The 144,179-nt window shown below is 31.4% G+C and overlaps 10 protein-coding genes, 2 long non-coding RNA genes and 1 pseudogene across 18 annotated transcripts; 7 read left to right on the plus strand and 6 right to left on the minus strand.

The window, feature by feature from the left end:
- Positions 1-2,439: 2,439 nt before the first annotated feature.
- Positions 2,440-2,997, minus strand: LOC140175044 (uncharacterized). Its single transcript, XM_072201944.1, has one exon. The coding sequence runs from the start codon at positions 2,995-2,997 to the stop codon at positions 2,440-2,442; it is 558 nt and encodes a 185-aa protein (XP_072058045.1).
- A 1,890-nt stretch (positions 2,998-4,887) lies between these two features.
- LOC112710239 (uncharacterized) lies at positions 4,888-8,972 on the plus strand. The gene is made up of 3 exons (XR_003156766.2): positions 4,888-5,311; positions 5,491-5,655; positions 8,820-8,972. It is a non-coding gene; the product is annotated as an uncharacterized lncRNA (long non-coding RNA).
- Positions 8,084-9,076, minus strand: LOC112710238 (uncharacterized). The gene is made up of 3 exons (XM_072201859.1): positions 8,797-9,076; positions 8,614-8,694; positions 8,084-8,514 (listed from the first exon to the last, which is right to left on the minus strand). The coding sequence occupies exons 1-3, from the start codon at positions 8,986-8,988 to the stop codon at positions 8,347-8,349; spliced, it is 441 nt and encodes a 146-aa protein (XP_072057960.1). The 5' UTR covers positions 8,989-9,076; the 3' UTR covers positions 8,084-8,346.
- LOC140175045 (uncharacterized) lies at positions 9,061-10,027 on the minus strand. The gene is made up of 5 exons (XM_072201945.1): positions 10,017-10,027; positions 9,834-9,958; positions 9,657-9,741; positions 9,440-9,587; positions 9,061-9,351 (listed from the first exon to the last, which is right to left on the minus strand). The coding sequence occupies exons 1-5, from the start codon at positions 10,025-10,027 to the stop codon at positions 9,061-9,063; spliced, it is 660 nt and encodes a 219-aa protein (XP_072058046.1).
- LOC140174937 (uncharacterized) lies at positions 9,964-10,718 on the minus strand. Its single transcript, XM_072201860.1, has 3 exons — positions 10,592-10,718; positions 10,233-10,503; positions 9,964-10,152 (listed from the first exon to the last, which is right to left on the minus strand). Exons 1-3 carry the CDS (start codon positions 10,661-10,663, stop codon positions 10,049-10,051), a joined length of 447 nt encoding a protein of 148 aa, XP_072057961.1. The 5' UTR covers positions 10,664-10,718; the 3' UTR covers positions 9,964-10,048.
- Positions 10,719-25,637: 14,919 nt separating this feature from the next.
- Positions 25,638-27,453, plus strand: LOC112710240 (septin and tuftelin-interacting protein 1 homolog 1-like; annotated as a pseudogene).
- Positions 27,454-28,501: 1,048 nt separating this feature from the next.
- On the plus strand, positions 28,502-51,318 carry LOC112710241 (glycine--tRNA ligase, chloroplastic/mitochondrial 2). Of its 3 annotated transcripts, none has more exons than XM_072203855.1 (36): positions 28,502-28,833; positions 28,984-29,034; positions 29,430-29,514; positions 29,881-29,962; positions 30,071-30,134; positions 30,250-30,305; positions 30,423-30,500; positions 30,764-30,838; positions 30,926-30,996; positions 31,825-31,941; positions 32,058-32,159; positions 33,983-34,109; positions 35,172-35,255; positions 35,428-35,514; positions 36,641-36,742; positions 36,822-36,885; positions 37,372-37,427; positions 38,164-38,235; positions 38,741-38,823; positions 39,269-39,317; positions 39,697-39,759; positions 39,896-39,985; positions 40,065-40,151; positions 40,710-40,781; positions 40,861-40,919; positions 46,414-46,507; positions 46,734-46,952; positions 47,058-47,152; positions 47,675-47,765; positions 47,925-48,029; positions 48,153-48,191; positions 48,627-48,716; positions 49,375-49,476; positions 50,255-50,336; positions 50,546-50,631; positions 51,013-51,318. In XM_072203855.1, exons 7-36 carry the CDS (start codon positions 30,459-30,461, stop codon positions 51,109-51,111), a joined length of 2,604 nt encoding a protein of 867 aa, XP_072059956.1. In that variant the 5' UTR covers positions 28,502-28,833; positions 28,984-29,034; positions 29,430-29,514; positions 29,881-29,962; positions 30,071-30,134; positions 30,250-30,305; positions 30,423-30,458; the 3' UTR covers positions 51,112-51,318. The 3 variants fall into 3 exon arrangements, with proteins under 3 accessions (XP_072059956.1, XP_025618182.1, XP_072059957.1); XM_025762397.3 differs by having other exon boundaries at positions 28,509-28,833; positions 29,430-29,497; XM_072203856.1 differs by having other exon boundaries at positions 28,514-28,833; positions 29,430-29,765.
- A 1,818-nt stretch (positions 51,319-53,136) lies between these two features.
- On the plus strand, positions 53,137-56,014 carry LOC112710242 (uncharacterized). Of its 2 annotated transcripts, none has more exons than XM_025762399.3 (7): positions 53,137-53,390; positions 53,479-53,511; positions 54,112-54,210; positions 54,360-54,486; positions 54,658-54,961; positions 55,052-55,106; positions 55,660-56,014. In XM_025762399.3, exons 1-7 carry the CDS (start codon positions 53,262-53,264, stop codon positions 55,732-55,734), a joined length of 822 nt encoding a protein of 273 aa, XP_025618184.1. In that variant the 5' UTR covers positions 53,137-53,261; the 3' UTR covers positions 55,735-56,014. The 2 variants fall into 2 exon arrangements, with proteins under 2 accessions (XP_025618184.1, XP_025618183.1); XM_025762398.3 differs by having other exon boundaries at positions 53,143-53,390; positions 55,657-56,014.
- A 1,554-nt stretch (positions 56,015-57,568) lies between these two features.
- On the plus strand, positions 57,569-62,676 carry LOC112710244 (uncharacterized). Its single transcript, XM_025762400.3, has 7 exons — positions 57,569-57,920; positions 58,675-58,713; positions 59,192-59,329; positions 59,927-60,066; positions 60,224-60,315; positions 60,714-60,829; positions 61,883-62,676. The coding sequence occupies exons 1-7, from the start codon at positions 57,714-57,716 to the stop codon at positions 62,291-62,293; spliced, it is 1,143 nt and encodes a 380-aa protein (XP_025618185.1). The 5' UTR covers positions 57,569-57,713; the 3' UTR covers positions 62,294-62,676.
- A 15,455-nt stretch (positions 62,677-78,131) lies between these two features.
- LOC112712883 (phospholipase A(1) DAD1, chloroplastic) lies at positions 78,132-79,622 on the plus strand. Its single transcript, XM_025765759.2, has one exon. It carries the CDS (start codon positions 78,156-78,158, stop codon positions 79,434-79,436), a length of 1,281 nt encoding a protein of 426 aa, XP_025621544.2. The 5' UTR covers positions 78,132-78,155; the 3' UTR covers positions 79,437-79,622.
- A 1,703-nt stretch (positions 79,623-81,325) lies between these two features.
- On the minus strand, positions 81,326-91,979 carry LOC112710245 (protein VASCULAR ASSOCIATED DEATH 1, chloroplastic). 2 transcript variants are annotated; one of them, XM_025762402.3, is made up of 18 exons: positions 91,605-91,979; positions 91,204-91,263; positions 89,972-90,022; positions 89,692-89,757; positions 89,167-89,262; positions 88,924-89,022; positions 88,657-88,757; positions 88,383-88,567; positions 87,561-87,601; positions 87,349-87,436; positions 87,091-87,177; positions 86,623-86,677; positions 85,904-85,970; positions 85,456-85,546; positions 84,715-84,776; positions 84,589-84,628; positions 84,179-84,480; positions 81,326-81,855 (listed from the first exon to the last, which is right to left on the minus strand). In XM_025762402.3, exons 1-18 carry the CDS (start codon positions 91,806-91,808, stop codon positions 81,622-81,624), a joined length of 1,929 nt encoding a protein of 642 aa, XP_025618187.1. In that variant the 5' UTR covers positions 91,809-91,979; the 3' UTR covers positions 81,326-81,621. The 2 variants fall into 2 exon arrangements, with proteins under 2 accessions (XP_025618187.1, XP_025618186.1); XM_025762401.3 differs by having other exon boundaries at positions 81,326-81,858.
- Positions 91,980-94,608: 2,629 nt separating this feature from the next.
- LOC112710246 (uncharacterized) lies at positions 94,609-130,469 on the minus strand. 3 transcript variants are annotated; one of them, XR_011866198.1, is made up of 14 exons: positions 130,339-130,469; positions 129,739-129,892; positions 119,702-122,802; positions 119,345-119,596; positions 118,486-119,172; positions 116,970-117,794; positions 113,951-114,658; positions 111,468-112,298; positions 108,909-109,592; positions 106,893-107,720; positions 105,719-106,483; positions 104,780-104,840; positions 104,001-104,219; positions 94,609-95,059 (listed from the first exon to the last, which is right to left on the minus strand). XR_011866198.1 is itself a non-coding variant. In XM_025762405.3 (13 exons), the coding sequence occupies exons 3-13, from the start codon at positions 122,759-122,761 to the stop codon at positions 95,054-95,056; spliced, it is 9,486 nt and encodes a 3,161-aa protein (XP_025618190.1). In that variant the 5' UTR covers positions 122,762-122,802; positions 129,739-129,892; positions 130,339-130,469; the 3' UTR covers positions 94,609-95,053. The 3 variants fall into 3 exon arrangements, 2 of the variants coding, with proteins under 2 accessions (XP_025618190.1, XP_025618191.1); XM_025762405.3 differs by having other exon boundaries at positions 104,001-104,840; XM_025762406.3 differs by lacking the exons at positions 129,739-129,892; positions 130,339-130,469 and adding an exon at positions 123,300-123,759 and having other exon boundaries at positions 104,001-104,840.
- On the plus strand, positions 115,179-117,965 carry LOC140175429 (uncharacterized). Its single transcript, XR_011866199.1, has 2 exons — positions 115,179-115,328; positions 115,418-117,965. It is a non-coding gene; the product is annotated as an uncharacterized lncRNA (long non-coding RNA).
- Positions 130,470-144,179: the final 13,710 nt, after the last annotated feature.

A 144,179-nucleotide genomic window follows, 5' to 3' on the forward strand; every position in this document is an offset into this window, starting at 1 on the left:
ATGAATTTTTTTACATCCATTTTTTTAAAGGACTTTTTAAGATTTTAAAACAGATATTTTTTATTCAGGATTGGCTTCTAGAAAAATAGCATTTTTTATACATCAATTTATATAGATTTAACTAATTTATCTATTCTCTCCACTTACAAAAGTTTTAAATAAATTATCCATGAATTTAAACAACTTCTTTCTCTGATGAATATTTTTTTATACCTATAAATTCTTTATTTTATATAAATACATATTTAGATTTATTTGAAAAAATTTTCTCTAAAGGTTAATTGATATGAAATATTACTTTTTTTAAAAAAATAGGTATCCATTTTATTTTTTAAATTTACTTAATATATCTAAACAAAATAATTATTGGAATAGATTAATTTCTTGAATTTAAAAGATTACAAAACAGTTATTTTAGAAAATATAATTATTATTAATAACCAATTTCAAATTATAATGGTGAGTAATTTTTTTCCTTCTTTAAATACATCTCAATCCCAACAATTTCACCGTTTATGGGATGTGGTTCTATTAATTTGGCATATATTTTTTACATCAATTAATATATATGTAAACACGGTATCTATTATCTTCACGTAGAAAAGATTTTTTTGGTATTATTTGTACTATATAAAATTTTTCATTACTTATTTAAATAAGTTTTTTAAAAAATAGTTCATCAATTTAGTCAACTTCTTTCTTTGATGCTTTTTTTCTTACTTAACAATTCATCTTTTTTTTAATCTACTTCTAGAATTTTATTTTTAAATTTTATTAAATAAATTAATTGGATATCATTATCTATAACTCCTAAATCCTAAATTTCAAAACAACTCAAACCTAAATTTCAAATTGTAAAAGGTCAACCCAACACTATAATCCTAAATCGTAAACCCTAAATCTAACCTTAAGATACTTTGTAAGAATCTATTTCTACATTTTAGACAATTTTTTCTATTTTCTTCTGTTACTAAAAAAGAATCAACATGATTTGTAATTTATAAAATTTTTAAATTTCTTATTTTAAATAAAATTTTGAAAAAAATGTTCAAAAATGTTCAAAATTTTATTTTTCTACAGAATTTATTTTAGGTCAAAATTCTTTATTTTACCTACTTCTATATTTTTATATTTTTTTGTCTAAAGATTAATTGATACTAAATATTCCTCTTTTTTTAATTGAGAAGTACAAAATTTCGAATACATTAATTTCTTAAATGAATTTAAAATAAGGACGAAGAAATAGTAATTTTAGCATTTTAAATTATGTACACATAAAGTTGTTAATGCCTCACATAATAACAACCGAGACATATCTAAAAATCTTTACAACATATAATATAAATATTTAGTGATAATGGTTAGTGATTCTTGTTACTTTCTTTAAAAATTCACCTCAATGGCATCAATTTCATAGGGTCTCTTATCTATGTTTGGCTTCAATTACCAAATAAACACAATCAGACTTCTGAAATAGTTCCTATGAATTAATCTGAATATATGATAAACCTTCTCTTATTAATAAATTCAAGTTCACAAAAAAATTGTTAATTAAATGATATCTTTTAGAAGATTGTGGAGTTAAAAAAAATAAAAATAACAGTAAAGGATAAGAATAATGTACATAACTATATCAAATAAATTAATCCTCTTAATAATAATCAGATAGTTATAATAAAGCAAGTCAACATGAAGCTGGAATTTAACTCTTAATAATAATCAGATAATTATAATAAAGCAAGTCAACATAAAGCTGGAATTTAAATTTGAAACATAAGAACCTACAGAACTTCTTAAAGCATAACACTATCTTGTACCAATAAAGTGGTACAATTCTTTCATCCTTCATGGCCTAAGCAAACCTTGAAGAACCTTAGTAACAGACTTAAACATCATATCTTGTACCCGTGTCCTGTATACAAAAGTTTCGCTACCTTTAGTATGCATATTGAGCTTAGAGATAGAAAATCCAGAAGATGCTGCAACATTATCATTATCATTGCTTCTGTCATCTTCATTAAACATTAGGAATTCAGCACCAACCTTTAGGCTAGGATTAGTAATAATACCAACATTACTTATCCCTGTTATACACTTCCAATGTAAAAAGCCACCATCTTCGATATCTACCTTCCAAAAGTTGACCCGATTTCCATCTGGTTTACTCTCATGAGATACAAAGCAAAGAATATCCTCATAAACAATAAGATATTGAAAGTCTTTAATTGCTTTTCTTGGAATCTTTATTTTCTTAAACTCGCAAAGATATATATCGAACATGACAACACAATTAGCAACAGAATATTGTGTACTTTCCACCCAATTAATCCAAAATGCCTTTGCTTGATAGAAAACACTGTGATATCCTAATCTATGTAGCCTTAAGTTCTTGCTTGTACCATTAATCCAAGAGCCTTGTGATGAGTTGAAGACATGATATTACAAAAACTTATCATTAAAATGCCGCTTTGAAACATAAACAACGAAATAATTATCAGTATTTTGAATATACCCAAATGCATAACCAAAAATAGCTTGACAGCATTGTTTAGAAGCAGGATCAGAAAGAAACCTGACACATTTCATCAAAGGATTCCACACAATCAACTCAGATAAAAAGCCACCGATAGTGTACCTTATACAAATATTGCCATAGTCTGAACCAATGACATTCCACCAACCAATATTAGATACGGTGAATGGTAGCTCGCATGACCTCACGGCACCGTCAATAGGATCAATGCTTGTTATATTCATTGTTGAATTTTCCCATGGTGGAAGCTCCATATGGATAAACAAACTTGTATATTTATCCATGTTCTTAAATGTAAGCTCTTTCATTAAACTGTAGGGTGAGAGCATTTCATTCCAGAACTTATTAAGAACCCTACACTGCATCAGAGTTTTCAGGTCGGCCTTGAAAAATATATCCATCATCAACTCGTTAGGCAACTTTTGATCCTGGAAAAAAGAATGATTGGGTGTGATATCACTCATTTTCACTAAATCACTGTAAATGGTATTTCAAGCTTCTAATGTGAGTTTGTTAACAACAATACTCGATATAAATATAGAATTCTAGTGTCTGAAATTAAAAAAATCCTACATGTGGTGAAGAGAATATGTTATTAAACTACACTCTACCTTAATGGATATGTAAATGTTGGAGGTCAAATGGTGGGAATGAAAAAGTATAATATAATATATTATTTTTTTATATTTTCTTTAGATTTTAGACATTAACAATCTATACTTTTTTTTATGGTGTAAGAATATTTGGTTTTTGTACAGGTTCAATTGTAAATTAATATGTTAATTAATCTAATAATTAGAATTGGAGTGTAAAAAGATCTATGACAATGTGTGTACATATTTATCTCCAATTAATTTTATTTTTATACCTAAAGAGTAATTATTTTACCCCCTCTATATTTTTAGATATTTTTTAGATATTAATAAAAAATAAAGTTATCTGTTATAAAATTTTAATTTGTTTTATAGATATTTTAAACACTGAAATTCAATTCAAATCTAGAATTTTATTAATTCATTTTAATTACTAAAATTTAATTTAATTCTAATTGAAATTTAAGTACACAAAAAATGCAATTCAATTCTATATAATAATAATAATAATAATAATAATAATAATAATAATAATTTATAAAATGTTGACTGTTCTCTTTTATTTTATTCTATTATTTTAATTCTGAATGAGTAGAGAAACATGGATGTGATAGATAAATCTCTCTTAGAATATAAAAAGATTATCTGCAACTTTTATCCATTCCCTATGCCCTTCTAATTTGTCTGACGCCTATAAAATTTTTTTTTACAGCTATCCTATTTTAGTGTTTCTTATCCCATACCATACCCTGTAAACCCTTTTTCACTCCACTTTTTATTTCAATTGTAGGGGCCTTAATGGATATGTAAATGCTGGAGGTCAAATGGTGGGAATGAAAAAGCATAATATATTGATTTTCTTGTATTTTCTTCAATTTTTAGTTTTCTCCACTTTTTTTTATTGGGTAAGAATGTTTTGTTTATTTACAGTTTTAACTATAAATTAATATGTTAATTAATTTAATAATTAAAATTCGAATGTCAAAGAATCTATGACAATGTATGTACAAATTTGTCTCTAAATAATTTTTCTTTTATACCTAAAGATTATTTATTTTATTCCCCCTCTACATTTTTTTAGGTTAAAATTTTTTTGGTCTAAAATTGATTAACTCATTTTAAAAACTAAAATTTAATTCAATTCTAGTTAACCTTTAATTCATCATAAAATTCAATTCACTTATATATAATATATAATTGATATAATATTAAGTATTCTCTTTTGTTTTTAAAATAGTATATTTGTTTTCTTTTTAGTCATTAGCCGTTATATTCTTCGGTTTTAAGAAGTATCTTCATTTTCTTATTTTCCCTTTCCTTCAACTTAATAAATATTAGTGGCTTTAAAATCTAAAATTTTCAGATGTATTTAAATTAATAAAATATGAAGTTGTCTGTTATACAATTTTAATTTATTTTATAGATACTTTAAATACTGAGATTCAATTCAATTCAAGAATTTTATTAATTCATTATAATAACTAAAATTTATTTTAATTCTAATTGAAATTTAAGTCATCTCAAAATACAATTCAACTCTATATAATAATAATAATAATAATAATAATAATAATAATAATAATAATAATAATAATAATAATAATAATAATAATTAATAAAATGTTGACTATTCTCTTTTATTTTGATTCTATTATTTTAATTTTGAATGAGTAGAGAAACATTGATGTGATAGATATATCTTTATTGGAATATAAAAAGATTATCTGCAACCCTCACCCATTATGCCCTTCCAATTTGCTTCACACCTATAAACCCCCTTTCCACTTAATGCAACTATTTGTGTTTCTTATCCCATACCCTATAAACCCCTTTTCACTCCACTTCTTATTTCAATTGTAGGGGTCTTTTGGAAACGGCAGGATGGTGTTCGCATTCTTCTTCTTGTCAGGTTTTGAATTTCATGTATCTCAACAACTCTTCCATGGATCCACAAAGGCTACAGTGGATATGATTTAACCCTATGATTTTGACCTATACTCTATAGTTGCCTGCTGCAGCGTTCTCTTTAGTTCTTAGCATGGCGGCCATGAATAGCTTCTCTCTCCGTTCTGATAATGAAAGGGGTGAAGATCTTCTATCAGAACATACAGTAGGATTTATATTGATTGATTTGATGATTGTTTGGGGTTAGTGATTACCGAGGGCAGCAGACTTCACTTTATAGGTACTCTATTTAGATTTATAGTAGGTAAAATATATTGCTAATTCTACCTACTTCTGTACTGTACCGTGTTTTGGTATGCTCAGTGATTTTTTTTTTGATGTGGAAGTGAACATGGATTGGAATAGATTGGAATAGCTATTGAGTGATTTCTACTTCTGCTCTATGTTTGCATGCTGCAGCTTCTCTCAGTTCTGAGCATGGCGGCGATGAATAGCTTCTCTCTCCGATCTGATGATGAAAGGGGTGAAGATCTTCTATCAGAACATGCAGTAGGATTTATATTGATTGATTTGATGATTGTTTGGGGTTAGTGAGTACCGAGGGCAGTAGGCTTCACTTCACAGGTACTCTATTTAGATTTGTAGTTGCTTCTGATATTGCTAATTCTACCTACAGCTGCATTGTATTTTGGTGTTCTGAGTGAGTTTTTTTTATTTTTTTTTATGTGGGAATGAATAATGGGTTGGAATGGCTATTGAGTGATATTTCTTTTTTTATCTTAAATTTTTTTTTGTCTAAAAAGTCTTTGATATTCAATAATCTTGCTTTTTCAAAAAAGTTATCTGCTTCTAAATAATATAGACATCCAATAATAAATCCTAAATCCAAAATCTTAAAATCTAAACCTAACCCTAACCCTAAACCCTAATTACTAAATCCTAAATTCTAAATCCATAAACCCCAAATACTAAAAGATAATTTCATGAATACATTGGCTTGGTAAATAAATCAAAATTCTTTAAAATCAATCATAATAGCATATTAAATCAAATATATATTTTGAATGATTTTATAAATAGTAATAACACTTCATCAATTAGTTATCAATAATTGAAACAACTACTTATGAATATGAATAAAAATCACATTAGGAAACACTTCTTGATATACTTATCAATAACTGCTACAATTACATGATTACAACACTTGATAAACCAACTAATAATATAAAAGAAATATTAATAATACTACTTCAACTAACAACACAGAACCCTCAGGGAATAAGCAACCCTTGGGATACAATTGTAGCAGACTTAAGACACATCTCATAGGGCCATGAACTATAGTAAATGGTATTCCTTTTGTGAGTAATCATATTGACTTTGGATACTGAGACCTCTACTGAAAGAGGTAAATTTGTCCTCTTTGAACTTTTAATCCTTTCGTGAACTCTGATTAGATCTTCACCAATAATAAAACTGGGGTTGCAATGAATTTTCCTTTGCCTATTCTCCATAAAGTTTATCCAAGGAACAATATTGAAGGTTTCAATGTCAACCTTAGATAAAATAGTGTGCCATCCCATACTGGATATTTCATAACCCATTAAACACAATTTGTCTTGAAAAACAGTGATAGATTGAAAATATAGCTTTCGATCCTGGTTTGGAGAATGACTTATCTTAATTTTTTGGATTTCGAACGTCACCACGTCAAAGATAACTATATCACTGGCAATATTGGATTGCCTTCCCACCCAGTTGATCCAAAAAGCCTTGCCTCTGTATACGGCAGAACTATCACCCAAATTCTTCAGCCTTTGATCCTTAATATAACCATGTCTCCATTCCCCATAAGCCGAGTCATATACATTGCAGTGAAGAAATCGATCTCTGATATGCCTCTTTGATACATGTACAATGAAATACTGATTAGTTCTAGGAGTGAAACCAAATGCATACCCGATCACAGCTTGACGGAGTAGTTTGTCAGCAGGGTCTTCCAAGCACCGAAGACTTTTGAGAAGGGGATTCCAAACCAACACCTCAGAATTAAAACCATTGATACTATATCTCAGGCATAGCATCCCATTTTCAGACCCAATAACACTCCACCACCCAGATTGATCAATCTCAATAGGCAGCTGACATGGTATGACGGCTCCATTGACACAATCAATCATACTTATGTTATCTGGCGAATAAACCCAAGCAGCTAAACCAACCTGAAGAAGCAGATTCAAGTGCTTACCCTTAGTTGCAAACGTGTTCTCTTTCATAAAACTATATTCAGATAATATCTCATTCCATACTTTACCTAGCGCCCTGCATCTCACTGCTGTTTTTGGCTCGCTTCTCCTAAAAATTTCAAGCAAGATATCATCCGGAAAAACTTGTTCCAAGTTCATTTCTGCTGAGGTAGCACTTTGGCCCATGTTGATGTGGGGAAAAGGGATGTAATATGAATACATATAATCTAATGATTATCCTTGTATAGGGTATTTATAGTTACTACTTTATAATCTAAAGGTTACTATTTCAAACTGTGTTTGGTTTCACAGACTCCAATGTAGCAAATTCCTTGTTATTTTAAATGTATACTGTCAAAACAATATACAATGCCTCATTGAAAATCTTTTTCTTATAGCATAAGCAAATATTGAATGAGCATAGGTTTACCTATGCTTGAAGGGATGATTTAACCCAACCTTTAATATATTTTTTATTCTCTTTTGTCAACAGTTTTTTGTATTTGAATAAATATAATATTAAAATCAGATATATTTGCAGACATTTATTATATATATATATATATATATTTAAAATCTATATATTTGGTTGCATGCCTTGACCATCCTCTAAAAATTATTATTAATTAAACCATGTTTAAGAATAGTGAAAGTTGATATACTATATTCTAAGAGTTCCTTTACTAATTTGTAATGATTTCTCTTATGTATAATTGTTATTGAATCTGTTCCTTCTAGATTATATTGTATATATATTGTACTATATAATATGATAATTGTAAGTTTGGGATATAGATAGATAATTTATAATCAACAACTATATTGATATGGGTTACTCCATGCAGGAAAGATTAAGTCATTAGCATCAATACAAATTAGAAAACGAAATTCTAAAAGCACACTTTCTAGAGACATAAACATCATTACAAAGTCTAGAGATATACTCTCCAAGTCTTTGACTTCTTAGTACTTGACAACATCCCTATGGATATACTCTCCAAGTCTTTCACAATTACTCCTATAATTCCTGTATTAGTCTTTTTAGCTCTCTAATTTAGTACACAGTCTAGAGAGTCTTTTCTTTCTTAATACTCAACCTTGGCTTCTTAGTACTTGACAACTGCCCTACGGGTATACTTTCCAAGTCTTTCGCAACTACTCCTATAATTCCTGCATCAATCCTTTTAGCTCTTCCCTTGCTGCTGGTAACTGTCTTAGACTCATTGACAGATTCCTGATTATCAAAACAAATTAAATAGTTAATAATCCTTAACACTCTAATCATACTTTTTTAATCATTGAAAATTCCTTTTCTATACACTAAAAAACTTACTTGTCCACCTTGGACAGATTCATCATCACCAAGATAAACAACATCAGTAGTACAATCCAAGCTAGTAACATTATCCAACCCCTGCAATATCCAATAGACTGGTTCTGTATGATTTTTTAAGAGAAATAGTATGTAAAACTATATAAATTTATTCTAAGGGTTGATATTTTCAAATTTCCTTACCTTCGTAGATTGTTCATTTACAGACTGGCTGTATTTATGGATAAGGTGCTCATCAAGGCAAGCTTTTGTGACATTATAGACATTTTCATTACCACTCAAATTACTACTTTTCACATTAATCCTTAATAGCAACTTCATGTCCAAGGCCGTCTTCAACACCTCCGGGTAAGAATCATCAGAATCATCCTTCATTATGAATTCTTAAAATAATCAATAGGATGTTAATGCTATTTTTGAACTAATGATAAACAAATTGCAATATGTTCATTGTACCTGACTGTAGGTTTCTCTGACTTTGGTTGCACTCAACTCTACAATTTGGCTTGCTTCGGTATCCCACAACACTACACACATACTTCCAGTTGCATCGGAAACATAAGCTTGAAGCTTATACCGCAAGTCTACCTGAACGGCCTTCTTGCGGCAATGGTCACATTCAAATCTCTCCTCTATCTTTTTGCATTTTTTATGACAATACTTGCAAGCTATGAAGAACCAATCATTCCTCCCGACATCAAAGTCAACAATCGTACATAGTATCCATTTAAACCCAACCTAAACAAAAAAAATTGCTGTTCTTAAAATGATAAATAATGGTGTATAGCCAGATTCAAAAGGATATATGATTCTTTTATATGCTCACATCACTTGCATTCAACACACTGTCTATTGTTTCAACTTTGCAGATCCCTTTTCTGAGCTCATCAATAGCAGATCGATATGAACTGGATGACATATGACTTATCCTCTGGGATGAAAAACAACTATCACCTTGAGTGCTGTCCACCAAACTATATAACAGAAGATTGAGTAAATTTACATGATATTTTATTACTACAAACTTATTAACAGATATATACCTCTTTTTAAATAGTTCGGCCTCTTTAATATTGGGATTTATGTGGATGTTAGATGTGTCAAAACTACTCTGAATACTAATCTTCCCTGAAGATCAACAAAAAACAATAAATATCTGCATTATTCTAAAAAGCATCTTTATTTAACATTTTAAATCATTTATGTATTTAGATTCATACCATTCCATTCCTTTGCTCTAAATAGTTGGAATGCAACTATGAGAGGTTCAGTCTTATCACCATCTAAATAGGGTTGGATCAAATCTACAAGTGAACCAAATAGGGTACAACTGATAGAATTCTTCCTGATATATTGTAAGTTGTTAGCATGTTTGATAACAATTAAATGAGTTGTACATCAACCTGATTGTCATAAGGCTTTAAATACACAACACTTACTCAAGGTCCTCCACTAACAGCCCTAACCGCTTGCTTTCCTGCCCTTGCTTGGTAACCAAATCCTTTGGGTCCTCCTTCCCTATAACCTCTGCTAGCACATCTATAATGCAAAAAGATGCTTTATGTTAATGGATAAATCATAAAAAAAAACATTAAACAGAGTCTGGATTAAACCATTACCAAAAAGAAAATTCTGATCAAGCCTTTCTTCTTGCAGGATAGACGCAATACTCCTAAATGTAAATGGCTGAAACGTAAAGAGCGGTTGAGGGATATGAACAACCATGCTTCTTTGTAATAAGGTGATCCTATACTGAAGCGAGCTGCACTTCATCCACATATTGTTCTTTTGGACTATAAAAGAAGAAATACTATATAGCTGCCCCTCCGACAGAATGGGCCGGAACAGTCGCACCACTGATTTTGGAATCGTGCAGTGTATCCTGCTGCCCTGGTAACAATAAAATGACAATAATGTTATATGATAGTTTGAACAAATTCCGGATAATAATTTAGAAGTTAATATGGTTTAAACAAACCTTCAAGTCGTGCAATGCAATCTCTAAAGCACCAGCTTCACTACTATTTGGGCGTGGAGGACCATACCACATCCTTACAACATAAACCTTAATGATCCAATCTGCTCTTTTTGTGGAGATTTCTTCAAGAAAGTCACACCTTTCACCCATGTTAGATTATATATTTCTACTCAAGATATATCTGATATGTACTTATATAAACAACAAAGAGGAGTATGTATATATATAAGTGAAACCAAATTACAGGAAGTTTCATGGCGGGTGCATTCGAAATTCAAACTACAATTACATAAAATTTTATTTGAAATTCCCCCATAATTTCCCTCCAAAAAGGAATATGTAAAAAAAATAATAGGTTTATAAATTAGGTGTGATAACCATCATGAAAAGTTATTAATATCATTAACATACATACATGCATGACATGAACAGTAATAAGGAACTTAAAATTTTGACACTTGGATAGCCTCAATGATCAAACTACTCAAGATTTCTATTTTAATAGATGCAAAGTTTGATAAGTGAAAAATATATCTAAATCAATTAAAATGTAATTCGGTTAGTTTGAATTGATTTAGCATTTTTAAATTCTTACCCGAACCAATTGAACTCAACTAAAATGGTATTAGTTTGATTCCACTAATTGGATACTTAATTAAAATAAATAAATAAATAAATAAAATTTATAAAAACTGACGAACTGAATATTCTTAGAAAAGAAAAATAATTAAAACAACGTATTATCTTTACATATAACACTATAACAAATTAATATTATAATATATTTATCTTACAAATTAATATCAAAGATTAACATTACAAATTACATTTTTAATTATATATATTAATTAGATATTCAAATAAGATCGATTTTCAGTTTTTCACAAGACCGAATCTGATAACTATTCTAAATAAAAACAGGTTTGATAAGTTTTTTTTTTATCTTATTATATTCGAATATCCGTGGATCACTAAAGCCATTTTAATTGAATTGGTTCGATTGTGGTCAAATAATAATTAGGTTACTCAGATTCGATTACATTCTTAATTAGAGTAAACTATCATTTGTACCCACAAAAAGTTAAAAATGTTGATATATTTATCCATTTTAAAAGAAAATTACCATTTGTATTCATAAAAAATGATTTTTACAAGTAAAATTATCTAAATTCTAAAAAATTACTTAAAATCTCTAAATTATCTTTATCTTCACCACCACACCACCTCCTTCACCCAATCACCTTTCTAACCCTAATCCTCTTCACCCAGCTGCTAACAATCCTAGAATCATATAGCCTTTTTCTCCTCTTTTCACCGCCGACCACCATCACCTACCGAGACTACCTTCTCCTTATCACCGAACCAGTGCCCCTGACGAGCCACCGCGCCAGCCGCCACCACTGCGGTCCCCTTTACGAACCAAAATCGCGGTGAGCTTTCTCTCTCTTTCCGTCTCTTTCACCATTTTTCTTTTCTCCCATAAAAAGTGAATCCAAATACATGAGGCTTCTGTGTTTGATTGTGCAGATTTGATCTTATCTTCTCACTCTCTTCACACTTTGGATCTGTGTTCTTTTTCGTCCTATTTCTATTAGCTTTCTCCATGACACCCTTTTTAATATTTTGTTCCCTTAAACAGCTTCAGATTCAGCTGAAACCAAGATCCAATTTTGACTCTCACCCATCGTCATCCATTTCAAATCCCTCTCTAGGTTGATTTTGATTCCTCCAAAGGTGAAGGTTATGGTGATGAAGGAGTGACAATGAGGTGGTTTGTGGCAGAGAAATGGAGATTTTGCCGGAGAGGAGTCGGGCTATGGTGGCCCACCCACTTGTTGCCGAACCGAGCGTGACGATCCACCTGTGGGTGAAGGCCTGATGCTCCACCTGTGGGAGAGCTGGTTGCACCATCGGAGCCTGCAAAAATGGGTTGGTTCATGAACATGTAATGAAGAACAAAGTAAAGAGGTAGATATAACAATGGCAGGGATCAGGCAATGACCGTGGTGGTTCTACGACGCGGAAAGAGGTGAAGAGGGTTGGCTATAGCGGAGATAAGATAGCGTGAAGAGAAGGGTCTCTAACGCAGTAGGCTCTGGTTCGAAGTCGATGGTGATGGTGGCGAGGAGAAGCTGGCGCTCTGGTTCGAGATCAATGGTGATGGTGGCGAGGAGAAGCGACGAGCTCATAAAATGAAAGGAGAGAGAGAATATGGGTTAGTGGTGGTGGTGACAGTGGTGGAAAAAAGATGAGAACATTGAGAGAGAGGGGAGAGGGGGGAGGGGAGAAGATGACAGTGGTAGTGGTAGAGAGAAGGGTAGTTTAGAAATTTTAATTAATTTTTTAGAGTATGGATAATTTTGCTTGTAAAAATCATTTTTTATGGGTACAAATGATAATTTTTTTTATGGGTAAATATGTCAGCATTTTCAACTTTCGTGAATACAAATAGTAGTTTACTCTTCTTAATTATTTTTGTCAAACTAATATTAAGGACGTTCATGGACAGGATAAAATCGAATTTGACGAGGTTCAAACTCTATTTTAAACTATGAACAAATTTATCTTTTTGAAACTACACCTGATCTTAAACTTAACAAAATTTCTATATTTTGAGCAATTTTTTCACTAAATCTGCACTGATATATTTCGAGTTTGAGCTAAAAAAATGAAAGAAAAAAGTTATCGTTATTTATCAGCACCAAAAGCAACATATATACTTAGATACATATTTAACCATTAAATATAACATATATTTAAACAATACATCTAAACAATATTATTAGACAAAAAAATCACTATATCACCACAATAGATGTGATAAAAAATAAAATAAAGTATCATTTTTGTTCTCTACGTTTTGGATAAATTTTAAACTTGTCCCTAACGTTTCAATCGTCCTATTTAAGTTCCTAATGTTTTAAAATGGACTCAATGTTGTATTGCCGTTAGGGATCCGTTAAGAGAATTGGCGGTGGAACAAAATTAAAACGATTTTGAAACATTAGGAATTTAAATAAGACGAAAATATTGGGGACAAAAACAATACATAGAAATAAATTTTAATTTTATCATTTAATAATATCAATTTTTACTGTACATAATATTCAATTTTTTTTAATCATATCTAAGTAAATAACAGTTAATCACATTACTTTCATTCTAAATAAATTAATTTTTTTATAATTTTACTCTTAGAGTAATATAATTTTTTTATAAATAAATAAATTTTACACTTTCATTCTAAATAATGTAATTTTACTTTTATTACTTAATTACATTACTTATAATTTTTTTCTATAATTTTACACTTTCATTCTAAATAAATTAATATTTTTATAATTTTACACTTAAAGTAATATAATTTTTTTATAAATAAATAACTTTTACACTTTCATTCTAAATAATATAATTTTACTTTCATTACTTAATCACATTACTTATATTTTTTAATAATTTTACACTTTTATTCTAAATAAATTATTTTTTTTATAATTTTACGCTTAAAGCAATGTATTTTTTTATAAATAAATAAATTTTATATTTTCATTCTAAATATTATAATTTTACTTTCATTACTTAATCACATTACTTATATTTTTTTTATTTTACACTTCCATTCTAAATAAATTACTTTTTTTTATAATTTTACATTTAAAGTAATGTATTTTTTTTATAAATAAATAACTTTTACTCTTTTATTTTAAATAATGTAATTTTATTTTCATTAGTTAATCACATTGCTTATATTTTTTTATAATTTTACATTTTCATTCTAAATAAATTAATTTTTTTATTATTTTACACTTAAAGTAATGTAATTTTTTTTATAAATAAATAAATTTTATACGTTTATTCTAAATAATATAATTTTACTTTCATTATTTATAATTTTTTTTATAATTTTACACTTTCATTCTAATCATATTACATTATTTATTTAGAATGATAGTGTAAAATTTATTTATTTATAAAAAAATTACATTACTTTAAGTGTAAAATTATAAAAAAATAAATTTATTTAGAATGAAAGTAACATGATTAAAAAATAATTGAATACTATGTACAGTACAAAATTGATATTATTGAAAGATAAAATTAAAATTTATTTCTCTGTATCGTTTTGTTCCCAACGTTTTCGTGCTATTTAAATCCCTAACATTTTAAAATCGTCTTAATTTTGTCTCGCCGCCAATTCTATTAACAGATCCCTAACGACAGGACAACATTTAGTCAATTTTGAAACGTTAAGAAATTAAATAGGACTATTGAAATGTTAGGGACAATTTTGGAACTTATCCCAAACATTACGGACAAAAACGATACTTTACTCTAAAAAAAGAGAGCGATCTCCAGAAATAAATTTGGAATGATTAGAGTTTCAAGAATAACAACATAACAGAAGCGACTGGGATGCAAAGCAAAGTAAAGGCGCGATGAAGCTATGCAAAATTGGCGGCAGTGAGGTAGTGGTGAGGTGAAGCAGAAAAGCAGCATGGCTGAGTTTTGTACTTCGCACAAAAAATAGAACAAAATAGTACAAGAAGAAGTCTTCAATCTGTATAACACAGAGAAGAAGAAGTTGAACAAAGCAGCGCCACACACAAAAAAAGATGAGTATATACTCATTTTGGTCCTCAAAGAATTTCGGACCAGACACTTTAGTCCCCAACTAAAATTAATTACTCGATTGGTCCGTAACAATTAATTCCGTCAGTCACTTAGGTCCTTGGCTCTATCAACTCTACCGGAAGACAAAATGGTCCCTGACAACTCTAACAGGGGACAAAATGATCCCTGACAACTCTAACAAGGGACAAAATAATATCTGACCCCTTTATTCGAAAACGACACTGTTCTTCCCCAATTTTTATCATATCTCGCATAACCCTAACATTTGTACTCTCCTTCTTCACCTTCACTGTCTTATTTTTCATCTTTTTCTTCCTCCTCTTTAACTCCAAGATTAAGCCATGGTGTAATTGCCACACGTGTCACACATACCTTAACATGTCATGGACCACACACTTCCTAAATCTCTGTGATTGGTACATCCACCTCCTCTGCACTTCACCCATCAGAATTATCCACTTCTACGTCCTCGATAACATCACCTCCAACCCCGACAACGTTCACGACATCCTCAAGACCAAGTTCCACAACTACCCTAAGGGTATGCCTTTCTCCACTTTCCGGCAAGCAATATAGATTGTTGGTTATTATGACATCATGAGAAGATTATCCTTCAACATCATATGAAAATTCTCATTTGAAATAGACACTGAGTGCTTCATTCCTTCTTTCCCGGAGTCCAAGTTGGCAGATAGCTTCGATCTCGCATCCAAGCTATCAGTACAATGAGCAATGTCGCAGTTGCCGCTCATATGAAAACTGAAACAATTACTGAACATTGGTTCGGAGAAGAAGATGAAGGAAGTGATCAGAGTGGTGGACAATGGGTCATGGAGATGATAGGACAGAGGTGGAGGGAGATGGCAACGATGACGACAGATCTTGACAAATCAGACTTGCTGTCTAGATTCATGGGATCCATCGAAGACGACAACTAATTGAGAGACATAGTCATTAGTTTCCTAAGTATGAATTAGTTGAGAGCAAGTTGATGATTTTTTTTCTTGTGAACATTGAAGTTGTAGAGTGTGCATTATGTAGCTTGAAGTTACAGTGTTAGACTGTTAGTGTTATGCGAGATATGATGAAAATTGAAAGAGAATAGTGTCGTTTTTGAACAGAGGAGATCAGAGACTATTTTGTCTCCTGTTAGAGTTAACGGAGTAAAGGACCTAAGTGACTGACAGAATTAATTATTAGAAACTAATCGAGTAATTAATTTTAGTTGGGGACTAAAATGTCTTGTTTAAAATTCTTTGACCAAAATGAGTATATAATAAAAAAAGAAGAGTATATACCCATTTTGGCCCTCAAAGAATTTCAGATTGGACACTTTAGTACTTAACTAAAATTAATTACTCGATTGGTTCCTAATAATTAATTCCGTCAGTCACTTAGGTCCTTTACTCCGTTAACTTTAACGGAGGACAAAATAGTCCAGGACAACTCTAACAGGGGACAAAATGGTCCCTGATCTCCTCTGTTCGAAAATGACATTATTTTCTCCCAATTTTTATCATATCTCGCATAACACTAGCAGTCTAATACTGTAACTTCAAACTACACCATGAACACTCTATAAATTTAATGTTCACAAGAAAAAAAATCCTGAACTTGTTCTCAACCAATTCATACTCGAAAAACTAATGCCTATATCTCTCAACTAGTTATCGTCTTCGACGGATCCCATGAATCTAGACAGCAAGTCTGATTTGTTAAGACCTGTCATCGTCGTTGTCATCTCCCTCCTCCTCTGCCCTATCATCTCCATGACCACATTGTCCACCACTCCGATCGCTTCCTTCAGCTTCTTCTCCAAACCAATATTCAGTAATCGCTTCAGTTTCCATATGAGTGGCAATGGCGACATTGCTCGTTGTACTGATAGCTTGGATGCGAGGTCGAAGCTGTCTGCCAACTTGAACTCTGGAAAAGAAGGAATGAAGCACTCGATATCTATTTTAAATGAGAATTTGCATATGATGTCGAAGGAGAATCTTCTCATGATGTCCTAATGTCCAACAATTTATATTGTTTGTCGGAGAGTGGAGAAAGGCGTGCCCTTGGAGTAGCTGTGGAACTTAGTCTTGAGGATGTCGTGGACGTGTCGGGGTTGGAGGTGATGTTGTCGAAGACGTGGAAGTGGATGCTTTTGGTGGGTGAAGTGCAGAGGAGGTGGATGTACCAGTCACAAGGATTTAGGATGTGTGTGGTCCATGACATGTTGAGGTAGGTGTGACAATTATACCATGGCTTAATCTTGGAGCTAAAGAGGATGAAGGAAAAGATGGAAAAGAAGACTGCGAAGGTGAAGAAGGAGAGTATGAATGTTAGGGTTATGCGAGATATGATAAAAATTGGGGAAGAACAGTATCGTTTTCGAATAAAAGAGTCAGGAATTATTTTGTCCATTGTTAGAATTGTCAGGGACCATTTTGTCCCCTGTTAGAGTTGTCAGAGACTATTTTGTCCTCCGTTAGAGTTAACGGACTAAAGGACCTAAGTGACTGACGGAATTAATTGTTAGGGACCAATTGAGTAATTAATTTTAGTTAGGGACTAAAATGTCCGGTCTAAAATTCTTTGAGGATCAAAATGGGTATATACTCAAAAAAAGAATGAGTGAGGCTCGTGATTTTGAGTATGTGAGTCAGGATTGAGTGTGATGGAAATAAGATTGAAATTGAAAGAGGGCTAAGAATGAAAGGCATACTCTAATTGGGCACAGGATTCGGTGGTCTAGGAACTTTTGGACCACTTAGTGGTCCAAGTAAAAAAACATGTTTTTAGAGTTTTTTTATCAATTGCTACGTAGTTCTTGAACTAATTTTAATTACAAATCAATCCTATATATTTTATTTAATTATAAAAATAGTTTTTTATTTTATAAATTATTATTTTATCAATTATCAATTATATTTATTAACAATCAAATACAAAAATAACGACCAATTATATCCTCCATTCATCCTAATAATTCCAATTGATTAAAAAAATTAACTTTGATCTCATTACGTTCGTCCATGGCTTCCAAATTATGTTTCCTTGAAATTCAATCGATTGATTTTTCAAAACAATCGATTGAATGATAACTCAATCGATTGGTTTACACTATATCACAAAACAATCGATTGAAAATTGTAAGGTAGAATGGTAAAAAGCTTATAACAATCGATTGTTTATACTTTCCAATCAAATGAATGCCTCAAAACAATCGATTGTTGTTGTTACTCAATCGATTGAATTCACGAAAACAACATGGATTTGCCAAATACAATCGATTGGAAAGTGATGACATTGAAGTTTTAGCCAAATTCAATCGATTGGTAATGTAATCCAATCGATTGGAAGGTAATGAAGTTGAATGTTTTGCCAATTTCAATCGATTGGTAATGGTACATAAAATTTATAAACCGTCAATGATATTTTCTTTTAAATTAATTTATAAATTTTTTTATATTTGTGTCTTATGAAAAGTAAAAAAAAAAATATAGTAGAGTAAAACTTAGCTGATCAATATTAAAAAAAAATTAGCCTAATTATGTACATAAAATCCTAAAAAATACAGTTCTATCTTTTTTAATTAAGTTAGCTTTAAAATACCAATAATGCTTTTCATGTGCTGCTTTTAATCTAAAATCCTAAAAAAAAATTGATTTAAAATATTATAAGGTTATTATATTGGCACAACACTTTATTTTTGTACGATAAATATAAGTACATTTTTATATAAAGTATTTAAGAATATATAAATGTACTCCTATTATAAAAAAAATATTTAAAAAGTCACTAAATTTTTATATGTTATTAAAATTTAATAAATACAAGTACATTTTTATATGTTATTTTTAATTCAATGTACTAATAGGAGTTAAAATTAATTTATATTTAATAATTTTATACTAAAATTAATTTACTATAATTTTGTTTTATATTTCTTTTAGTATTTTTTTATATTATATAGTATTTTTTCTAGTATCTTATTGTACAATGTGTAATTCGAATTACCATTTGATTCGAAATGTGAGTAATTCGAATCAATTTGATTTGAACTTCCTCCTACTCACGTGTTCCTACTAATTCGAATTGATACAATTCGAATTATGCTTTTATAATTCGTTCTAAGTTGATTCGAATTACTTGTATGCAATGGTTGAGAATAATTGGAGCTGTATTGATTCGAATTATTAAGGAATGTAATTCGAATAAAGTTGTTTCGAATTACATTAAAGTGTGCTTTGGTGAATTCTTGTGTCAGATTCTTGTTTGGCTTATATGCGTAATAAACTTCTCTCGCTTAAATACGTTTTTTACCCTCAGTTTATATTAACTCTAAATATATTAAAAGAATTTACTCAATATATTCTAACATTTAACTAATTGCAAACACTTATCCCAAAACATATTTACAAAAATTAGAGCACTGGTTACTAATATTTTAACGAAACTAAATTTGTGCATAACACAAATAAATAAATTAAGCATACTTACTACTTGATACGCTGCTACCTTATCAATATCATATACTTTTTGTATTTTTTACTCTGCCTTACTTGAATAAAAGCAAAAGGTACTATTGATCGGCAAAATTAATTTTATAAATTACCAATTTATAAATTAATTTTATGTACCATTACCAATCGATTGAAATTGGCAAAACATTCAACTTCATCACCTTCCAATCGATTGGATTATATTACCAATCGATTGAATTTGGCTAAAACTTCAATGTCATCACTTTCCAATCGATTGTATTTGGCAAATCCATGTTGTTTTCGTGAATTCAATCGATTGTTTTGAGGCATTCATTCGATTGGAAAGTATAAATAATCGATTGGTATAAGCTTTTTACCATTCTACCTTACAACTTTTAATCGATTGTTTTGTGATATAGTGTAAAACAATCGATTGAGTTATCATTCAATCGATTGTTTTGAAAAACCAATCGATTGAATTTCAAGGAAACACGATTTGGAAGTCATGGACGAACGTAACGAGATCAAAGTTAATTTTTTAATCAATTGGAATTATTAGAATGAATGGAGGATATAATTGGTTGTTATTTTGTATTTGATTGTTAGTAAATATAATAGATAATTGATAAAATAATAATTTATAAAATAAAAAACTATTTTTATAATTAAATAAAATATATGAAGTTGATTTGTAATTAAAATTAGTTCAAATACTACGTAGCAATTGATAAAAAACTCTAAAAATATGTTTTCTACTTAGACCACTAAATGATCCAAAGGTTCCTGAACCACCGAATCCTGTGCCCTCTAATTGAAACTTGAGAAAAAAATAAGTCCACTGTGTTGGTTATTTTTTGTTTAGGTACTATTTTACCGAGTTAGGTTGGGGTACCCAAACTTTGACCCAAGAACGAATTTACTTACAAGATGCATCGCCCCCATTAAATTTTTATAAATAAATAATAAATATATACATAAGTATAAAATGCCCTCCTTAAAATAATAGGTTTGTCTCCATATTTATTTTTTTTAAATATACGTGAGAAAAATCCAAGTTATTAAATAACAACATAATGATAAAAATTATCGAATTATATAAATTTAATCTATTTATATTAGAAAAATAAATATGTTTGCTTAAATAATAATAATAACAATAATTTAATTAATTATTTATCCAAAATCAAATTTAGTTTCTCAAATAAAAATGAGACGGTTAGTATTTAATAATTTCTTAATTTAATTGAGATAATATATATTATATATCATTTATTTATTTTTACTATTTATTTAATTTAGTTTTGGTATTATGTATAATAATTATTTTCATCAAAATTTTTTTACCATGAATATTATAGAGTGTCAAGTGTCAACTGTGCAATTAAATAGCAAAAAATATTTAAATAATTACTTGATAGAAAAAAAGACATTATTTATATTTATATATAAAAAAATGTGATTGTTTGAGTTTAATTTTTAGTTTTTCGTAATTATTTTTGTGTTTCTTTTTTGAATTTTATATATTTTTTATAGATTTTTTAATTATTAAGCTATAATTTTTCTGTATCGTATAAAAAATAATCAATAAAATGTGACTTGATGGATATAGAGAATATTTGAAAAAAAAAACTTTTAAATTAATATACTTTCTGATGTGTTAATTAAATTATTTAAATTTTGATTAATATATTTTGAATTTTCAATATCTAAATATATTTATGTTAAATTTTTATATATTATTTTTGTCCCCATTACTAAAATTTTTTGGATCTGTCACTACTTTGATCCGTATTTAGTTGAGTAGTTTTTTCCGGGTGATATTTTTCTTTCCTGGATATAAATTTACTAAAAAAATTTGGATATTGACTGAGTGTATATATTCCTAACTAGTACTATATTTTTTATTTTTTTAGTATTTTTATTTTTTATAGTTATTTTTGTTGACAATTAAATCACTTAAAAATAATTTTCTCCCTTTTAATTATAATCACTAAACACACTAAAAAAGATAAATGCGCGAACACCCAAGAAAAATGTCCATTTGCTTATTTAGATATTTTTTGACAAATATGTTAAAATGTTGGTTAAAAAAATAAACAAAACATCTTTATTACATTAAATTTAATTTGTGAGTAAATTTTTCAACCAATCTAATTATATATCGAATCTTTCTAGTCTGATATAGTAATATTTAAATTTTTTTCAACCATCATGGATATGGTATTATTGACTTCAACAATGGTGCAATTAAAAATTAGAAGCTAAATAACATTTACGAGTAACTAGTATAAAATCCGGGCTTTGCCCCGACCAAATATTATTTCAATACAAAAAATGTAAAAAATAAGATCATTACAGTTTAGTTACTTTTTTTTTAAATTTTGTATGGATTGCTTCTTGGTAACAATGGCCAAAAGAACAAACATGTTTTGAATGAGTGCAAAAAAAAATAAAGAAAATAAAAGTGTGCATGATAGAAAAAGCATGCATATCCATATAAATAGAAATGAACACTTCACATCTCTTTTTATCCAAAGAGCATAATTTATTAGCATTGACATAAAATACTTAAAGCTGCTATTATCCATCCTACTAAGCTATCCAAATCAACATCTCAAAAAGAAAAAAAAGGAAAGTTTTTAAAAACACAAATAAAAAAAAAAGAATATACATGGTCCAAAAGCATATTAAAGCACATGCATTTCAGAAACAGCATCATAATATAGTGCATTCACGATGCTTACCTCTGGTTTCCTTCATTGGTTTATAATGTGCTATGATAAGTAAACTCCATTGAGGCTATTAGTTTTCATTTGCATATTCTATTGTACCAAGTGAAATAGAACCACCTTCGACACTAATACAGAATACCAAATCACATCAATCATTCATTTCACATCCATTTTCTCATTCTTTATGCTAAAAAACAACAAAATACTTTTGTAGTACCTTTTTTATTAAAAAAAAAGTCTAGAAGATCAGCAACTTTTGTATTTTTTGGTCAGCACTTAACCATCAAAACAAAAGTGATAGATCTCCCACCATTAGATATCATTAGATATAATCTCATACCATTAAAAATATTATTGATGGCCAATTGATGAACAAAACACCAAAATTGTTAGCCCCTAACATTCCTCTTTATTAAATTAACAATTTAAATTAATCGTTCAAAGGCATAAGACTACAGGATTTGGCACATTAAGCAACTACAAAACATGACAATAGATCAAATTACAATAAGATAAGAATTTTATGATAAAAGATAAGCACAACTTATTTGCAAAAGTTACTTGATATACTGAATGAATGATCAAATATATAAATCTAAGCTCAACAAATCTCCAATATATGTAACAAAAACCATAAACTAATGGAAACACTTAAGGACTTGAAGCTAAAATGTAACAAAGCAGTTAAGGACCGAAAGGAGCTCTAACAACAGAGCAATAAAAGATCTGGAAGCTAGTCATTCAATCTTCTTATACCAGATTAATAAATTTCTTAAACTGCAACTTGAGCTGCTGCAAGCCTTTCAATTGAAACTTTGTAAGAGTCTTCAAATTTTAGTTTAATAGTTGAACATTTAAAACTATTTATTTTTAAACTAAAAATCTGACGTAAAAGAAGAATATGAAATAGAGCAAGACCAATTTGAGTAATGAATGCAATAGAAGATGGCTGACACCATGCTCTTCTCATATTGCAACCTGATAAACCAACTGAAGGTGTTAATTGCTGCAGCACCTTGATGAGGTACAATAATGCATAGAATAGAAGAGCTACATGCTTTTATGTTTATGCAATAATATTTGTTTAGTTAAAAAATCTCAATAAATCAGTTACTCATAATCTTCCCTTTAAGTTTGGTCTGACAACACGATTTTTTTGGGCAAAGCTTGATGAGTTGAGCCATTCCTTTCTGGTCAAGTACCTAATATTATTGTCAAACAGTTCAAAAATCTCAGCAACCATCTTTCACATATTCTTATTGAGCAAATAAATGTTAGATAACTAACCTCAAATGGATCACTCTGCACAATGCTACTTGATAGGTAAATGGGAAGAAATTTTTTAACATCATCTTCACTATACCCAAATGTCATTTGGATAAGGTTATTAGTTCCAAATGAAAAGAACTTAGCTTCATCAACAATCTACGCAAATGGATAATAAAATTAGAAAGTTAAAATAAATAATTGAGAGTAAACTATTCTCTTTAACTGTCTTTCTTTCCCAAATTCTAAAATTATAATTGTAATATATGATACAATAAAAAAAATCATAAATTTATCTAATACATGGACCTAACATAAACATGATTTGCAATTATAAAACAGCAATAAAGCCCTAGCAAATAAAAATAGATACCTTATATGCTCCAGCTGAAGATGATTCGAAGCTGCTGGAGGGGTGCCGTCGTAATCACTACAAATCAGCCGTACCACCATTAGCTCTTCTGCCAACCCAACCCAGTCCAACCTCAACCTCCGGCCAAAACAGAAGCAGATTAAACATAAATAAATATTTTTCTATTTTCTTAAAATGTACATAAATAAATTTCTGCTTTTTTGGAGAAATTACCTCTATAACATCACTGACGGTAGGATCTGAGAGCTCTCCGTTCTCTACATTAATGTTGTCAACTTATTGTCAGATGCTCCTTCTTCACTGCAACGCCATTCACCATTGCCGCTGTTCTTTCTACTCGACGCTGTATCAACAGCCACCATCAGCTCTGACTAATTGTTCTTCATCTCTGTTACTCGCCAGAGGAAACAGACTCGAAGCCTCTGTCGCGTTCTTATCTTTTCTTCGTCAAACGCTATCCCAACCATAGCACCGACCACCATCATTCTCTATCTTCTCTTCTAGTTACTTCTTCCATCACCGCGACCTCCTTCTTCCTTGCCGGTGATAATCTCTGTGCATTTTGAACTATTACTCTATTTGTTTATTCTACATTATTTGCATCAATCAGATGGAGAGAGTGCACGAAAAAGAAAGAAGAAAGAGAGAAATACAAAGAATTCAAAATTTGTTCACTCAATTTTTTATTTTAAATACTCAGATTCTATGTTCAAATTCCGATCCTTTTTGGGGAAGAATCCGCCAAAACATCTTCTCCCTGCATACTTATTTTGTCCAACTTTCTTTGTTTCACTTGTCATGTAAATAGACTCGACACTTGTTGAGCAAATAAATTATACACTTGTCGAGCAACAAATCAAGTACTACGCTTAATTTTCCGGAATTAGTCACCTCAACACCCTTCGATGGTTATACGGGTATCCAAAAATACGAACGAGATGGATGCTTGTTGTCCCAACCATTCTTGTTAGTTCCAATCCCGAAAAGAAAGGAAGAATTTTTTTACAAAGTTTTCGTGTTGTTAATTCCTAATCGTAGTGCTTCTTCCCCCATGCCGCCTATTGCTACTAGTGGAGTAAGGTTAATCTAACTCCATAGTATAGGTATAACCTTTCGCTTAATACTAAAAATTTATAATTGAAGCATATGAGGCTGCATTAATCGGGGATACACGACAGAAGAAATTTCTTTTTTATTTGTAACTTCACCTTCAGCAAGCGTTGGTTTTTTGTCATTTTTTTACGAATAAAATAATGTGTCTTTCTCATAAGACTGTTGTAATAAGTAAATGCCTCCTTTTCTCCCGAGGTTACTTATTATATATTAATAGATAGATAGATAATAGATGGGAAGAGAATAAATTTATATCAATAAATACAATAGTTTTTGTTAAAAAATGGAGGGTGCGAGTAAAAGCGCAAAATTTATATAGTTGATATAAAATTGGATCCGACCGTTCGGTCGGACTGGTCTAACTGCAAACTAGTGACTAGAACGGTTTAATGATTGGTCCGGTTCTTAGAACCTAATAGACATTGCTTTAGTGCCATTGCTAGTGAACCAGTGCCATGGACGAGGGCCAAGAGATGGAGAGGTTCGACGATGATGACGACGACTATTATTCCAGCAAGAAACGCAGGAAGGACCTTTCCACGAAGCAGATTAAGGAAGGGGTGATGCGGAGGGAGAGGGAAAGGGAAAGGGAGTGGGAGAAATTGGAGAAGAAGAGGGGTCAGGGTCAGAGTTCGGATCAAGATGGGTTTGGTAATGCGGGGAAATTCTATAACAATGGAATAGGGATGAAGCTGTTGGAAAAGACGGGTTATAGAATGAGCAAGGTATTGTGGCTCCTATCGAGGTGAAAATGAGGGCTAAGAATTCAGGTATTGGTTTTAGTGATGCAAGGGAGGTGCCGCCACCACCGTTGCCTGTTTTGCAGCAACAGAACAAAAGCACGGTGGGAGTAGTGCAGCCTGCGGCTAGCAGAACAAAGGAGAGGCTGTGGTCAAAGCAGTCACGGTTGAAGAAGAAGAAAGAGGAGGAAGTGTATGTTACTGCTGAGGAGTTGTTGGCAAGCAAGCAAGAACAGAATTTGGAGGTTGTTCAGAAGGTTTATGATATGAGGGGGCCACAAGTTCGGGTTTATACAAATTTATCTGATTTAAATGCTGAGGAGAAAGCAAAGGAGGAGGATGTCCCAATGCCGGAACTTCAGCATAACGTTGGATTGATTGTTGGGTTGGCGGAGGCTGACATTCAAGAGATTGATAGAGATTTGAGGAGAGAAAGGGAGACAGCTCTCAGCTTGAAAAAAGAAAAAGAGAACTTAGAATCTGAAGCAGCATTCCAAAAGCGTCAACTGGATAATATGGAGGAAATAATGAGCGTCTTGGACGAAGTAGCCGAAGAGAGCACTTCAGGAACACTAACATTAGATTTCCTTGCTAGATGCTTCACTGACTTGCATGAGAGATATGCCGATAGCTACAAGTTGTGTAATTTGTCCTGCATTGCTTGCTCATATGCTCTTCCTTTGTTTATTAGAGAGTTCCAAGGTTGGGATCCTCTTCGAAATCCATCTCATGGGTTGGAGTTGGTATCTACGTGGAAGACTGTCTTTGATGCTGTAAACTGGGAACAACTTATGCTTCGATTTATTGTGCCTAAGTTGCAACTTGTCTTGCAAGAGTTTGAAGTCAATCCAGCAAGTCAGAAGCTCGATCAATTTTTTTGGGTAATTAAATGGGCTTCTGTGATTCCAATTCATATCATGGTGGACATGATGGAGAAGTTCTTCTTCACAAAGTGGCTTCAGGTTTTGCATCACTGGTTGTGCTCAAATCCTAACTTTGAAGAAGTTATGAAGTGGTATAATGGATGGAAGGAGCTTATTCCAGAAGAACTATTGGCAAATGAAAGTATCCAATTCCAGATTAACCGTGGTTTAGATATGATGAGTCAGGCTGTTGATGGAATGGAGGTTGTCCAACCGGGTTTGAAGGAGAATATAAGCTATCTTCGGGTACGTGAGCAACGACAATTTGAGGCTCAGCAAAAAGCAGCAAGCTATGCTCAACAGCAAGCTGCTGCAGCATTGGGTGGTGCCAACGCAGATGGTGTGCATGATTTGAGCTTGAAAGAAGTCATTGAGGCTCATGGTTTGTTGTTCAAGATTAAGCCTGGTAGAATGCACAACGGTCACCAAATATATGGGTTTGGTAATGTCAGCATAATAATGGACTCGCTACATCAGAAGGTATATGCTCAACATGAGGAAACATGGTCCTTGAAATCTCTTCAAGGATTGCTAGAGTTGCATAATAAATCCCTTGGTAAAAGACACTGATTTCTGTATTCTAGTGTAATTAAAACACAAAATATTAAAACTCAAAGGGAGCCGTTGAATTACCAGCCCTACAGGAATCTTTTTTATTTACAGGTCTTTAATGCATGCATCTGAGAAGTCCAATCAGGCAGAAAGGAAGAAAGAACAACCATAACTTTAACGAGATGAGTTCTAATATTTTGGATTTCACTATTTAGTAATTATTTTAAATGTTTTAATTTTTTAGATCTCTCTAAATAAATATAATAGTTATTTAAAAAAAATTATATTATAATATTAAAATTCAACAAGTGATTTCATAAATTAATTTTTTAATTATTGAGTTTTATCATATAAATTATACAATAATAAATATTATAATTTTTAAAAATTTAAAAGATTTAAATTTTAAAATAATTATTATATTTTTAATGAGATTTAAAATATTAAATTTTTAAATATATATTCAACAATAATTTGGTAAACTTGTTTAGATAAAAAAAATTTACTATAAAAAATTATAATTTTAAAATGTAAAATTTTAAAATACAATTGACAAAATAATTTTATAATAATTTAATTATTTTTATTATTTTATGTAAAGAGAATTTTATTTTTTAAAGTCTAAAATTAATATTAAAATTAGTATTATTAAAAAAATTTAAATTTAATATTATGAAAAAAAATTATATAAGAATTAATTTGATTAATTTCTAAATTTTAGGGATAAAAATAATTTGTATCTGAATTTTCAGGACTATTTTTAATATAAAATTATAAATAATTTTTTTACATGTCAAGTGATATATGATATATTAAGTGTCACTAATTTGACATGTCAATCAATCATCTTATAATACGTGGTATTAATTTATTACGTCTTCATGTCACATATTACTTAACGTGACACATCATTATCTAAATAACGAAAGACCAATTTGATTTGCATTTTATAGGACTAATATAACTAAAAAGACTAATTTAAAAAATGAGTCAAGACGATTTTGATTATTAATCCGTAATTTGTGACACTATCCAAAATTAAATTTCAATTGCATCTAAAATAAAATAATTTCATATAATTATTATTTAATAAAAAAAAAGCAAGGGTTAAACCCTATCTTATCCCCAGATTCTGGAAGAGGAAGCAAACTAACTGATTACAGTCTTCCGCTCCATCAACAACGGCAGCCATGGCTATCTTGGCGTTGCCACTTGTCATCTCATTTCTCAGGCCCAGCCCCTCCCTCCTCCGCCGTGCACCACTCGCCGCCACACGCCTCCCCTCGATTCTCCTCCGCCGTCGCCAATTCGCCTCCCTCCCCGCCTCCGCCTCCACTCCTCCCACCTCCGTCTCCCCTCACTCTACTTCGGCACAACCCAACACTCTCCCACAAGCTCCCACCCTCACTTTCCAACAAGCCATTCAGCGCCTTCAGGTCTTAATTTCCCCGCCATTTTTGTTTCTTGAGGTTTATGATAACCGCAAAATTTTACTAGAATTGAATTGCCTTTTTTATTTTTATTTTATGTTATTTTTTTACCTCTCTCTCTCTCTCTCTCTCTCTCTCTCTTATTGGTGTTTGCAGGACTATTGGGCTTCTGTGGGATGCTCCATTATGCAATGCAGCAACACAGAGGTAAAATTTACTTGTTGTGTTGCCATTGTTCCCTCCTATTATCCACTTGAGTTGTTGTTTTCTTCTTCAATTGTTGTTGTTGTTGTTCTTCTTCTTATTTCTTCTTCAATTGCTGTTGTTGTTGTTGTTGTTCTTCTTCTTCTTGAGCTCAGGAGACAGTAAAAAAATTTGAACTTTAAAAATTCAATTGTAGCAAAGAAAATGTTTTGCAATTGTAGGATTGTATTTACTTCTCGTCTTGTTTCTACTACTGATTACATTGTAATATTGATTTATTTGTTTCTGTTGGTAAAAATCACGATTCTTTTAATTTTTTGTTGTAATATTCTTTATGTGCTCTTAGATTTTTTTTGTTTTTTAAATTTGGCATCGTTTTTTTTTTGGCTTTGGTGCAGGTTGGAGCTGGGACTATGAATCCTCTTACATATTTAAGGGTCCTCGGTCCAGAACCATGGAATGTTGCGTAAGTATGCTTTAGATGTAAGTTCAATGATGTATGGATCAACTTGAATATCAGTTTGGTTCAATAGAAGTTGTTTCCAGGAAATTACTTTTGAAAATAACTGAATTTATCCTCTTCTTGCAAACAATGGGATTCGAGGTGTATATGTCATTTTCACACTGTAGTATCCGAAAGTTGTAGCATATACTGGTGCTGAACAATGGTATTGTATTGGAATTTAGAAGTGTCTCTTTTTCTCTGCAAAGCTTTTGCTTCCAAACCTACCTGAGTTGAGTGTGTAACTTTTTTCTTCTTTTAAAATGTTTTTTTTGGTTATCTTATATAGTATGAGTATGAGGGTTTTGTTTCTGAAATTTCTGGCAATGTTGATTTTATGATGAAAGATATGTAGAGCCTAGCATCCGCCCCGACGATAGCCGATATGGAGAAAACCCAAATAGGCTCCAAAGACACACTCAATTTCAGGTGAGCTTTATATGTCAATCACATTCGGGAATTCAAGTTGTAGATTAGTGTCAAGAATAATTTTTGTTGTCTTCTACCATTGAGTTCTTGGTTGCTTTCAAATCTCAGGTCATATTGAAGCCTGATCCTGGAAATTCACAGGACCTTTTTATCCGCAGCCTATCAGCTTTAGGTAGTAATTGAGCCTAATATCGTCCAAGTTGACTGAAATAGATTATGTTATTCTGATTAGTAGCTGTTGTTTTAATTTATTAGCATTTGATTAATGGAGCGCATGCTTGTTGTAGGTATTGATGTTACTGCTCATGATATACGATTTGTGGAGGACAATTGGGAGAGTCCAGTAAGATATATATTTTTGGTCTATAGTCATTTTAATGCTGCTTATGGAATGGCATTTAAATTGCCATCTCCATATTGACGTATTGTGAAAAGAGTGCGAACTGAAACTGTATTATAGGTTCTTGGTGCTTGGGGTTTAGGCTGGGAAATCTGGATGGACGGGATGGAGATTACGCAATTCACCTACTTCCAGCAGGTATTCATTGTTGTCTAGAGACAATTATTATTTTTTAATACATAAGAAATTGTTCCAGAGAAGAAAAGTTATCAAAGAGCTAGAGGACGATATATCCTGCGTAACTGACATGGGAATTTTTCATAAAAAGAATGAAAAAAGAAAAAAAAGAAGATTAATGGTTTTCTTATTGTATGTTGATTGCAACCTTTGCTGTTGACTCATTTGAAAAAATGAAACCCTTCAATTTTACCCTCTTGTTCTTATTTCTCCTTTCACTCCAGGCAGGAAGTCTCCCGCTATCACCTGTTTCCGTAGAAATCACGTATGGCCTTGAGCGTATCATTATGTTACTACAGGTCTGTAGACTAAATTGCTTTTTCTCCTCTCTCAATATCTATCATCTTTTAAATAATTTTAGAAAAGGTTCTTAATTTTTTTGACAGGGAGTTGATCATTTCAAGAAGATCAAATATTCCGATGGAATTACATATGGAGAGTTGTTCTTGGAGAATGAGTACTTGACTTTTTGACTACTTGCTTTTGAATTGCATCTGATTTTTCTGAGTTATCATCAAGACTGTTTATTTTATTTTAATCTATTTTGCATTTAGATTGTTTCTTTTTAAATCTCTTTATTCTTTCGGACTATTACTGCTCTATTCTAATGACCATTATCATGGCTCAAAGTGAGGATAGAGTACATAAACTGTGAATGTTGAAAAGATAAGGTGAAATATTGTAAAGCAAGGAACCAGTTTCAGATATGCAGAGGGATTGGAAAGATCTTCTAAAGTGACTAGTTTTATGAGTTTCTTTTCATAGTTTTCTTTTCCTGGTTTTCTACGTTGAGGATTTCTCTTCCTCTAGTCCTTTGTACATAGGAAATTTCAGTGGAGGAAATTAAAAAAAAGGGTATCTTCCCCTATCAACATAGGAGTGCAATACCAATTTCTTAGTGGCCCACTAAATATGACTGGAAGACCAGAGCAGCGCAGATAACTTTATGCCACTTCCTCCTTATTATTCCTCAAGTTAGTTATATCATTTTTCACTGAAGCATAACATAGCCTTGGTTGTACAGTAGAGGAATAAAAATGTCTTTATGTTTAATAGCATATGCCAAAGAGATAAAAAGTTACATGATACTGAAATAGAAAGTAAGCAGCGAACAAAATTGCATACATTTCAACATAAATTTTGTTTGTGTATATATTGATGCTTTAAAAAATTGCCTGTAATTTATAAGTCTGAACCTGTTCATTTGGGGCTATCTAGTTTCTGTGTTGTTAATCTAGACTTCTGTATCTCTTAATGGTGATGATATTCTGTTTTTCTGTTTTAGGAAAGAAATGAGTGCATATTACTTGGAGCATGCCAGTGTTGATCATGTTCAAAAACATTTTGATTTCTTTGAGGAGGAAGCTCGTAGATTACTTTCTTCAGGCTTAGCAATCCCTGCGTATGTTTATGCTATTTAATTTAACTGTGTATTGTATTATTGCTCTTATTATTCTCAGTTCTGTTTGCTTCTTCACTGTCTTTACTTCTGATGTATGTTTTATCTCTACATGCTAGGTATGATCAGCTTCTAAAAACATCTCATGCTTTCAATATATTAGATTCCAGAGGCTTTGTTGGGGTGACGGAGCGTGCTCGATATTTTGGTCGAATGCGTAGGTAATGCTTGTTTCCTGAAATATAACTTGGATTCTTGAAGGAGATCTATATCTAATTGCATCACTATGAAAGAATTTAATCTTGGTTGAGAATTACTTCTTGAGATCTTTCACAGTATTGTTCAGTGCAAGTCTCATATGAAAGATTTCGGCACATAGTAATTTGTTCTCAACTCCTAGCTTTAATATGAGAGTGTCATATACTCATATTTCTGTGCAATTGATAGCTCTCTTTCTTCTATCCAAAAAAGGAAAAGTAAATTGATGATTCCCTTTTAGTGTTAACTTTTTTATTTTTTAGATGAGAGAAGAAATATTATTAACATGAACGGAATGACATTACACAAAGGATGAAGGATACGTGAATAAAAAATACATTAAAAGAGCAAAGCTATCCGATTTCTCTGCATATAAGAGAAAAGATATTGTTAAGGACTTGGGCTTTATGTGGTGCCTGAAGTCTCACATTAAGTAGTATAAGGTAGCGTTTGTTTTGAGCTACTGAGACGGAGACTGAGAGACTGGAACTCCGTATCATGTTTGTTGGCCGAGAGATTGCCAGATTGGTACTAAAATTTCAGTCTCTGTCTCTAAAATTTCAGTATTTCAGTACCTCCAAAAAGTGGGGACACAGGGGACTGAAATTTTTGGAGACAGAGATTAAAACTTTAATAACATTTTATACTTAAAATACCCTCATTTCAATTAATTAATTCCAACTTTACCCTTTTGCAAATTAAATTAGAGTTTCATCCTTATCTTAGTCTCTGTCTCCCATTTTACACCAAACACAATACTGAGACTTATTTCCGTCTTTGTTTTTCAGTCTCTGTCTCTCTTCCAAACGCTACCTAAGATACTTGACGTTGTATTTAAGGATGTTGGTTCTTCTCTCTTAATAGCTAGCTTTTAAGATGTGGTTCTCTACTTTTGTTAGGTTAATAATTGTTCCAGAGCCAGGTTGTCGGCACCATGGAAAGGGCTACCTATTGGCTGGATTAAGGTCAATATTGAATATTGATGGCCAATAGCCAAGTGGCTACTGCTGGGTCAGTACTGATAGAGTGAAGCCATCATAGACATCAACTCTCTAGGGAAGGTGCATTGTTAGGGATGAGTATTATGGGGTTCCCAAAGTCTTACATCGAGTTGTATGGATGTCTGATGTTTATTTAAAGAGAGTGGTTCTTCTCTCTTAATAGCTAGCTTTTAAGGTGCGGTTCTCACTTTCTTAGATACTGAACAGATATCTATCTAAAACACACTATGTACACTTGCACCAGACAGATGCAAGATGCTGAATTGCATCCCGCAAGACCTGCTTGTCTGAAAGCCTTCCATTAGATGCAAGAGTCACACTCCTACCAAGTACACCAGCTATGGCATATGTTGTGCACTTTGCGGGCAAATTGTTATGAACTTTTTGTTCTTGACATCTTTAGTCTAGTTGCATCATGTAAAATTTTCCTCACATGTCAATTAATTTATCTATACTTCATTAAGATAAGGTCTAAGATAATTATTAGTAGAGTAATATAGTTTTTAGTGTGTTTTCTGATAAATTGATCCAAACTTGGACAGGTTACGTATGTTGTGGTACACTCGTTGCGATTATATAAATACTCTCATGAATTGAGTATAAATGATTATCAAGTTAGGGTCTCCCGTTTTTCTTCTACTCTTCTAGCTTCTATTTCTTTGAGGATTTCTCTATTTTTAGGATTTAATAGTCCATGGCATAATGTTATTGGTACAGTTTTAGCTATGCTTCTTTGTCTTGATTTCAGTATTTTGTGATGTTTACTTTATTTTGGTTTTCTTCAGTTTAGCTCGCCAGTGTGCACAACTTTGGTTGAAGACTAGGGAGAATCTTGGCTTCCCTCTTGGTTTCATCTCTGAACCTGATAATTTTGTATTGCCAAAAGAAGTTCTTGAGGCTGCTTGTGAGAAGGTTAGTTAAGTGGGTCAATTGAGTCCCTTCTCAATGTTTAGTTTTGTTTAAGATTTATGGAAAATTTACTTTCTTTATGTAAGATCCATAAGCTAATCTAAGCACTCCTTGCTTAAAAATTTTACATTATTAGTATTTGAGCCAGTTATTTTTCATCAGAAATGCCGTCATTATTCTATTAATCATTTTTGTCTACACTTTCATCATCAGCATTCAATGATCTTTTTTTTCTTTGTTAATGATCAGAGATCTAGAATCTTGGCCTTCATTTGACATCTTAAGCTTGTAGGAGAGTGGATTTTTGACATTAGGGCATCTATGATTTAGTGGATCAGAAAAGCTTACTAATAGTAGGGATTATGACTTACTAGTAGATGATTTATCTTTTTGTAGTCCATTGAAGGGACAATTGCATATTTGTTTGTGTCAATTAGAATTGAAAGCTATGGTGTTATCGCCTAGAGTATTAAAGCAATGTAAAGCGATATTAAAAATTAGCCCTAACTCTATTGGCAAACATAAGTTTCAACTTTGAACAGGAACTGGTCCCTGTACCATTAGCACAACTTGCTTGCTCTGGATTCATATTCTGTGTTTGAGATATATTTTGAGGGTCTAATACATATCCTGTAGAAATACTTAAGATTTATGGGTATCACGGTTTGGAAGAGCTATGAAATCTTTACTTTCATGTGGCTTGATGTTTTAATTGCTGGAGGTAATTTGTTTGTTTGTTTATTTAACATTATGTTTTTTTGGTTTTGGGACAGAGGAAGGAATTCCATTTGTAGGGGAAAAACCATACAACAAAGCATGACAATACCTTTATAGGTTGGATAAAGGAATACCATCTAACACAAACTGACAAACTTAATATGAGCTATTTGTCCCTAGAGTAAAATGTTGGCACTAAGAGTTATATGGTTTATTCAGGCTTGAATAATGTTTTCTAAGCTGCATATGTTTTAGAGAAGAAGGAAAAAAAAATTTGAATGAGTGTCTTATTGCATATGCATTTCTCTTTTATTTAGATATGAAATTTCAAGCTTTATTTGGTTACAGGTGCATGATCAGTCAAGAGCATTTGTTCTTGAAATTGGAACAGAAGAGATGCCCCCTCAAGATGTTGTAGATGCAAGCAAGCAAGTATAACTTTCCTCATGTGATTAAAATCATGGAATTTTCTTTTCTCCTATTTATTGTTTCTGGAACTTATCTTTTATTAATAAGTATGTTTTTTCTCATCCAGTTTTGTCATTATTTATTATTAAATTAATTGTTCATTATCATCAAATATTGATTCCTCTCGTTATTGTAGCTGAAAGATTTGATGCTGCAATTACTAGAGAAACAGAGGTTAAATCATGGCAACATGCAAGTTTTTGGCACCCCACGCAGATTAGTGGTGAGGGAATAAACTTATATACAACTTTTGTCTCTAGATATTTTGGGATATAGCTCTTATTTTCTGCATTTCCCCCTCTACATGCCATAGGGATAGCATTTCTCACTTATCTTTGATCTTCTGCTTGTAACTATTATGTGGGAGCTATCATTTCTCATATGAAGAGATTGGAAGCTTTCTATTCTTCTTGATATTTAAAACTTCCTTGCAGTTTCTTCTCTTCTTTTGATTACAATGTTCTTCTCTTTATTGTTTACTTGTTATCCTTCATTTCTTCTAGATGCTTTCTTGGATCAGTTTGATCTGGAAAACCTGAAAACTCAAATTATATCAACAAAAATTATTTGGGTTGGTTTGGGTAATTGGTTCATTTTATGAAGTCATACCCAACTAAATCAATTATTCATAGTACAGTTTTAGGTTTATGATATTTCAGCTCGATTGCTCAAATACTCAATAAGATCCTGATTTTTTTAAAATTATTTCTAAGCTTTAATGTTTTTCACTTAAATTTTATTGATAAAATCACTTTGAATTTCTTTTCTAAGTCTATTCACAATATTATTAAGCATCTCATAACCAGATCTACCATCGTCGTCATTGTTGTTGTTGTCATAGTCATCATTGATGTTATTGTTATTGTTTTTATTATTTATTATAATTGTTATTATTGTTACACTTGCGGTACATAGCCGGTCCCAAGCCCGGATAAAAGAGGAGGGTTGTGTTAGGTCTTCGGCAACCAACATAAAAATATAGCCGAACCCCCATGACATGTTGCTGTTATTATTATTATTATTGTTGTTGTTATTATAATAATTATAATCATCAATCTCATCAATTCATCATCATCATCATCAATATTATTAAATTCAATTAGTTTGATTTATTTTTTGCACAACATTGAACGAAGCCAATCAGTTTATACGCTAATTCCTTCCTGCAGTTGTTACTTCAGTTTTCTCTAACTAGTAGATATAATGTAAATGAATTTGCAGAAGTTCCAACTTATGATTTAGTACACAGAATGAGAAATTTTCTATATGCTGTTATCACAATGCATACCTAGAAATGTTGAATTAAAACATATATTAATTGTGTCTGTTTCCTGTTTTGAAATCCACAGGTTGCCATTGAAAATCTTTCCACAAAACAAGCAGAAGTGGAGGTTGAGGTTCGAGGTCCTCCAGTTTCAAAATCGTTTGATCATGAAGGAAACCCAACAAAGGTTTTACTCTGTCTGAGTAGTTTTATAATCATGAATTGCAGTCAACTACTTCTGCCTTAATTTTTTTATTTCATGTCAGGCCATTGAAGGATTTTCCCGTAGATACTCTGTTCCACTGGACTTGGTATACCGAAAGGTTGATGGTGAGTATCTGAAGACAAAGCAGTTGTGTTGTAGGTTTGATTGTGTTTCTTTTGGTCCTGTTCAGTATATTATTTGTGTGTTTTTGTTGTACTCGGTACATTGTTACGAATTGTAAGTAGTTCAGATTGATGCTTTATGTTGTTTGTAGCTCCTCAAGGACTGCTGTCCCCCCCCCCCCCCTCTCTTTTTTTTTATGGTAATTCACGCTTTAAGCCTAAAAAGGCTGCATATGAGGATGCTGTTAGATATATAACTATTTATGTGCTTTTACTTAACAGTCTAAGTTTTTTGTGATAAGTGGTTTCGTGACGATACATTTGCATAGCCACTAGTTCATAATGCAGAAAAATTAATTGGCTTGACGCATCATCATTTGCTGCTTTTATGGAAAGGAAACTTTATGCTATTAGATTATGGTTTCTCTCCCAATTTAAATTTCCAGTCAGTTTTCCTGTTAATATGCAGTTTGCTTCTTGACATTGCAGGAAAAACAGAATATGTTTATGCTCGTGTGAAGGAGCTTTCAAGATATTCTTTAGAGGTTTTTCTATTCATTATCTTTAAAAAATCTTGCCGTCTATGCTTGTTTAATGTTTTTTTTCCGAGGATGCAAGTTCCATGGTTAATATAATATATCAAATATTTATGTGGCTTTTTCCTTAAACCTACAGGTAGCTTTGATTCTAGACCACATATATAATTCCATATAGTAACACATATTTAACAAAATAATTTCAAAATGATTTAGAGTCAACTGAACTTTTCAAACAAATTGAAGCAAAATGACCAAGAAATTCAACCCTTAAAGATCTGGACCACAGAGCCAGGACACACAACATAAAATACCAAAAAACGTGTTTCCTCATTTCCATAAGGAAATGCATCAGAACAAGGGAAGAACAAGTGTCATACAATTTCTGAGTAAGCACTAGACATTACACATATGTGAGGGGAAATAATCTTGTGTAGTTTATTAGGGAACTTGTCTTTATTGTTAAGTGTTAATACAATTGTGTACTTCAGTTTAAATAAAAGACTTGATGTTAGGGGGAGCATTAGATTTGTATAAGGTTTATAAAGAAGTATCCTTATTCATAGAATGAGCGAGGACTGAAAAACTCAAAAAAGGAAAATTTCAGGCTATTTCCCTTGAGATATACACAAGGATATGTTCAGACCACTGACTCATGTATTCATCTATGATTTATTTGTGTTTATTACTTTATTACACTTTGTAAGAAAATGTCATTGCTGATTATCAATTATACTCTTGTTAGGTTCTGTCTGAAGATTTGCCTGCTACTATTTCTAAAATATCATTTCCAAAGACGATGAAATGGAATTCTCAGGTATGTGGGATTTGAAGTGTTTTCTGTATTAGAATGATTTGTTATAATAAAATGATAACAATATCTTATAAAGTATAACGCTAAACATTGAATAGAATTATAGTTTTATTAGGCCTCATACTTTGAGTCAACATCAGGCTGGCCAATAGGGCCATTTAAGTATAGTTGTACTTTATTGCAGCTATTAATTCATACTGTTCATCGTTCATGATAGTATTATACTAGATGCAGGAGTGCGTAGTTAACCCTATTTGATGTTTGGATTGTTTTCCATAACAAGGGGAAAAAACATGTGTCAATGAAAAACAACTAGAATCATTTTGCTCAGTTTTATTTAATAAGAATCTTCTAGTAATTGGATTTATTCAGCCCTAGAGGAAATATTTGACAAAGCAATCATTCTTTATTCCATGGTGTTATAAAATACTTGCAAAGCTTATATGTGATCCTATTTTGAAGTAAAGGAGGCAACTGGATAACTAACATGGTCCCTTTTCATATATAGGTGATATTTAGTAGGCCTATCCGTTGGATTTTGGCTATGCATGGAGATGTAGTAGTCCCGTTTATGTTTGCTGGGGTATTGAGGTAATTTATTCTCTTTGGATATTCTCTCTACTATCCCATCCCCTAATGCATGTGTTCAGGAGTAGGTTTCAGCTTTTTCATTTTATTCATAAGCACCCCTTGAATAGATTGTTATTTGCAGTAGTTTGCATATGTAACACTCTTTCCTTGTCTCTTGAGATTAGTTTCAAACCTGAAACCTGCTGTTGAAAGACTGACTGTTCACTATTAGCTTCATCCATAATTTATAATTTGACATGTCTAGGATTAAGTTAGTTTTAGATCAAAGTGTAAAACCAGAACAGAAACCATAAATAGATCAAAGAGTAAAACCAGGAAAAATCATTCTTGCCTTCTAAATCCAGCCCATAAAGAATACTAATTATAATAACTTCTCTTTGGCACCGTCTTTTTTTAAATTATCTGATGGGTGAATAATACTTATCATTTTCTTCGTATAATGTAGTGGAAACTTATCTCGTGGTCTTCGCAATACTTCTTCAGCTATCCTCCAGGTGCATTCTGAAGCTGAACTATTTTTATTTTGCAGCTGCAAATTTAGTTTGTTTGGTCAATAAGAGACCCAAAGATATATGATATCATTAATAGACTGTTTTACTTATTTGCATTTTATTTTGTGCTGACAGTATCAGGTTTTTATACATATCGTTTTGTACTTTGAACATCATCTGTACATTCCTAAGAAACACATTCACATTAATATAGCTTGATGTCTTTCCTGGTTATATTTGTGTGTGCTTGTGTTTTCTTCTTCTCCATTGTTCTCTCCTTTTTTAAAACATTTTTCCCTTTTTGCTGATGATCTCTATCTTTGTAATATTTTGTGGCTTAATAAATTTATTTTATAAAAATAATTCTATACTTGATCTGCAGGTTGAAAGTGCAGAATCTTATTCAGTTGCAATGAAACATGCGGGAATCAATGTTGCAGTTGAGGTATGAGTAGATAAGTTGTGAAAATAAATGTAGCGCACACACGCGCGCGTGTATATATATATATATATATATATATATATATATATATATATATATATATATATATATTTTATAATAAAATCGGTGCAACTGGCAGGACCGCAAGAAAATTGTTGTTCAGCAATCTAATGCATTAGCAGAAAGTGTAAATGGCCAAATTGTTATTCCAACAGGCTTGCTTGATGAGGTAGGATTTTTATCTTCTGTTTGTGCAATATTGTTGCATATGTGCATTTCTAAGAATTTCTACTTCCATTTACATTTAGGTTGTAAATCTTGTTGAGGCACCTATTCCAGTGCTTGGAAAGTTTAAAGAAACCTTCTTGGCCCTTCCAAAAGAACTTTTGACCATGGTGAGCACTTCATTGGCATTCATATCCTGTTCTTCTTTATACTAGTTAAAATGATAATTCTGTCTCACATGATATGTGTAGGGACATGTCTAGCTGAATTAGTTCAAGGGTGATTTATGCATTCTTTGTTGAATTTTGAATGTAACATATAGTATCTGATTGTAATGCTTAAATGTGTAACTGCTTGTTGTTTAAGTTTGTTTCCATCTTCAATATTCAATAATATAGTTTTAGGGGAAAATCAACAATTTTTCCCTTTACCATCAATTCATCACTTGTGAGAAAGATTTGTTTTCCCTTTAAGTTTGTTATCCAATACCTGCTAGACCTTATCTTTAGGCAAAGTGGGGCTCTAATAGACAAAAGATGCAATGATGTTTACAAAGATAATCCTTTTGTGGATGAAATGGCAATCATTATTTATGTGTTTGGTCTCTGGCTGAAAGACTAGATTGGATGGAATACTTAATGCATCTTGATTATAAAAAACGAGAGACTAATCATTAATCGTTATTGAAAGTTGAAACAGTGACTAACTATTGTGTGCCATGCCTGCAGGTTATGCAAAAGCATCAGAAATATTTTGCTGTATGTGATGATGAAGGACAGCTGTTGCCTTATTTTATTGCTGTAAGTTCTTTCCAATAGATCAATCTCCTTGTATAACTGCATGCTTTTATATGTTTAAATGGGGTTGGTTTTCTTTTAGGTTGCAAATGGAGCAATTGATGAGACTACTGTGAGGAAAGGAAATGAAGCTGTCCTCAGGTGTTCTCCCATCATTTATATATTGTCTATTGTAAATGACTTTACATACAGTTCATTGAAAGGGAGTTCGTATGATATCCAGCCTCCTTTCTTTGGTACAAGTATCCTTGATGAGTTATTAAGAATTTGTTGGTTGTTGGTTAGTTGTGTCTGTCTAGGATCAACTTTCTACAAGGTGAAGGCCCTTGAATGGTTTATCTTTCTCATACACTGAGTTGAAGTGTTTGGATATATTATTTTATCAAATGTATAGGGAATCAGCCTCTTAGGAATTATAGAAATAGAAATAACTAGAAAATAGGAAAGAAGGGAAAAATACTAGCCTAAAATAAAGGAAAGATTTCTAATCATAAAATCCCTAAAATTAAGCTAAACCCAAAAAGGAAAAGATTTATAATTAATTCTATTTACACAAAAGATTCATGAAAGGAATTAGGAATCTGATTTTGATTTGATCTAGTCAACACTCTCCCTCAAGCTGGCTTGAAGATATCATTCATTGACAGCTTGCTTATTATGCTATCAAAAGTCTTCTTGGGTAATCCTTTAGTTAGAACATCTGCTAATTGTTCCGTGGTTGGAACATATGAGATGCAAATCTGTCCTCTCTCAATCTTTTCCCTGATAAAATGCTTGTCAACTTCAACATGTTTAGTTCTATCATGCAACACTGGATTATGAGAAATGGAAATTGCAGATTTGTTGTCACAATACAACCTCATTGGTGGAGAAATAGAAACTTTTAGTTCTTGTAGGATTTTCTCTACCCATAGTGCTTCACATATTCCATGAGCCACTGTTCTAAACTCAACTTCTGCACTACTTCGTGCCACAACACTCTGTTTTTTACTCCTCCAACTAACCAGGTTTTCGCCAACAAAAGTACAATACCCAGATGTTGACCTTCTATCCATGACATTCCCAGCCCAATCTGCATCTGTATAAGCTTTTACTTGAAGATGTCCATGCTTTTTATAGAGTAACCCTTTTCCAGGGACCCTTTCAAGTACCTTAGGATTCTAAAGACAGCATCCATGTGTTCTTGACCATGTGAATGCATAAACTGGCTTACCATGCTTACAGCAAAGGCTATATCCGGGCGTGTATGGGATAAATAGATTAGCCTCCCTACCAACTGCTGATATCTCCCTTTGTCCATTACATTTTCTGGTTCAGCTGGCTTCAATTTTAAGTTAGGCTCTATAGGTGTTTCAGCAGCTTTATAACCAAGTAATCCCGTCTCTTTTAAAAGATCTAGGATGTACTTTCGTTGGTTCATAAAAATGCCTTTCTTAGACCTTGCGAATTCAATTCCAAGGAAGTATTTTAATGAGCCAAGTTTTTTGATTTCAAATACTTTGGCAAGCTTCTTTTTCAAGTCTTTTAGCTCTAAAAAGTCACCACCTGTCAGAATAATGTCATCCACATATACAATTAAGATGGCAGTTTTATTAGTTGCTGAATGCTTATAGAAAAGTGTATGGTCAGCTTGGCTTTGAGTATAACCAAGTCCCTTCACTACCATTCCAAGTCGTTCAAACCAAGCTCTTGGGGATTGTTTCAATCCATAGAGAGATTTCTTTAGTTTGCACACTTTATTCCTCCCTAGTTCAGTTTCAAATCCAGGTGGAAGTTTCATGAACACCTCTTCTTCTAGTTCCCCATCCAGGAAAGCATTCTTTATATCCAATTGATGTAAAGGCCAATTGTAATTCGCAGCAAGAGATAAGAGAATCCGCACAGAATTGAGTTTGGCAACTGGAGGAAAATCTCTCAATAGTCTACTCCATAGGTTTGTGTATATCCCCTAGCTACTAACCTAGCCTTATACCTCTCTATGCTTCCATCAGCATTGCACTTGATGGTAAAAACCCACCTGCAGCCAACCAATTTTGTATTCTGTGGCAAATCTACAATCTCCCAAGTTTCGTTTTTCTTGAGTGCGTGCCACTCTTCCATCACTGCTAATTTCCAGTTGGGATCATCTAGTGCTTCCTCTATGTTCCTAGGCTCAAACAGATTTGTAATTTTAGAAGTAAAAGCTCGATGTTTTTGAGAGAGATTTTGGTAAGAGACATAATTGGAAATACGATGGTTGTTGCTGGTTTTGAGTACTTTTTTTGTGCAGGTTCTGGTTTCTTTCCTAAGGATATTGGCAAATTATTATTAGAAGTGACAATTTTAGATTTACCTGGAAGTTCCTGAAGTACTACAGTTGGGCCGTCTTTCGGGTTTTCTGATTAGGTTGGTACAGAGATGATGGGCTGGTCTCTAGTCTTGGGATATTTCCGAACATAACACCGAAGCTCCTTTTCTTGTGGTATTTCTTTTCCTGTTTGGATTCTAACTAATTATGGTACAATTTCATAATTGGTTTCCACATCTTGTTTTGCAATTGTTTCAGAATTTACTTGATTAGTGAAAGTTGTATCCTCAATATGTAAGATAGGAGTGGGTAAAGGTTCATGCAAAATATTTTTTCTCTTAGACTCTCCCTCTGAAGAGAATTTTTTTGAAAAAAGGTTTCATGTTCCAAAAAAGTAACATCCATACTTACATGAAATTTCTTGATGTATGGATTGAAACATTTATAACCCTTTTGACTTGGGGAATAGCCAATAAAAATGCATTTTTCTGCCCTTGGATCAAGTTTACTTCGATATGAAGGTGTATGTAAAAACACAGTGCAACCAAATACTTTTAAAGGTAAGTCAGAATGCAACCTACATGCTGGAAAATTCTTTTTGAAAGTATCCAACGGTGTGCAGTAATTTAACACACGTGTGGGCATTCGATTTATGAGATAGGCTGCTGTTAGAACAGCATCTCCCCATAAATACTTTGGAGCATTACCCTCAAACATAATGGCACGTGCTACTTCAAGAAGGTGTTTATTCTTCCTTTTAGGAATGCCATTTTGTTGGGGTGTATTGGGACATGTAGATTGATGTTGAATACCTTTCTTTTGAAGAAATTCACCAAGATTTTTATTAAAGTATTCAGTGCCATTATCACTTCTTAATATTGAAATTTTTGTGTCAAATTGTGTTTCTACCATTGTTGAAAAATATTGAAAAATTTTAGATAGATCCAACATAGTCGTGTGTGGTCATCGATAAAAGTTACAAACCATTTTTTTCCAAATTGAGTTGTTATTTTCGATGGACCCCATACATCACTATGAATCAAGTGGAAAGGTTTAGATGTATGATAAGGTTGTAATAAGGAACTCTATAACTCTTTGAACGAATACAAATTTCACATTTAAGTAAGGAAGAATCAATATTTTTAAACAAACTTGGAAACAAATGTTTGAGATATGGAAAACTAGGGTGTCCTAGTCTATTGTGCCAGAGAATTATTTGATCCTTTATAGGCATAGAACTTATACCACTAAATTCTTAAGCTATTTTATCCTCTGAAATATCTTCAAAGTGATAAAGCCCATCCATCATCTTAGCACTGCCAATCATCTTCCTTGAAATCCGGTCCTGAAAAATATCATGAGTGTCAAAGAATGTTACAATACAATTGGAATCCTTGCAGATTTTACTAATAGAGAGAAGATTACAAGAAAGCTTTGGTACATGTAGGACATTTCTTAGGTCAATGTTTTTGGACAGTTTAATTGTACTTTATCCAGCAATAGATGAAAAACTACCATCAGCAACTCTAATTTTTTCATTTTCAAAGCAAGGAGAGTAAGTTTTAAATAAAGGGGAGAGGCTGGTCATATGGTTAGATGCACCTGAATCGACAATCCATGGTGCATTCAAGTTTGAGGGGCAATTAAGGGACATAGGAATACTAAAATTACCTGTTTGAGCCAAAGAACCACTAGGAGTACTAGACACAGAACTGAAATTTAATAGCCTTATGAGCTGCTCAACCTGTTCCTTACTCAATGATGATTTTTCAGCCTCATGAGCAGTTGGGGTAGAGCGTATTTTGGGACCAAGTTTGCTGCCTTTAAGATGTGCTGGTTTCCATGAATCTTCCAGCAGGTTTCTCGGGTGTGACGAGGTTTATTGCAGTGGTCACACCAAAGATTGGAGGGGTGCTTCTGATTTGATGAACTTTTAAGTGCAGCAGGTGCCACTAAAAGTGCATTAAACTCCAAAGAGGTCTGTTCAGTCTTGTCTTTTCCCATCATCACAGCTCTACGAATTTCCTTTCGTCTAACTTCAGCAAATACTTCTCCAATTGAGGGTAGGATTGCTCTTCCAATAATTATGCCACGAACTTCATCTAGCTCCACGTTGAGGTCTGCAAGAAACTGGAATATCCTTCCTTCTTCCACTGTTTGTTGGTGGTGTTTGGCATCAGCGGCTGAATTCCACTTGTAGTTATTGAAGTGGTCAAGATCCTGCCACACCCACTTCAATGTGTGGAAATATTTGGTGACATTGTCACTCCCTTGTTGAATTTCTCTAGCTTTTAGAGTAAGTTCATAAATCTAGGATTTATTCCCAAGATCAGAGTACATCTCCTTGACACTATCCCACAATTCTTTGGCTGTGGTATAGTACATGTAGTTACTGCTGATATCCTCCTCCATTGAGTTCAGCAGCCATGTCATCACCATGGAATTTTCGGTATCCCACACATGATATTGTGGGTCAGTGATGTTAGGCTGGCTTCACTCACCGGTGAGATATCCAATCTTCCCTCTTCCACGGATATACATCTGAACTGATTGAGACCACCTAAGGGAGTTTGACCCATTGAGTCGAAATATGGTGATCTGAACTGAATGGGAGTCACCACTAACTAGTACCCGTTGCTCAGATTTTAAATCTGATGGAGTAGGAGTGGTGTTCTCCTTCTGTTCAGGATTAATGACTGAGGAACTGTCAGCCATAGCTATAAATCAGAGGCACAGTGCAGAGATCCTGCTCTAATACCAACTTGAAGTGTTTGAATATATTATTTTATCAAATGTACAGGGAATCAGCTTCTTTATAGAGGAATTACAGAAATAAAAATAACTAGAAAATAGGAAAGAAGGGAAAAATACTAGCCTAAAATAAAGGAAAGATTTCTAATCATAAAATCCCTAAAATTAAGCTAAACCCAAAAAGGAAAAGATTTATAATTAATTCTATTTACACAAAAGATTCATGAAAGGAATTAGGAATCTGATTTTGATTTGATCTAGTCAACACACTGCAATAGTCTGTTAGGCTTGCCGCGTGGACCATCTGAGTTCCAATCTACTTTGTGACGAAATATGATATTTTTAAAATTGGGGATGAGGAGGATTGAACTTCTAACCATCTTTTGTCTCTATTTTGATCAATGAAGATCACCCTGATTAATCTTCCAAGTGGTTTCTAATGATCCTATACTGGATGGAGTGTGAAATCTTTTGCTTCCATTATTTGCTCTCAAGAACAAAAACTTGAAGATTTGCACAAATGTAGATGTACTCATATCTTGTTTGTTCTTCCATAAGGTATCCACTTTAACTGAACATGTTAAATCACATTTTCAGGGCTCGCTATGAAGATGCCAAGTTCTTTTATGAGATGGACACTCGTAAAAAATTCTCTGAATTCCGGAAGCAACTTAAAGATATTCTGTTTCATGTGAGTTGTATAGAAAATTTTTAGCTAAAAAGCCTTGCCATTTATTATACCTTCCCCCTCCTTTTTCTTTAAATAAGGCGCAAATAAATTCATACAAGGTGGTTGTGAATACCGTCAGGACAACAAGGTTAAAAGTTAGAGATTACTACTGATATGTGTAAGTTGTTGGAGACAGAGTGCTTAGCCTTTAATAGCTTGTTTGTTTGCGCAACATTGAACGAAACAGGAGAAGCTTGGAACCATGTTGGATAAGATGACTCGTATAGAAAACATGGTGATTATGCTAAGTTGCATCCTGAATATTAGTGAAGATAAACAACAAATCATCCGGGATGCTGCCTCGCTTGCTATGTCTGATCTTGCCACTGCTGTTGTCACTGAATTCACCTCACTTTCAGGAATAATGGGGCGTCACTATGCCATTAGAGATGGATATTCAGAGCAGGTTGTTTAATTTTAAGTTGGTTATTATTTGGCTAGCTTAGATGTCATGTTTCAAAACCTCCTTGCATAACATTGCTTCTTTCCTTGTCACTCTTTATCTTTGCAGATTGCAGATGCCTTGTTTGAGATCACGCTTCCTAGATTTTCTGGGGACATGCTACCTAAGAGTGATGCTGGCATAGTTTTGGCCATTGCTGATAGGTATAAGTTATAACTAATGGCAGATGTGGACTTTTCCATGTTTGTTGTAGAAAATGTATCAAGCAGACTAACAGAACTCATTTCTACTAGAAGAAACAAAGCAACATAGGTTCATTTTAATGAATAATGCTCAAATGTAGAACTTTATATATAATCTATAGCTACATTAGTTATTAAATAGATGTTTATATAATCTTTAATTAGGCATAGTCAATTTCATAGAATAAATTTTAGATACTGACTTACTATGGCTCTGCTTATGGTACACTTAAACTTTCCAAAATTGGGAGTTGAGATTCAGTTTGGAAAGACTAAAAGGGTATCTGATTTAAATAAGTGTTAGTTGCCTTCTTGTGATCAAATGGTGGATTTTTCTTTTTAGCTGTTGATAGTACTTTTGTTTCTCATGACATTGGCAAAAGCAAATTTTCTTCCCCAATTCCTTAACATTCTTTTTCTTTTATTTGGAACTTTCTCTCAAAGAACTTTTGAATGTGTCCATGACATGATAGTTATCTGCAGATTAGACAGCCTGGTAGGTTTGTTTTCTGCTGGATGTCAACCTAGTTCTACAAATGACCCATTTGGTCTGCGAAGAATCTCCTATGGTCTTGTAAGTATTAAATATTATTTTTCAACTTAATTTTTTCTTTCATTAATTCCTTTTATCCTTTTTCTTTTCTTTTTTTTTGGGGTGTGAGGACTTAAAAGGCATTTATTCAACACCTTGGAATTTAAATGTTTGCATTCATTGAGTTACTCTATCTTTCAGGTACAATTGTTGGTGGAAAAGAACAAAAACCTGAACTTGAAAGAGGCTCTGCAACTTGCTGCAGATGCACAATCCATCAAAGTGGATCCGCATGTAATAGATGATGTATGACGAAAACCTTCACTCCTTACTTAGTTCACTATTTTACTTGCTTGATTAATTGTTATTTTGATTTTGATTTTCAACTTTCTATGACATTAAAGTCTGGTGATTATGATTTATGTATAGGTATATCAGTTTGTTACTCGAAGATTAGAGCAGTTTCTGGTAAGTATTATGTTTGTATAGAAAATATTTAGTATCACTCGTCACCTCTATATTAGTTCCTAGAATAAGCAAATAATCCACATACAAACAAAATAACACCATTAAAATCATAACAAAATTTACTATAAATGCACTTATCAGAATCATTCACTTTATATCCATCGAACATTACTTTCTCAAACTTTTCATGCCATAAATCACAAGAATCAGTCAAATATTCGAATGTGCATTTTCATTCACAACATAAGAAACACTTAGGAAAAATAAACCATTACTATAATGTCCTTTCCCCACAAAACTACTACATTTAGAGAGCACAACATCAATTTTATAATCAACTTTACACCAGCATTGGTTAATAAAGACAAACATAATTTTAACAACTGTCAGGCATGTGTAAATCATTAGTTACACAATACTTTATTTTATTAACAGGTTGACAAGGGAGTGAGTGCAGAATTTGTTCGTTCTGTCCTTGCTGAGAGGGCAACATTTCCCAGTCTAGCAGCAAAGTCAGCATATAAAGTAGGCAACTTTGTTTCATTTCACTGCTTTTTTCCTTTGACACGGTAATGGTGTATTATTTGTTAGTATATAAGGGTACCTATCAATAATATTAATGAATTGACCTGTTTGTTGTTTAAGTTCTCTCTTTCTTGTTCTCTAATGATCTATGATGGGGCACTATGGCATTGTCCACTTCATGTAGCCAACTCCACTTAGTGAACAACACTTAGTAGTTGTTGTTTTCATTGTTCCTTAACACTAAAGATAATTTTTGAACTACAAGAAACAAACACATATTCATTGTTCATTTGTTTATTGAAGTTAGTTTCTGTACAACTGGAAGCAAATTATTTAGATTGGTCCCTACAATTTTTCTTTTTGTGGGGTTTGGCAGTCCCAGTCATTTTATTTTAAGGTTCAGTCTTTATAGTATCATATTTTAGTTCTTAGTTCCTACAATTAAGTGTCAGTTCTTATATTTGCTACGTATTTTAGGCTTAGCTCGATATTTAGTTTACTTTGGTCTTGATCTCTGAAATATCACAACATAAATAGTTGAAAACTGTAGGAACCTATATCAAACCAAAGGCATAATTTAATACAAATCTAGGGAGCAAAATAGTAAGTACTTTTGAACAATTTATGCAGTCCTAATGGTTTACATTGACTGATTTAGATGGAAGAATTATCAAGAGATACACTTTTCCCTAAAGTGGTTGAAGCATACTCTCGACCAACAAGAATTGTCCGTGGGAAGGAAGGCGAACTTAATATGACGGTATTTTGTTTATTATTTTAGTTAATTGTGTTTCAAAACTGTATGTTGGGGCTTCCCTTTCATATATCAAGTTTATATGATGTATGGGTAAATGTTTCATTAATAAACACTATATATAAACTAGGACTTGTTCAGTAATATGAGAAGACACATGCTTAACACGTGCTTATTTCTAACAGTCAAATCCTAAACCCAATTTTTGAAGGAGCTATAAATAGCATTATTAAAGCCACAATATTTGGGGATGTATTTAGTAAATGAACGCCTTTACTCATTCCAAGGCATAATATACATCATGGCAATAATTCACATGGTAATGATAACCATAAACCTTGGAGTTCTAGTTGGTTATTGTTGTGGTTTTCGTCAAGAATTTAAAAATCAGTAGCAAAGTTGCGTACTAGTGTATTTAGTCAGGATATATGATTGTTAACTCAAATGTAATCCTCAAGAAGCATAGAAATTATACTCATTCTTTTGAATGCAAAAACAAGAAGGATAACAATGCCGGATCAGTTATTGATCCATGTAGCTAGTCCTCCTACAGTTAGTTTGGTAAAATGGTAAAAATGGTGGTCTGAATTTCATGTATCTATTTTATAAGTGAAAACATACCCAAAAAAAAAATGTTTATAAATTTTACCATGAGTTTTACCCAAAACCAAATTGACAACTAGTTAGTATGCTGATCTTTAATTAATGACCACATGTATGATTGACTTTTATATATTTATGTTACAATTAATACTTTTGGCATGTTCTCAATATGGGAACTTAGGTGGATGAGGCTGCTTTTGAGACAAATGAAGAGAGAGTTTTATGGAGCACATTTTTGTCAGTTAAAGAGGGCATTAATCCTGGTATATATCTCTAGCTCCTATGTATACTGTTGATATTTATTTAATGTTGCTACCTTTCAATCTTCATGACTACGGATTGTCTTTTGTCTCTGTATTTGCTTGGCACTCCTTTTTTATTTTTGTGCATATAATTCTTTCTACATGGAACTTTTTTCTTATTTTTCAATTTGCTTATTTATCATGATATTGATATTGTCTTAACTTCACAGGTCTTGACATTGATGATTTTGTTGAGATTTCATCTCAGCTAATACAGCCGCTTGAAGATTTTTTCAACAATGTCTTTGTTATGGTGGTATGTTAATCTTACTGCTCAATTAGAGGATTGGTTTTTGTTTTTCATATATTTGTTGTTCAACAATGCCTCTATTGTTGTTCATATACAGCATGAAAACTCGATCGAACCATTTACAACAAACTAAATTTAATTTTAACAAACTAAATTTAATTTTAATACACTATCGATAATAATAGTTTTACACTACACTATCAAAATTAATCTTGCAAAACTTTGGTTAGCACAATTGTATAATTGAACTTAAGTTTCCTTCTATATTTCTTGTAACTTGAGTTGTATAAACTCCTATAAATATTTAATGTGGAATGAGAATGAAAAACATATCTATATTCATTGTGGAAAGGTATAAAAGTCTCTAATCTTTTTATTGCAATGCAGGATGATGATAAGATCAGAAAAAACAGGCTAGCTATGCTAAAAGAAATTTCTGAGCTTCCAAGAGGAATAGCAGACCTCACAGTTCTTCCAGGATTTTAAGGATCCATAAACATAATATTTATTCCTCATAGGATAGACCAATTAGTTTTTGTTTCTTGGTTTCATTCGAGTTTGTATATGCTACCTTTTGGCTTTATTCTTGAGGATAGGGGCTAGTTTGTAAATTAGTTGTAGCATATGTATTATCCTTTTGGATATTCTTCATTCATCATCATATAATAAAATAAAAAACGCAACCTTTTTTTATATTCTTGATTTCGTATGTATTTCTTTTTCATGGATAAATATAACCACTCAATTTTTTTGTACAACTTTTTAAACAATACAAATTAAAAACGACTTTCTAAAATTAGTGTTGGTAAATTGAAAAAAAAATTGAGAATTAATTACTTTTGAATTAAAGTAATGGAATTATATGCCCGAAAAGCAATTACTTGGGCATTTTTTGGAAATTAGAGGTAAACTACTTTGTGGTTTATTATTGTACGATAATTGTACGATAAATATAATTATATACTCATTTAATACATAATCTAAATTTCTTTGCATAGTTTATTGAATATATAGTATTTGAATTAAATTTCAAAATGATTAATTTATTATATTATTTTTATACAAATATTAGGTGTCCAAATCTTTTGAGTAGCTAAACTGTTAAAAATAAAAACTATTCACCTCGTTGCTTCTTCTTCTTCTTTAATGTTGTCGCCATTACCGTCATCGTTATCATTGCTGCCACCACTGTCTTTTTTAACATCGTTGTCGTCATCGCTGTTGACTTTTTCTTGATATTGTTGTTGATGTTTAATTTTTTTTTCTTTTTTTTCCTCCTCATTCTTTTTTATTATTATCATTGTCCTCGTCTTCATCTTTTTCTTTTCCTATAAATATTCAAAAAACTAAAACACAGAAATTTTAATGTACAACACATAAATTTTGGTGTAGCAAAAATTTGTGTACTATGTGCAAAAATTTGTATATTATACCAATAAAATATGTATAGTATACAAGATACTGATGTATATATCACAGCAAGTTGCAAACTTGAAAAATCAAGAAATCCAAGAAGCGGTTCTTTAGTTCCTTAGTTGGTTAAATTCTATTGAAGTTGTAGTTAGTTCTTTGACTTAGTCTTAGATAAACTTGTATATTTATAAGCGTCCTTAGTTGTAGGGGATACAATTATTTTCATAACTCAATTCTATCTAGTTTTCTTTTGCTGTAATTCTTTCACGCATCTAGTGTACAATTTTATTTTCTTTTTCTATAATCCAAATGTTCCGTTATTCATTCATGTAACACATAAATTTTAGTGTATATAAGACAAAAATTTTAATCTATAGTATAGAAATTTTGATTTACATCTCAGAAATTTAGAAGATTACATAATTAGAATAGTGACTCACCCAACTAATAAAATACATTTGTAACAAAAATTTGTGTATTATATGCAAAAACTCGTGTGCTATGTTTCGAATTTTGTGTGCTATGTAAAAAATATTCGTGATATATATAAGTTTATGTTTTGTTTTAAAAATTTGTGTTATATCAATAGGTTTTTATGCTCTTCAACAAAAATTGATGTGCTTTAGAAAGCACAAAAAAAATAATAAACTAATAATGTATACACGTATTTTTGTTTTTGCCCGACTTTATACTAACTTAATTGGATGGATTTAGTTATAAAAAAAGTTGTAAACGTAGCATCACTCATCGTAGTCCTGTATAAGCATAAATGTGACAAGTATTTATTTAATAAAGTATATTTATTACATATTTTAATACTTACTTTTATTCAAACTTTAATTAATAATTATGGATTGAATCGACTAAAATGTGATGATTTTAATTGTTATAAAACTATACATAATTATCGCCTCTCATTCCTCTGTTGCCCTCATTTCCATATCCCAAAGACCCAAACCTTTCTTGCGCCCCCAAATCTCCAGACTCACGCACAACACTTTTGGGCCTATAGATTTGGAAATGAGGCCTGCTTAAATTTGGGCCTTAAGCCCATACAAGTTTCCACCGATAAGAGAGAACCTTGGCGTGGGGACTGGGGACTCCACAAACTCAAAACGACGCCGTCGTCTACATTCAGTGGAAGGTTGAAATTGAAAAAAAGGCACCCTTGACCTCAATATTCTTTTGGTCAGAACTCAGAACCATTGATCTCTTTCGATAATATGCAAAGAGCTTCATCACGATGGCGAAACTTGTTCTCTATAAACTCTTACATGTTTCAACAGCAATCTTCTTATGCGTTTCATTCAACCCCGTCTTCCTATGACAAATGGAAGAGTAAATGGAACTCCGTGAGTTTATTATCTCTTCCTTTTTCTCAATTGCGCCGATTTTTTTTTTGTCTCTTTTTTGATAATTTTTTTTGGTCTTGCATTGCAGGATGTAAGAAGAACTGGTCAACATCCATCTAAGGTATGCATTTCAGCTAACATTTTTCCAATAACCGTGGAATATTTTGTTCCATTTTTTATTTTTTTTTTAATGCGGTTAAAATTGATGTTTCAATACACATTTATATGGTAAACTAAGCTAAGCATTGATGTTGTTCTTTATTAATATCTTTGATTCTTTGCATCACAACTCAACTTTGATATAACACGTGTTAATGTTCTTAATGTGCACATAGGTAGAATTTCCTAATCTATATACTCCTATATATATGAAGAATGAACAATTTTTCAGTGCGGTATGCAATATCTGAAGAGAAGAGATTCATAGAGAATTCTTATTCTAGATTGAAACTTATTAGCATAGTAGCTAGAATCTTGATTTTACTCTCAAAATCTTTCCATGTTATGATTTTAAATGAGTCATCCGGTTTTATAAAGTTTCTACTAGGTCAGATGATTTTACGATTTAAATCTTGTTACGATTCAATTTTTACGTATTTACTTTACTTTTTTTATTCCGCATAAAATCTCGATTTTCTTTACCATGCTTGTTAGGTGGTTTAGGACTTACAACCCTACCTGGATGTAGTTATTTCACTGATTTTGCAAATGTGAACTTCAGACTCATATCAAATATGTTACCCGGCAAAAGCGTGCTGATGCAAAGAAAGCTTTAAAAAATCTCCTTTACAATAGTGGTTCCTCTAAAATTTCATTTGAGGTATGCTTTCTAATATCTTTGTTGTAATGTTTTATGTTTTGGTTATACCTGATACTTCATATTTTGCTTTGTTTGTTTGAATTAGAAATTTAGAATTGCTTATTGTTGACAATTTGCATGATGATTTTTGTTTACGCACCTTTTCCTAGGAAAAGGAAACAAAATGGAACTCCGACTGGTATGGAGATCAAGATGATGATTCAAAAAGGTCTTTCAATAAAGATCAACCAAGTTCTGGTCAGCGGTTTAGCGGAAAATCACAAAAGAGAACTAAACGTGAGTTGTTCGTAGTATTTAGTTATTACATTGTTCCATAACCTGTGTTGTTCAAACTTTTAATATGTAAAGGTCCCTTGTTTTCTATTCTCTTGTTTGCATTAATCTTCTTTCTATCTTAATGATATTATCTTTTATTTTCCTAACCATTCATCTCCATTTTAAGTTCAGGAAAGATCAGAAGAGAAAGTTTCTGCGAGGACTTTGACGATGGTGCGGAGCAAATCTTCCAAGCAAGATTTGGTAAAAAGTGGTACACATGGTCTTTCACTAATTTGAGGGGATCTTCTTCTGAGTCTTCCACGTCTGGCTTTGAATGGAGGGAACACTCAAATAGGACAAACAAGTGGAGAAGTGTGAGTGACATAGAGTCTGATGATGATGATTCATCATGTTATGTAGGATCAAGTTCTGATAGAACTATTCTTGGTCTACCTGCCACAGGTCCTCTAAAGATTGAAGATGTTAAAAATGCGTAAGTCTTCAGGGTTCCTTATTCAGTTCTGGTTCTTGTCTTTGGATATACACACACAAAATTTCTCATAGCTCTTTCTTACCTGTGTAGTTTCCGGTTGTCGGCTTTAAAATGGCATCCTGATAAGCATCAAGGCCCTTCCCAGGTGAGTTTAAAATATTTGTTTGGCCTATATCTATGTCTTAGAAATTGGCATTGCTTATATTATAGGATAAAGTATACCTTTTATCCCTGAAGTTTGTTAAAAGTTTTGAAAATACTCCTAAGTTTTAATTTGTCTCAATTTTGTCCAAAAGGTTTTTGATTTGCATCAAATCTACTTTTAACGGCTAATTTTTCAAAAAATTTATGACTAATTTAGCAATAGTTTCACAAGAACAACCTTCAACACAAGTAAATTAGACATAGTTATCATGCATTATTGTTGGATTTGTCCTAAATTTTTTGAAAATTTAGCTGTCAACGAATATATTTGATACAAATCGAAAATTTTTGGGACAAAATTGAGACAAATTGAAACTTTTGGATATTTTTAAAACTTTTAGTAAACTTCAAGGACAAAAAGTATATTTTACCTTATATTATAATAGTGCCTTCTAAACATGAAAATTTTGATTACAGTATTTGTTTCTCATTTCCGTATTGTCTGTCTCCTTAACGGATCTCTTTTTCGCATTTTCGCCTTTACATGATAGCAGGCAATGGCTGAAGAGAAGTTCAAGCTATGTGTAAATGCATACAAGTCGTTATGCAATGCTTTATCCACGGCTTAGGTGAATTTCAAATCGGTTATTTATCTCCATCATATTCAGAGCTGGTTAATGTTGTACGATTAAATTTAATTATTTCTTTGTATTTCATTCATAATATATTCAAGATTTGAAACATTGAAAATGATAAAAACAAGTGCTAAGCTAACTCTTTGACTGAGAAGAGAAGTGAAATGGTCTTCAGTCGGAGAAATAGTTATTTATCAACAGAATTTTAAGTAATAAGCACACGAAGGGTGTTGCAATGAAAGAAAACTGTGGGATGTTTATTCTTGTGGATAAATAGTAAGATCACTAAATGCTAATTTTTACTTTTTAGCCTTTTATCGGGATTAATTCAAACTTCAAAGAACCAAAACTTGTGTCTGGATTTATGTTTTCTCCGTAGATCTTTACAATGCAGAATAGCCATGGGACTTCAATAGAAGCTGATGATGATACATTACAAATTTACAACTAGTAAGATTAACGTTTTTGCCCCCTCCTATTGACAAGTATCTCTAATTTATCATTATCAAAGTATTCATACTATCAAAGGTGGCTTTTACTAATTTAATTCTTTATAAGCAAAGTTCATAGAAGTTAAACCAAAAACCTATATTTTAGTATAGGAATAAATATCGAAGTTGGTTCCAAACTTACAAATGCAAGTCACTTTTTTTTGGACATTAATACAATCCAAATATGTTGGTTTTGCATGTGTTATTAATGCAATCCAAATACTGTCAGACCATCCGATTATTTTATAAGAAATTTAAAAAAAAATTAATATTAAATCAGAGGATTTATTTTTTTTGTTGTTATTTTTTTTTTTTGAAGTTCACATATCGGATAGTCTGATTTTTGTCTTTAAAAAATGGGTCCAATTTTTGTTCTTCCAAAACTCTGAAGATCCAATTTGTAGACTTTAAATCAAATAGTATCACATTTGAGATTAACATCCTTACACCACAATCATAAAAAATACCATCCTCATTCCAATATAAAAAATAGTTTGCTATTGAGTCCCTGAAATAGAAAAAGTTGGTAAATTTTGTCAGCCCAACATTTTAAAATCTTGGAGGCCGAATCCACCACCCTTGTAGTTCCAACCCAATTTGACATTTAGTCGTTCAGACGGAAATATGGAATAATAATTTAACTAATAATGTAGACTGGTCCATAATAATTTTTATTTTAGACAAATTAATTCTTAGTAAAAAACAAATTTTATGTTTAATATTTTAAAATATTAGACCAATTAATCTCAAATAAATTCACAACCATATGGTTTTTGAACATTAAAGATTATTTTATCATCTTTCTAGAAACATTTATTATTTTAACTTATAAAAACTAACATATCTAATATTTGAAACAAAATTTATTATGTACCAATTTTAGGTGTGAGTATAATACTATAGTCATGGATGATTTAGTTATACTTTAGTCAAATATATTAATAATTATATTATGAGTATAAATAAAAAATCAATTATTTATATAAAATATATATTTAAATATAAAATATATATTAAAATAAATTAAATATTATATATACACAAATATATAATAATTTTTTATTATTTATAATATTTTTTAACTCTACAAATTAAAGATTAATCTACTATAAATTTAAATTTCATTTAAGAATATGACATTAATCAATAAATTATTGGATAAAAAATTCGATCTCCATATTTGTTTAAGCAAAAAAAAAAAAAAAAGAGTAAACTTACAACTTGATTAACTAAATTAGTTTCAAATAAATACATAATAGTTAGTTCATTGACTAACTTTTAACGTGTAAATAACATTTTTAAGATTAAAAAAAAAAACATTGTCAATATACCAAATTATTTAAAGATTTGCCATATCATCCGTAAAAGTATCCACCATACCAATTTTTTCTTTTTAAACAAAGTTCGAGAGTTGCACCCGCAGCCAATACCGACCCATTCAGATAATCGGTTAATTGTTGGTTACTTGAAATAAATAAATAAATGATAAATAATCAAAATCGAATTCTTGATACGCGTGTGCATTCCAAGGAATCTGAGAAAGAAATGGCGACGGAAGAAGAAGAAGTGGTGGCTGAAGTTGAAGCTGTGGAGGCCGTATATGGAACCGATTGCGTCCTTCTACAATCCTTCCCTCCCCATTTTCGCATCTCCGTCAAGCCAAGAACCGCTGATGTTTCCTTCGAACAGGTCAATTTTTTCTCCTCTTTCTGCATCGTCATTTTTCTGTAAATTATTTTCTTTTCGTTTTATGTATGCTTACTTCTTTTGGCTTCGATTCATGTATGATGATCAGTGGTATTGTTTTAGTTCAGAAACCGTATAACTGAGCTATGTTTGATTACGTTTTTTTTTTTTTTTTTAATAAAAGAAATTAAATTTATGTTCGAGTAGGTACCATAAGCATGCTTTTGAAATCATAGGAATCAATTTCCAAAAGATGAGTTTGGTTCAGTAATGGTATTAGTGTAAATACTATAACCTCAATATGAATTCGATGAGCTGGAAGTTTGGCAGTGGTACACAAAAAGATGTGATTAATTGATAGGATTAGTAACTATTATTATTATTATTTGGTTATTTATTTCGATGATTATGTTAATTTCTTGATTTGCCATCAAACTTGATTGGGATTATGATTGTTATGCAAAAGGCTTAAGTACCCTGGGATCATTCAATCTTCATGGTGTGTTGCTGATATAGTATATTATTGGAATCGAGTACAACTAACTTAAGGGGAAGGTTGCCGAAGACTTGTAAAGATTATTGAGGCCTTATTTGTTATTTTTCTGTGATGTGGGATTCTAATGGTTATGATGATTAGATATTACAGTTATGAATGCATTTTTGTTTCCCTTGGTCTGTTAGTTTTGATGTTAGACCCGTGGAACAAATGTATGATTCTGATTTTCAAAAATAATTTTTGTATTATTTCTCTTTACAGTTTGTAGAAGCCATTGTAGACGTAAAAGCAGGCCCGCAGGTATGTTTTGTTGCAAATTTGTATATATAAGTAGAGTTTGCTAGCTGCTTTTGAATATGGTAGCTTAGGATATTATTTTAGAATCTTAAGCATGGTTGTGTTTGGCTTCCACTTGATGTAAAAGTTCATTATCATTTGAAAAGGGGTACCCTTATAACAAGGTTGCAGTTTTAGGAAGCTTCACTTCATTGATGTCTTAATGAATTTCTTGTTTTAATAAAAAAAAGAGGAATTTGAATAAAGTTATCTGGGTGCTGTAAAATAAAGTTGATCACGATATTTGATGCACTTTCCTAGTCCTGTTTTTGCTGAGAGACTGCACGAATAATTTGGTGAAATTTAATTTTGTTGGATATAACTAGTTATCTTCCAGCTTCATCTCATTCTTAAATTAGTTTGGAAATCTTGTGCAATCTTGATTCCTCTTTTTAAATCAATATAGACAAGCTTATATTCTTCTGCATCTTTATTGTGATAGTATCCGAAAGAACCGCCTTCTATCAATCTTGTGGATTCGAAGGGTCTGGATGAACAGAGACAAAAGTATCTGCTGAATTACATACGAAGTAAAGCTAACGAGCTCTCCCCTTCTTTAATGCTTGTAGCTCTTTGCGAGGTAACGGTTTCATTGTTGATATATTTGCTGCACTTTCTGAACTAGTAATTTTAATAATTATGAATTTTATTCTCTCTTTTTCCCACGTCCATTTTTGTCATGCTTCACGTCCCTATGACGAATAATATTTGATTTCCTTGTTATACTACCAATGATCAGTCAATGATCTGTTGCTTCACACCTTGCTCCTTTGGCGATGTACTTTAGTTATAGGACTTCTATCAATCTATAACTTGAGGATATAGATCACCATTAAGTCATAAAGATGTTTGTATCACACATCTTGTTAAAATCTGTTCAAATGATACTTAATTTGTTGGAAAATGTAAACCTACTCATTGATTCCCTCTTTTATTTTGACTGTAACTTATTCATTTTTTTTCATTATAGTTTTTTTTTTTTTATTTATTTAGGGCGCAATAGTGCCGTTTGATCTATGTAGTTGACCACCTAATAGGAAAAGGCTTTGTTGTTGTTGTTTAATTTGTGATTTTGCTTTGCGTAACATGAGAGTTATGTAACCTTCAAATAGATAGCACATCAAAATATATTTGTAATCTCATAACTTATAATTTACCATGTAAAATATATTTGTAGGAAGCAGCAGAGAAGCTGTCAACTATGAACCATCCTGATGGGGATTGTCCGTTGTGCTTGTTCCCTTTGGTCCCTGAAGATCAACAGAGTACAAAATTGCCTTTTATGAAGCTAATGTCTTGCTTTCACTGTTTCCACAGGTGCGCACTTATTAATTGTATCATTTTGAGTTCTGATCTTTTGGTTCTTATATTCATTATTCATTGTATTAGAGTTTTAGAATTTGTATGTAGTTAACTTATTTTGGTTGCCATTTTAACATCTAATTTATCTTTAATTTTTATTGATAATTGACAGTGAATGTATCATTCAGTGGTGGAACTGGCTTCAAACTTCTAAAGAAGCAGACTCTGCTTATTCAGCAAGTGCAACTACGCACCCTAACCGAGGTATGGACAATCAGATATTTATTTTTGACATTATATGGTTTGCAATATGAAATTAGATCTAGATATAGTCCACAATATGAAATTAATCTACAAGATTTGTGGTGTAAAAATTCAAAATTTAACACTACTAACTTTCCTTTCCTTCCCTTCCCTTTTCCTCCAAGACCCCAACTCAGAAACAATTCCTTAGGAGTTCTTTTCTTGATAGAGTTTTTTCAAATGTTTACAATTTGAGATTTTAGTTTACTATTTGTAGTTAACTAACATTATGGCATCTATACTAATCTCCTTGCATTGAGAACTTTTGCTTCTTTGGTCATTCCAGTAATACAATCTTAGTGAATACCATGACAAATGAGGAGTGCAATTTTCTAATGAATTTCTGTTTGTGTTATTAGATAAAAATGGAAAATTGGAAGAGGGAGTTGGAAACTGCCCAGTCTGTCGTAAGCCTTTTGATGGAAAGGATTTGGATCATGTGCTTGACCTAGTTGACTCGCATTCTTCCCAATTGGTAAGTTGTTTATTCTTATATAAACATGAGCGTATTAGTTTCCAAGTATTATTGTTTACAGTCACCAGAATTACATAACTTGGAATCACTAATTGCTAATGTGTGTGATTCATAAGGATGGCTGATTGCAACATTATAATTCACATTGTACCCTTATTTGCATGAGTGAGGGTGTTTGGATCTAACTCATCTAAGTGCTTGCCTTGAGAATGGCCAAACAAGAACATGACCCTAGGTTTTACATAGCCAGAACTTGCAAGGCTCTTATATCCAACTTGAAATCACTGATTTCCCATGAGAGAAATCTTCACTGTCCATGAACACATTACCACAATATAGATAATCATTTACATAAACAAACCCCTTAGTTTTAGGGATCCATCGACAAATTGCAGCTACAATATATCTTATTTCATACTAGTTGCAAAAGTATCAAATATCAATAAGAACTTGGTGCATTGGCTTAGCAACCAAAGTTGCAATATGGTAGGGCTTGTCTGATTTAGGAGAGCCTATTATTATTAATGATTCAGAAGAGAAAGATGATTCAGAAGCTTTGTATTAGCCAACAACAGGCTCAAATTTTTTATTATTATAGAAAATGGTTCATATTAAGAGAATGTACATAAGAGGATAAGACATCCTCACATGGATCCAAAATATATGGTCAAAACTTAATGGGCTGGACTTGCAATAAAGAATGCTGAGTCCAGTTTACAGAAGAAAGAAAGAAAGAAACAAAGAGAAAGAAAGAAAGAAAGAAAGGTTGAAAACGAATTATTAAAAATCCTAGATGCATGCAAAGATTGGTCCTCAAAAATTTTGTTCTTCTAGTATAGCAGTAAAGTTTCGTCCACCATTTATTAATTATAGGTTATAGATAGTTCTTAAAATTAAGTGTGTATTTCAGTTGCAAACTTAGGATTAAGGACAGTTTGATCTCTTGTGAATTGGTTGAACCATAAACTCAAATTGATAAATTTAACTCCTTTTGTGACGGCAACGTTGTGTTGCTCTTGAAGTTACTCATTTCTGTTTTCTATTGGAATTCAGAGATTGGAAAATGATGAAGCCATTGATGAGGAAAACCTCCTTCAATCTGAGGATGAGATCATTAGGAGGAAGAAATTTGAAACCATCTTAAATTTACAGAAGGAGAACAGTGGCTTGATTGAATCCAAGAGAGATATAGTAATAGTGCCCGGTATGTATCTTCCGCAATCACTAGCAGCGTCGAGCTCCACGCTAACGAAAGAATCTGATGAGCAACAAGAAAAGGATTCACCTGCAGTCGCGCCAGGAAAACATGAACCTAGCTCAAACAGGCCTAGCTCAAGTGGACATAGGAATTTTGGTGCAAGGAAGCAGAGAGCAGGTAACCCCCATTCTAATTCAACTGTAAGAAATCCAAGAAAACCAGCCCAACAGTGGGTTAGGAGAGATAATCCTAACCGAAAGCAATAACAGTCATGTTTCTTACTGCTATCTTTATACGTCATTTTATCCTAGAAAATAAAGTTATTTAATGCAGCAATGATTTGAAGTAACAAAGCAAGGTACCAAAAGAGATAGAAAAAGACAGGAATAGTTTTTTTTTTCTTTTCTTTTTTTTTTTCCTTGAGTTGGTAGTATATGTGCATATGGTGCTTAATTTATCTGCGCCTTCCTATGTTGTTGTGGTTTATTTTATTTTTTTATTTGTTCTTACAGGAATAGTTTTTTATTTGTTTTTTATTCTATCTTACATCATACTTGTAATCTACTTTCGGTTTGCTATGGAACTGTAACATCAAGCATACATTTTCTCTTGATGGTATTTTCTTAATAATGAAAATTTTGTAGTGAAATGAAAGGTTATTATCTGGTCGCTAATTGCCACATGAGTCCCTCAGTCTTCACAAGTTTAAGGCATATCCTGTTGATCTAATTGATATTTAAGTCTCTTATTCCAGTTTTTGCGGTGAATTTCCATGAAATTGCAGCACTATTGCAATTTTGTATCCAGTGAAATGACAGATTTATTTTAGCCCCCTATTTTCTTCCAAATATCTAATTTTGGTTCTCTTCAAAATTGAGGTGGAATGAGGACAAATATCAAGTTCAAAACAGTATAATGGTCCATATGATTTTAGAATATATTTTCTGCTTTTATTATGTGTTTTTAATATTAGTTATAAAGTGATAATTTTAATGTTTTACACTTTCACAATGTTCGATTTTCAAAATGATGAAAAAACGATAAATAAATCTGAGTAAAAATATTTGTAATGGGAAACACTTATTATTAAGTAAGAAGCATTCACTCTTTGTTAACTAAACAAGTTTTAACTCTTTATTTTAGTATATGTTACATGAATTACAGAGAAAGCCTAACCATCCTTTTTTTTTTAACATTTCAAATGAGTTACATATATTTGTTTTTAAAAAAAAAAAACAAAAAAAAATCTAAGTCCATAACTTGCTACTTTATTTGTTATCCTCTAATAGTGAGTCATTTTCAAAGTAACGTTGTACTTTCTACTTTATTTGAGACATTAACATTTGTGGAAGCGTATATAGAAAACATAAACTTACCACACGGCACACCCACTCCTCTGTCTCTCCTTCACAACCATTCATGGCCTCCTGCACAATCCCACCTCCATTGAATATCATTTGCTACTCTCACTCCTTTTTCTCCTCCTCGCCCACCTTCCTTGTATCTTTTAAAATTATTTTTACTAATAATATAAATTTTTAAATATCATTTTACTAGTTTAATTAATAATTGTATACTATTCGCATACAACAAAAATAATAAATTTTATAGGTACACATAAGTTATTTGACATTGTTATTTCATGACAGAAGGTCAGTTACATGATTTGACACTATAGTAGGAAGATGCTCTCCTCGTTTGACAAGAGGGGAAAAAAAGAAAAAAAAAAGAGAATAATTTATTTATTTTGGCATTGAGCATATGCCTTGCTTTTATTTCAACCATAAAAACAGAGATTATAAAGGGATTTTGTTAAGTAGACATTGATTTTTGTAAATAATGTGAATAATGGATTATAGAATTGACTCAATAAAATAAAAAAATACTTCACTTTTAAATTATCTCATAAACTTTAATATTAGGATAACCGTGAATTAAATATTTAGTCATTATTAACTGTGTATGAGTAAATCGAATCAAAAGAAATAATCATGAATATAATCATCTACATATCTATTAAATTGAATATCTGATCTATCTATTTTTTACATTATTTAGTGATAATCTATCTATTTTTTACATTATTTAGTATTATCACTGTTTACCTATATTTTTTATTATAAAGTCGTCAAATACACCAAAAGTGTTATTCCAAGTGAAAAAAAGTTTTTATTCGATTAATATTTAATTAATTTTATCCTTTTTCTGCATTCGCTCTGCGTCGTTCCTTTGTCATTCTGCCACCGTACTTCTCCTATCGTGCATAAGTTCTTTATGTTTGGAACTGGAATGACCGGTTCGACTAAAAACTGGTAAACCGGTAGTTTGTTAATCTGATCGGACAGACAAATAACTTGGCTAAACCCCGCCAACAGCGGTCAAAATCACTGAAAATTGCGCACATCCACCAGTAGACCAGCAGTATGTTAAATCACATTAGAAGCACTTGCATGAAGCTTTTTAAAAAAATGCTCCTGTGTGGACTCAAATCGATCGCTGTCAAACGATGAACCGTGTGTCTCCACCAGTAGACCAGCAGTATGCTAGATCACATTAGAAGCATCTGCATGAAGCCTTTTTTAAAAAAAGCTATGATGTGAACTCGAATCGGTCACAGTCAAACAACGAAGCGTGCGGCTCCAGCAGTATGCTAGATCACATTAGAAACACCTGCAAAAAGTCTCTTTAAAAAATGCTCTTGTGTGGACTCGAACTTAAAAATGCTAGATCACATTAATGCCATTTATTTAGTGGTGGTGGTGAAAGTGGTGTGATAGGGGACCAAGTCTTAATTTGGTGATAAAAGATGAGATATGGAAAGAGAGGGACGAGATGAGGGTAATGGTTGAGAAAGAGAGTCCAGAAGGTGGTGTCCATGATAACGAAGGTGAAGAAGAGAGTGAGAATAGATGTAATAAGGATAATATTAGGACGAGGAGTGTTAGAGACAGTAAAATTTGTGATAGGTAACTATTAATTAGTCATTATATGTGTTTTTAACGGTGGGAGATGATATCTAATGACATAAGAATATTCATTTCTCTTTTGATGATTAACTGTTAGTCAAATTTTAATAAAAATGTTGGTTCTTTATACTTTTTTATAGAAATTTTATTCCACTAAATAATTAGAGATGAGAATTAGAAAAAAATTGAAGATAAGTTTGCTATTTTATTATAAGTGTATGTTAATCAACTCAAACTAACTGAAATGAACTCACTCAAAGATTAGTTATGGTTTAATTATTCTGTTGGTCTCTATAGTTTTCTAAAATTTTCAATTAGGTCCTTATACTTTTTTTTCTTTTAATTGAGTCCTTGCACCAATTTTTTTTTAATTGGATCCTTACACTTTTTTTCCTTTTATTTAGGTTCCTATACCAATTCTTTTTTTTTTTAGTTGGGTCCCTATAAAATTAAGCCAATTATTACTAAGAAGGACTTAATTAAAAAAAAAATTTAGTGCAGGGACTCAATTAAAAAAAAAATATAGGGACCTAATTAAAAATTTTACGAAACTATAGGAACCAACAGAGTAATTAAACCTTTAATTAATAACTTTATACTATATATCCACGAACAACAAAAATAATAGATTTTGTAGGTATGAATATATTATTTTAATATGATAAATTTTATAGTCTTTATTATTTACTATCTAATTTTTATTTAATTTATTTTTTTGTGATAAATTTTAAAAATGTTTATTTTAATATTTATAAATTAAATATTAATTTTTTTTAAATTAGACACTATTTTTAAACACCATAACAATTATCTTTTAATATTACCTGACATGTTGTTGCATGACAGAAGGTTAGTTACATGATTTGACACTATAGAAGGAAAATGCTCTCCTCTCTTTGTCAAGATCAAGAGTGGAAAAAGAAGAAAAAAAAAGGAACAATTTATTTATTTTTGGTATTGAGTATATATGCCTTTAATTTATTGTCAACCATAGAAACAGAGATTATAAAGTAGTCAATACACCAAAAGTGTTATTTCAAGTGAAAAAAGTTTGAAAACTAGTGTTTGTTCGATTAATATTTAATTAATTATATCCTTTTTTCTTGTTGAAGAATTTAATTCCTAAATTCTAATTTAAAAATAATTATATAAAGTATATAAGATATTTAAATTAGAAAAATATTTGTATAAAAATTAAGTTGATCTAACTAAACTCAGAAAATTAATTTAAAAGGTGAGAGTTACTTTATACTTTATTTTTAGACAATGTAAGTCTTTATAATTTGAAATTCTTTTTAGACTTACGGTTAAATTGTCATTTGCTAACGTAGAATGTATCATTGACCATATTCTTGATATTTATTTTTCTCTTCTAAAAATTATTGTTGAAATTTACACGATAAACTATTAACAAATTATTGATTATAATGTTTCAATACGTTTTGCTGGTGTATATTTTACTCCGGTGAATTAGGTTTTATCATCATACATTTTTCAGTGTCTTTTAAATAATCAACATCTTAGTTTATTCTCTTTTATTCTATTCCACTATACAAAATTCAAGCTACACCGTAAAATTAAACATACCACTTAACTAAATCAGTGTCATAACATACACTATACAAAATTTAGAAAAGCTGAAAAAATTATTAGAAAACCCTAATTTGAGTGATGAATATAATGATATATATTCCATTTAGAGTATATAAGAATAATTTTTTGGATAACCAAATTGAATTGGTTTAGTGATTAAAGTATTAGTCTATTTAAGTAAGTGTTGAAGGTTCGATTTTCATCTTGTACATATAACAATTTCTTACCAGCAACAAATTCTTAAATGAAGTTCTGATACGTTACAGATTAATTCTTGACTTGCCAAGTTGAAAGATACTGTATAAAAGGATAGAACCTCATACATTTAGCCCCTATTTAATTTTTTTACATATATAGTCCTTTAATTTTATATTGCCTCCTCTAATTTTATTTTTTTCTCTCCTTTTAAAGTTATACTTTTTATATTAGCCCTTCCAAAAAATTACTCTAACTCCGTCCTGATATCGTGAAAAACAAAAGAAAGAATAATTTTTTGTATATTAAGATCACTCTTTAATACCTATCTTTATCTCTTATTAGCTATAGCTCTGAAGAACTTTCAATCCAAGAATGAAATCTCTTTGCTCTGAATATATTTTCTGGCAAAAACATTGCTGAAAAAAGAGTGAATTGTGGAGCTGAACGATAGGTTTACATGAGTTTAATTTGATTCTGATGAAAGAAAAAGCAAAATAGTTTTTACATATTATGATTTCCAATCATATATAAGATCAGTCCAGTATTTTCCAGCAAACCTGAGAATAAGTCATCATCAAAAAACAGCTGAAGACAAGAAAAAAGTCCAAAAAATTTTGAACTTAAAATCATACAGTCAGATTTTTTCCTCTCTGAAAGTTGGGGTTATCATTTTCATATGCAGATAAAAGAAAAAATACTTTTGCATCTTAATATATATTTACAAAATTATTTTTAATTTTTATGGTATGTTATTTATTTGAGCTTATTAAGGGAAAAAATGGGTTATATTAGTGGATAGCTGCAAATGTTTTTATTAATTAGACAGTACATTATAAAATATTCGTATGTATACAACTCAAAAATTCTAATTGTTTCTCATTAATATATTTGACAACAATATTATATAAATACTAAAATTAACCATCAGCTCGCTACAAAAAGAAAAAAATTAGTTATTAAGACAGTTTTTTATAATAATTACGACAATTTGAACTACCATTATATCTAAAAACAACGTTTTTTCAAAAAGTGTTACAATTCTTATTGTTAAAATGACAGTTTTTTAAACGTTTAAAATGACAGTTGAAATCGCTACAATTATGATATTTTTTTGTTTAAAATGGCAGTCATACAGGACTACAAAATATATAAAATAAAAGGATAAATAAAATGGTGACTATTTTTTGTATTCATAAAGAAGTTTAATTATTTTACTAAGTAAATATTTGATTATTATGCTGCAAAAAAAAAATTGATCACTTTATTGTGAAATGTTTGATTATTTTTGTGATGTATTATTTTGTTAAAAAGAATTATGTTAAACACCTATAAATATATGATGTCCAATACTGTTAATATTTGATATGTTTATATATGGGAATAATCTTTGGAAGATCCATTTGAATTTGTAAAACCTATATAGAGAATTGATTATTATTCTCATTGTTTTTTCTTCAGAATTATGATTAAATTCCGCATGAAGGAAACTGTAATGGAATTTGATGAGCTAGCGTTGAACAGTAATGATGTATTTTATAGTGCAGTGGAGGCTCACAAAGACAACACTTAGAACTGTAGCAATTGAAAAACGTGGGGAATATAATTGTAGGGACAATGAAAATGACAATGCACAGAAGATAATTAAAAGGAGAATCCCAATTCCCAGATCAATCTATTTAACACATAGAGCACAGTATATCCCAACACACATGAGCATATTTTGGCCAGAAAAAAAGCTTCAAATGAAATCATGAGTAACAAGAATGACACTACAAAAGTCATACTCAATTTCCACCACGAGGACGAATTCTATAGGATAACTAACCAGATACTTAAAAGGGAAGTTTGAGGAATAATTCCCTTCTTGTTTAGGTCATGTCAACGAGGAAAAAAATTGGAAAAAGTTGATCTACAATATTAAGATTTAAAACCACAGTAAATCAAGTTGGGTTGATTTAGTGATAGAGATGGCAATACTAATATACCATCCAAATTTGTGGGTATCCATCCCGTCTTTGCCCGTTCGGGACGGATAAATTATCCACCCCACACCGGGATGGGTTTTTTGCGAGACGGGTTTTTGGGAGGGATAGGGCGGAATCGGATTTAGGTAATACTCGTCCCTACCCGCTTCACTATATATATATAATATATATAATTTTAATATATAATATGTATAATATATGTAAAATAATTAGTAAATAATTAATAATATTATGTCATATTTAAATTTTTACTTTAATTCATGTTATGTACTTGATGATAGTTATATAAATTTTGAAATTTAATTTTATTTATTGGATTTTAATAATTATAGGGGCAGGACGGGTACCCGCGGGGCGGATTAAGGTTCAGCGTTTTATTACCCGCGGGTAGAAACGGGACGGGTTCTATACGGGTTATTGTACGGCAGGGCGGGGTCGGATAGAGCAAAAACTCGACCATACCCGTCCCGTTGCCACCCCTATCTAGTGATTAGTTCATTAGTTCGTTTAGGCAAGTGTCGACCTGTTGAGGGTTCAAATCTCGCCTTATACATGCAGCAATTCATTAGCCGACGACAAACCTTTAAATGAAGCTCTGATTTACAACGAATTAATTCTTGGCTTGCCGGATTAGCGAAAAACCAAAAAAAAAAGTATAATAAGAGCATGCTTTTTTTTATTGTCCTAGAGCACAATTATTTATTATTTAACTTTAAATTATTTTGGGGAATTTTATTATTATTATTATTATTATTATTATTATTATTATTATTATTATTATTATTATTATTATTATTATTTATAAAATTGACTTATATTGATATAATTTAAATTCATGTGCTAGACCTCCTAAAAATTTGTTATGGTGGAAAGGCTTTTGCAAATTAAATTGGACTGAAAGTTATATCTTGTATAACACATTTAATTTTTTTTTCACATCAATCTAACATTATTTGATACATTTTTTTAGATGTATTTTAGGATGAATATTATATGATAGTTATGGTATTTATAAAACTTTGGCATCAATTAAAAAGTGTATTTAAATTTAAAGTTATATTTTTTATTATTTGTTAATAATTCTTTTTATTTTGAAAAAATAAAAAATTGTGATAAAATTAAAAATTATTGTCAAATAATAAAACAAATGTGACATTATTAATTTTATTTATACTTTCTAAATATTATTAAATTTTTATAATTAGCGCAACTTTCATAAGTTCACCTTTTTCTTTTCCTTTTCTTTTATATATATGTTTTAAACTATTGTGCCATTGTGCTCTAATTTTCTTTTCTCTTCGTTGTTGGATTTCCTTTACGTGAGTATGGGTACAATCCTCTTTTTAAGTTTTATCTTGTTTTTTATATTCTTTGTCGGTGTAATTTGTTATTCCCTTTTGATTGATTTCCATAAACTCTTCGATCCAAATTTGTTTGGAACAAAGGGTAATGTCCGTGTTCTTCGTGACTAAGTAATAGTTCTCACTTATACAACAATAGTAAAATCTTATCTCAATAAAATTAATTGTTTATTAATTAAAAATATTGATACCCTTCATGTTAAAATCTTAAAAGGGATAGAACTTTATTTATATCAAATTCAAATCTTGACCAAATATGACAAGACACCAATCACACTATAACCATCCCCGCACCACATTAGTAAATAACCCATGAAAGAATGAAAATATTATATTCATACAAAAATAATTATTTTTTATATTAATCGTATGAATAATTATTTAAAAAAATATTATAATTATACAATTATATAAAATATTTTATATAACTAGTACATTAAAATTAAATTCTTATCATATATTTAACTTATTTTTAATATATAATTTATATTAATAATTAATTTAATGATTTATTTTTAATATACATATAATATAGTGTTTAAAAAAAAGCAACAAATGCAACTTCCTCTAACGAAATTTTGCTTATTTCTAATAACTAACTTCCTAAATCTAATATACGAGTAAATTTTTATAGTAGTCCTGAAATTTATGCCGTATATCAAAATTGTTTCTAAGATTTTAATTGCACCAATTACGTTTTTAATATTGAAAAAATTGTATCATAGTAGTTCCTAACCCGTGTTTTGTTAAAGGCACGCTGACGTGGCTTAATGACGTAGACCTTTCGTGGCTTAATGACGTAGACCTTTTGTGACATGTGTCACCTCATGGTTTGGCCACGTGTAATGGTATGATGACGTGTCGGTCAAAGACATGTGGCATGCTGACGTAAATGTTTATGCCACGTGTCACAATGCTATTTTGTCACGTGTCGCAATGCTGTTTGTCCACGTGTCATCCACTATGTCATCGTTACATGTGCACCAAATTGGTCCCTTACTTTGCATCAAATGACTTATTTTAGTCCTTGAAATTAAATACCGTGCACCAAATTAGTCAATTCATCAATTTTTTCTCTTTTTTTTTATAAATTTAAAATTCTCATTATATATTTGAATACACTAATTTTAATTATATTTTTTATTATACATATTTTATAATAAAGTTTTTAATTAATAATGTTAACTTGTATCATTAGAGTACATGTTAACCAAAATTAAAACTTTATTGTTGCCTCTTGTGTTATTTGTATCTGTTTTAATACTGTTCAAATCATGGTTACAATAAATACTTATATTGATTAATAGTGTAATATATAAAAAATCCGCCTAACTAAATTATGGATAAAATGAATTATTATAATCGACAGTATAAATCGATCTTATTAATTTAGTGAGAAGTTAATTATATGAAAAATCGGACATTCTTAAAATAGATGGAATAATAAATTTATATTAGTTAATAAGTGTCTTATCAAATATTCCTAAAATATTTATTAAAGTGTTAAATATTAAAAAAATTGTATTAAAGAATATTATACTCTTAATTTATACTTTTTATTAAATCAATATCAATATGTCACATAATTCTTTTAATAAAATATTATAGAAAAAATTATATAATTAAAACTAATATTTTAAAAATATTTTATAAAAACACTCATATTTAAATAATTTGCGAAAAGATAAAATTAAAACTAGTTATTTAAATATATAACGAGAATTTTGAATTATAAAAAATGAGAAAAAACTGATGAAGGGACTAATTTGGTGTACGACATTCAATTTCAGGGACTAAAATGAATCATTTGATACAAAGTAAGGGACCAATTTGGTGCACATGCAACGATGACATAGTGGATGACACGTGGACAAATAGCATTGCGACACGTGGCATACTCATCCACGTCAACATGCCACGTGTCATTGATCGACCCGTCAGTATGTCATTACGCGTGGCCGAATCATGAGGTGACACGTGTCACCAAAGGTCTACATTATCAAACCACGTCAGTGCACCGTTAACAGAAAATAGGTCAGAGACTACTATAGTACAATTTTTTTAATCTCAGAAATATAATTAGTGCAATTAAAATCTCAGAAACAATTTTAGTACATGACGTTAATCTCAGGACCATTATAAAAATTTACTCTCTACTATACACCATTACTTATTATTAGAACCATCGAGTTGTGTTTGTTAAAGAAGACACGGAGGAGATGCTAAATAAACTAAATTTCTAATTAGAATGAAGTATTTATTTTTGTCTCAGATTTTAAGTTAAAATTGAAATCATCTTTAAATTTTTTTATCAAATTCATCTTTAAAATTAGGAATCGTAGTAATATTATTTTTTTCCCACAAAAGATAAATTCTCGAATGATTTTATTCTATATTAATTATATATATTAAGTGAAAATTCAGATATAATCAATTTTATATAAAGTTAATAATTACAAAATTTTTGATAAAAATTTAGTTAAATCAGTCAAATTATTTAATAGTTCTCAACTGATAATTTTACGTGAAGTTGATTGTATTTAAGTTTCTATTTTTATTTTATTTTAATCTCCGGCCTAATTCATTATTTTTCCTTTTTAAATAATTTTCTCTCACTTCATCTCAACCATGGAAGCACTCATCTTTTCACCTTCTCTTTTTATCATAACCCCTCCAACAAACAAAACAATGATAGCCTCAGATCTTTTATCGGAAACGATGAATCACACAACCACACACTCTGTCTCCCTTTAACTTCACCTTCTCCTCCTCCATGTACTTATCTTCTGTTTCAATTACACATTTACACTCATAAAAACCAAAGAAGAAGCATCCTCCAATGTAGTAATATTTTGGTATTTTGCTGTGACCTAATAGGTCAACTCTTTTTTATTCACGTTTAAACCTAGATGGTATTAAATGACACACATTACAATGTTAAAATACCACACTACTTAACCTTTGTCTCAAGTTAGTCAAGTGATCAATTCACTTATTCACTTAAGTAGTCTGTCAGGTTAGGGATACTGTCAACAACTAACTTAACCATTGTCTCGTTTTGCTTAAGTATATATAACTATGATAGAGCTTTATATATGTTCACTTCAATGTCAGCAAAATTTACGCTTCAACTATTCAATCAATAAGTCTCCTCCACATGATGATTTGTTTTCAAATTTTGTATATTGATGTTGTCTGTTTAACCATTGTCTCTTCTTTTTATTTTTATTTTTTGTTGTTCAAAATCTTATCAAGTTATTATAGCATTAACCTAAAAGGGCAAAGTCTACAAGGACATACATTTGCAAATTAGAGAGATGACGAGGTGTGCAAATACTTGTTAAGTTGTTATATGCAACAGTGGCATTAATTTCCCCCCTAATAATTGATAACCATTTGTATTGGAACCATTTGAGTTGCGTATTCAAGAATTGATTAGCCGACAGTAGTATTTGGTCACTACTATTTGGCAGAAGATTGAATGATACTATGCAGAGAACGATAAGGAGGTCTTGCTGATCCTATGAATCACTCATTAAATCATTTAACATCAATATTGGAGGATGATGTTTCTTGTAGAAATATTATTTAAGCATATGCTATATATTCTAGTCATACCATGTTGAAGGGTTTAGGTTCCATACAAGCATTTCTTTTCATTGTTGTGGTCGTGGGTTAGATCCCCACATACGGTGCTATTGTTCGTTGAGTAGGTTGGTTGTGGGGCTACTGTAAAAACATTTCGATATTAAAATAAGTGTCCGTACAAAAAGACGGTAAATTAGCGTAAAAATGTAGCATATTTTTTTACTTTTATATTTATTCAACCGGAAACTTTTGCCAACTGTCTAGAATTTCTATAAAAAATTGCGTGACGCGTGAATCACTTTAGCTTATGCAGGTCGGAAACCCGCCGAATCAGCAGTTCACCGAATAAATCTCCAACTCTTATTAAGCTAGGCTAGAATAAATTTTATTTTATTTTTTTATTTATATTCTTTTAGTTTATTTGAGATTATAAATTTAAATTTTAGTACCATGTTGTTCTATCTATCTGGTATGGTGAACGAATAATAATGGAGGTGAGGATTTTTTTTTTTAAATTCTATTTTATATATTGCGTAAAGGTGGAGCATGGCATTACAATGCCTATACCCAATACTGTATTTAAAAAGGGCAACGTTAGTTGCTCACTAAATTTAACTACTAAATTAAGTTATTATTATAAAATATATATTAAAATATAAAATACACGTTGAAATTAGATTCATAATATTTTTTATCTAAAAAATAGACTCTAACATTTAAATCCGTAACATTTGGAGGAAAATATGATAAATATAAAAGGGAATAGATCATTATGTTAGGCAAATGAATTTTTTGAGCACCAGATAGAATAATGAGAATTATAGAGAGCATAGAAAATGTCTTGTTTGCACGATTCTTAGAGAGAGCTCCGAGGTTAGAGTGAGAGTGTAACATTGTACTAATAAAGGCCTAAAGCGAGATTTAGGTAGTTAGAACTGTAACAGATTCAGTTACGAGAATCTGGCTAATGAATATAGTTGTTGTGAGATACATTTTCAAAATCTATGAATAACCATAATCAAAAGTTGCATTTTAAGGAGTTGTTTCTCTTCATAAAATGTATATGTTTTTTCAAAATCCTAGTAAATCTTTGATTGATTTGGTGTCTAAATATATGATTTATTTATAAATTTGTTAGATCGAAAATTTTTTAATTTTAGTGTTAGAAAAAAATTATAGATCCAAATTCAATGTCACATTTAGTGAAAATTTATGATACATATATAAGATATACTCAATGTATTCGAATTTATCCCACTAATGTTTTAAAAATGGTATCTTAAAATAAGTGTAAAGCTAAACAAATAGTTTCTGCTCCAAAAATAAAAGACTGTGTTAGTTGTAAAAAATGTAAATTCACCTGTCGTACAAATTTCTTAAATGTTCGAATTTATTTGTGACATGAAACAATTTGAAGTATGGGTCTAGTTTATTGAGCACTACAAGAAAAAGCGTATTTTTTGACGCTAAAAATTGACGTCTATTTCTGTCGTCGATAATTTTTGACGGCTTGCTGTTGATATTACTAAAAAAAATTAAAAATAAAATATTAAAATCGACAGCTTGATCATCGATATTTTTATAATGCATTAATTTTTTTCCCTATTATCGTTGTATTATCGACGAATCAGAAGTCGAAAATAAAATCGACAAATATGGCGTCTATTTTATTATTTAAAATATCGACAACGTTGCCGTCAAAAAATTTGAATGGTCTAGATTATTTTCTAAAATGAAATGAATGGTATCAATTTAATCTATAAAACAGACGCTATATGTGTTATTTTTTTTAGATTAAAATCGACGAATATGGCGTCTATTTTATTAGCATTTTGAAAAATCGACAAGTTTAATAGTGACTAACTCCGCCGTCTATTTTGCCGTCGAATTTCAATATTATCGACGACTTAGCCGTCGATTTGGCTGTAGATTTTAACGACGTTTCTTGTAGTGGAGACTACCCCCTTTAGCAATTCTAGGTTGAGAGTAGGTACTGAAAGAGAGGTTATAGATATTTTTTCATATTTTATGTTCGAAATACTTCACTTAATTTTCTTTGCAAAATTGAATTTTGGTGGTATTTATCATGCACTTCTAAAACATGAGACTCTTAAAAAATCTTTTTCATTCTTCAGTTATGCATATAAAGATAAAAATAAAATAAATACAATTTTAAGTATTCACTTAATTTTGTTAGACAAAATACTTACAAATAAAACATCAAAATGACAAAAACATAAAAGAAGAAATCCATCAACAGTCATCAAATTTTCTATCTTTTATCTATCTCAACACTTTTTTTAGGTAAAAAAAAGTACAGAAAATATTTTTATTAGTGTAAGATTTAATTGTATGAGTGCAAAATAAATTAAACAGTTTTTATTATATTTTACAAAAAAACTCACTAATAACTAATTCGCACACATCGATTTAAATTGATGGATTAAATTATATGCATAACTAGTATTTTTATCCGTAATAACATTATGAACATATAAATTTAATAAAATTATGGTCTATTTTATTCTGACAGTATAGATTATGCATGGCATAAAAAATTTATAAAATCAAACTATTTTTATAAAAAAAAAGTCATAAATTGACAAAAATCTCTAATTAAGAAAACCAAAGTATCTGTAGATAAAAAATTAAATAATAAGATTTTTAGTTATTATTTTCATATGAAAAAGTCTAATTTTTTTATTAATAATTAATTTTAACATTCGTTATCTAAAATTTAAACAATTTAACGTATATACTTTTATATTTAATTAGGTGTTAACTGTTAAGTCTGTTTTACAAATAGAAATAATTAATTTTTATACTTGTTGTTTAAAAAATAATATTTTTTCTCTCTATGTATATGAAAATATAATTAGATATTAGCATAAAAAGTTATACACTTATACTGATAGTTATAAAATTAACTCAAAATTAATTTTTTTTAAAATAATTAAATTTTGATTCTAACTTTTAATTATAACATTAGTATTCTCTCAAAATTATATGTAATAAATATTTGAAAAAATAAAAATAAAAATATATATTAGAAAAATAAACGGTAAAAATTTAAAACTAAATAAAAAACTAAAAGACTATGTATATAATAACAATAATAATAATATTTTTTATTTAAATTATATTATTTTGTTAATTTTGTTTTCTGTAGAAGAGAAAGATGGAAAAATAGAGAATGAGAGAAAAGAGAGAGAAAGATAAAGATGAAGAATGAAAGTGAGAGTGAGAGTTTATTAATTTTGAAAGAAAATTTTTTATTTTAATTGTAAAAAAATATCAGATGACATATTTTGATTTGTCAAATTACTAATTTAAAATATAAATTATATATAGAGTAAAAAAAGTAGAGAGCAATAAAAAAAATAGAGAGAGGTAGATGAAAAAATTGAGGAAGGGAGTTTATTAATTTTGATCAAAATATTTTCCTCAATTTTAATAAGAGAGGTTCATATGACAGATTTGATTATTAAATTAGATAGTAATATATGATACATAATATAGGTTCAATTTCAATTTTAATTTTAATTTTAATGTAATTAAAGAATGTTATATTGCACATTTTGATTGTCAAATTAGTAATTAATCATTGATATTGATAATGATATATAAAATAGATAGAGTGGTTGAAGGAATAAGAGAAATAGAGAAAGAAATAGAGAAAATAGATAGAGTGGTTGAAGGAATAAGAGAAATAGAAAAAGAAAGAGAGAGGATGGGAGAATTCTTTAATTTTGGAGGAAAAGATTTGATTTCAATTGCAACGTAGGAGTGACATGTGGTATATTAAAGAATTTTTCAATTTTGGAGGAAAAGACTTAATTTCAATTATAATGAGAAAGTGATATGTGGTATATTTTAATTGTAAAATTAATAAAAAAAATTCTTTAATTTTTTAAAAAAATTTTTAATTTTAATTAATGACATTTTGATTTTAAAATTAGAAATATACAATAGATACGAGAGGTTGTCATAAAATTTAAGTCTTTCTAGATAACTGAATGATGATCATAAAATTAAGATTTTTGGTTATTAATATATAAAAGGAATAATAGTGGACAAAGAGTTCTACTATACGAGAAAGATAGTTCAATAGTTCATAAGTGTGTGTGGTTAGGATTAAAAATTATTAAATAAAATTATGTATTTTTTTAAAATATTGATTATTCATGTAAGATTCAATTGTCCGAAATTTATATTTTAATTTTCACAATAAACATCCTTAATGTATATCACAATAAAAAAAAATTAATAAAAAATATATTTTTTAATTGTTAATATATTTATTTTTTTTATTTTATTCCTTTAATCAAAACCCACGCACCACTCCTCCACTCTCTTTAGAGTCCCCATATAAATGGAATGCAGCAAGTACCTAATAAACTGCAAAGAGAGGACAAGAAGCAAGATCTCATCATAATAATGAGGCTTGCTCTTACTATAAGAGCATCATCCTCCTCTTTTTCCATATCCAACCCCATTATCACTTTGTCACAAGATGAATCAAACACACCAACATTACCTTTTAACCGTTGTACCACACACTCATGGTCTCAACTTAAACCTACCTCATCAGCCAACTACATGTCCCCAAAACTTGGTCCCAAATGGAAGCAATACCAAGGAATCAACCACTGGCAAGACTTGCTTGATCCCCTTGATGATAACCTACGTTGGGAAATATTAAGATATGGACACTTTGTAGATGCAGCCTATCGTTCTTTTGACTTTGACCCTTCTTCTCCGACTTATGCCACGTGTCGTCATCCCAAAAGCTCGCTCTTAAATCGATGTGGAATTGCGAGCTCAGGATACAAATTAACTAAGAATTTACGCGCCACGTGTGGGATTCACCTGCCAACATGGGCAGATAAAATATCTAGTTGGGCATGTAGCCGGTCTAGTTGGATCGGTTACATAGCCGTATGTGAACACAAAAAGGAAATTATCCGGCTCGGCCGACGTGACGTGGTCATCGCATTTCGAGGAACGGCTACGTGCTTGGAGTGGCTGGAAAACCTACGTGCGACGTTAACTAACTTGGCTGATCAAGTGGATGGAAAAGACGATATTGGCCCTATGGTGCAAAAAGGGTTTCTAAGTCTGTACACGTCAAAAACCCCCAAGCAAGCGAGTTTGCAAGAGATGGTAAGAGAAGAGATTGGGAGAGTTATCAAATCCTATGGCAATGAACCACTTAGCCTCACCCTCACAGGTCATAGCCTTGGAGCCGCGCTTGCAATCCTAAGTGCGTATGATATAACCACCACCTTTGAGAATCCACCAATGGTGACGGTTGTTTCCTTCGGTGGGCCCCGCGTGGGAAACAAAAGATTTAGGAGAATATTGGAACAGAATGGGATCAAGATACTGAGAATAGTGAACCCTGACGATGTTTTCACAAGAGTTCCAGGGTTTGCTGTGAGTAATGACAATGACGTGGCGGACAATGAAGATGTCCACGTGGCAAGATTATTAGGGTGGCTACATAGGCGTGTAGAGGACATGCAGTTGGTTTATGCTGATGTTGGACAAGAGCTAAGGTTGAGTAGTAAGGATTTACCCTATTTAAAGCAAGGAGATGTTGCCACGTGTCATGATCTGAAGACATACCTGCACTTGGTAAAAAGTTTTGTAAGCTCCTCGTGCGGCCCTTGCACACAGAAAACAATCAACGACATGTGGCCGAAGGCTTGGCTGTAATTATGATTTTATATTATTTTCTTGTTTATTTTGACTTTTGAACATAAGGTGGGAATTTTTTACTGCTTGGTAAATATCTTGATGGTTGTATATATACCATGGAGGATAAAGCTTAAACTATTGTATCGAAGGCGAGAAAGTTTATGTAAAAATTATATTATTATAAACATGTAACTCTCAGTCAAATGCGATTGATAAACATAAACATGGAAACAAGACGGGTATACCTAGCTTTAGTTTGATAAAAATTTTATATTTTAAGAATAAAATAATTTATAAAAATTAATTTTAAAAAAATAATTTTTAATAAACACAAATAACAAGTATTTTTGATAAAATAATTTTTTAAATTTAAAAATTTTATAATAAACATTAGAATTTGAATCCTCTAAATTTTAAATTTGTACTTTAGAAGGTAATGTGTAATCTTCTACTTTTGAATAGTTTCTCTCTCATTTATTCTTAGTCCCACCTATAAAATAAATGGTAAAGAATCTCACTTTATTCTCTAAAGTAAAATTCAAACGTTAGAAAATCCAAATCCTAAATATTAATATAAGAATTAAATTTAAATATTAATTAATATATAAAATTATATTAAACATTTTAATTTTAATAAAAACAAATCAACTTTAAAAAATTCTTTTTAGATGTAACTTTTAAAAACTATAAATATAAGCACATGAACTTTTTAATTTTGTCAAACACAAAATTAAGTTCATGAATTTTTAAAAAATATAAACATCTCTTCAACTTAAATTTTTGGTTCGATCCTTAAGTTATTAAACCAACTTAGTTAAACTTGATTACTAAGTGACTTGGTCATGCAGTATTATCGTTAAAAATAATACATACTCTTATTTTTATCTTCGTTTACACTTCTATTGGTACAGTAATAGCCCTAAACACCAGTTATGTCCTCAACCCCCTCCAGGCAGTCGTGACCTACTTCCAAAGACAGAGGTTTCAACTGTCAACTTCTCAACTATTGTAGGTGCAACGGTTGAATCAATAGAGAATATCCTATTATAGCTTTTCTTGTTTCTGAATTTTAGCGCTGGTTAGCATAGACAGACAAGATATTAAAAGACTAGCTACTCATGACAACTGTGGTTCCTCTTACACATCTTTCTACAGGAAAGAATGAAATCTTGTTAGAAGTATCCATTTCATCATTCGGAACCATATCCTATCCCTCTCTCCCTTACTACATCTCTGCATACAATTTAATAATGGTGCTAATTTACTTATCTTTTTCAAACCTCCGTTAAACCATATATACCAGTTTCTATGAGGAATGAAATGATGTCGAGTTTTAACAAAGCCATGATACAGGAATTTAAAAAAAGAATAGCAAATTAGTTTTTTTTTTTCATTCAAAGATCAATAATAATTAATAGTAAGATTTGGTATTTTAATATACTCGAGTCTTGAGGTTCAGTGAAAATCATTTAACTCCCTTCTATTTCAAAAGTCATAAACTGAGCTCTCATGAAATTCGGGTGATAATACACCTAAGAGCCCAGTATTTGTACAATATAACATTATAACATGAAACTATAACCCTGTAAAAATAACAAACAGCTTCTAAAAAGATGCTTAGGAAAAGCTGCCTAGACAAATGGGATTGGAACACAATGAGTTACCTCAAATAACAGGAGAGAGCAATATAGCTTGCCCACAAAATATTAACTTCCTACCTTTTTTTTTTTGTTACATCTTTGGTAGAAAAAGAAATCAAATCTTAGATTTTGTCTTTTGAGGAGTGATACACAAGCAAAACAAATGTTTATCAGAAGCTATTAACTTAGGTTGTGAACTTGTGCTGTAGATGAACGATAATAACAGAATATACTTATACATTCAAGGATCAATAACAATGCACATCATTTTCGTAATAAAATTGTCTACCAATTTTCTTTTTCCTTTTTTTTTTGTTTTACATTATGCAAATGAGGTTTAAACTAGAACCTCGTGCATACTACCCAAACCCTTTATCACTAGACCAATCCTCGTGGCTTAATTTTCTTAGTTTTTACATGTGGTAAAAATTATATTCCTCATTTACAACAAGATAAAATGAATTTTAGAAATTAACTGAATGTCAGATCCATGCATCACACACATATATATACACCAAAAGATATGTAGAGAAAGATATGATTCAACAACGAAAAAAAGGTAGTTATTTACGCTCAAGATCATTTAGTTGCTTTTTTAAGAGTGCATGTTCATACCGCATCCTTTCGAGCCTAGTCTCAACCATGTACATCTCATCTTTGAGGTGATGAATTCTTTTCTCCAACCACGCCATGTCTGAAGAAGTTCTAGTAACTCCATTTTCCATCATATTTATGTTGTCTATAGGAGGGTTAACATGTATGTGTTGAGGTCTTGACAATAGCACAAGTATGCTAAACTGCTGCAGCAGAATAGAGTAAATAGTTAATAAAATGATGTATTTGATCTGCAACTATAGTTAGTAAACATTTTACAACATCCCTAAAGTCCAAAATGCTGAGAACGTTGGAGAAGGTGAAATTTTTCATGGATTAGATATATGTAAATTGTATATGAATTTCATCTAAAAAGAATTTCACCCAATTTTACCCTTGGTTGAGGAGGAAAAAATAAAAAGGGCAACCCGGTGCACAACCATCCTGCATTAATGCAGGCAGCCATATGATAATTACATCACTTCCACTGCTTGGAAGAAAGTAAGAAACCAGGTGAGATGAGCATGGAAGTGCAAACTAGTGTGATGTAAGATGACAAAAATTATTAGGAAAACAGCAAAAGAAAGACTAAAGGTACTGGAGCAAGAGATAAAATTTGTGGTGGTAGGACACAAGTGTGCAAGAGAAGGTAAAGGTAAAAAAGGAGATGATGTAAAAGGTGGTCTTTATGCGATAATGAGAAAAATTGGGATAAATAAGATGGCCATAGAGGAGACAAAAGTGGTGGTAAGTGAAGCAAGAACAAGAGCTTACGAAGGTCTTTTATAAGTATCTGGGTATGAGGAAAAAAAAAAGAGATTTGGATCAAGTTACGTGCATTAAAGACAAGAATGGTGAAGTTAGTCACAGATAAGAGTATCTAAGGATGGACACGAGATTCTTTCACGGCATGCTTAGGTCAATTACAAAGGAGGAACCAAAACTTGAATTACTATTGAAGAATTCAAAATTTTGAAAGTAAATGAAGAAAGGTAGAGAAGTGGGCCCATATATTATCCGGATTGAATTTGGGAAGATTTAGGATGAAATAGAGTCTATTAGCTACTAAACTCTTTAATGAGATTTTATAGTCTAAGAAAATGCCATATGTATGGAGGAAGAACATTTTGGTCCCTATCTACAATGAATATATGAATTGTGGTACAAAAAAAGATTAAGCTCATGAGCCATACTATCAAGTTGTGAGGAGTTATAGAACGAATGTTGGGACAAGAAACTAAGGTTTCTAAGAAATAGTTTGGTTTTATGTCAGCTAGATCTACCTCGGAGGCTATATAATTGTTAGAGAGAATGATGAAGAGGCGGCATCAGAGTAATAAGAAAAATCTACACACTGTTTATTGACTCTAAAAAAAATCATGACAGGGTAGCAAGAAAGGCCTGTATAAGATTTTTCTAGAAGAAAGCAGCAAGGATTGTACATATTCGTACAAGTAAAGATATGTGCAATGGGAATACAACTAGTGTGAAAACTCAATAAGGTATAACAAAGAAAATTTTTATTGGTGTAAACTACACCAAGGATCATCTCTAAATCCATCTCTTTTCACACTTGTTTCAGACATGTTTCATAAGCATATTCAAGAACTCATACCATGGTGCATGCTTTTTCTCGATGACATCACTCTTATGGGAGAACCGCAGGAAGATTTGAATTAAAAGTTGGATTTGTAGAGACAAATTTTGGAGGTATATGGTTTGCACATAAGTTGGATAAAGACACAGTATATGGAGTACAAGTTTAGCAGCAAAAGATGAACACCATAGAAGTGAAAATCGGAAAATATGTTATATCAAAAATAAAGGAACTTAATAAGGATGGTCAAATACTGGAGTCTTTCGGGTTTTATGCAGTAGAAAAGTACCTGCAAAGGGTAAATCACTATCATTGAACCAGCAATGTTATATGGAAAAAAGTGTTGGGTGACAAAAGGTGGACATGAACATAAGTTCAGCGTTAAAACGAGAATACTTCCATAGATGAGTAGTCATATGCATATGGAGAAAAAGTTAGAGTAGCACCTATTGCTGAAAAGATGATAGAATCTTATCTTAAGTGGTTTGGACATATGGAAAAAAGTCAGTAGAGCATTTAGTGAGAAAAGTGGGATTGGATAAAAAAATAAACTAGTGGTTAGAGGGAGAGGAAGACCTAAAAGGACTATGTAAGAAGTGGTCAAATAAGAACAATGTATGAACACTCTCATTGCAAACATGATACATATTAAGACGTAATGACATTATTTGATCTATGTAACCAAACCCACTAGGTACTAGTGGGATAAGGCCTTGTTTTTTGCTGCATTGTAATCATAACATTCACATAGAAGCGAATCAGCGACAAACCACTAACATTAGCAAGTAATTGCAACAAATCTTCAATAAAAAATTGATTTTTGCATTCAATGTAAAAGTACTGATAGTAGAACGGCTCTTCATAGTTGCATGACTAATCCACAGAACATGAAAAGACAAAAATTTAAAGCTATGGTTCAAAGTACGCACCTGCATGAAGAAAATCAGCGCAAAAATGGCAACAATGAGTAATGAGAGGTTGTTCTGACTTTTCAAAGACAACCTTAACTTTCTCACATAATCTTTGAACAAAGAAGGAACAGACGATGTATCAATGAATCTTGTTTGCATCTGGGTGTCAACCTTGTGAATAGCATCTGCTACACTAGATGTAGCTTGGATCCTTGTAGAGTTACATTCCTCCTGTGAAGCTCCTGAAGTTTCTACAGTCTCCAACTCTATATCGGGATTGATTTTTCCATTTTGAGTTGAAGCAACAACAGCACCTCTTTCTGCCTCATAAAAACAAATCATAAATATTACAAAGAAACTGATGGTATCAGGAATGCATAATGAACTTCAAAATTTAAGAACATGTATAGAAATTGCAAATGTCAAACCTTGCTTTTCTAGGTTTTTCTGCTTCAACAAGTCATGTGCCTGAAAGTAGTGATAGAATCTTAAGTGGACAATAAAAAGTGTAAATAGTGAACACAGAAAAAAGAAAACACCCAAATAAAAAATACCATGCTAATCCAAGTAGTATAAGCTTCTCGACATTCTTCAACGGTTGATTGTAATATTTTGCCTGCGCGATTGTTCACAAAATCAAGTAAAGTCCAATTTCTAAAAAATGGTACATGCTCTTTTTCTTTACTTTTCTCTCAAGTGAAGCAGATATGTGTATCATACACACAAGTATAAGAAACTTGTCAGAGTTGGTAATTCTGTTCCTAATCTTTCTTTGGTGTATAAAAAAAGTTCTTGTAGATAAAAGCCAATATCACACTTTCCATCATGAAACCTTGTGTTGTGCAAAAAAAATAATGCTAAAAATGAATATTTACTCAAATAATAGATTCGTCAAACTGGTTGCAATACCAATTGATGAGGTCAAAAGCAATGTAACTTTAAATTGAAATTTTAAAACTACTAAAGCATAAGAGATGAGAAGTCAAAAGCTAATAACATGGAGAACTGTTTGCTTCATACTTCTTCATTTCAGGAAAGTCAAAGAAAATTTAACAGACCAAAACTATTATACTGAAAAAGTGAAAAGGGAGCACAAAACTAAGTCATTTAGCATATAATAATAATAATAATAATAATAATAATAATAATAATAATAATAATAATAATAATAATAATAATAATGATAATGATAATGATAATGATGATGATGATGATGATGATAATAATAATAATAATAATAATAAGATACAAAGCAAGAGAATATTAGTTTCAGGATAAATCATGAAAAGGCCCACCTCTCCAAATAGTTTTCTTAGAAAATGCTACAGTCACATATACTCTCAAAATGCAAGAGTCATCCTTGTGTCTCTGTATATCCCACAGTCCCTGGTAATTAAACAAGAAATATACGTAAACTATAAATTCATTGGAAGAAGAAAATTATTAACGAAACAATTAAAACAAAGAGAGTTAAATGAAGACAAGAGACCACCAAGTAAAAACAGTGGCTCGTCATGAGAGCAAAAAGAGCAAATTTAGCATGACGTCAACAGTAGAATTCAAGCTCAATGAGCTTTTGCAAGCGAGTAGGGTCAAAATAAAACAAGTTATCTACGTTGACCTAGTAGCTCAATTATCAAGAGAAATCATTCATGCCAAATGCTTCTAATAAGTATATTGTACTAGGGGCAAAAAGCTCATAATTTTATGATAAAGATCTAATTTTCCCAGAAAAAAATGTACCTCAACACGAAAATAATCTGCATAAGGTACATCACTGACTTCTTGTGATGTCTCTATAACCAGATGACTGAAAGAAGTAAAAAAATATGTAAAAATAAAAATAAATAAATAAGTTCTTCATATATTTCAAGTAATCAATGGAGCAACTTTATTCTTGCTCTAAAAACAAATAATAAACATCTACAAATAAGGGAAGACAAAGAATGGAAACAATAAAATGCAGTATTGAGGCAAGAGCAATTATTTTCGCTGCCAGCATAACATAATAAACAGACAAGAAAATGTTGAGATAATGGGTCTAAAAAAGGGAAGGAGGAAGAAGGAAATTGAGTATATGTATATATAGGCAATTTATTGATATCAATATGATATGATGTGTTTTATGTGTGATACAAAAGAGACAGCACTAATCGCCATGTACAATAACAATAGAGTATTAATCTTAATTAATAAGGAAATAAATCATAGAAAGACGGAGATAAGAAAACCAATCCTAAGATACACTTAAGATATTTTCCTCATTCCGACCAGATGCCAGAATAAGAAGATGAAGCATATGCTACAGTCACTTGACTATGCTATCCAAGCCCACTTCATGGCACCAAGGAATTCCCAATAATTACATTACATTTAGCTTGAAAAAACATCTTGAAAGATATCAAAAGAATAACTGAAGAAAAAATAAAAATGGATTGATAAACAACAGTCATGGTAACAACCTGCTCCTATACACTCGAAATTTCTGAAGCTCATGGCAGCCACCAAATTTTGCTCCTGAAAAGGAAACACAATTATGTCCACTGGCGGGTCTCCATAGGAACAGTTTGCCAAGTTTTTAAAAATCATAGGGACGCATCAAAGAACTTATTATTGCTTCACCAAAGGACATATGCTCAGGATCCTAGATTTAACAATTTATTCTATCTTATATTTAGCTTAATTTGAATTAATAACCTCAAACTTAACTACTTAAGGCATGCACTGCTCAATCATTTTTTCCATGAAATGGAATTTTGTAACTCATCAATATGTTCATATATTTCTCTGTGAATAAGCCCCCCATATTAGGCATTCACTTTGGCTTTTTCAAAATTTTAGTTGAACCTCCACCACTGCATAGTCAATAAAATTATCATGGAATAACAAAACTCAGATAGAAAAGAGAAATAAAGCTGGCAGAAACATACCAAGATAAAGTTTTATTGGATGTTGAAAAGATAGTTCACGAGCATACCCAAATTTCTCTTGAGGACGCCACAAACTACACTTGAAGTCTGAAAGGGGAAGGGGGAAAAATGAAAAAATCATCCTCGACAAAACATTATTGACAGGTATTAGTCATCTTAAATTCTTCCCTTTAAACCATACTCACAACCAGGAAAGCATACAAAATTAAAGATGATTTTTCAAATGCAGAGGTTTCATAGTTGTTTCATGCAGGCTACCTTTATCACCACATCTTTTATGGAAAGACTCATGAAAGTTTACAGCATCATCTGAGAAAAAGTACCTAAAGAAGTCTTCAACCTTTATCTGCAGTTTGTAAATTTAAAATTTTAAAATTTCTAATAAATTTAGAAGACTAATATCACTAGAGTCAACAAGGGAAAACTTGAAAATGAAAAAATAAAATGATATTTTTTCTAATAAGAAATACCGGAAACTCAGCTTCTGCAACACACGTGTATTCTTCTGGGACTGCACATTAGAAAATAAGCTCATATCAGCTGAGTTTTTGAAAAAATATGATGGATTAATAAAACATATTATAAGTTAAACACAATAGACATTTTTCTTATCTTTTTGATAAAAGAATAATTTCATTAAGATTTAAGGAGAAGGATAATATGATACAAAAGCAAAACAAAGGATTCATCTATAAAGCATAGCTTTTCAAACCCTAAACACAATGGGAATGAAAAATGTTGTGTTGATCAATTTTGCTTAGGCAAAGTTTCCTAGGGTTATATATATATATATATAAAATATTTTTTAACTTCTCAGACCACAAATAAACAGAGGGGCTGGAGAATTTCAAAGACGGGATCAATCAAGTCAGTTTACCAACTTCTATTTGTAAGAAACAGTAGTTTAGCAAAGAGCTTATATGGCTAATCCACTGCAGTTAACTATTTAAGTGTAACAGAGCTGTAAGACAATATAGCATACAAACTCCAATCTCATCTGCACATCAAAACTTTCCAATTGTTACAAACTTAAGGCAGGTTATTTTGTGACAATGTATGATAAAGTATACCCTAAAAGCCTGAATCAATAGAAAAGTAAAAATTTCATTTTATTTATATTTCAACAGAACCACCCATTCTTCCAATATACTATTAACCAGATCCATTGAACAAACAATTCTAAAATAAAAACCTTGCATCATTCTCCCACAGAACAATATCTAGAAGATTAAATGCATTCTACGAGCTTAAATCCAAAATGTATACAAGTAGTGGGTATGTTCCAAACTCACTTGTTGGAGCATCAATGTCCTCCTCTTTCCAGCAGGAACTCGCAGCTGGAGAATCTTCATTCAATACAGGTTCAGCTACCTGTTTTGTACTGGATTGTTTATCTGTAACTTTCATCACTACAGGGCTATCTATAATATTTGATGGAGGTCCCATGTCGTTGATAATATTAGTAGTAACCTTGCTCCTGATTAACACATATATAAGTAAGTCTAAATGAGTTTCCACACAAAATAATCTTATTCTAAGGTTTGGTCACTAAGATAATGGACATACGGGTCTGCAGAAGGAGAGTCATTGTCTAATATATCAGAACTCTTGACATTTTCAGTAGCTATAAGTTCACTGTCTTGGCCGCTGCACTCGGACATAGACTCCTGAAAAAAAAAAGAAAAAGAAAGACCACCCAATGTATAAGGGCAAGGGTACAACAAACACAGCATTAGCAAAAAAGAATTGCCGTTAAATTCCAGGGTTTTTTTTTTTTTCTACCTTAACAAACATCATAAACAATTAGATACACAGATTACTGTAGCAAAACACCTGTTCAATAACTGCTCTGGTACCATTAGCCTGCCGTAACCATCCATCATTAATAATCTTAAAAGCTTCATCACGGGATAGGAAAGATGCGAAAAAGTACTGTCAAACAGATAAGTGGATTAAGACGGACATCAGGGCACCATCAAGCAGAAACAACAGTACGCAGCAAAAATATATTCAGATTGAATATTCAATATTGCAATGATGCATAACGACTATAATGTTCCTCTATGTGTAAGATACCTTCCTGTTGCCAGCAAGAATCTCAATGGCATTGGGAAAGAGCCCAGCTGTCTTTGCCCTACGTACACTTGTGACTTCTGGGAATGCAATTATTCTCTGAAACATAAACCATTGACATATCCAAGATGCAGAGAAATTGTAAAACAAAAACCAAAATCTCTAGATAAGAATAAACTCAATGGAAACAATCAAGGAACGATACTTCTTTCACATAAATCATGGATTTTATTAAAAAAAAACTACAATGAAGAGATTATATATCTGGAAACAACACAGTTCAGAAAAAATACTTAGGCAAACTCTTTCAGATATTTTATTGTCCAATATGGATTTAAGTTTGTGATTTAGTCACTCTTGACAGTTCATACCCACGTGCTTTCACACAATCATTTGCAATAAAAAATATAGTACCAAAAGCAATAAATTTTCCCATTAAACTTAGATTAAGCATGGCCATTATAAACAAGCTCAGAAGGCGAAAAGATAAAAGAATATGTTAAAAATGCATTCTGTTCAGTCACTTACCTTTGTCTCAAACCCAAATATGTTCGAGTAGAAACATATAAAGTTGACAAAAAGGTACATATGACCCTACAACAAGAAATTAATAACTAATCAGAAAACCAAATGAAAAGGCAACATGACATATTGTAACTTGCTTTTAAATCATTAAACAACAAAATGAAAAAGCTTTTGGCAGTTTAAGCAAATGAAATCCAGCAAAATGATTTTCCAATAAAAAAAGAAAATGTACATCACTCAAGTCAAGACTAATACCATTTAACAACAAATCAAAAAATATTACCTGAATAAGTATATTTTCCTGGAGGGCACAATTAAAATCTTCAATAAGGACCTAAAATAGAAGGAGAATAAATAAGATGTGAATTATGAAAAAGGAATGAGAAAAATCATCATATAAATATCAATTTGCTTCGTTGCTAGATGTAAGAAATGCACAGACAAGGTAAATATATATATTTATCCATAAGAATGTGTTCTTTTATTTTGGTTACAAAGGATGTGCAAGCATCTGTCTACAGAGAGGGGAAAGGGAGCCTTTTGGGAAATTTTGTAAGAATGACTTACTAAGAAAATGTTGAGCCAACATTATTCAAATTTTCGAGGACTGAAATTACAAAACTAAAATATGATACACTGAGTTTTAGGTAATATAATTAGGGAAAGCACTCCCGAAAATGGTTGCTCCACAATTCAAACACTTCATTCACACGGTAAGCAGAGTGTGTAGATAAGATACACATTACAATAGAAGGATAAGTTGGTAAGAGGAATTTCATTTCAAAACAAATCCAAAATATGTTCTACCCCAACGGCTTCAAAGAGATATCTCATTATATCATGAAAGAAAGTGGGTAAAGTATTCAATAAGGTTGGGTTGGGGAACCTCATTGATAAGGTTCTAAAAAAATTGCTTACGGGCCACCAGTCAAAAGTCTCTTATTTTGCAAAGTCGGGGCTGCTCTTGATTTGAGGCTATCCGAAATTATTGTTCTTTAGTTTTGACTTTTTTGAAGATTTGAGTGATAGTTCCTTTAGTTATACCCCACCAGGGTCCAAGGTCGTTAGAATTAGTTAACCTCTAAAGAATTTATATATTAAAAAAGGAAGCAATTGACTCAATAGTCTGAATATTACTTGAGAGTAAGGAAATGAAAGTAAAAAACCTTCATGGACGAGTGTTGATAAATAAATAGGGTGTGTAAACAATCTTATCCACCATTAATCAAGAGAAGGTCCACAATTTGCAAAATAAGAGACTTTTGACCTGGGACTTATAAGCAATTTTTTTGAGCATCTCATCAATGAGGTTTCCCAACCCGACTTCATTGAATGCTTTACCAAGAAGTGACATAAGGACATGATCATATACAAACACGTTCAGAAAAACTGCAAATTTGACTAGAATACCATTCAATTGTATTCAATTTTATGCTATAACAGTAATCAGTAAACCAATAAGCAAAACCTTAAGAAATTAGAACAGCGAACTTGAAAAGATAGAAAATCACTTACTTCATCTGGTGGAAGACGAAACAGCTGCCGATACTCTTCACTCTTCAACGCGTCCATAGTCTGTAACCAAAAGGATAAAGGCATGAGTTACAAAGATTGATCACAGGAATGTTGAAATTCAAAACTACCAAAAATTTACACGATTTCCATAGCTAACTAAGCCAGCTTAGATTCCTAATATCAAAATCCACAGAACTCGAAATTCTCAAGACATCCGGAAAAACACATGAAAGATAATATAGCATAATTCATTTCTACAAAATTAAATGAACAAACGAAATTCATATAAGTAATGCGCTACAGACTACACTACACACAGAAACGATTGAACCGAGTCGAAGAATCATAAATGCAGGAAGCGCCCAGCACCGACAAGATTAAAAGAGAGAGGAGGTAGGTACCTGATTTTCAGCGTCAGCAAATAGGTTCGGCGATGAATTGGAAGAATCGCTACGATCAATGACCTCGGCGGCGGGTGAGGACGATAAAAGCGACACCTCGGCGGCGGCGGAGGTTCTGGAAGGAGAAGAATCAGACGGCTGCGGCAGCGGTTCCGTCCTCACGGCAGCAGGGACGGAGGAGGTGGCAACAGCAGTGGAAGCCATAGAAGAAGAGAGAGAAAGGTAGATCTGAGAAAATTGAACGGAAAATGAAGGAGTGAGAAGAGGGAAATGGTGGTTGGTGGGGTTTTACGTTCTTAACTGACGGCGACGACGGAAACTAAGAAGAAACAAGAAGAAGAAACGTTGCTTGAGTCGTAGAAAGAATTTTAATTTTATAAATTGGAATTAATTAAAGATAAATAGATAATCCCATAATAATCTAACTAAAAATTCCATAATCCATACAATTATAAATAATTAAAATAAAAAAGAAAACCCTTGGAAAACCCAAAGTAACCTATTTTTATTTAATTCCCAATTCATACTGTATCACATAAACTATAAGTTTTAGTTTTTAAATTATATATTATTAAATTTAATAATATTAGGAAGACAAAAATGTTAAATAAGATCATTTTTAGCTGATTTTAACTAAATTTTTTTTGTTATTAAACATTTTTATATTAAATTTTACTATCATTAACATTATAATATGTGTAAATGTTCTTCATGAAAATTTATTAATACAAGTATTCATTTATTAAACACAAATATTATAGTTGATGTCGTTTAAATTTTAAGTTAAATCAAATCTTAAAAGAATTAAAAAAATTATTATAAAATAAATTATAATATCCGAATAATAATACTATAAATATAAAATTCTACGAATTTGGCAACTTTGAAGTAGAATTTGGCAACTTTGAGCTATGAGTCAACGTCGGTAGTTATTGGGTGAAAAGAAAGAGAAAAAGATCGTCGTTTTTCGTTGACGCTGACACCGATTAGCGTGACTTTTGTGTGTTAGAGATCCCTATCAGTAGTAGCCGTTGGGTTTACGCATAATAATGAGAGTCACCAACAATTTGTCATTGGACCAATCTATCAATCTCAAAGCTTTTCAATTCGGCAAAACTTTGGCAAATTCTGGGTTTTTTTTAGGAACATTTACTGGAATTTTTTCTTAAATAATGTAAAAGATATATTATTTTCAAAAATAATTTTAAATAATATTAAATATTAAAATTAACCTTTTTAAAAAATTTTATATATAAACAAAAAATATTAATTATATATATTTTATATTCTAATATATATTTTATACAATAACTAATATTTTGTGTATATGTAACATAGTTAAATTTTTATATTATATTTAACAAAATTTGTTTTGTTTAATTAATTAATTTTTAAGTTAATGAATTGTATTAATAATTAATTAGTTAACTTAAACTTATTTTTGATAAATTTGATTTACCATTACAGTTCAATCATATTATATGTGTATAAAAATTAGTTATATGTATAAAACATATTAAAATATAAAATATATATTGAAAACATATTTTACTATTAAAACCTAATATAAATACATCACAAATATAAAAAAAATTAATAATGAGAATATAAAATAACATAATTAAGTAGAATTCACACAATTTTGACCATAACTAAGTAAACAATGATGCTACATAATCAAGTTATTTTAGACTTTTCAAGTTCAACCAAATTAATCTAATAGTTTATTAATACAATAAAAACCAGTTAAAGAAGAAAGAGAAGACTTAGAAAAAAAAACTTAACTAAATTTAATTACAAAAATATCTTATTTATTCAACATTTTTCGTAGGCCAAATCTATCCTATTTTTCAGTATTACACAATTCCAATGTATAAATATAACATATTAAAGTGATAACTAAGCCTTTGAAGATGTTGACTTCGAACAAATTAGTCTTTAAAGAATAAAAATTACTAAATAAATCCTCAAAGATTGTAAATCATGGATACATTACATCTTTCCGTCAAGTGACATTGTGAAATGGAATAAATATGCTTAGTTGTCCAGTTATGTAGAGCGACGTGTCCCGTTTTTGCAAGCTTAAAATTGGAATGATGTTGTTGAGAATTGTTAGAGCCTTTCTTATATTGTGTGTTTCTTCATAACTCATCGCGGATCTCTTTTATTTACAATAAGCCCTAGTTATAGCATGTGATGAATCTGGTGACCTTTCAATTTCTGATGATGGTGAGTATGAAAGTGTCGAAGATGAGTTATACAAGCCTCACTATCTGAATTTGAAGTCGGTGATACTAATGACTAATGAGGAGGATGTCCTTGCAAGAAAAATAAGGAAGAATGATCCAAAAAGAAAGAGTATTGTTTCAAAACAAAAATGTGCAAATTGCAAGGAGTGATGTTATTAGCAGCAGCAGCAAAGGTGGAAGGAGTAATGGAGTCAAGAATATTAGGATTAGGCCTAAGGTGCACACAACACAACAACATGCCAACTCACCTCATAATGAGAAAGCTGATCATGCACAAATGGAAGTTGAAGATGACCCTTTTGTTGAAGCATTTTAAGGAGAAATTCCTGCCCACAAGTTTAATGAGAAATTTATTTGATTATGAATTTGAGTACCTTCACATTCCTATTGCACTACGATAAAGTTTGGAAGATACTGACCTTAATGATGCTCAAATGGAAAATTTGGACAATTATAAATTGTGTACTCTTATAACTCAATTAAATTGGAGAATTTAATTGTCTTCAATATTTGAAATAATTCCAATGTGACATAGACACACACGTCAATCAGAATTAACAGTATACATAAACGATTCTGTTAACTTTTATATTAGAAATTGACGGAGAGAGAAACCGTGTCCAACATTTACAATTCGGTAGGTTTTATTCTTTAAGAATTAATTGGTCCAAAATCGATATCCTCAAAAACTTAATTGTCACTTTACTCAGTATAACAACATATTGCAGAGGCAACTTGTACACAAGAACTCACCATTTTGTAACAGCATAAAGTAACGTTCTTAGTAGTCATTTCATCCACTTAAAAATGTTATAGTAATGTATAGAACAACATAGCTCTACTTCATCATAATCTTACAACTTAAAACCATATTAGACTTTTTTTTTTTCTCAATAATTATTGAAATGGCTTAAACACACAATAGACAAATAAATACAAAACATTAAACACTAAAATAAAATAAAGACACCATCCACCGGTGAACATATCCGGCACCTCTTGGTAAGGCCTCGTTAAAACCTCTAAGGAGAAAACCCAGTGGGACAAAACTCCAGAGAGGAAAAAGAGTACCCAACCAATAAGATTTAAGGAAAACAAACTCGCCCCCTAAAACGTGACACACTTCTGTAGTACAAAGCCCTTCATACACACCCATCCACTCTTCATGTCTAGTTCTCACTCCCAACATTGGAGTTGAACTCATACCTAGAAAATTTTAGTTGTGTTAGTACGAATAAAATAATAAAGAAAACTTAGTAAAGGTTCAGTAAAACTATGAAACTTGATTAATATAGCATAATGTAGTCCTCAACCTCAGGGTTCACTGCAAAAAGCATATTGATAAATTTAGTGGGTTTTATTAAAAAGAAAAATACTCTATAGGTAGCAACATTATTAAGGATAATTGGATTTTAGACTGATACTTAGGGTGAGTTTGGATATACATAAGAATTCAAGAAAGAAAGTCTTTATGAGAAACTTTTAACAGAGTAAAATCTGTGAGATTGAGGTGGGGTTGTCAAAACAATAATGGTGAATCAATTTGCTTCAATTTCATTCACAAGTGTTTGTCTTCTCTTTCATGGCCACTTCTTCAGCTCTACCATCCTACTGCTATGATCCACCTAATTCACCATAGAAGCATTGAGATTTCAATGGTCAAAATTAATGCTACTTTTGCCGCCAACATTGTTTATCTTTACTGGCAGAAAATCAAACTAGAGATAGTTGTTGTTCATCAAGTATGACAACACCTCTTCTTGGAAATCTTCCATGGCAATAAATATCTCATTCCATTTCCAACTTCCCTCACTCTCAACAAAACAGAAAAGCACTTGTGACCGAGATTTTGACTCAATGGCCGAAACCAAAATTTAGTTATTTGATTGATTGTCATGAGAGTCAAAAGGTAACAGAACTACCATTGATACCGGAAGAATCTGGTGGAGCCTCATTGACGAGGGGATAGGTGTCTAACATAAGAGCAATATAGAGAAGAATAACAGATTAAATCAGGAAAAAAGGGAAAACTTCCCCCAGATTAGCCGAGAATTTTCATGCCCACATATCTAAAAAAAGTTCCATATTTGTGTTTTTGTCAACCCAACATGATTCTTTTGATCTTCTAAATTTTCAACTTAGTTTAACTCCTAATTTTCTCCTAAGTAATTTGTGAATAGGCTGAGTTCAGTCATGATTCATGCCAGGATGCAATGATGTTTGTTCCATGTAAGAGATCCACCTAATGGTGGTGGTTGTTGTCGGCTTTTGACTCCTAATCAAACACATCTAAGTTGTAGGATAATTATGATTGAAAAATGATTAAGCCATGATAGAGGCGATCTTATGTTGGGATCAAATTCATAATATTGACTCCTAAGATTTAAAGATGGAACACATATTGGCAAACAAATTACTTTAGTTAGTAGGATTTTATTGTGTCAAAGAAATGCGAAATATCAACTTTCCTTTTTCTTTCTTCCCACTAAAAAGGGTTGGGATAACTTTCATCACTCATTTTAGGGTTGGCAATGGAGCTCCATGAAGCGACAGAGTACCCTCCCCCACCTCCATTCTCAGAAAGAAAAATGTCCCTCATTCCCTCCCCATCTTTGTTATGGATTCTTATTTATCAGTCTTTGCAGGTAAGGCGGATTTCCACCCAAGGATACCCGTGAGTATTAATAGAAATTTTTTAAAAAAAATTCCCAACAAAGTAACACAAAATAATAAATAGAACATAGTACAATCCAACATAATCTAATTTAAAAGATAAAGATCCATAAACACAACATGAAGTTAAAAAACAACATAAAACTCAATCATATCATTTCAAGGCCGAACTATTTCAAACATATAAGAATAAGATTCTTTATGGATTGTTGATTGCACTGGTATGATAGTATTGGCTAGATGCCTATTATTATTAGAAATACTTAATGTCTTTAGACAAGAAAAGTTTTCATAGCTAAGTTACAAAAAATGACGTTTAGCATGAGGAAAACCTAGATTTGCTAAGGAATAAAAAAGAGGAAGATGCGAATTGTAATTACTAAAAAGGGTATAAGATATGTTTTTAAATTTTATTAAAATTGCTTTAATTTCTTATTTTTAGAAGATCAATAATTCAATATTATTAACTCCGCCTATGTTACACTTGCGGTACATAGCCGGTCCCAAGCCCGGATAAAGGAGGAGGGTTGTGTTAGGTCTTCGGCAACCAACATAAAAATATAGCCGAACCCCCATGACATGAATCAAAGACATTATTGCGCTAAAGCTAGGTTGTTACCCGGAAGCAACGCGCTGTATGACTCGAGTACGGTGTCAAAGCAAGAGCCGCTGCATCGGTGCCCGGATGTAGTGTTAAATGAGCAAGGGTTCTCGCGTTTTCGTGAACGGACGAGGGTAAATAAGCTAGTTCACAAAGTAAAAGGTAAAGGTCGAAGCGACAGAAGGTTGAGATTTGGGACATGGAACATAGGCACTCTAACAGGAAAGTCTATGGAGGTGGTGGACACCATGATAAAGAGGAAGATTAACATTATGTGCCTACAAGAAACGAAATGGGTTGGTGCAAAGGCTAGGAAGTTGGATATTTCTGGTTTCAAACTTTGGTATACAGGAAAGGTGAAGAATAGGAATGTGGTTGGAATAATTGTGGATAAACAGTGGAAGAAGGACGTAGTGGATGTCAAAAGGATGGGAGATCGGATCATCTCTATCAAACTTGTGGTGGAGGGAGGTGCTTTCCATGTGATTAGCGCCTATGCACCGCAAGTGGGTTCGGACGAACAACACAAGATAAGATTTTGGGAGGATCTAGAGAGTTTGGTTCAAGGCATACCTTTGGGAGATAAGATTTTCTTAGGAGGAGATTTAAATGGCCATGTTGGGAGAGAAGTGACTGGATATGGGAGTATTCACGGAGGCCATGGTTTCGGGATGATCAATGCCGAGGGTAAAACTATTTTAGACTTTTCCTCAACCTTTGATCTTCTCATCGCAAATACATGTTTTAAAAAGAGAGACGAACATCTTATAACCTATAAGAGTGGCATGACAAGCTCTCAAATCGACTTCTTCTTGCTGAGGAGAGTCGACCGGAAATTTTGCATTAACTGTAAAATTATTCCGGGAGAGAGTTTGACAACACAACATAGGGTGCTCGTTATGGATTTTCGCGTTGAGCAAAAGTTGATGAAAAGACATCATACGAAGAACCCAAGGACGAGGTGGTGGCGGACGAAAGGTGAGGAACAAAGAAGCTTCCTAAGACGGGTAGGAGAAGAGGCAAAGTGAGATGGGAATGGAAGCGCGGAAGAGATGTGGAGGGAGATGGCAGAAGTTATTAGAAGAACAGCAAAAGAAAATTTTGGTGAATCTAAAGGAATAGGACCAAGAGACAAGGAGTCCTGGTGGTGGAATGCGAGTATACAAGAAAAGATAAAGATAAAAAGGGAATGCTTTAAAGAGTGGTCTTTATGCCGCAATGCAGATAACTGAAAAAAATATAAGGCGGCTAAGAAAGAGACAAAAGTGTCTGTAAGTGAAGCAAAAACAAGAGCATATGAGGATCTATACCAGTCTTTGGGCACGAAAGAAGGAGAAAAATGTATATATAGAATCGCAAAGAGTCGGGAAAGAAGAACGAGAGATTTGGATCAGGTTAAGTGCATAAAGGATAAGGATGGAGAGGTGTTGGCACAAGAGGAGAAGATTAATGAAAAGTGGAAGAGCTACTTCTACGAGTTATTTAACGAGGGACAGAAGACTCTTCCGAGCCTGGGTCGATTATGCACAAGGGAAGAAGATCAAAACTTTGACTACTATCGAAGGATTCGAGACTTCGAGGTAAAAGAGGCTCTAAAGCAAATGAAAAATGGCAGGGCAGTAGGACCTGATAATATCCCGATTGAGGTTTGGAAGGGTCTTGGAAAAAAAGGCATCAACTGGTTAACCAAGCTTTTTAATGAGATTTTAAGGTCAAAGAAGATGCCTGATGAGTGGAGAAAGAGCACATTGGTACCTATCTACAAGAATAAGAGGGATATACAAAGTTGCGAAAACTATAGAGAGATTAAGCTTATGAGTCATACTATGAAGTTATGGGAAAGGGTGATAGAACGGAGGTTGAGAAAAGAGACACAAGTAACAGAGAACCAATTTGGATTTATGCCAGGAAGATCTACCACTGAAGCGATATACCTATTAAGAAGGATGATGGAGAGGTATCGTAGTAATAAAAGGGATCTACATATGGTGTTTATTGATTTGGAAAAAGCGTATGATAGGGTACCAAGGGAGGTCTTATGGAAGGTTTTAGAAAAGAGGATAGTAAGGATCGCATATATTCGGGCAATTAAAGACATGTATGATGGGGCCACAACTAGTGTGAAGACTCAAAGTGGTGTGACGGAGGAATTCCCTATTGGTATAGGATTACACCAGGGATCATCCCTAAGTCCATACTTTTTCACATTAGTCTTGGAAGTACTCACAGAGCACATCCAAGAGCCTGTGCCATGGTGCATGCTTTTTGCCGATGATATCGTCCTTATGGGAGAGTCAAGGGAAGACCTAAATAAGAAGTTGGAGTTATGAAGAGAAGCTTTAGAAGTGTATGGTCTGTGCATAAGCCGTAGCAAGACGGAATATATGGAATGTAAGTTCAGTCTGAGAAGGAAAAACCCCAATATAGAGGTGAAGATTGGAGAAAACATCCTAAGAAAAGTTAAAAGTTTTAAGTATCTTGGGTGCATCATACAGGATAACGGAGAGATTGAACAGGATGTAAATCATAGGATCCAAGCAGGTTGGTCAATATGGCGGAGTGCATCTGGTTTTATATGCGACAAAAAAGTGCCTTTAAAACTTAAAGGTAAATTCTATCGCACCGCTATAAGACCGGCTATGCTGTATGGTACGGAGTGTTGGGCGGCTAAAGGGGAGCACGAACATAAGCTGAGTGTGGTAGAGATGAAGATGTTGAGATGGATGAGTAGTCATACGCGATTGGATAAAATAAGGAATGAAGATATAAGAGAGAGAGTTGGAGTAGCACCCATTGTGGAAAAGATGATTGAATCGCGTCTCAGGTGGTTTGGACATGTGAGAAGAAGACCATAGAACATCCAGTTAGGAGGGTAGATGAGATGGAAGATGGACAAAGGGCGAAAGGCAGAGGAAGACCTAAGAAGACCATTCATGAGGTGGTCAAACGAGATCTACATGTAAACGGTCTCTCTGTAGACATGATATATGATAGAGCACAATAGCGTCGTTTGATTCATGTAACCGACCCCACTTATTGGGACAAGGCTTTGTTGTTGTTGTTTGTTGTATTAACTTTGAAAGGTAGAAGTAAATTAACTTTTTTTTTAATACAATCATTATTTTTTCCTTCAAAAGTTGTATCTAAGCATATGTAAAGATCATAAATGTACTTGTGTTTGAAAAGAGTAAAAGTAATTTTTATTTGCCAAGAAAACAAAAAAGCACTCAGATTGTATCAATTTAAGTTAACCAAAATTAAATTTAGCAGTAATTATAAAGAAAAAAAAAAACAACAACAACAAAAAGAACAAAGCTCAGGACATAATCAACATATGTGGCGTTGAGCTAAAACTTAAGCTTATTCTAAAAAAAAAAAACCTAAATCCAATTTTTGGGGATTCACATTGCACATAAGTAACTTCAGCACTGGCTGGATTGTTAGACTTGTCCAACTAGTATACATTTCTTGTAAAGGGATTGAAACACTCTAGCTTAAGATGTGTTAATAACACGGATAGACCATTTTTTCATCTTGCAAAAAATAATACCAGACAAAATTGAAATAAAATAAAATAAAAAAGACAAAATTAAAATAAAATAAAATAAAAAAGAGAACAATTCTGAGTGCTTTTCTAGCATAGATGCTTGAAGCACTCCTCCAAATTCTAGTCCATATATTTTGAACGAAGAAAACAAGAAAAGAAAGAGAGGGGGAGGGGGATTGCTCTACTTGACATACTTATGAACAAATTGAGTAGGCAGGATTGTAATGCAGCAATGTAAAAGTAGAATGGGGAGTTCAGGTATTTGAACTTTAGTCAGAGTTAGTCGGCACAGGATTCGGTGGTTCAGGAACCTTTGGATCACTTAGTGGTCCAAGTAGAAAACATATTTTTAAAGTTTTTTTATCAATTGCTACGTAGTTTTTGAACTAATTTTAATTATAAATCAACCCCATATATTTTATTTAATTATAAAAATAGTTTTTATTTTATAAATTATTATTTTATCAATTATCAATTATATTTATTAACAATCAAATACAAAAATAACAACCAATTATATCCTCCATTCATCCTAATAATTCCAATTGATTAAAAAATTAACTTTGATCTCGTTACGTTCGTCCATGGCTTCCAAATCGTGTTTCTTTGAAATTCAATCGATTGGTTTTTCAAAACAATCGATTGAATGATAACTCAATCGATTGGTTTACACTATATCACAAAACAATCGATTGAAAGTTGTAATGTAGAATGGTAAAAAGCTTATACCAATCGATTGTTTATACTTTCCAATCGAATGAATGCCTCGAAACAATCGATTGTTTTTGTTACTCAATCGATTGAATTCACAAAAACAACATGGATTTGCCAAATACAATCGATTGGAAAGTGATGACATTGAAATTTTAGCCAAATTCAATCGATTGGTAATGTAATCCAATCGATTGGAAGGTGACGAAGTTGAATGTTTGGCCAATTTCAATCGATTGATAATGGTACATAAAATTTATAACTGAAACCAAATAACATAGTGTAACACACATCTTTGATCAATATTAAAAAAAAATTAGCCTAATTATGTACATAAAATTCTAAAAAATACAGTTCTATCTTTTTTAATTAAGTTAGCTTTAAAATACCAATAATGCTTTTTTATGTGCTGCTTTTAATCTAAAATCCTAGAAAAAAATTGATTTAAAATATTATAATGTTATTATATTGGCACAACACTTTATTTTTGTATGATAAATATAAGTACATTTTTATATAAAGTATTTAAAGTATATAAAAATGTACTCCTATTATAAAAAAATATTTAAAAAGTCATTAAATTTTTATATGTTATTAAAATTTAATAAATATAAGTACATTTTTATATGTTATTTTTAATTCAATGTACTAATAGGAGTTAAAATTAATTTATATTTAATAATTTTATACTAAAATTAATTTACTATAATTTTGTTTTATACTTCTTTTAGTATATTTTTTTTATATTATATAGTATTTTTTCTAGTATCTTATTGTACAATGTGTAATTCGAATTACCATTTGATTCGAAATGTGAGTAATTCGAATCAATTTGATTCGAACTTCCTCCTACTCACATGTTCCTACTAATTCGAATTGATACAATTCGAACTATGCTTTTATAATTCGTTCTAAGTTGATTCGAATTACTTGTATGCAATGGTTGGGAATAATTGGAGCCGTATTGATTCGAATTATTAAGGAATGTAATTCGAATAAAGTTGTTTCGAATTACATTAAAGTGTACTTTGGTGAATTCTTGTATCAGATTCTTGTTTGGCTTATATGCGTAATAAACTTCTCTCCTTGGCTTAAACACGTTTTTTACCCTCAGTTTTATATTAACTCTAAATATATTAAAAGAATTTACTCAATATATTCTAACATTTAACTAATTGCAAACACTTATCCCAAACATATTTACAAAAATTAGAGCACTGGTTACTAATATTTTAACGAAACTAAATTTGTGCATAACACAAATAAATAAATTAAGCATACTTACTACTTGATACGTTGCTACCTTATCAATATCATATACTTTTTGTATTTTTTACTCTGCCTTACTTGAATAAAAGCAAAAGGTACTATTGATCGGCAAAATTAATTTTATAAATTACCAATCTATAAATTAATTTTATGTACCATTACCAATCGATTGAAATTGGCAAAACATTCAACTTCATCACCTTCCAATCGATTGGATTACATTACCAATCGATTGAATTTGGCTAAAACTTCAATGTCATCACTTTTCAATCGATTGTATTTGGCAAATCCATGTTGTTTTCGTGAATTCAATCGATTGTTTTGAGGCATTCATTCGATTGGAATTTCAAGGAAACACGATTTGGAAGCCATAGACGAACGTAACGAGATCAAAATTAATTTTTTAATCAATTGGAATTATTAGGATGAATGGAGGATATAATTGGTTGTTATTTTTGTATTTGATTGTTAATAAATATAATAGATAATTGATAAAATAATAATTTATAAAATAAAAAACTATTTTTATAATTAAATAAAATATATGGAGTTGATTTGTAATTAAAATTAGTTCAAAGACTACGTAGCAATTAATAAAAAAACTCTAAAAACATGTTTTCTACTTGGACCACTAAGTGGTCCAAAGGTTCCTAGACCACCAAATCCTGTGCCCTTAGTCAGTATGTAATATAGAGAAAGATGAAAACGTGTTGGTTTGGATTAGCTTTGTCTGAGTGAAAAAAAAGTTCTTTTTTAAAAAATAAAGTACTCTTATTCAATTATACACTTACTTGGATACATCTTTTAAAAAAAGTACTTTTATTAAAAAAGATTTAGCTAACATGTGCCCTAAAAGTGAAAAATTTTAAATGTTTTCTTTTAATGAATGCAAAACAAATGCATTGGAAACTTAAATTTTTTATATTTTCAGTAAAAATTTTCTTAATTTGTAAATTTAACATGTGCCCTTAGGGCAAAGATAGATAAAATAAAACCTATCTAAAACAATAAATTATTTACTTTTTTTCTAAAACTAACAATACCTTGCTTTCGAAAAAAGTAGAAGCAAAAAACGTTTTTAATACTTGAAAATTCTTTAAAAAGTCTACCCAAATGTAAAATAGCTTTTGTCTATTAAAAAAAATTCTTTTCAAAAAGATGAAAAAAATAACTAATAAGTATTTTTTTCAAAAGCCAATCCAAACTGACCCGGCACTCAACTAAACAAAAATGTAAAACAGTCCTTTTTAAAGGGAAAAAAATCGTTTTCCACGAACAAATCAATAACTTTAAGAGATGAAAGAATTTATTCAATCCTTCAATGAAAGAGTACTAACAGAACATACCTCCAAGTCAAAGGCCTTCAATATGGTAAAGTTGAGGTCAAATTCCAGTTGAACAGCATCTTTATCTTCCTCCAACTGAATTGTTGACCACTTGTTCACGCTTACAGTACCTGCACAGAAACTCTCCATCCTTCGACATTTGATTACTGATATTTGCTCCAAGGATGGGAAATTTAAAGCAATGTTCCCATTGTAAAACCTTCCAAGCCTAGGTAGAGACTGAAGAGACAAAGTGTTGAGCTTCTTAAATATTATCTCCTCCTCTGCATGCTTTGATGACTCCTCTACCACTCCAAACACTATTTCTTCTAATGATTCACAATTTTCTATGGACATATTCTTTAGTTGGCACATAGTTCTGCTAGTTGAGGGTGTAAACAAATAGACAAGCCCATTACATTGTGACACATTCAAATCCGTTAGGCTGGAGAACGATATGTCGCATGGTACTAAGTTCCTTAAACAATGGCATTGGTCTATTTGTAATTTTTCAAGATTTTTAGAAATGGGGTCCACCCAATTGTGCTCTAACCCAATGGAATTTAGCTCAGACAAGGAATTCAATTGCAAACATTTTAGACGTGAAAGGATTTTTTCAACACAATCCATGTCAGGGCTTGTAGAGAAGAATATATCTTTGAAGGAGCAACAACTCGCAGAAAGTTTTTCTATGTTGGGCGCCATCTGAAGTAGTCCATATGGAAAAGTATCTGAATCATCATGAAAGCATTGCAGTTGAAGAGCTGGTAATTTGTGCAGGAGGTTTACATGAAACTGACCATCCAAGAATATCATGGCCTCTTCCTTGCTGAGTGCTAGAAACTCCAAGGAGGGCATGACCTATGAAGAAGAATTAAGACATAACATATATCATGATAACAATAGTTTTTTGGAACTGTCTGCCAAAATATATAAACTATGAAACATTATCATGGTTCTTTCTAATGGTAGTTTATGTCTTTATGAATGCCAATCTACAGCTACACTTAACAAAAATAAGAAGTTAAATGCTATCATCTAATAAGGATATTACAAATTAAGAAAAGAATAAGGGTTATGCTTTCAAAATGTACATATTTTTAATATGATCTTTTAAACTACCATTATTAGCATGCTAACAAATCAATAAAAACAGTTGTACTATTTTAATCAATAATATGTCTTGTATTTTAAGCAACATCAGGCATCTATGTAAATACTGCAAATTATTATAAATTAAACAGTAATAGGAGAAGTAGGTCTTTGAAGAATTTTGCGATGGGCTTATAGGTTTTTCTTTTAAAAAAAATACCACGTAAGTCCTGAGAAAATTTTGTGATAAACTTATAGGTTCCTGGAGAAAAAATACCAAGTCCTTAAAAAATAGAAAGACTAGATTTATAAGTTCTTGAAAAACTGCAATGTTTGACACAATTCATCCTTCTTAGTCTTTCATTTCATTCTGTCAATGATCTATAAATCTATCACAAAATTTTCTCAAAGACTTGGTACATTTTTCCTTACGGACTTATAAGTCCATTACAAAATTCTTTAAGGATCTATTTGTCCTGCTACTCTAAATTAAAAGCAATGGAATTTACATGGTGGATGGTGTTCATTGTTATTTTTTTTCTATATTGATACTTATTGAAACATATGTATATATGCATTTCAACTTATAGTATACACTAAAAGTATTACTATAAAGGAATGCCCCGAAAATTGCATATAGATGGTACCTTTTCAACCAAGAAAAGAGCTTTTGTGCTATCTTGAAAATCTGGTTGTTCTTTTGGGAAGCTTTGAGAGTCATATGTGAATATCTTCAACTTTTCACAATGGAACAAGTTTATTTGTTTTAGCTTGGGGCATTCCAACTTATGCGGCCCTGGGTAAAAACACTTGAGTTCTGGCAATGACCACAGTATTATGGAGGTCACACAAGGCAAGACAAACTCTTCATCAGGTGCTTCAGCTGCTACATCATCCTTTGCAACAATTTCCATCAGCCTACCACATTCTTTTACTTCAAGTTTCTCAAGTTTCACCAGACTTTTGGCCGCTGATGCTGGAAACAGCCTTTCAAGGTTGCCACATCCATGAACACATACTTCTTGCAGGGTTTCTAGGCCAATAACTTCTTCAGAATCTGAATCCCAGACATGTTCAAGATTTGGCAGCTGATCAAAAGTCAATTTCTTTAAGCAAAAGAATCGGGATATGCCTGGTCCTGTATTTAACTTTGCGTCTTTTGCTATATCCTTCACCTCAAAAATTGCTTTAACGGAATGGCATTCACGTACTACCAGTTCTTCCAATTTACATAGCAAACCAAGTAAATGTGATGGAATTACATTGTATAAGAATTCACATCTTTCCACGATCAAAGACTTCAAACTGACAAAGCACCTGAATGGGACAGGAAATGGGCCATGCCAAATTCCATGTACCTGTGGCTCGTCGACAAGATTCAAAGACTCTTCACTCCTAACAAATTCTGCAACCTGGATATGATAAAATGCAAACGTGAAATCAGTACATAGTTAAGGTGGTTACTCCACAACTATCATTGCTATTGTTGGGACATATTCAACCAACTCCTAGATTATGGAGTTTCTAGTTTTCTTTCTCACTTCTCTGTGAACTCTGATATCTTATTGGTTTGTCCATTTTCCTTGAACCATCTTCCATATTTTAAGTGCTAAATTAATTAATGTGAATTACATGATAATTGAGACTATGGTAGGACACCACCTTGTTATGATTGAGAAAGAAGTGGAAAAGTAGCTAATTATTATTCTTTTGTATCATTATTTTCTTTGAGAGTTATGAAGGGAAAAAATGGTATGATAATTTTTTTTTCTTTTTAATATTTGATATAACAATAAAGAAAAATAGAAAATAGATACATACACGTGCTTCGAAAGACTTGCGTATGACATGATTGAGATCAACTTTCAATGGGGTAGCATCTCCATACCTCTGGAATTTCACTTCTAACAATTTGTTAGTGCATAAAGTACCAGCACAGAAAGTATCCATCCTCTGACACTGAATTACTGATAATTTCTCCAATGAAGGGAAGTTTAAGGTGACACTCCCTTGATAAAAGCTTTTGAGTCTTGGCAAATATTCAAGATTTAACTTATGAAGCTTCGCAAATATTATCTCATCATGATGAAACTCATCTTCCTCTCTAGACAGAATCTCTTCGATGGAATCACAACAGGATATGTTTATCTGCTCGAGTTGAGCCAAACTTTTGGCAGCTGAGCATGTGAACAAATGGATCATATTACTACAATAAGATGCAGTCAAATGCTTCAGACTGGAGAAACATACTGCAGATGGTACTAAGTTTCTCAAACGAGAACAACTTCTTGCTTCCAAGGTTTCCAAATTTTTTAGAAGAGATTCTCCTACCCAAGAGTGCTCTAACCCAATGGTAACTAGTTCTGAAAGAGAAGCTAACTTCAATCTTTTTAGTTGTGATAAGATTCCAGCATGATTGAAATCAGGTCTTTCAGAGCAGAAAATCTCCTTAAAGGAACTATTACTCACTACTAGCTCCTCAATATTGGGCACCTTTTGTAGAAATCCACATGGCAGTTCTTCTAAATCATTAAAACTCTGCAAATCAAGAACTTTTACTTTGCGGATGTGAGTTCCCTGGCATTGTCCGTGCCAAATCATCTTCAATTCTTTTTCACCGAGTGACAGATTGTCCAGGAGAGATGTAGCCTTGGGAGAGAAATAAATGATGAAGCAAAAGAGGGTTAGAGGATTTCAACAAGCTAAAGCAATTATAAGAAACATGAAAAATACACCTAATTAAAAATCGAAAAAGGATGAACTAGGTAATATTAAAATGAGATTACTGAAGATATCTGAAGTGGCCCATAAAGGAGAATGATTCATGCTAATAGTAATACTAATGGTAAATAGACACTTGAAACACTAATTCAAATTAAATAATTAAATTAGAAAAGATGAAAAGAGGAATGAGTTTATAACAAACACATCCCTTAAACAACGACTATGAATGGGGTGTATGAGGATTTAGATTGTGAGAATCACTTGACTATAAGAACTTTCACTATGCTAAGGACTCGCTTAAAAGTTTAATTAAAGTAGTTGACATTGTTATTAAAACTTTATAATAAGGTTATGTGGCTATTGTTGTATCTTGTATGCAACATTAGTAGTCAATGCTGTTGAGATATCTTGTATATTTTGTAGAGATTTATATTCATTATCTACAACTATTAGGGTATATATGATAAGATTAGATTAGATGTAATTATTTAATTCCATCAATAGAGAATTTTTTTAATATATATACCGGCTGGCTGAAAATCTGAAATCAATCATGAAACATATTGGAGAGTTTATTATATAGGAATAATCATTATATATCACTATAATATGGATAAGTTATTGGATAACAAAATAAAAGAACCTATTTACAATAATAACAAGATAAAGACAAACTTGGAAGTTACAACTATAGATAAGATAAAATAAACTGAAATTAACCTCAACTAGCATAAGAGATTGTTATCTGTGATAAAAAATTTATCATCATAGTCATACAACACAAAAGCATAGCGAAATTCTCATCACAATTCTCAATCCATGCGTATAGCGTTAGTAAAAAATACTAGTGAAATTATTTGCAATACCATTATAAGAAAAGGAAGAAAAATACTATGTACTTTAGTATTTTTGAACCCCACTTTTATAGACATTATTTAAACACTTGGAGATCATATGTAAAACATTGGTGAATCTGCCCATGAGAAATTTCATTATTTATTCAATGATCTCAAGTTGCCCAAAGATGTCAATAACTATGAATTCAAAATATCATTTTTCAGTGAAAAATTAGTCAACCCGCAACAAGGAAAAGGTGGTTAAGCAATTATGTACCTCTTTGGCACAAACTTGATCCTCAACTTGTGGATCTTGACCTGTGAATGTCTTCAACTGAACACAATGCAATGAACAGTAAAAACAGTTGAGCTTTGGCAAATCCAACAATGTCAATGAGGTCAAACAGGGGAATATAAAATCTAGATTTGTTCCTTTTGGGGCTGCTTCAATGCCTGCAACAATTTCCACCAATTTCTCACAGTGCTTCACCACTAGATTTTCAAGTTTCACAAGATCTTTGGCTGTGGATGCTGGAAATAAACTTGTAAGGCGTTTACATCTTTCAACATGTACTTTCTGTAGTTGAACTGTCAGAACCCCATCAGGATCTTCATTCCAAACACACTCCAGATTTGGCAACTTCTTTACTATTAATTTCTTCAGGGAAAAGGGGACTGGTGTCTGTGGTGACCCTACAATCATTCTTTTGTCTTTCGATACACATTTCACATCAAATATGGTTTTCACTGAATGACAGTTCCGAACTTCCAAACTCTGTATCTTACTTAACAAGGGAAGTAAATTGAAAGGTATTACTTCTGACAAAAATTCACACCCTTCCACAACCAAGGACTCCAAATTACTGAAGCATACATCTGGGACTGGCATCAAGCCGTACCATATCTCTTGATAACAGGGGCTAAGGCTCAAATATTGTGAATTACATGCAGATTCTGCGATCTACACATGAAAAATAAGAAATTAAAATCACTTCTTTATGCTTACAGTAACAACTGAAATGTTTAACCACAATAGTTTTCTTAAAATTAAAATTAAAATGGATAATTTTGATTTTTGCTTCAATGATGGACACTGTTCTTTAGTTTTCCTTTTTGCTAGGTAGATATGATATCCAATTTTTTTTCTTGGATACATACCTTAACGGCTTAACTGACTTATCACTTATCAGTCATTTATTATGCTACTTGTTATGATCAAAAGACTTGTAAATTAGCTTGACTAGATTTAGACCCACATGTTGCATGAGGCGAAAATGTATAGATCTATCTATCTATGGATTTTTATTATATAAAAGTTTATGCAAATTTATTATAGAATGAACTTATGCCACATTGGTCTTTGTGATTGTAACACGTCAATTATTTTACATAAATGGCAATTTATCAATTTTATAATATAAAAGATAATAGAGTGCTACATAATAATATTATAAAACTTTAATCTTCTTAATTAATTAAATTTAATACCTAGCATTACTAAATTTAATTAAAAAGTAATGGTTACTAGCATAGGGCTAATTTTTTTAGAAATAGAAGATTGTGTAATTCAGTGAAATGGTTAATTGGTGTATTTTTCTCTGATATGGATTTTATTTTTTTTTTAATTTTAAATAACAAATCAGATTCTCAAATTTGAGGCATAATAAAAGTTGTATAGAAATCAGAGAATCAGATTTCATAGTGCACAAATCGGAGTGTTAAAATAATTTTTATTCACCGTAAGGCAAATCAGAGGCCGATTTGCATATTTAAAAAAAAATTAATACTAATATACAAATCTGAGGGTCAGATTGGTACGTTTAAAAAATTTAAAATTAAAAAAAAAATCTAACCCTCAATTTGCATGTTTAACAAAATTTTAACACAAAGCTGACCCTTAGATTTGTGGTCTACACATAAAAAAAAACACACCAAGTTTCAACATTGCTAGAAAACAGCACTGGAAAGGTACCAAAATTAAAAAGCCACTGCTAAAATACTAGGTAATTTTAGTTTCCGCATATTATTAAAATACTACCATCTTGACTAATCAAATATTAATATTTATTATCGTTAAACACCTGTAATAAACGAAATGGTGATAGTCGATAGACGTACTCTTGTAATAAAAAGGTGGTTTTAAATATGATAACAAAAAAATATTACTCTAAGGCATGTTCTTTTAGAGAAAATAAATTATGTTCTCGTTTTAGTACTTCCTTTTTTGGGATATTGATATTGTAAGGAAAAAATAAACAATAAAATCATATTTTTTATTTCTATATTATGTTTTCACTTTTTGTCCATGAAATGTTAAAAAGTTTTCCAGACTGCAGTTAAGTTTACATTGCCATTTGATTAAAGTAGCAGACTTGTATAATAATAAAGGTTAGTTAGTTTAATATTTTAATTTAATAAATTATCATTTTAATTAAATTATTAGTCTTTATAAATTTCACTAAATTTTAAATTAGGTCCTTATAATTTAAAAATTGGTAATTCAATTCCTGTACTAGATAAAAACTTTCAATTCGGTCCTTACTAATCGTTTTTTGTTAAAAAGTAGGAAATATTTTTTTCTCTATTTGATGTAGGATTAATTTTGGAATAATCTAGCAGTGAATATTGTAAAAATATTGTGATTTTTCTGAAAAATCTATTAAGGACCTAATTAAAAATTATCTTGCTAAAAAATTTTTTTTAAACTGTAAAAATGTAATTAAAAATTTTGTGAAATATAAAGACTACCAGATTAGTTAAACCTAAACTATATTAATTAAGAACTAAAAATTGGAAAGTAGCTACCTATTGGATGCTAGTAACTAATAATAATTACCTTTCTCTCATACATCTTGCAGATGGTGTTGCCAAAATCACCTTCCCAATATGCATCTTTGATGAGTCCAACTCCTGGCGACCGGTTTGAATGTTGGTTTATTTCCACAGGTGGGCAGAACATTTTCATCAAAGGGCAGTTAAATATGGATACTTCTTCCAAGGATTGAAAAGATAAAGTAAGATTCCCCGGGTAAAAGCATGTGAGTTTTGGTAACTCTTTAAGAATCAAAGACCGTAGTTGCTTAAATATTACATTTCCATCTATGGATGATTTGCCAACCTCTATGGACACTATTTCTTGCAATGATCTGCAATTTTGTATTTCCATCCGCTCAAGATGACCCAAACTTTTGGCTGTTGAAGTTGTGAACAAATATAGCAAATTGCGGCAATATATTATAACCAGATTTGTTAGATTTGAGAAGGATACCGTGCATGGCACCAAGTTCTTCAAAGCACTACACCATTCGACTTGTAATGTTTGCATATTTTCGGGAATAGAGTGCACCCAAGAGTGCTCTAAGCCAATGGATTTGAGAGAATATTCAGAAACAAGCCTTAATTCTTTAAGATGTGAGAGGATTCCAGCACAATCAGTATTAAGCCTTTCTTTGGAGAACATCTCTTCCAAGCAACCGTATTTCACTTCAAGCTTTTCTACATCCGGAACCATTTGAAGGAATCGGTATAGAACACTGTCTCTCACTTCTTTTAAGTGTTGGAAAGAAAGAAACATAAATTCCAATTGTAGAGACCTCAGATCCAAAGTCACTGTACCATTTCCTATATTAAATGACAATCTTTCTAAACTTGGAAGCAGGAAATGAACCTAGGAAGCAAAAAAAAACATGAGTGGGCAAATTCAGGATCGTCTAATTTTCTTAAATAAATTAATAAGAAATTTTAGTTTGCACACATGACAGACAGATAATTTGTTATAATTGAAACTAGAGTTTATTTCTTAATAGTTATATTCCATTTGAATTCCTCATTCCTTGGGACTAATCGTCGATTATATGTGAAACCAGGATAGTTAAATGACCTCCGCACAAAAATAGCTTGCTTATGATGTTAACCCGAACCAAACACTTCATTACAAACTACTAAAACAGAAGATCAAAGTTATTTTCCACTTTCAGACACTCTTTTAACAAATGCACTTTCTATATTCTGTAGCATAATGAGACGTTTGAGATCTGACTTACATCATTTGACATTCAACTATCCTTTCAAACGCACACAGATGCGGGATAAAAGAAGTAAATCATGACTACTAAAATATAAATACAATAAAATTAAGCCCTCTCCATTTATGTGCGGGTTAGGCTATATGGAACAAATGATGCCATGGTGTCCCTATCATAACCGCTAAATAATATATAAAGTGTTTAAAATTAGAAGTTCTTATAGAATCACCTAATAATTTATCAAGTTAGGTTACTTATATTACACCTTTTGGGTGCAGTCCTTCCCCGAACGCAGTGTTAATGCAAAATGTTTGTGCACTAGGCTACTCTTATATGAATTCGTGATTTAATGTTGAGTATTGCATAAAATTTTACTATAACAATCAAGCACTCATCTTACTTGATGGGTATGTGTTTATTTTAGTAATCACCCCCCTTAAAAAGACATAAATGTGCTTTTCATATATTCCTCAAATTGAGTTCCAATAATAATAATAATAATAATAATAATTGAGAAAAGAAAAACTTGTTAAATAATTTGAGCCTAACTCTTTGAATTTGAGCGAAGACCCGTGAAAGCGAATATTGGTTCGAGTTTGAGGAACTGAATAAGCATTCTTTTTCAATTGGTTAAACCACAAAAAAGAGAAAGAGGGGAAAGAAGGGGGTTTTAGGGGGGAAGCACCGTGCAAAGCATCCTATGCCATGCAAGGTTCAAAGAAAGTCCAAGCCTAAAGGGTGTAAATGGGCAGCCTAACTTGATTCTGGCATCACCCTGCGACCTTGAAGTTATACAAAGACAATTCAGCCTCTACTCCAAAGCTCCCTTTAATTGGAACCATAACTGTGTTCTATTTTTTCGTCTCTCTCTAGGTCAAGCTTGAGCTAACCTCTTATTAATCTCTAGATTTTTGGTATGTTTTCTTATTATTTGATAAAGTTTGTGTATTTTGATTAATAATTTTTGTATGTTTAAATGTCTTATTTTTTCATACATGCATGAACGATTCTCTTATTAATTAAGGCAACACACAAGCATACTTTCCGTTAAACAAAAGGAAAAAGAAAACCAACAAAATCAATCTATTCAAGATTTGCATTAGTTGTGAAAAAGTTGCAAAAGTAGCAGTTTATCGTTTATCTTATGAATGAAACATGTAAATTTCATTAAATAAACGAGAAAAGGAAGAATTAGCCACATTTTGAAAATTCATTGAAACTAAACATAATTTTCTATCAATATTCAGGGCATTTGGAACTGTTTTAGTAACCACACACCAAGAGTTAGAAGTACCTTTTCTACAGTGATAGAGACTTGCTCCTCTGGATAAGCCTCTTGACAATTCAGTATCACCCACTTACTTGGATGTACTTGTACTTCCTTTAGCACAGGAAAATCTAGCTTGTGCAATCCAGGATAGAAGCATTTGAGCAATGGCAATGTGTTTAGCATCAATGATTTAAGACTAGGAAACACAAATGATTTAGTATCCCTTTCTAGAGCTGTTTCGTTGTCCCCAAAAATTTCAACCAATTGCTCACAGCTTTCAACTGATAGCTCTTTGAGCATGGTAAGATCTTTAGCCATGGATGCTGGAAAAACGTATTTGAGGCTGTGACATTGATAAATTCTCACGTCTTGCAGAACTTTAAGGCCAATAATACCGTGAGGATCATTGTCCCACACATGCTCCAGTTTTGGTAGATTCCTTATGGACAACTTTTTCAAACGGAACATTCCCAACATTTCTGTCACCCCTTTAACATTTATCTCAAAGATGACTTGCACTTGATCACAACTGTCAACTACCAACTCCTCTAAATTCTTGAAGTAAGGAAGCAAATGAGAAGGAAGTACATGCACAAGGAAACCACAATTCTCCACCGACAAAGTTTTCAGACAGTGAAAGCTATTCCGTTGCACCAAGTATTTACCACACCATACTTGTTCTAACTCAGGATAATGGGAAAGCTTAAGATGAGATCTGTATTCAAAAGAAACCTATAAAGATAAAATCAAGAAACGAAAATTATTATTCACTTTAATAATGAGTTTAAGTCACTATTCATTTTGTGTTTCCTACCAGTTGTATATATTATTTCAGAAATGTTTGTGACAAAATAAAAATCAGCCTGAAATTACTTTATTTTGTATTCATTAGTTACTGCTGAAAAAAAATAAGTATTAGTAGATGTAATAAGTATACAAGTACGAATGTTATATGCATGGAATTATAAATGTTAAGTTTAATACGATAACTTTGGATTATTGTCTCACAAACATTATCATATTATTTTTACTTTATTTTTATGCATCCTAAATGCTGTCTTGAAAGTGTTTGTTAATCATAATTAAAAACGGCTAACTTGCTGAATATGTAAATCAAGCAGGTTTCTTAAGAATTCCAAAATAAAAACTGTTCATTCCCTAGCCCAAAACGTAAAGCCAGACCCAAAAAGGTTAAAAGCCCATCCAACAAAGGTGGCCTCTTCTACCTAACCTCATAGAGGTCGGGCACGACAACGAGATATCAGCTCTACTTATTTGAATAAGCAACCAACTCCTAAAATATTTCCTATCATCTCTCTATCTAGAAAGGAAATATCAACAACTTCTTAAGATAAGATAAAAGGAACGGTCATCCACCGTCAAAGGTGGAACTACTCTAAAGGTCGTTAACTTTTTTACTATAAATACACTAACAATCTATTAAAAATCTGCTTAAACTCTTGCTAACTTAAGTATCAAAGTCTCTTGCAGGTATCACCCTCCACCTCCCCACGAGGGACCTCACGTCTAGGCCCAAAAGCAACTCAGTTTCAGGTAACCTTCGGAACAAAAACTATTTTACTTGTACATACAGTAAAATAGGTTTAGGAATTTAGAGTGTTGTATATATTTTTCAAAACACAGCTCATTCATGCATACTAGAACATAAAAAAGAGAACCAAATAATTCAAAACATATTAAGTATTATTCTTGTTCTCATATAGGTTTGAAAACTGGTGTATGTTATAATGGTTATGTAACTTTGACAACACTAAAAAAATGTAAAAATTAAGGTAACATTTTTTACTATTTGGAACCATTTTTTTTAAATAAAATAAAATGTGTTGTTTAAATTTAGCTGTTTTTTCCACTATTTGAAAATACTTTTCAATCTGAAAAAGAAAATTTAAAAGTATTGTTGAATAGTATAAAAATGTGACTTTAATTTTAACAACACCTTTTAAATATTGTCAAAGCTGCATAGACAACATGGAATAGCCATCATAGACTCCACCTTCAAAAATGTTGTATATATTAGCATCCCAGCATCATTGTAAGGTTGCTTTTAATTTTTTATACAATACAGAATACAATAAACACAAAAAGAAATTATAGTTTAGTTAAAGAATTTGTATCGAATATAACTCGAAGGGACCATGTTTAACTCTCCACAATAATCATTTAAGAATTATTTTGAAATTCTTAAATATAATAAAACACAGACAACCCCAATCAAATATAAAAACCAAGATCCAGGCAAGGAATGAGTGTAAGCTAACTTACATTTGAATAATTAAATTTTAATATAAATAAGCACTTGTTTATTGCATTGTTAATTAACAATAATATTAATAATATAAGATTTGACAAATAAAAATAAAAAGTAATGGGTAAATATACTTTTTGTCCTTGAATTTTTTGAAAAGTTTCAAAAATACAATATTTAATTGTTTCAATTGTCTGTAACTAACGTGATAATTCTGGCATAAGATTGTCACATCATTGTCCAACTTAGGGATAATTGAAATATATTGAAATGTCAGGGGTAAAATTAGAACCAAACATTAAGGATAAAATTGAAATAATATAGAAACATTGAGGATAAAAATAGGATATAGTATTGAATTATTGTTTTTCTAAATAAAAATTATATTGACAATACCGTTAAAACATATCACTTTTATTAATATTCACTTCAATACAATAATATTTTTTATTAAAAATAAAAAGTATGCTTAGAAAATTAAAAGAAAATATTTTGAAAATGTATCTTTTTATTATATAAAAATAACTTGGATACCTTTAAAAATTTTCTCTAGTAATACCTTTAACAATTTACTAACAAACATTTGATTCTGGCAAGTAATTAAGTATTATATATTTTTATTAGTAAATTATATAAAAATATTTTAAAATCAGTGATTTTTATATAATAAAAGAGATATGTTTTTTCCACATAATTCTTTAAGAAGAACATGCAGTACTTCCAAAAATTTTATTTTTAATAAAACATGGAAATGAGTATCTAAGGAATGATGCATACCTTTTCAGCAAAGGCCTTTTTAATTGTGGCATTCAAATCACCTTCCCAATACCATATCTCCTCCTCTCTTTCATCAACGGAAAGTACATTTTGTAGCTTTGGTGCTTTTATGTCACTCTCTGTGAACGTTGTCATCTTTGGGCAATTTCTCAAAATCAGTTTCTCCAACGATGGGAATGAAAACTCACAGTTCTTACAGCTACAAAAACTTGTGAGTTTTTTCAGTGACCTAAATTCTATTGTTATCAACTTGCCAAATACAATGTCCACCTGTGTGTCTTTGGCATTTCCCTCATTGATGACTATTTCCTTCAATTTACAGTCGCTTATCTTCATTGTTGTGAGTTGAACCAAGCTCTTTGCAGTTGAAGATGACATTAAGCTTTTCAATTCAGAACAATAATATATTTCCAAGTATGTCAAGTGAGTTAAGGACACTGAGGGTTTCACCAAGTTGATTAATTTTCTGCAGTAAAATAGGACCAAGCGCTCTACTCTCTGAAGAACTGGGTCCCTTTCAAATCCAATATCTTTGATGTTTGATGAGGTGACAATCAGTTCCTTAAGCTGTAGTACCGTTCCCAACCTTTCCTGGAGTGCTGTATTTCCACTTGGCACTAACTCTTGAATGTCATAGTGAGGGGAACTCAATTCCAATCTTTCTAGATTAGGAATTCGATGCAGAAACCAGTAGAGAATCTCAACATTTGGCAGTGACCGCAAGCAAAGTTGTTTCAAGCAATGCATATGGTACTTCCGTATGTTGCGCTTCAACCACTTTGCTTCTTTTGAGTCAATATCCATATACTCCAAGTTAGAGATTACCTAGCGATGAATGAACATTCACATATATTATATATACAACCTATTCAAAATTAATTCTAGAATATCGAGAGATAAATGCTTAGAAGGCTTCCCTTGTGATTTGATCACATGTTCAAATCAATTGTATATGTCAAAACGTTTCCACGTTCCAAGAACTGAGAATTTCTCAAATTGAAGTTTGTGATCATTATTACAGCAGACCAAATATTAATATTTTGGGAATAGATTATTAGCTAACTATGTAAAATGTTGGTCCACTAATAGTATCTTAAATTTAACATTTAAATATATACACTGCAGAACTACAAGTCATTTACAATGTTTCTTTGATCCATATGTTGGATTTTAGGAAATCAATGCGTAATAAAATTGGGGATCTCAGTTGCAGTTCCAGTAAATGGAATGCATGTAACATGATAACTAATAATATATGAATAATCTTTTCATCATATTCAAGAGTAAAATAACTGAAATTCCCAATTATTATTTATTAACACATAATTTTCCATATTTCCCTTAGGGCAGATTCACCAATAATATAACTAAAATTTTCAATCACTAAAACATGACTCCCCTTGTATTATAATGCCATCTAGAAAATTGGAGTACCAATTAAAATATTGATTACATTAACTGATTCTTGACAAGATTCTTATAAGACAAGAAAGATGTAGTTTACGAGCATTTGTACCTTTTCTGCTGAGAAAACCGGTATTCCTTCTTCATCAGTTGTGAATGCTCTCAGCTTCACACAACTATTTACAACCAACCGCTTCAGTTTCGGGCATTCTATGCTTTGTCTCCCATTATAGAAATGCCTAATGTTACGTAGGTAACATAATTCCATGGAGGTTACTTCTGGAAACTCCAATTGTTCATTGTTTGTTTCTGAGCCTGTATCAACAATTTCCTCCATTTCACCACATGACTTTATCGATAATTCTTCAAGTTTTTTAAGACCTTTGGCTATAGAAGCAGGCAAGACATTGCTCAATTTTTCACAATTAGAAACCTTTATACTTCGCAAACTTTTGAAGTCAACAACACCTTCTGGATCTCTGCTCCAAACTTTGTTCAGATTTGGGAGACTTTGTAAGAGAATAAGTTGCAATTTCATGTCAGCTAGAGATGCATCATTTTTTAAAGGACATTCAAAAATAACTTCCACTGCCTCACAATTGATAACTTTCAAGCTGTCTAAACTCTGATAGCAACCTTCCATGTGACTAGGAAAAATCTTTTCAAGCTTTTTGCACCCATCAATATGCACAGAAATGAGTTTCGGAAAGGAACCGGCATGGACTTTAACTGGCCATATGTCCTTTAACATCCCCATATTGGTGAGATGGATTTCTTCCAACTTCGGAAAGATGTGAACCTGTTTCATTACAAAGCCAACAGATAATGAAATCAGATACCAAAGCGATGAACTTGCGCGCAGGGGGTGTTGTGTAAATGCATAAATGATAAGAAAAATGATCAGAGGATTATAAAACATGTACATGATATTAGAAGTCAATTACAAAGTTATACAGTACAATCCTACTCACCTCTGAATAGTCATCAGTGTTTCCTTCAGTGATGAATAACTTTTCCATCTTCCGGCACCCACTTACAAACAGACCTTTCAGTTTGTTCAAACTTTTAGCAACAGACAGTGAACATAAATAGGTCAAGTTACAACAAACTTCCACAGTTAATTTTATTAAGTTCTCAAAGCAGAAACTTGAAATTTGGTCACTCCACATATAATCGATGTCAATTGATGAAACCTTCAAGCTCTCCAAGTTTGGGATTTCAACCTGCAAGAATACATGCAAAGTTACTATATTTGCACCAGCTTATAAAAACTTCAATCATAAATTAATGTAAGCTGAAGGAAGGTCCTATTTTAAGTAATACCATACCTTTTCACCAAAGAGAGAAAATGAAGTCCTGACACACTGCTCATCCTGTAAGTTGACACTTTCTACTTGATCAGTTCTTCTTTCTTCCCTATCCATCAACTGAGGCATGGAGATCATCTTGCTATTGGTGTAGAAACCAATAAATGACGGCAACTCTTGCAGTGTCAAAGAGCATAACTTATGAAACTCAACCTTATCAGACACTTCTCTTTCATCAAGAACAATCTCCTCCAAGTAATCACATTTAGAGATATCAATTGTTTTTAGACTAGTAAGAAATTTAACAATGTAAAAGGAGAATATATTCTTCAGTTGAGTGCACATCTTGACCTTGATGGTCTTTAATTGGGAGAACGAGGCACCTCTAACAGGACTGCAACATATCTCCTTTATGTTCATCAAGTTGAAGAGGTTGAGAGATTCTAAATTGGGAAAAACTATATGAGGGTGTGACATTTCCATTGAGTTCACAATATATTCAATGCCAGAGTTATTTATGATGGACAAGTGTTTAAGGTTTGGGAATCCATCCAAACTCAGCTCATAGAAAACATTTTGAACTCCATTCAGCTCACCCAATAGCAGATTCTCCACTCTCTTAAACAGCATTTTGATTCCTTTGAGGGTGTGAATGTTTATGCCAGATCTTAACTGGAGCGCCAAAGTTCTTGAAGCTTCATACTTGTTTGGCATCTTGAAATCACTGATTGAAAGCATCTTGAAATCTCCTATCACAATCTTGTAATCATCTAACTTGTCAAAGAACACATCCGCTGGCAAAACTTCAGCATTTGGGAGGCACATATCTACAAGTTTCAATTGATGCAACTGCTTCAGCTCAGAAAGAATTGAAACTTGGCTTTGATTTGTCTCTCCTTCCACTTCCATATTAATCAAGCTCTTTCTCATATACAACTCTTCCAAACAAGTCAAGCTTGATATAAATTTAGGTGAAATCGAATTGACTATGGTACAGTCGCTAATGTCCAACAAATGTAGCTTACTCAAGCCCGCTAAATCACCTGGCCAAGCTTTAATTTTGGATCCTGAAAGGCTGAGAATTCTTAACTTTTTCAGATATCTTATGATGGACAAGTCACCTAGAACACATCTCTCCAAACAAAGCATTCTGAGGTTTGATAAGCATTCAATTGAAGATGGTAGGCTTGATAGATGAATTCCAGTCAATATTAAAACCCTGAGTTTCTTCATTCCTTCAAAAAACTTGTCATGTATATCCAAATGAAGATCATCACCGTCAATATGGAAGACCCTAAGCTGAGGACAATTTATAACTTCAGGGAGCTCATCAACGATATCACTTTTGTATATAGAAATAACAGTGCACCTCTCAAGTTCGCTGGGCCAATCATCTAGCTTGTCATTTCTCAAGGTAAATACATTATGTTCCTTTTGTGCTATAGACAGAGCAGCATCCCGAACCATATCATGCATATTGAAATGATCACTAGAATTTTCTTCCAGCATCAGACTTGAATCTTTCAGCTTCTGGATTGACGTACATATTCTTTCACGAGCATCTTTTAGTGTATGGACACCTTTAAGTATACCCAAACCAAAGGAATACTTCACCAGGTCCACAATTAATGGTTGGTGACCCATTTGCGCACAAAGTAAGAAAATGGACTTGAGCTCTTCACTCTCTAGATGGTCGTAACTCATCTTCACAGAAATCTCCATAGATTTTTGCACTCCCATTAGTTCCTGCTTGTTAAGTTTTTCTAGGACCTCTTCCCACACTAACTTACTTTTATTCTTCAGTGCCTTTCCAACAGTAAGTATTGCCATAGGTAACCCTCCACAATGCTTCTTAACAATTTCTGGTTCAAACTTGGAATCTTCATCTATTTCAGCTGCTGCCTTAAATAATTTCACAGCTTCCTCGTCTTTCAACTCCATCACAGGGAAAATTGAATTTTCCTTAACATTCATTTTACCAGAAAGTACCTCTTTAATTCTTGAAGTAAGCAAAATTTTGCACCCTCTATAGACACCAGAAAAATTTTCATCTTTCACCATTTTGTAGCTGAAACCCTTTTCACTTTTGCCACTCTCCTGTCTCAAACACACCTCATTGGGTAAGGTCCCTGATGTACTTCCTGAATCCAACAACTTGTTACCATCATAATGACTAGATGGTTTTTCCACCTGGGTCATTTGGCAGCCAAAGTCCAACCTATCTTTCATAGTCACGTGGCTTAAATCATCATCATCAAATGGTATCCCTAACATATTCAAGTCTAATCCATCCCAAAGATCATCAAGTATCACAAGGGTGTTCTCCTTCTCTTGCATCAATCTTCTCCTTAAACGATCTGCTCTCCCAATCTCACCTTCCCCTTCAAAAGTCAATCCCAAATTGTATGCAATTTCTTCTTGAACTTTTTGTCGATTTGGATTTTTTGTTATGCTTACTATAACCACCACACTAAACAACTTTCTATCTCTAGCCTCCTTAGCAATTTCTTTAACTAAAGTGGTCTTGCCAACACCACCTGGCCCATGCACTCCAATCATCCTCACAGTAGAATCTTCAAGTTTTACCATTATCTTTTTCATTATATCTTTTCTAGATTCAAATTCCTCATAGCCAGCATTAGACAAAGCAATATCTGCAGACCTTGGATGCTGCCGATAAGAAACTTTGGTAAACTTTTCATCCTTCAGCAACTTGATATCCATCGTCATTTTCCTAGCTTTCCTTCCCAGTTTATGTCTATACCACAAGAAAGGAAGAATACCCCTAGAACACCCTGTCTTTTTGTGAGCATCATCAGCCTGAAACTCCTTGCAATCTTCTATCTTTTTCTCCACCTTGTCAAACCAGGCTCTCACATTAGATTCAATTCCTTTTACATTATTTTCAGCATCATCAACATCATGTTTCACATTATCTCTTTCTCCCTCAAGAGCAACAATGCTGCTATTCAGTTCATCAAGGTTCCCCTTGTAACAGATAATGTAACTAAGATGTCGAATACTCACATCCAGTATAAAATCTGTGACTCTCTCTACAATTTTAGATGCATAAGCCTCCATGTTTACGGTAGATTTTCTAGATGACAATCACATCTCCTTCCCTGCAATTTATATACATTGGAAATAAATACCTTAAGAAACAACAACTAGGCTTTGCTTGCGAGTTTGGAGGGACAGGGAAGAAAAGAGAAGAAAAACAATGAGTTTCCCTTTCCCTCCTCATGTTTGGAATTACAAAATAGAGAATAGAAGGAAAAATGGATTGTTTGTGCATCATGTTTACTTTTTTTTTTATTTCTTATAATATCTCGTAACTCGGTAGGCCAAAACCAATCCAACTTGGATTTAAGCTCTACTTGAGGATTTCGCCAATGTCTTGCTAAATGCACGAAACTCGAACCCCACAATTTTTAGAGCATACCAGTGAGCCAACCCCTCGACCAATCAAGTTTATATTTCTATCCTTATTACAAACTTAAACAATTATTTCTAAACTTCTTAATTATGTTAGGCTTTATATAAACTTCTCAATTACGTCTAAATACACTGATTTCCAATATAAAAGCACGAAAACAAAGCATGTATCCAGTTCCCTTACCATCTAACCAGGAACCAGGAGCCCAACACGGTGTCAATCAACCACCAGGATAATCATGTGCACGAACATGAACATCATAGGGAATGTATTGCGCACGAAGCGAGATGAACTGAGGAAGAAGATGAAGGAAAGCAAAGTGCAGACAATGTGTTTGAAAAAATGCTTGAGAGAAAGAAGCAGAGTACAGCGAATGAGCATGCTGTGAATGAAGATGCGAACAAGGGTCCATGTCAAGCACTTTACGAACCGAAAGCAAAGCGAGGAATGGTGGGGATCCGGTGCGGAAAGGACCAAGCGCAGGAAGTGTGTTAAATGAGATGGCGAAACTGATGGAAGAGGCCGACATGGTGAAAAAGATGTGGAAATGTTTGGAAACGGAGTGGAGTGGAGTGGACTGAATCTTATACAGAAAGGAGGGGTTTTCATGGTCCTGTCCCCTTCAAACTCAAGTCTCAAGCTCAAAATGTCACTCGAACTTGAAACTTATTTAAAACAGTAAAACAAAAAAATTATATAAACTCATGGAACAGAACTACTAAAAAAAATGAATTGATGAAAGAAAATACAGTCGATACTGCTGTAAAGAAAAATTGATGACAAAACTGCCATAAAAAAGTATAGACAAAAGTGTCACAAAAAATAGTAAATTGTCAAAAAAATACTCAAAAATTATCAAAAGAGTGACAAATTCCGAAAAAATGGTAAAATATTGAAAGATGATAAATTGTCAAAAAGTGATAAAAAATATCTGATTTTTTTATGAGAATAGATAAATAGCAGATGCAATGGTGTTTGATTCATTAGACTCGAAAAATCACAAGATAGGGAGGATAGACTAATCGGTGAGGTAAAAAAATTTAAAAAATAAAAAAAGACAAGAAAAAATGACATAAAAAAAAGTGTAAAAAATATGGTAATTCATAAGAAAAACAATATTTCATCTTCAAGGAGAATATCATAACTTTGATACCATGTTAGAAAGAATAAAACTTAAAAGAGAATAATAGATAAAGGATTTGTGTCTATTCAAATTGTATGCAATAATACAATATAGAAGAGTATTTATAAATGTTAAAAGAATCGAAATAATAAACATATAATATCCTATAATGAAGATTTATATATGCAAAATTGATCATAATATATTCTAACAAGCTTAATAACCGATTGATGAATCGAGGACTGATAGAGAAGATGGTTCGAATTATTGAGAAAATTGGCCAACAAGAGAACTAATAATAGACAAGAAAACTAACCGAAAATTGGTCGGTTGGACCGAATTGAAGATCGACTTCCTTTTGAAAATTACTCAAATTGTATTGCTTTAGAATTCACGCGGAGAAGAATGAAATAAAAAAATCCTAATGAATTTTTTGAACACAAATAAAAGTACCCATTAAACAAGGAAACTAACGTTATACCCATAAAAAATGGGTTTTGTGTGATAAAAGTATCCAAACCATCCTAATTTTTTATTGACTTTTAATAAAATTTCAAAATTACCTACATCCTTTATCTTCAACCTCAACTCTATCACTTACTCTTCTTTCCCAAATTATAAATCTTCACAAATTCCCTACGAATACTGCCGATTGTAATCCCTTCCTTGTACCTACACCATCACTACCGCGCCCTTTCATTTTTTCCGCCACACCGGCATCCACCGGATCCCAACATCTCCTTCTTCAAGGACGACCAAAATACATTCCTCTCCAACTTTTGGGTCGATAGCTTCCGCCACCCCAACGCCATCATCACCAACCTCTGTCTTTCGCTGCCTCGACCTCTAGCTCCTGCACTAACACCCTCACGCCCTTTCATTTTTTCTACCTTCCCCCCTCTTTCGTCTCTTCCTTCACCCTAAAGGACCTCCTCTTACTCCGTAACTCCTTCCTTGACCGCCAATTCCAGTGGGTCAGCATCTCAAGTTCTTCAAGGCTACACCCATTTACATCTAGGAGCAGTTAGACTTGTTCTAACTCTTCATGAAAGAAGATCTCTTTCTGTAATAGCCAAGGTTGTTCTCTTGGATACTACTTTCAAGGATTACCAACATGCCTTGATTGGAGTATTCGTCACTACACTTTCAAACGGAAGTGTTATCCTTACTATAGCTTCTAATTTCACCATGAGGTTATCAGACTCAACGATACCTCATAGACTGAAGATTCAAATATAGCTAGTTGGAGTAATCCAAGACTCCAATGCTGAACAGGCTACTTTACACCACCAAGTCCTCTACAGAGTCCACGACCATGCTCTTGATCTCAATCTCCCAAACACCATAGAAGAAGCATTATTCATGTTCACTGATAATGCCAGAGGACTAGCAATTGTAAACATTCCAAAGATTATCACCACTGAAGAACTTTCTTCTATTATTGTATTAGAATGGATTACTGATTATAAGAAAGCCTTCTCCAAAGAACAGATTGATGTTCATACTACAGCTCTACCAACTATTGTCCACAATAGTAATAGAACGGTGACTACTAATTTCCAGAAATCAGGAGTAGTCAAACAAACTCCCCTACGAGGATCATCTTTTAGAAGGATTAATATGATCTCTCCAATTCGAGTACAAACTACTCACGATCAAGATGATCTGCTGGTGCATTTCTATGAAAATGGAAGACCTATATATGTTTCTCATATTAATGTCCATTTCATCTGAGATGTTGATCCCTTTATGTGTGACTCTGATTGTGACTGTGCTGAACAATGGAGTGACACAAATGATGATGATTATGACAGGCATCTAACGAACAAGAAAAAAGAAAAATTCACAACAAGCTCATTGCTCTTACAAAAGAGCTGAACCCTCTGATGATGCAAATATAGTCCCAAAGTTCAGGAGGAAAAAACTATTCCAAAAAGGTCTCACAGATTATTCTTATCATTCAGTTGAAACTATTCCGTGTATTGCAATCCTCAGGCCTTATGAAGAAGAATTTCTACCTCTAGTGACACAGACTAATGAAAAGAAGATCACTAGAAGACCTTATGTGATTCCTCAGAGAATTACTCCACATGGACATCAAGCAACCACCCCTCAAGATGAAGTCCTCAATTGGCATACAGACAATTTAGTCAGCCAAAATAAAGTATTATTCCGTATAGACCACACTCTTGATGCTCTTGTCGAAAAAATAGAGGGACTTTCTATGCAAATAGATTCTTTTGCAGAACAAATTGCTGAACTCAGAGACCAGCTTTCCAGACAAGCTTTTCAGCTTGATCAAGAACTCAAAGCCTATATTGAGAATAAGTATATTGGCCTGGAGTTCCACAAGAAAGACAGAGAACTGGCCCAAGTTAAATCCCAGCATCGTCAGATTGAAATGGATAGACACAGAACGGCTGTGCCTCAAGCATTGGATGTATCCTAAACCATATCCATCATATTCACATGTCTTATTTTCTTCAACATATTCACCACCTGAAACCCCAAATTATGAATCCATCTTCAAATCCACTTATCCTTTAGCCAGACAAGTCAACACCAAAAAATATGCCCCAAATATAACATTATTCATCCCAAATCCAACCATAACCACCTCTCCAACCCGAGCATCACCCTCCCTAGAGGCCAAGAAATCTTTTTAGAGAAAGTACATCTACTGATCCTCCTTCAAAAGACAATGGCATTGAAGAAGGATCACCTGTCCCAGGCCAGACAACTAATGCTCTCACTCTGAATGATCAATCAGATGTTAGAGAAATCACTGATGAATCTACAGAAGAAACCATTGAAGATTCAGCTGAGTATGTTGAATGGTTCGAAGAAGACTATGTGGCAGACCTTTCAGCAATAGCCATGGTCAATCCAATAGAAGAAGAAGAGGAAGAAATAATCTTTGAAAAAGATGAACCAACAACTTCAGTTAATCCTCCACAAACACGATCTTTTGAAGTAAAAACTTCTAACAAATAGTTCATCTTTGATGATATTCCACCTTCAAGATACAGAGAAAGGTTGAAAGAATTTGGTACTTGAATTGAAACCAACATGGCTAATCCAAATATTTCAAGTACACAAGTCCTTACAAATTTCATAAATCGAATGACTGGCAATCTCTGTGGATGGGTTAACAACCTTTCTGAGTATGAAAGATTTCAACTCATCAATAGTACTTTTCCTAAGTTTTTGGGAGTACTACACCAAGAGTTCCTAGGAGATATCACAACACCCAGAAAAAAAACTCTTAAGTGTATTTTGAAATGAAGTGCTACTCTTGTTGATTATCTTTCTAAACCTACTAAAGAACTAATCCCAAAATCAGTCATTTACATCTACACAATGAATACACACAATTATCCATAGACAATTTTATTTTCTGATTGTCCGCTCCACAGAAGCCCGTACAAAAGAAATAGTGGCCCCTTTTTCCCCTCAAAACAAGACCACGGACAGAATTTCAAATAGCTATTCTAGCCAGACAAATCCTATTTTACTAGTTACACTAGCTTCTTGTCATAACCGAAATTCATCCAAACCCAATGTACTTCAACATGGACACGTCTTTCTACACTATACCAATAATCCAAGGACCTATACCAGAAGAAATGATGTGGTACATCTGGGCTTTGTCTTCTATATATACATGTACCATCATAGTTCCAATCTTTCATTTATACCATATCTTGTGTAATAACACTCAAGCACAATCTCATCTGATCCGATTATTCTCCATGTATGCTCCACTTGATGCATAGAGAGGAATGTTATACAACATGCTTGACCAGCATCAACTGTGGGGATCCAGACATCTCCCAACTTCAAGCAGAAATCTTGAAGAAGACCTGAATTCTGAAGATCTAAGTGCTAGAGTATATGTCTTACCACTTAGCCCAACCAGAATTGATGTAGGGATACCCAATAGCACTGAAGGCCTATATTTAGACCTATATGACCCATATCTGCAAGATGTTCAAGATCCTAATAAGGAGAACACTGAAGACCCACTTATCTACCTACAGGACCCAAATATAAATTTTAGAGTTGTTAACTTGACTTATGATGACACATCATCCTATTCAGACGGTGATGGGACCCTTCCAGAGGACTATTTTAAATCGTCTGTCTATTAAAGCAACGGTCCCCACTATGTATAATTATTAAGCGCACTAAAATAAAGTGACCACTGTCACTTATCTAGTTAAGTTAGGAAGAGATAAGGCTTATCCTTATCTTTCAGTTGGCATTGTATAATAGGCTTATTTAAATTCTGTAAATATGGTTGTCAATCAGAGACCTCTATAAAAAAAGGGTTCATCTCAGTTGTAACAAGTAGTACCAAACATTGTAATATATTCATCCTTTCCCATCTCATAAAATGTTCTAAATCTTTTTTCTCTTTTCTGAAAGCTTAGCTAGTATTATTTTCTTTCTCTTTATCTAGTGTCATTAAGTATGTTCTGGACTTGCTTCTTGATACAGAGGATCCTGCTCATCAGAATATGGCATAGGATCCACAGAAATTTCTCATAGTGTAAAAAGGACTCGATCTTATAACATCAAGCTCTGCTTGAACCCTTTAAATTTCACTTGATATGGTGATCGATAGGGATAAGCATGATGGTGTTGTAGCATCAATTATGCCATAACTTGTACACTGTGTTTGGATGAGAGAATTTGGAAGGAAAGAAAATGTAAGAGAAGAAATTGGATGAAAAACTCAATTTTTCATTGTTTGGATCACAAAAGAAATTGAGTGAAAAACCAAAAAAATACTTAAAGCCTATATAAAAGTTTTCTCCTCAACGTTGCCAAAAAATATTGGTGGAGAAGGACAAACATAATTAAAATTTCATATTTATCCTTTTGGCTTTAATAGTTTTAATATATTATTATAATAAAAATTTATATTTAAATATTATATATGTATTAGATAAATCATTTAAATTAAATATATAAAATTATAATATTTTATAATATTTATGAAATACAACAAAATATTAATAAAAAAATATTTATACTTTATTTTATTATAAGGATATTAATGTAATTTTATATTATTATGTTTTTTTTTTCCACTTTTTATTCCATCCAAACTAAATTTTTTTTTCTTTATTTTCTTTCTATTTATTTTCTCTTCATCAAAACAACGCATAAATAACTATACTTTTCTTTTTATTTTCTCTCTTCTCATTTTCTATTCTCTTATTTTCTTTCTTTTTATTTTCTTTCGTATATCCAAACAAAGCTGTAGTGATGATAGTTTTCATTTTTTTTCCAATTGAATAAATATGACAGAAATAGAAAATATCTAGAAAAAAAAATCAGTATATAAAGTAAAATTGAAAAATAATTTATAATTAAGCTTTTAAGATATCTATCAACACAAATGGATCAATTTAGTTAACCAAATACAGTGATATAAAATATTAAATATGATTATTGAAACATGTTAAACAAACAACTAACTGGACCATATACCTTTTTAATCCATTAGAGAAGCAGCTTATTAGAAAGAGGAACAAGCTCTCCTATTCTTCAGCAGCAACAACTCTATTAATTTCTACATTTTTTCTAGCCAGATGCTTCTGCCACTCACATTCCCCCCCCCCCCCTTTTCTGGAACCTTCTGCCGCTGCAAAAGTCATTCATTCTTAACAAGGTGAAATGTGTTTACAAAAATATATATAATTTTGCTAACAAATTATAAAACTTTTATTTAGCATATATAACAAGCTATACATAATTAACAGTATTTTTACTCCGAAACATTATTGTTTTTAACTTAACGGTTGAGAGATCAAAACAAAATTTATTTTTTTTTTGTTTATATATTACAAGTCCTACATTTTTTAAATATATAATTTTTAAAATAACTATATTAAATATATAATATATACTAAAATCAGCCACTAATATAAAATATATGTTAGAATATAAAATATACATTAAAAATAAGATAAATAATATAAATATATAATAGCTGAATTTAATGTAAAAATAATATTTTTATTTTCTAAAATAGACTATAAATCAACACACATCAATAGTAAGTTAGACATATGCTACAAAGAAACAAACCTTTGTATTTGGAAAACGACGAAGGACCTAATTATTATTTGCGTTTATTTCATGAATTGATCTGGCGAAGAAACTGAAAATAGGACCAGAGAACTTCAGAAGTTGTAATGTGAAGAAGCATATGAAGTGATAATTGATAAACATTATGGTATAAAAAAGCTTAAGTAGGTCGTAGGGTAATGTATAGGAATGCATGGGAAAATAATAATAACTGGACAAAATAATTAAAGTGGAAATGTCATATCTGACAACCTCAATTATTGTCACCTTATTCTTGTTGCTCCATTATTGATGGAAATATCAGCATGTGCATGTAACACGTTGTTCGACGATCTTTGTGTATTTATGAGTAATGATAATTGAAAAAAAAAATCTAGCCTTTGTATGTTAATGAGGTATTTAAAGGGGAGATTAGAGACTGTAAGATTAGAAAATCGAACCTAAATTAAGTTTATGTATTATGTTTGGTATGAAATATATTTAATTAAATTATACGTAGTTTAAAATAAATATAGAGATTGGAGAATAGATTTAGAATTTGAAAAAGTTAAAAGATGATATTTTTTTAAAAAAATTTTATTAAAGTTTTAGTTCCTTTTTTTAAAAATGATAAACTACCATTTTTATTCATAAAAATTGAAAATGCTGACATATCACTGTTTGTCCCTATAAAGAATTCACTTTCGCAAGCAAAATTATCCAAACCTAAGTAATTACATAAAATTCTTAAACTACCCTTTGTGAGTCTCATCCTCTTTAATTCTTCATCTATAGCCATGAATCACCACTGCCACAACACCATCTCTCTCTCTCTCTCTCTCTCTCTCTCTCTCTCTCTCTCCTCTAGTCGTGTTCCTTCTCCTCCATCTTTTTCTATCGTCCTCTCTGTCCTCTATCTTCGCACTTTTCTCCTTCCTCTTCTCTTCTTATTGATGTTTCTCTTTTCTTTGTCGTTTCTCTTTCTTTTTTGTGCATCAATGGTGGCTCCTCCTTTTGCCACCGTGAGCTTCATCTCCTCCTCCTCCTTTGGGAGGTTTCTACTTCAGTAGCAATTTTGAGTCCTCTATTTCTACAATCGCATCTTCTTCAATGTTGAGTCCCTTGCTAAACTTATTTCTATTTAAAAAATTAGGGTTTTATTTTGAATATATGCATGTTCTATTTTTAGATTTGATCTATATTTGTTTCTTTTTGTGATTTTGAAAAGGATAATAGCTGGACTATATTGATGTTCAAGAGGTAAGAGAGAAAAAAATGAGTAAGAGAAAGAGAGAGTAGGAAAGGAGATAGTGCTGCGACCATAGTAGTTCACAGCTGACAGAGGTGTTGCAGATAATGAGTGAGTGAGTTAGAGGGTGAATGAGTGAGAAAAAAGAGGGAAGAGAGAGCTATAGAAAAAGAATTGAAAAGGATGAGACTCACAAAAAATAATTTAAAAATTTTATGTAATTATTTAGGATTTGAGTAATTTTACTTGCAAAATCAATATTACATAAATATAAATAATAATTTTCATTTTCTATAAATAAATATGTCAATATTTTTAATTTTTATAAATAAAAATAATAATTTATTATTTCTAAAAAAATTTAATCCTTTATATCCTCAACTTATAAAAATGTTAAAATTTTATATTTTAAAATTAAAATTTTAGTTTCATCTCTCACCACCAAACATAATAAAACTCGGCCCTTCAATCTCAGTCACAGGCACATTCACTAGACATGCTAAAAGGGATTTTATATTCCACTCTAAAATTTGAATCCAAATCACCAAATGCAACTTGACGAGATGTCTATAAATTCTCTATCTGTACCACTACCAAGTCTCACTCCGTTCCTCGTAGTTTTGTTTTTTTGTGTACAGTATTTATTTTTGTTGTTGTTCAGGCGTTCCTCGAAGTCTATGTTCCCTCGCCTAAGCCCAGCAAAAGTTATTTGAAAAACTTCCTGGGCCTCTTAAGGCAATTCTATTTTACTTTTTCTTTTATGGTTCATGTTTATATTTTCTTTTGGGCTGAAAAGAGGATCATATATATTGGGTTAATTGGATTTGATTTAAAAAAAGTTGATTTCCACCACAAAATAAAAAACATGAGGAACACATTGCGGAGTATTGTGTCGTGGCATTCATTTTTAATGTGGGAGAGGGCTTTTCATGGCTTATTTGTTTTCTAGGGTTTACGGAATTCTTTTTTAATAAAGTAATCAATTTGTTGACTTCTATTAAAAGAAAAATTCAGAGTTTTATATTGTTAATGAAGAAGTTCTTTCAGGATTAAAAAAAAAAACCCTATTTTATTTTAAGATTAACACTGGTTCATGCTACAATAGTTACAAAACTTCCTTGCCAGAAAATGCTGGAGCAAATCTTTTACCAATTTATATTATGTCAGGAGTAGACCAACCTACTAGAAACTTTCCTTTTAAAAAAATAATAACAAAAAAGAAAAAAAAAACCTAATTACCCCAACTCTTCTTTTTGTCTCTTTGACCAAGAATAACTCTAAAATAAAAACAAAAAGGCAAGATAAAGAAGAAAAAGAGGTTAACCTATGTTCCAAGTTTAGTGCAAGATTATTATTCATTCACTTAATTTAATCATTAATTAAGTAGTTAAATCACTTGACATCACAAGCGGCTAAGAAAAGTTTTCCTTGTGGACCATGATTCACACACAAGAAAGGAATGATGAGAGAACCCACCTTTGAATGTCTTCTCCCACTTTCCCTAATTCCAATACCCACAATCCTCTCTCACCTTTCAACCCTCTAATTTGACAACTTTTCAAAAAGCAAGCTGAACAACAAAGTGCTAACCCCACAAAAAAAAGAATATCAAATACATGGCCTTTCTTTTTTGGAAAATGTGGGTTTGGAGTTCCTAGTTTCCTTGATTAAATATTTAAGCTAATCATTTTCATCACTATGTTAGTACCTTCATGGGATTGGAGCCACATCGATTTGAACACAACTTTGTCATTACCATATTTCAATTCATATTTTGGATATATTATAATTATAAAACATGCTCCACAAAAGCTTCCTAATGATGCTTACCATCATTCCCCTATATTTTCTCCACTTAACCCAATCTTTGGTTTACTTTTAGAAAAAAAATAAATATAAATAATAAATCTTAAAATTCGGTAACACTTGTTGTAATTCTCTTTTATTTATTTAGGGTTCGTAAACCATCTTTTAAGCTAGGGAGTGTTCTATTTAAAATAAATATAAAAAAATACAAAAATAAAAGATCAATAATACTATTTATTTACTAAACACATTTAATATCTATATAATTATAATTAATTAATTGTATATTTAGATTGCTTTTAATTAACAAAATAAAAATATACATATTAATTATTAAAAAAAATGCTTATCAAAATGATGTCTATTATAAAAGTATACGCATAACAAAGTTGAAAAATATAATACTATATTTTATAAAATACAAGAACAATAAATGTAATATTACTTAAATTTAAAAGAAAAAGAGTTATAACTCTAATAGTCTCCTCATATTCATATAAGAAATCACGGATTCGAGTCTCTCTATCTTTGGTAAAAAAAATCAATATCTATATGTTTAGAGTTTACACTTTAGATAAAGAGAAATCAGATTAAACTCCAACAATTTTTAAGAGAAATTAGCGCAAAGTGTCTCAGTATTTCAAGTATTCACATTCCAGTTTTGACTAAGCATGGCCATGTAATAAGAAAGTCATTGAATTCATCTTAAACAGACCAAATATTCGGATTTTTTTATTTGAATAAAGAAGTTTTTGTTTATCAATTTAAATTAGGATACATAAATTTATTAATTTGTACATTTAATTTTATTTTTGCAGTCAAAAATTATAAAAGTTATATTTGTATGTCTTTTTGTGACTATGCCAATGAAAATAAAAAAGATTTATTTTTTTTTTATTTTTACACATATTGCTAGAGAAAATAAAAAATTAAATTTTTGTTGTTTTCGCTTACACAATCATTAAAAATCATATAAATATAATATTGCCGTCTTTAACTGTAAAAATTAAATTAAATATATTTTGATAAATTTTTGTATCCCAATTTAAATTAATAAATAAAAAATTATTTAAATAAAAAGTAGTCCCCCAAATCTTCCTTTATAGATGGAAAGGAAAGGGAGACAAGATAATTGGATTTGAATTTCCCAAACTTAGCAATATTACAGCACAGATACTGATGGTTATGGTTGGAGATCCCAATAGAAGCAAAGTGCAAAAAATATTGAAAAGTTATTAATAGCCCATTTTTAGTAGTAGGATCTATTCTAACCTGAGTGGATAGGAAAACTAATAGAGATAACAATTAATTGGTTTCTGAAATATACCTATCAAATTCAATTTGGTTTTTGAATGATATGGTCATGAATCCTTTCATCAATAACATTAACAAAGAGTTAATGTGAACCCTTAAATGTTATTGTGGTACTCTAATAGGCTAGTTAATTTTAGATAGATTTATAAGTGATTTTTTTAATTTTTAAGTTATAAAAAATTATAGCATTAATATTTAAGTATAATTTTTAAACATTTATTTAAAGTATTTACAAAAAATTTAAATAAGTGATTTTTTATAATAAAAAGCTTCTGATTATTTTTTTTAAATAAACACTTTTGGTATTAAAAAAACAAATAAAAAATTATTTATAAGATATTTTTAATATAAATTTTATATTTTAAAAATTTTTTAAAAGAGTTTAATTAAGGTTTTTTTTAGATCGTTGTTACAGAATTGGATCTAAATTGGGAAGAGAAGATTTAGTTTGTGAATTATCTCCTTCGACAACGCTATCAAGGATAAACCCAGATTAAACAAAATACATATCACATTAAAAACGTCTAAAAACTAACAACCAAAACATAACAGACCTTGAAACAAACAAACAATGGGTAACATTATATGACAAAACACGAATAAATATGTTAGTTGTTGAGCACTTCAAATATTGTGTTTGTCTTGTTTTGATTTTCTCCCAAATAGTTTCACCATGTTAACCACTTGTATCATTCTAATTTCGCCGACTCAGTTCATTCATCCCACCTGCATTGCTATGCACTTATATTTATGTGATCCACTTTACCCAATAGTTATTATTTGTCACAGTCATAGTCTCTCATTTTTTTCTTGCCTTAAAATTCTCTGTATTTTTATACTTTATTCTAATATTTTGGGTATGTCTAAAACGAGCTCAATCATTATGTGCTTATTGAATGAGCCACACTTATATAGGCCATTAGATTTTATTAGATAAAAATCAAAGGCTAATATAAAATAAGAACATTGATGGACTCTAATAAATATAGAATATCCTAGTACATAAATAAATGTTTTAAATGGCAATATTTTAATACACAATACTTTAAACGGCAACAAAATCTTTTATTCTTAAATAATTAAATATAAAATATATGAGTATTTTTTATTTATTAAAATTAATTATTGCAAAAATTTTTTATAATATTAAAAAATTATATTAAAATAATATTTTAAACTATAACTAACATAAAAATATAAAATAATTAAAATTTTATTTTATATTACTTGACAAATAATTAGATTATTATATTTAAAATTTATTAACTAATTAAGTTTATTAAATATATTATTATATAATATAATTTTTTATAAAAATATTTTAAAAATATAATTTATTTAAAATATTATATATAATATATGAAAATATTAACTTTTATATATATATATAAAGATTACCACATATTTTATTATATAAAGATAAAAAAATTTTATTTTAAAAAGTATAAAATATAAATACAAAAAATATAAATTTTTTTATTCATTAAGATTAATTATTATATACAAATTTTTTTATAATATTAAAATGATATTTTAAACTATAACATAAAAATATAAAATAAATAAAATTTATTTTATATTACTTGACAAATAATTATTTTATTATATTTAAAATTTATTAATTAATTACTTTGTTAAATATATTATTATATAATATAATTTTTTATTAAAATATTTGTAAAAGTAAAATTTATTTAAAACGTTATATATAATACATGAAAATATTAACTTTTTTATTTAGGTATGTATTTAAAATTATATTATTTATTTTATTTTTCTAAAAAAAATTAAAAAGTAAAAAATAATATTTTCATGTATTATATATAATATTTTAAATAAATTATTTTTTAAAAATATTTTTATAAAAAATTATACTATATAATAATATCTTTAATAAAAGTAGTAAGTTAATAAATTTTGAATATAATAATCTAATTATTTATCAAGTAATATAAAATAAATTTTAATGATTTTATAGTTTTATGTTAGTTATAGTTTAAAATATTATTTTAATATAATTTTTTAATATTATAAATTTTTTTTGCAATAATTAATTTTAATAAATAAAAAATACTCATATATTTTATATTTAATTATTTAAGAATAAAAGATTTTGTTGCCGTTTAAAGTATTGTGTATTAAAATATTGCCATTTAAAACATTTATTTATGTACTAGGATATTCTATATTTATTAGAGTCCATCAATGCTCTTGTTTTATATTAGCCTTTGATTTTTATCTAATAAAATCTAATGGCCTATATAAGTGTGGCTCATTTAATAAGCACATAATGGTTGAGCTTGTTTTAGACATACCCAATATTTTGTACCAAATACTTTATTCCATGAGCTTTATTTCTTAAGTTCTATTGCTCTCAATATGTACTTTCCTTTCTATTTAGCCACTTTATTATACTCTTGTTGTCAATAAATATTACAATGTCTACTTCTTTAACCTATAATTCTTCTAGTACAAATTGAAACACTAATTCCATACTTGTAATAATAGCCTCACCATTAGATTTTTCAATAATATTTTCTCTCATAAAACACTTTATTATATCATGGGAATTTTCAAGATAACTACCAACAACAAAATTATTATAGATAAGAATATATATTTTACATACCCACTAAAATTACATTATGTTAACTTCCTTCATCCTTGCTAGCCTGAATCCATAATATTTTTTCTTTGTTGCTTTACAAATGTATTTTTTTCTTTGTTGCTTTACAAGTGTATTAAGTCCTTGTATAATCCTCTACAGCTAGTCTTCCTCTATTTTCTCTACTCGAAATTGTAAATTTAGTAAAACTAATTATAAAAAAAAACTAAATAATGAAAGGAGAAAAATACTCCTAGATAATAGCCATCAAATTTTAATAGTGGAGAAAGAGAAAGAAATAGAATTTCATTTATAAATTGAAAATTTTTTCATTTTGTTTTTAATCAAGTCATCCAAATAGAATAATATAATATTTTTTTGATTAGTTTTCTCCTATATATGTAGAGAGAAGTGTGTTCTCTTTTTGTCAAGAGAGAGTGTTATTGTAGTCTCTTTGCGAGAGAGAAATTGTAATTCTCAAAGAATAAAGTTATTCAATTGTTTTCATATTTTATAAAAATTTCTAATTTTTCATCTCTATATTTTACTATGTTATTTGTCTAGTACCTAACAGTGGTATCAGAGCCAAAGGTTGCTGATTAATATTTTTTTGCTGCGAGTTACCGTCTAAAAAAATGGCAGCAAAGTATGAAATTCCAAAATTCAGTGGGAGTAATTTTTTCGTATGAAAATTGAAGATAAAAGTCATTATTATGAGAAAAGACAATTCTGTGACAGCAATTGAAGGTAGACCCACTAGAATTACAGATGAAAAATAGAAGTAGATAGACAACAATGCTATTGCAAACTTACACTTGGCACTATTTGACTCAGTTTTATCAAGTGTAGCAGAAAAAAAGACAGCAAAGGAAATTTGGGATGCTCTCACCAAATTATATGAAGTTAAGGCACTTCACAACAAGATATTCTTGAAGAGAAGATTTTATACTCTTCGAATGAGTGAGTCCACATCGACAACAGATCACATCAACAATCTAATACGTTATTTTTCTAACTCTCATAATTGGAATATACCATAACAGAAAACGAAAGTACAGAGCTCTTACTTCAAAGTCTACCAGATTCATATGATCAGCTTATCATTAACTTAACTAATAATGTTTTGACTGATTATCTTTCTTTTGATGATATGGCTGTTGTGGTTCTTGAAGAAGAATCTAGGCGCAAGAATAAGAAAGATAGATTAGAGAACTCAAAACAAGCAAAGACTTTGTTGATGACAAGAGAACAATTAATGAAGCATGGTTCTAGTGGGAGTCAAAGTAGACCAAAGTCACAAAGTAAGAAGTAGGTTAAATGCTACAACTGTGGTAAGAGAGGGCACTTCAAAAAAAATTTGTTGGAATAAGAAGAGTATAGATAAGGTTCCAGAAGGATCAAGTTCTTAAGGATGTATTGCGAGCACCTCTGATGATAGAGAAATCCTGTATGACGAAGCAACAATTGGTTCTAAAAGCAGCAAACAGCTCACTGATGTTTGGATTGTTGATTCAGGAGCAACCTGGCACATGACTCCTCATCGTGATTGGTTTTGTACATATGAATCTGTCTTGGAAGGATCGGTGTTTATGGAAAAAGATCATGCCTTAGAAATTGTTAGAATAGGTACTGTCAAAATAAAAATATTTGATAGTTCTATTCGTTCACTTCAAGGGGTAAGACACATGAAAGGCTTGAAGAAGAATTTGTTGTCGATTGAAAAATTGGATGAACTTGGTTGCAAGACCCATATTGAAGGTGGGATAGTGAAAGTTGTTAAAGGAGCTCTTGTAGTAATAAAAGCAGAAAAAATTGTAGCAAATTTATACATGCTTGTGAGAGATACTTTGCAAGAGGTAGAGACATCAGTTGCTTCAGCACGCCAAGAAGAAATGATGATGATATGGCATTACAAACTAGGCCACATGTCAGAACGAGGCTTGAAGATTCTTGTAGAACGTAATCTCATTCCCGAGTTCAAATCGGTAAACTTACCGTTTTGTAAGCACTGCGTTACAAGCAAGCAACATAGATTGAAGTTTGGTAGATCATGATGCGGGAGCATGTATCTTTATGTTTGTGTCATTAATTAAAGTAGTATAGTTTAACATATATTATTATATTGTGTTATGAGTTAATCCCACATTGCCTGAGTCATGAAAGTTTCCCTTCCCCTACTAGTATAAATATGTGTATGTACCCCTTTTGTTTATGAGTTGAATTGATTGAGTTGTATATTTAAATAAGCTGTGTGCTTATTTTTCTCTAGACTCTTTGAGAGTAAGAGGTGCATCCTTGGCTTAGCCAACCAAGGTGAGTTCTTGGCTACTTTCACAATAGTGGGGTTGTTAACCTTGCCAAGATTGGTGGCCCAAGCGACGTTCCGGCGTCAGATCAACTACTCGAAGCAAACACATATTGGAGTTGATTCCTTCTGATGGGTGGAAATCACCGGAGATGTTCCTAGAAAGAGCAAAATATCTTGTATCATTTATTGATGATTACTCTAGGAGACTATGGGGGTACCCGATCAAGAAGAAGTCATACGTATTTGCAATATTTAAAGAATTCAAAGCAAAGTTAGAACTTGAATCCTAAATGAGGATCAAGTGTTTAAGGACAAATAACGGAGAAAAATATGTTGATGGTGATTTTCTAACATTTTTCAAGCAAGCAGGTATTCAATAGTAATTCACAGTTGTATATGCGCCTCAGCAAAATGGTGTAGCAGAGCGAATGAATATGACTCTCCTAGAAAAAGTACGAGATATGGTGTAAACTGCAGGTTTAGCCAATTCTTTTTGGACAGACGCTGTTAAAACCGCCTGTTATGTGATAAATCGGTCACCATCAACTGCAATTGGGTTGAAAACACCAATGGAGATCTGGCAAGGTAAGCCACCTAATTATTATTCTTTACATATATTTGGTTGTCCTGTGTACGTGATGTACAATTTTCAGGAAAGAACAAAGCTACCAAAGTCTAGAAAATGTATATTCTTGAGTTATGCCGACGGAGTTAAGGAGTATCGCCTGTGGGATCCCACTGCCCGCAAGGTAGTTGGCAGTATAGATGTGATATTTGCAGAAGATGAATTATAAAAAGAACAAAAAAATGATAGCACTGTTAAAGAGATAACCACTGTTCAAATAGATGAAAAATGCAGAGAAGGTGATCTTTCTAAAGCAGAACCACAGCACGAAGAACAAGAAGTAGAAGCCAATGACATAGAAGTTCTTTGATCCACTCGACAAAGAAGAACACCATCACGACACTCAAATTATGTTTTGACAAATCATGATACATATTGTCTTTTGATAGAAGATGGAGAGCCAACAACTTTTATGGAAGCTATACGCAATCCAGACGCTTCTATGTGGATGACAGCAATGCAAGAAGAAATTGAGGCATTACATATGAACCATATCTGAAAACTTGTTGAACTTCCAGCAGGTCGGAAAGCCATTGGTAACAAATGGGTTTACAAGATCAAACGAGATAGTAATGATCTGGTGGAACGATATCGTGCAAGATTGGTTGTCAAGGGATATACTTAGAAAGAAGGTGTTGACTTTAATGAAATATTTTTTTCAATGGTGAGACTAACTACTATTAGAGTAGTTTTAGCTATATGTGCTATATTTGATTTACATACAAATAGATGTAAAGACTGCTTTTTTTCATGGAGAACTTGAAGAAGAAATATATATGCTCCAACCATAAGATTTAAAAAAAAGAAAAGGAAAAGAAAACTTGGTTTGCAGGTTAACTAAATCTCTGTACGGTCTAAAGCAGGCGCCAAAGTATTGGTACAAGAGATTTGATTCTTTCATTATTAGCCTTAGATACAACAGACTTAGTTAAGATCATTGTATCTATTACAAGAGGTCTAATGATAATGATTTTATCATTTTGCTGTTGTATGTGGATGACATGTTGGTGGTAGGTCCCAACAAAGATCAAATCTAAGAATTGAAAGCACAGTTGGCTAGAGAGTTTGATATGAAAACTTGGGACTATCAAACAAGATTTTAGGGATGCAAATCCATTAAGACAAAAGGAATAGGAAGATTTGGCTATCGCAAAAAAATTATTTGAAGAAGATCTTGCAACACTTCAATATGCAAAAATGTAAGCCAATGTCAACCCCACTTCCTATGAATTTCAAATTATCCTCAAGTATGTGCCCTAGTAGTGAAGCAGAGAGGATGAAAATGTCTCGAGTACCATATGCATTAGCGGTGGGAAGCCTTATGTATGGCATGATCTGTACAAGGCCAGATATTGCTCAAGCAGTTGCGGTGGTAAGTTGATTTATGGTAGATTTGGGTAAAGAGCATTGGAATGTTGTTAAGATGATCTTGAGATACATCAAAGGGACCTCAAATATTGCATTATGTTTTGGAGGATCGAAATTTATTGTCAATGAATATGCCGATTCAGACTTTACAAGTGATCTTGATAAACGAAAATCTACTACAGGATGTGTGTTCATGCTTGCAGGAGGAGTTGTGAGGTAGCTATCTAAATTACATACTATTGTACCTTTATCTACTATAGAAGCTGAATATATGGCAGCTACACAAGCATGCAAGAAATTTATTTGGATCCAAAGGTTGATGAAGGAACTTGGACACAAACAACAGAAGATTTTTGTGTGTTGTGACGGTCAGAGTGTCTTGCACATTACAAGGAATCCTGCATTTCATTCAAGAACAAAATATATTGGAGTACAATATCACTTTGTTCAGGAAGTAGTAGAGGAAAGAAGTGTTGATATACAGAAGATTCACACTAAAAATAACCTAGCAAATGCCATGGCAAAACCAATCAATATTGAAAAAATTGAATGGTGTAGATCTTCATATGGCCTATCCAATACACGAGCACATGAATTTTAAAAATTTACCAAAATTAACTTTAAGTGAGAGATTGTAAGTTTAGTAAAGCTAATTATAGAAAAAAAAAACTAAATAATAAAAGGAGAAAAATACTTCTAGGTAATAGCCATCAAACTTTGATGGTGGGGAGAGCGAAAGAATAATAACCTCATGTTACGGGTGGTTTATATAACAGAGGTTCGCTTCTAAATTGAAAATATTTTCATTTTGTCTTCAATCAAGTCATCCAGATAGAATAACGTAATATTTCTTTGAGTAGTTTTTTCCTATATATATAGAAAAAAGTGTGTTCTCTTTTTATCAAGAGAGGATATTATTGTAGTTTCCTTGTGATAGAAAAAAATTATTATTCTCAAAAAAAATTATTCAATTTTTTTATATTTTATACAAATTTTTAATTTTTCATCTTTATATTTTACTGTATCATTTGTCTTATACCTAACAAAAATTTAAAACTACTTGTATAAACTCACAAAATTACAATTTTTGAAGATTGGGATGGTATAGTTGAATTGAGATTTAAAAGCTATTTGTAAACTTCAACTATTATATGAAAGAGTAAACCTAAATTTATTTTTTTGATCAAGTGAATATTGAGGAAAAATAATATTGTTTGCCCAAAAGTTACTACTGTTTGACATGGTTTTTGAAAATTTGCTCAAAATAAAAATATATCTTTCTACCATTCATATTTGGTGTGTTAGGGATAATAATTGAATTTTTTTTCTTTTTTTTCATGAATGAGCAAAAATCTAAAAATCAAAATTTACCTTAATTTTTTTATATAATTTTTAAATAACTATCTAAATATTTTTACATCAAAATTAAACTAAATACACGAGTCATTTACTATTTTTATCTAAATATGCATTTTGTTGTAAGGCAAAGATATATATATATATATATATATTTTTTTTTTTCTTTTTGAGAGCCATTAAAAAACTAAACAGTTAACATGTTAGGGACAAAGTAATAGTTTACCGAAATTGAATTAGAAAAATTGAATTAGTCACAATTTTAAAAGTTAGTGGTTAGTTCGTTAATTCGTTTTAATAAGTATCCGAAGGTTCATTGATAATTAAGTCTTTTTAATATCAAATTGATTTTGTTTGTGTTTGTTTTGAAATGAGTTTATTTATGTATTGTTATCATTAAATAATTTCGCTTCATTTAAAATTTAATTTTCAGTTCATTTGTGAATTAATTGAAGTTCACTTGATGCTGCTGTTAAGTATTAACCAAATTTTTTATTCTTTAAGAAATTTCAATTCATTTTTTAGTTTAATTTAGATTCATTTGGTTTCGTTTCACTTGAATTTGCTGAACTTGTTCATGTGTGGTTGTTTAGTTAGTTTTTGTTCAAATCTGAACTAATTTCGGTTCATTTGTTAATTAACTGAACTTAATGTTGTTATTAAGTATTAAGTATTGACCAAATTTTTTTCCTTAAAAAATTTCAGTTCATTTATTAATTTAATTTTGGTTCATTTATGAGTGAATTAAGGTGTATTTGTTCTGATTGCATTTGAAAAAAAATGTCCAATACAAAATTTTTTAAAAACCTATTTAAATATATACTCTAAAAATAAATATTTTTATATTAATTACGTGAATAATTATAAAAAATAGAAATAATTGGACAAAAATATAAAATATGTTTACACTATCAATACATTAAAATTAAACTTTTAGTAAAATTTGACTAAAGATGTATTTGTGAAACATGGAGAGGATAAAAGTGCTTTCAATGCTTTGAACGTTGTTTTTTTTATGTTTGGCAACTTTTCTTCTCTGAACGCCAACGTGATTCTTTTTTGGTTTACACCAGGGTATCCATCGGGCCGGAAGCCCAATGACTAATCCCTCGAGTACTAAGCCCAATGACTCTTTTCTTGATAGACGACCTTACTTGAACGCCAACATGATTCTGCATTACAAAAGCTCGTTCACTAGAAGTAAGAAATGATAGCTTTTCCGTTTACTCAA

This window comes from Arachis hypogaea, chromosome 9 (assembly GCF_003086295.3).
Source record: "Arachis hypogaea cultivar Tifrunner chromosome 9, arahy.Tifrunner.gnm2.J5K5, whole genome shotgun sequence".
In the NCBI taxonomy this organism is placed as follows: Eukaryota; Viridiplantae; Streptophyta; class Magnoliopsida; order Fabales; family Fabaceae; genus Arachis; species Arachis hypogaea.

Excerpts from the sequence above, each read along its gene's own strand:
- LOC140175044 (XM_072201944.1), bottom strand. The coding sequence starts at position 2,997 with ATGAGTGATATCACACCCAATCATTCTTTTTTCCAGGATCAAAAGTTG.
- LOC112710238 (XM_072201859.1), bottom strand. The coding sequence starts at position 8,988 with ATGAAGGATGATTCTGATGATTCTTACCCGGAGGTGTTGAAGACGGCC. Across the intron at positions 8,695-8,796 it reads TAAATGAACAATCTACGAAG|GGGTTGGATAATGTTACTAG; the intron begins GTAAGGAAATTT and ends TGGATATTGCAG. Across the intron at positions 8,515-8,613 it reads AATCTGTCCAAGGTGGACAA|GAATCTGTCAATGAGTCTAA; the intron begins GTAAGTTTTTTA and ends TTTGATAATCAG.
- LOC140175045 (XM_072201945.1), bottom strand. Across the intron at positions 9,742-9,833 it reads TAGAGCAAAGGAATGGAATG|GGAAGATTAGTATTCAGAGT; the intron begins GTATGAATCTAA and ends GTTGATCTTCAG. Across the intron at positions 9,352-9,439 it reads GTGTGTTGAATGCAAGTGAT|GTTGGGTTTAAATGGATACT; the intron begins GTGAGCATATAA and ends TTTTTTGTTTAG.
- LOC140174937 (XM_072201860.1), bottom strand. The coding sequence starts at position 10,663 with ATGTGGTATGGTCCTCCACGCCCAAATAGTAGTGAAGCTGGTGCTTTA. Across the intron at positions 10,504-10,591 it reads TTGCATTGCACGACTTGAAG|GGCAGCAGGATACACTGCAC; the intron begins GTTTGTTTAAAC and ends TATTGTTACCAG. Across the intron at positions 10,153-10,232 it reads TGATCAGAATTTTCTTTTTG|ATGTGCTAGCAGAGGTTATA; the intron begins GTAATGGTTTAA and ends TTTGCATTATAG.
- LOC112710241 (XM_025762397.3), top strand. The coding sequence starts at position 28,588 with ATGGCTATCTTGGCGTTGCCACTTGTCATCTCATTTCTCAGGCCCAGC. Across the intron at positions 39,318-39,696 it reads CTTCTTCAGCTATCCTCCAG|GTTGAAAGTGCAGAATCTTA; the intron begins GTGCATTCTGAA and ends CTTGATCTGCAG. Across the intron at positions 48,030-48,152 it reads ATCCGCATGTAATAGATGAT|GTATATCAGTTTGTTACTCG; the intron begins GTATGACGAAAA and ends ATTTATGTATAG.
- LOC112710242 (XM_025762398.3), top strand. The coding sequence starts at position 53,262 with ATGCAAAGAGCTTCATCACGATGGCGAAACTTGTTCTCTATAAACTCT. Across the intron at positions 54,962-55,051 it reads ATTGAAGATGTTAAAAATGC|TTTCCGGTTGTCGGCTTTAA; the intron begins GTAAGTCTTCAG and ends TTACCTGTGTAG. Across the intron at positions 55,107-55,656 it reads AGCATCAAGGCCCTTCCCAG|CAGGCAATGGCTGAAGAGAA; the intron begins GTGAGTTTAAAA and ends TTTACATGATAG.
- LOC112710244 (XM_025762400.3), top strand. The coding sequence starts at position 57,714 with ATGATAAATAATCAAAATCGAATTCTTGATACGCGTGTGCATTCCAAG. Across the intron at positions 60,067-60,223 it reads TGCTTTCACTGTTTCCACAG|TGAATGTATCATTCAGTGGT; the intron begins GTGCGCACTTAT and ends GATAATTGACAG. Across the intron at positions 60,830-61,882 it reads ACTCGCATTCTTCCCAATTG|AGATTGGAAAATGATGAAGC; the intron begins GTAAGTTGTTTA and ends ATTGGAATTCAG.
- LOC112712883 (XM_025765759.2), top strand. The coding sequence starts at position 78,156 with ATGAGGCTTGCTCTTACTATAAGAGCATCATCCTCCTCTTTTTCCATA.
- LOC112710245 (XM_025762401.3), bottom strand. The coding sequence starts at position 91,808 with ATGGCTTCCACTGCTGTTGCCACCTCCTCCGTCCCTGCTGCCGTGAGG. Across the intron at positions 86,678-87,090 it reads TCCAATAAAACTTTATCTTG|GAGCAAAATTTGGTGGCTGC; the intron begins GTATGTTTCTGC and ends TTTCCTTTTCAG. Across the intron at positions 81,859-84,178 it reads CGCTGATTTTCTTCATGCAG|CAGTTTAGCATACTTGTGCT; the intron begins GTGCGTACTTTG and ends ATTCTGCTGCAG.
- LOC112710246 (XM_025762405.3), bottom strand. The coding sequence starts at position 122,761 with ATGGAGGCTTATGCATCTAAAATTGTAGAGAGAGTCACAGATTTTATA. Across the intron at positions 112,299-113,950 it reads TCTCTATCACTGTAGAAAAG|GTTCATTTCCTGCTTCCAAG; the intron begins GTACTTCTAACT and ends TTTGCTTCCTAG. Across the intron at positions 107,721-108,908 it reads ATCAAGTTTGTGCCAAAGAG|GCTACATCTCTCCTGGACAA; the intron begins GTACATAATTGC and ends TTCTCTCCCAAG.